This window comes from Netta rufina (genome assembly GCF_964035555.1).
Source record: "Netta rufina genome assembly, chromosome: 1".
Lineage (NCBI taxonomy): Eukaryota > Metazoa > Chordata > Aves > Anseriformes > Anatidae > Netta > Netta rufina.
This window is the reverse complement of record NC_140123.1, coordinates 18,885,729-19,029,907: the sequence shown is the minus strand read 5'-3', so window position 1 is coordinate 19,029,907 and position 144,179 is coordinate 18,885,729. Positions and strand designations below refer to the sequence as shown.

Sequence of the window (144,179 nt, the reverse complement as noted above, 5' to 3'; positions counted from 1 at the left end):
AAGGGTACAATGATGTCACCCCGGACCCTTCTCTTCTCCAGGCTGAACAGCCCCAGCTCTCTCAGCCTTTTTTCACAAGAGAGGTGCTCCAGCCTCTTGATCATCTTCATGGCTCTCCTCTGGGCTGGCTCTAAGAGCTCCACATCCTTCTGGTGCTGGGGGCCTCAGCCCTGGACGCAGCACTCCAGGTGGGGCCTCACCAGGGCAGAGCAGAGGGGCACAATCCCCTCCCTCCACCTGCTGCCCACCCCTCTGTTAGTGCAGCCCAGGACGCAGTTGGCCTTCTGGGCTGCAGGCACACACTGCTGGCTCGTGTTGATCTTTTTACACAGCAGAACCCCCAAGTCCTTCCCTGCAGGGCTGCTCTCAGTGAGTTCTTCTCCCAGTCTGTGCTCTTGTCTGGGATTGTCCCAGCCCAGGTGCAGCACCTTGCACTTGGACTTGCTGAACCTCATTAGGTTCACGTGGGCCCAACTCCCAAGCTTACCCAGGTCCCCTTGGATGGCATCCCTTCCTTCTTTGGTATCAACTGCACCACTCAGCTTGGTGTCATCTGCAAACTTGTTGAGGATGCACTCAATCCCAGTGTCTATGTCATAGACAAAGGTATTAAACAGTGCCAGTCCCAGGACAGACCCCTGAGGGACACCACTCATCATCAGCCTCCACTTGGACATAGAGCTATTGACCACCACTCTCTTTGTGTACAACCTTCAGTCCAACTCCTTATCCACAGAATGGTCCACCCATCAAATCCATATGTCTCCAATTTGGAGATCAGGATATCATGTGGGACCATGTCAGAGGCCTTAGAGAAGTCCAGGTAGATGACATTGGTTGGTCTTCCCTTGCCAACTGATGCAGTCACTCCATTGTAGAAGGCCGCCAGGTTGGTCAGGCGTGATTTGCCCTTGGTGAAGCCATGCTGGCTGTCCCAGATCACCTCCTTGTCCTGCATGTGCCTCGACATTGCTTCCAGGAGGATCTTCTCCATGACCTTCCCAGGCACAGAGGCAAGGCTCAACTGTCTGTAGTTCCCCAGGTCCTCTTTTCTACCCTTTTCAAAAATGGAAGTGCTGTTTTCCTTTTTCCAGTCACCATGGACTTTGCCTGACTGCCAGGACATTTCAGACACGATGGAGAGAGGCTTGGCAGCTCCATCAGCCAGTTCCCTCAGGACCGTGGGATGCACGGCATTAGGTCCCATAGACTTGTGTGTGTTTGGTTCCATCAGGTGGTCTCAAACGTGCTCTTCGCTTACAGCGGGAGGCACTTTGCTCCCTGAGCCTCCATCTATGGGTTCGGACTTGGTCTGAGGGAAACAAAACAAACTCCTTTTGTGTGAATAACTTTTATTTCGGATACACCTAACGCAGCATTGCGGGCGGGCTGGGGTACACCACCGTGAGGCGCTGCTGCGCCCCGCGACATGGCGGCGGTCGGTCCACCTCACGCCCCGGCGCCCTGCCCGCTTCCACCTCTGCCCGGGAGCCGTGGCCGCCGGCGGCATCGCTGTACCGGCCACAGCCACGGAGCGGCCCTGGGACAAGGACGGAGTCTCCAGGGCCAGGCTGGGGAGGGAGGCGGGCAAGGGGAGGGGGAAGAGGGAGGGACGGGGACCCGCTGCTGCCGCGGGGGCTCTGCCGCGGGCGGGCGGCTGAGGGCACGGCCAGGCAGCAGGTAGGGAGCGGCGCCCCCCCTGCTTTCTTCCACAGCCCGAGCTAAAATTTGGGGGCTTACTGTTCGCCCCGGTTAAACGAGCAAAGAACGGACGCTGTCCGGGCTCCCCCGAAGGAGTTGGGCTTTGGCTGATTAAAACAGCCTCGCGTAAGTAGGGGGGGGGGGGGGGGGGTGTCCCGGGCTGAGGCGCCGAGGGAGCCGGCTGGGGACTGGTAACGGGGAGAAGTGTCCAGAGCTCACAAAACACCTCGGGAAACGCAGGGGAGAGGGGGGAGACGGATTTCTGTGTGTGTCAGGGATTGTCACGGCTGTTGCCGGGCAAGGGTGTGTGTGTAGGGGATGTTGTTTCTTCCCTAAGGGTTCCCGCTAACTTTTGAGCATCACTGTGCGTTGCAAGCCAGTTTTACACGAGGAGAGCAATGAAATCCAAGATGTACCACGGAGACAGACTTACTTCGACCCTTGTACCACACAGAATGATAAAGTTAACAAACATAACCCAAGATGCTTCTGGCATTTCATGTGCTCAGCTCTGATTTACCTGACCGATCAAGGGTTTCACCCGTATTGGCCACACAGAGACCAGGCTTTTGCCTCACTCTGGTCACATCTGTGGCCTGAGAATTAACCAAAAACATGCCAGTTGCTCACTTGTTCACTTGGGACTCTAAAGGGATGCAAAGTATTTTAAATGCGTAAATGCTCTTTAAAACTTTTTGGAAGATATTTATAGCTCGATTAGGCAAAAATTGGCCAGTGTTAGCAGGAAGGAAGTTGTGTCTTTTTTTTTTACCCCATAGGCAAAAAGAGTATCAGAGGTATTTTGGGTTCATCCCTGACTTGCTGAAGAAATCACATAAGCCTGGGGTGTTATTAGGAATCCTGAGTGTGTGTTAGTTGTGTAAGAGCCCGACGTAGATGTGAAGAAGGAATTGAACTGAACAGCCAGAGCAACTAGAGTTTCCCTTTAAGGGAACTTGGGAAAAGGGAAAATCCCACCAGAGCACTTCAGAATTAAACTAGAAGAAAAAGTAATTAGTTTCCATAAGACAAAAATGCACTTGAAGAAGTTTGAACAAGCTATCTGGCACTGTCTGCCTTGCAGTTCCTGTAACGTGCCTGAAGTCCCATCATACCTCAACCTGTCCTTTGGGTGCCTGCTTCTCTGCGGTGAAAAAGGGTCTTGAATCTTTGAACCACCAGAAAAGCTCATCTTTCCTCTGTACATCTGGGGCAGGGGGTGGGACGCTCCTTACTGTGCAGTTTTTAGATCCGTGTGGCTGCTCGTATGTGGACACCTGACAGATCTGTCTCATTCATGCTTCACTCACTCGGGATGTAGGGACTGTCCCCCTCACGCTCGACGGCTATTCCGTAGTGCCCACTCTTCCGTAGCTTCACACTCTTCTCACCTTTCAGAGTGTTTTATTGGTAAGTCACTGTCTTTTAATTCCAAAGTAGAGCTCTTAGATGGCATTTCAGTATGCTGGGGAAGAAAAGGGGTTACTTTCTGTTCCAGTCTTTTTTCCTTTGAGCAGTGAATCTGAGCAAAGGTTTGCTATGCTGGGGAACAGAGGAGTGTAGCAGGTGGAGTGTAGCTCTCCTCCTGGGCACCTTGCACTTTTGCTTTACTCAGGACAAACTTTCACTGAAGTCAAGAGGTTTTGCCTACAATTTAAGGAAGGGGCTCCACAGTAGCAGTGAGTTTAAGACAGGCGATTCTTTTCTCACAAGTGTTTAAAATGTAATGAAAGTGATAAAAGAAGCCTCTGAAACTGTTACACTGAGCATAAGAAAGATATCTTTCATGCCCTCATTCAAAATAAGTTTATAAAACAAATTATGAAACTTCAGCTGTTGTTTATCATATATGTACGTGACCAGATACCATTAGATTTTCACTGGGAATTATAGTAGCTCATTCTGTCCCTCCAGATCTTCCAGTTTGTCTGGAATGACACAGCCCACTGCAAACTTTGTGCAAAGTGACTACTACTTTTGTTGGATATGAATTGCCAGAGATAAAAAAATGATACATAGTGACTTGATCTTTTAGTGTAAAAACAAGGAAGTATGGCAAGTTGTGTTCTCTTTTAACAGCATTTTTTTTTCTCATACTGGTTTGTAAAGCCTAGATAATTTTGAAGATGAAAACCCAAATTCCAAGATATTACCGACTACCACAAGAAATGAAAGAAAATGTGGGCTGAATTCATATTCTGACAGAGACTTGTTAGGTCTCAAATAATTACTAAAGGACTTTTTTTAGATATATCAGTATTACAAAATCATAAACATACCAGCTGTCATAATCTGGTAGTATATGCAGCCTAGCTGTGTAATTATTTGTGTGTATGTCTGTATATATATATGCCTATATAAACATACATGTATGAGTAGAATTATAAATAAAATATCATATTTCATACACTTGACAGTGATAAACATCTTCTGTGACAGGGTCAGAAACACAACGAGAAGTAGTAACTGGCAAGTTATAAATGCCAGATGAGAATTATTTCTCTCCTGTAGAGGGGTATATTTGACATAATGGCTTTTAAAATTTATTCTCTGTCTTGCTCATTCTCTTTGTCACACACACAAACAAATGCAACATCCACAAAGCCTGTTTGTACTTGTATTAAACTTGGTAACCAATGGCAGAACATTGATTTTTAAAGATAATTCCATGCCATTTTTTATGAACAGACTATTTTTCAGTTTCTGTCCCAGCAGAATGATTTTTTTAAGTGACACAAACAATATACAGCTCCCAGTTCTTATGACACAAACCCAAGGTGCATGAAATCCTAGCTTTTCATACTATTGAATTAAGTTGCTTTCTGGGACAGATTCTCTGTCATTCTTTTGCAAGTATTTCCCCAATAATTTCATGAAATACAGATAAAGATGTTTCATTTTTTAAACTGTATTTTTTTCCAATCGCAGAAAGAAAGAATGTCTCCCTTCACAAACCATATATGAGACTAGGGCTAAGCAATTTCCTGTCTTTGTATTTGAAATCGTGATCAACAGTGCTGGAAGCAGCACTGTACAGCTAAACTTTAATACTACAAAAGCAAGCTTGGAAATGTTCTCAGCTAAAATACTGAGTAGTGTCTGTTTAAATTTAAATGTAGGTGTTTTGTTGTTGAACTCAGTGGTGACTACTCAAATATTCTGTGAGGTCTGTGAGCTCTTGGATTTAGTCTGATGTCATTTAATCATTATTTATATCAAAGCACCCCTTTAAAATGGTTGGTGTTATTTTTGGATGCATTACATTGGCTTTAGGAATTACTCACTGGAGTATTTGTTAATGATGAAGGGAGATAACGGACCTGGATTTCTTCAAACCCTCTAGCCATTGGAACTAAGTATTTTCGCATTGTCTTTGGAAATTGTGTCCTTCCCATATTTTGGTATAGGCGATACAGATCTGTGGTGAAGGCAATGATTGCTGCAGTTGGTACCAAGATGAACACTGAGGTTTTCACCTCCGTGCAGTTTAGATGCTATGAAGTATCCGCTCCCTTCTAAAGGACTTTTTCTCTGTGTACTGCATGGATTTTCAGACTTTGATATAAATCTTTTATTAATGTAAGCAATTAGAATCCCTTTTAAGCGTATCCTTTGAGAAGTGCATCATTGTGTCATACCTTTGGTGTCCTGAATTATCTCAGACTGGGCATTGCTGGCCTGCAGCAAAAAGGGAAAAAAACATCTTCAATAGTATTAGTGGATGGAGAAAGACTGAGAATAAATTTGATTCCTTTGCTTTTTACAAGCTATTATTTTTGTTCTTCCACTAGTCAGTAGATAATTCTTCCAAAAAAAATCACAAAAAATCCTACTTTAATTGTAGTGAACATTACTTATTGATGTGTCTATATTAAAAAAAAAGACAATTGTTGTCTGTTCACCTTACACTGCAGGGGTTATATTTTTTTAGGATGGCAGCTTGACTTCATTTTGGGGAAAGTAGTATCTGTTTTTGTCAAGAACAGTTTGCAGCGCCTAGCCCAATGGAAGCAAGGGTGACCATGCTGAAAATGGACCAAATTTTTGAAGATAAAGAAAATTTGGTGTGCTAACTTTTGCCAAACCAGAAGCTTTCTATTACAAATATTACTAACAAAAGAACAAAACTTAATTTTGACTACTTTTTACTTGAGCCATCCACTTTGCTTATCTGGACAGAAAACAAAGAGCGAGACAAATTGAAATGATAGACACAGAATAATGCAAAGGATAGGAGACAAATGAAGTGCTGAATTTGGTATTATGCTAAGTTTCCTTAATCTATCCAATATCACATTATTCCTTTTGTTGTTGCTACACAACAACTTTTGCAGTCAAAATAAGAAAATTGCTGAACAACACTAAGATAGAACTAAAATGATAAACTTTAGATTGAGGATAAAACATAAAAATCATATAAGGATACTAAATTAGTGTTAAAGAAATAGAATATCCTAACAAAGTTTATGCAGCCTTGGGTTAATATTTTGAGGGAGAAAAATACATTCTTTAGAAACACTTTGAATATACTTCCAAAAAAAAAAGAAAGATTAAAAATTGTTTGGGGACCAGAAGCATTCCTGCACAAAATCAGTGTTTCAGAATCAGTATATTAATACCATAATTTACAATTTATCATGCTGTGGTGGAAAAGGAATTCTATAACATTAAAAGCGATGAGTTTTTGTAGGATATCAAATATCTATTGTTAGGGAAGTTTATGCTGAATTAACTTTCTGAAGATAAAAAGTGTATTAGCATTCCAGGTTTTCCAAAAATGTTGCTTTTTGCGTGGAAGAATACTGCTCTGCAATTACAGGTACCTCAGTTCCTCGTTGTAAAATCAAGTTATACAAAAAGAACAGTATAGAAAATTAACAAAATGACTACCTTAACTGAGAGCTTCAAAGGAGTTCAGTACTGACTTTGGAAATGCTTCCTCTTGAAATTCAGCAACACTGTTGCTGGAAATCACAATAAATTAAATACCAAAAATGATCAGTTTTCTCACTGGTAATTTCCTACATGTAATGATGAACTCTTTTTGGGAATTGTAACACATGCAGGTACCTGGACAAAAAAAAAAGATAAGTATAAAGCTAAAAAGAGCAAAGTGCAATTCAGTTATACCAATAAAAGTAAGCTAAAATTTTTAAAGGAGGGATAGCAGGATAAGTTTTTTATAGTGATTTTTCTTGCATGTTGATTGTTGCATCTGATTTGTAATTACAATTAATTATTCCTGAAAATATTGAAGACAGATGAAAGTAAAGTTTTGTGGTTTGTTTTCATTTGAAGGTTGACATCTAAAAGGTAGAAGTGTGTTTGTTAGGAGAATGAAATGTACTTTTTATGTATATTCCAGCATGTTCCAACTGAAAACAAGCCAGGGATAACAGAAGTGATGCTAGCAAATTATAGCTTGTTTCTCAGTTGAAGACAGCTGACAAGGAATCTAATTAAATTAAAATAAAATAAAATAAAATCTTTAAGCCTTTCCAAATCAGAATTGTGTCACTGCCTAGAACTGAACATGGGAAGCCCATCATATATGAATTATTGGAAGCCACTGATAATATATGCCAGTTTCTCACACAAGTAAGAAAATGTCATTTTATTTCTCTGTGCACAATTGCCGAAGTGCCCTGAGCTGTGGTGGTTTTTTTTTAGAAATAATTTTATTGACTTTGCAGTACATTAACCACAAGTGGCAGGACATTAGGGAAAACATTATAGAAACCTTTCCACTGTTCCTCTCAGAATTTGTCATTTTCCTCAATATTTTTAGATACTCCAATAATTCTCTTTCCAGAAATAAACAGACTCAAACATGAGTAAGCTTGGAGGACATCAGTGTTGATGGTGTGCTCATAGAATTAAACTGTACTTTGATAGTTTTTGAATAATTGTCTGTTTGTATAGGGTTAAAATAGCAGAGACCTGAGACATTACTTGTCCCCTGAATGCTATAACAAATAAATCCTGATAACAAAAAGATATTGTTAGCCAAACTTTGTATCACACTGTGATACAAGTGCAGTCACTTTACGAGTAAGAATATTCTAATTAATTGAACTAATTTCCATCTGTTCCTTTCTAAAAATAGGCAAGAACAGCTAGAGACATCTCAGGTGGAAGAAACAAAGAAATGGCATTGTTCAAAGATTTAAATGTAGCAGAAATTCTAGTTCTGAGTGTGCCTTGCCTGCCATTGTGTGTAGACACACCTGCAGAGGCTAGTGAGAGCATCCTGTGCTCTCCCAGACCCCTGGCTGCCTGGGACGCAGGGTTTGTAAAGACGAGATCCTTTAACATTGCTCTGCTTGCTCTTATTGTAGGTTAGAAATCTGGAACGATGGGTGACTGGAGCTTTCTGGGGAGGCTGTTGGAGAACGCGCAGGAGCACTCCACGGTTATCGGCAAGGTTTGGCTGACGGTGCTGTTTATCTTCAGGATACTGGTGCTGGGGGCCGCCGCTGAGGAGGTCTGGGGAGACGAGCAGTCAGACTTTACGTGCAACACTCAGCAACCTGGTTGCGAAAACGTGTGCTATGACAAAGCCTTCCCCATCTCTCACATCCGCTTCTGGGTGCTGCAGATCATTTTTGTCTCCACTCCAACCCTCATCTACCTGGGCCATGTGCTGCACATTGTACGCATGGAGGAGAAGAGGAAAGAGAAAGAAGAGGAACTGAAAAAGAAGGGAAGCGTCAAGGACAGCAACTACCCAGGAGCAGCGATGCCTGGCAGTGGTGGTGGAGGCAGCAATAACTCCAAGGATCCTCCTGCCAAAAGGGGGAAGGAGAAGCTCCCAATCCGTGATGAGCGCGGTAGAATCCGTATGGGGGGCGCCCTGCTCCGTACCTATGTCTTCAACATCATTTTCAAGACACTCTTTGAGGTGGGCTTCATTGTGGGCCAGTACTTCCTATATGGCTTCGAACTAAAGCCAGTCTACCAGTGCAGCCGCCCGCCTTGCCCACACACCGTGGACTGCTTCATCTCGCGGCCCACCGAGAAGACCATCTTCATCATCTTCATGTTGGTGGTGGCCTCTGTCTCCCTGCTGCTCAACATGCTTGAGATATATCACCTGGGGTGGAAGAAGCTCAAGCAGGGCATGACGAGCCAGTACAGCCTGGAGATGCCGATCACAACGCTGACGCCGGTCATGGTCACAGGGGAGACCAAACCCGTGTCCCTGCCACCGCCGGCACCACCCGTGGTGGTGACGACCGCCGCACCCCCTCCCGTTCTGCCGGACACCCGCGCTGTCACGCCGCTGCTGGCCCCGGTGACCATGGCACCGTACTACGCCGCGGCTGCTCCCAGAGCGCGGCCCCCCTCCAACACGGCCTCGGTGGCAAGCTACCCCGTGGCTCCACCAGTTCCCGAGGAGAGGCACCGTGCCGTCACCCCCACGCCCGTCTCCACTCCCGTCACCATCCCGACGCCCATCCCCACGCCTACGCCGGCCGTCGTCAACTACTTCAACAGCAAAAACCACGCGCTGGCGGCCGAGCAGAACTGGGTCAACATGGCAGCCGAGCAGCAGGGGAAGGCTCCCTCCAGCTCACCGGGCTCCTCCACCCCCAGCAGCATCCGGCGTCCCCTCCCCGAGCAAGAAGAGCCCCTGGAGCAGCTTCTCCCACCCTCCACCGGGCCCCCCATGGCGGCGGCCAGCAGCGGCAGCAGCACCAGCCTGAGCGGGGCGAGCGGCACCAAGTGGGACGTGGAGGGCGAGGAGGAGCTGGCGGAGGAGCGGCCCGTCTCGGCCGCCTGCACCACGGTGGAGATGCACGAGCCGCCGCTGCTGGTCGACACGCGGCGCTTGAGCAGGGCCAGTAAGTCGAGCAGCAGCAGAGCCAGGTCAGACGACCTGGCCGTGTAGCGCGGTGGCCTCAGCGCAGCGGGGCCGGTGGCTGGAGGCAGAGCGGGCAGGGGAGCTGCCCCCATGGGGGCCAGGCCCGGCGCGGGCGGGGTAAAGGCTTGGGTTTCACACTTTGACGCTTGCTGGTTTTTTTGCACTCTGTTGAGTTGTAGTGGGGAAAAATAGCAACATTTTCTGATAGGTCAGGGGTGGCCGAAGCGCCAGGGGACCAACCCCGCTCTCTTTAATGCCCGTGGCGGATCTCCCAAGGGCAGCCGTAGTGGAGGCCCGCACAGGTAGCAGGCGGCGATGGGAGCTGGTCTTGTGCCCCGAGGCTGACTTTGATTTGAGAACATTGATACCCTTAGCGCCCATGTGCCCGCCCATCATCTCCTTCACGCCCTTGCCTTCCAGCCTTTTCACACAAGCTGTTCGTGAGCAGACACCATGACTTATTTTCTTCCTCTTAAATCCTAATAGAGCCCGATGGCAAACCCCAGGATGGCATATTGCCTGTTGGCACCCGTCACCTCTATGGAACAACTTGCCATGTTAAAGACCAAGGCGACGGCAGTCTCTTCCGTATAACACAGCTTAATGAAGCCTTTGTGCTCATGGCAAGTTGCCAGTGTGATCCTCTTGGCTGGGCAAAGTTTAGGTAACCCCTGTAATAGATTTTATCATTTTGAAGTTCATCTTTCTCCTTTTTTTTTTTTTTTTTTTAATTTATTTTTTTTTCACTCTTGACCTGTTAGGAAGTGTTCGGTTTGACCTTCTATCCAGTGTTTGCCGACCATGATCACACCTTTTTTTTTTAAGCCCACAAACACGTTTCAGCATGTTTGATTACAATTTTAGATGGCTTCTGACATTGCTTAGAAGAGGACAGGAATGTAAACCACACACCTCAGAAATGATTACACAGAACAATTTCTCTTCAGAAAGCAAGGATTATGATTTCAAGACATTGTGGCCCCATACGTTGCCCGTGGACAAACATTAGGATAAAGTACAGCTCTGCATTTTAGACTATTAGATACCAGCTTAAGTTTGTTGGAAAAAAAAGCTTTTTAGAAGTAAACTTGAGTGCATATTTTTAAGTATTTAAACATTTTTAGAGTAATTTTGATCTGTAGGTTTAAACTTACTTGGATGTGTACTTACTCATTTTAGTTTGATTTTTGATCTTACAAGAAAATGTAAGGGGAAAGAAACTTAACTAATGGTGAAAGTCCCAAAGCAACATTATTTCCTGTTACGATCTGCCCTGTCCTTTAACAGCAATCTGTAGTGTCTGACAAGTCCCTAAAAACAGATTTAGACAACATTGTATTGCAGAAAAGGTGGCTAAAATATCTGGGCAACATGCTAGTGGCTAAAGGGTCTGTTTTGATCCGACTGAAGTCACTTGCAGAATATCCATTCATTTTACCAAGGAGCAAGATTTGGGGATGGATCTTGCAGGCCTTATTCAATCGAAATTAAAATTCACACGGAGTTTTGGGAGCCAGAAGGAGCATAGATTTGGGGCCTTAGATAAAGACATTAAAATCCTGCTTTTGAAAATTGTGCATTTCCCTTAAAAACGGATGGAGGAAACTGCTGGGTACTTTTTTCTAAGGTGCAGCTTTCCTTTTCACTGACTTAGTCCTCCTTTCCTTTGTAACAAGCACTCTCGCAGAAATCAGTCGGAATTTTGCGTGTCTGATGAGGCTGGTGAGAGTTTGGGTACAAAGCAACACGGGATTAGGCCCAACTTCTGTTCTAAGCAAAATCCAAAGGAATTGAAGCTCAGAGTCGGTCCTATGGCTGCTGTCCACTGGAAGCGCTGTAACTGGAGCAGAGCAGTCAAACACACTGGGAGAGCCCCTCGCATGGTCAGAGTATTTGGCCTGGCACTGCAGCCCTTCCTCAGGCAAGCAGGGTCGCCCTGTAGCAAACACTTACAGTTGCCAGTTACTCTGCTGTTAAATGTTTTCCTCGATGTGTTGATTTTATTCAACAATTAAAATATGTTCCCACCACTCAAGATGAAAGATTTTTTTTTACTCCTTTCGAATAGACAGAAAGAGTTTCTCGTGGTCAGAGGCACTGTTCTGCAACCCTTGGGTGTGCTGTCCCGTGACTTCTTGACCTGCTTCTAGTCAAGTAGACGAGAAGCCTTTCTGCTGCCACTCATCTTGGGGCAGACACTGCATTAAAAGTCAATGTACAGCAGTACAATAAAGATTCCTACTATTAGGTGTTCAGCTTCGGGCATGCTCTTGTGAATTTTCTGTGTTATAAGCCATAAAACCCCTTTCTGCAAGAAAGCTAAAAGCTAAATCCTGCTCTGCGTTGGATCCCTGCAACTGTGCTGAACGTAGAGGTGATGCAGTTGCCTAGGCGTAAACAAAGGCAGAATTTAGCTCTCACAAATTTTAGCCTTATTAGCAGCTGTAGTAGCAGTTTTTAAGTTTTGGTAAATGCCAAATAATTCAATTGCTGCAAGAATGCAATATGCATCTCCGTGTTGTAGTACACCAGAACCCATGGGCTGTATTTTCCTTTCCTTTATGCTTCTGAAGAATGAAGCCAAAGTCTCTCTGGAGTGTGTTTCTATAAACCAAACCACCTGGAATATGTGCTTTTTTATATGGAGGCCTGAGAGCAAACCTGACTTTTTGTTTGATGGAGCCCTGCATCTTGCAGTCTGTAACTTACTACAGCCCGTAGCGAGTGTCCCTTGCAGGACTGCATCCATATTGTATATAAAGAATTAAGAGAGAGAGTTTTAACTTAGGATCCACTGATACCTAGTCTGCCTGTTTGAATTAATGTGTGTGGTTAGGCCTGCAGAGAGTTTGGGTGCTTTTGTGGAATATATGGTATTTTCAGGCAGAGTAACTACTGCCAGAAGGCTGTAAAAGTTTTTTTTTTTCCTTTTTTTTCTTTTCTTTCTTTTTTTTTTCTTTCTGTTCTGTAAGGTTCAGGGGGAGAAATGCAAGTCTTTTGCAGTCCCTAAGAGAAATCTGACAGGGCAGCCCCCACATCAAAGCGATACTAGTCTGAGAAAGCAAAGCTACAACTCACAGGTTGTGCTTTTAGGATCACCTTGTTTAAGTTCCACCAAATAACTCTACAGTGTCAAGCTTCTTGGTTGCCTACAATTTCATTTGGAGTCCAGTAACTGTTTCTTCGTTTAAGCCCAGGTAACTGTTTTGGCTGAAATCCCCTTTCGTGCTTACCACTCCTTTTAGTTCCCGTGTCACATTTGGGATCTGTTGGAAAAAAATCTCATTGATGTGGTAGATTTTGAATAATTAATCTTTATTCATGAATTATCGCTGAATTCAACATATGTGAGTAAAGCATAAAGACCAAACTCTGGATTTGTCCTAATGCACAGTGTTATAATAAGACTAGAGATCTTAATTGGAACTAATGGAAAAATTATGATAGGGTCCAACCCTTTTCACTTTTTTCCTGACTCAGAATTACAGATATAAATTATTTAGTGTCTAATAAGATATTTTCAGTACATAGGTGTTAGTTAATTTATCAAAAGGTGAGTGTTTCAGTGATCAAAGGTATTTGCCCTGTTTTGGTATTAAAAAAGATTAGTTTGCTATCTTCTGTAATTCTGGAAAAACTGTACAAACACCAACTAACTTGCAGAACAGAGTCTGTTGGCAAAAACAGCTGTTAATTTTCAAGTTGTTTACTCTTATACATTAGTTAATTCCGAAGAGGGGGCTGGTAGCAAATAGCACTTTGATTTAGTCTGCTCACGTGGCCATTCAAGCCACAGTCCTGAAAGATTGTATTCACACCCCTAACCTGAAGCCAGTTATTGCAGAAGAGGCACAGAATCATGCCTGATCAATCAACTAAACAAAACAACTCTTTTTTTTTTTTTTTGCTCTTTTAATAGAATGTGGGAAGATTGTCTTAACTAAAGTTAAAAAAAAATAATAATCTAAGGTAAACTATGAAGAAGAGAAAAAGAAACAAAACAAAACAAAAAAAAGAGATATTCTTTGAACAGGCTACCAGGTGTATGATGTGCTACTCTTTTCGCAGTAAGTTATCTCCCTGTTATTAGTTGACCTTGCTTTGAGCAAGGGGGTTGGACTAGATGACTTCCAGAGGTCCCTTCCAATCACAGGGATTCTATGAAACACATTTTCCAAATCACTGATGGCAACATTACATTCTTCATAATAGTTTTACACAGGTGTAGTAAAAATATATCTATATTGCACATAAATACATAGTTTCTTGGCCATGGGCACGTTGATCTGTTTTCTGTCACTGAGCTTTTTTAATTAGCGCTGCTGTCAGTTAATAGAAAAGAAAACCAAGTACAGATGATTTAAAACCACACATTTCTTCCCTTTCTATTTTGATTAAATGAAAACAGCCTGCTAGAACCTTCCCTTTATAAAAGTGGTATATTTTGCCTATGAAAATCAATCTCTTGGTTTTTCATAGATCAAATAAGTGCTCCTTGAATCTGTTGGTCCATGCTGGCACTGAAAAATCCTAAATTCTTGACAATAGGTAGTATCCACTGATGAAGCAGATGAGCTGTGTTCTTCTCTGGTGTAATTTGGAAGCCAGTTGTGTGCAAAGTGGTACCAGGGATTGATTTGGCTCAGTGTATTTGTCACTTACAAAGGCACATGGAGCTAATTAAATGTCTGACATTTTGCAGCTCTTGAGATTATTTTCTGGTATGAATACATAAGTGTAGGATCAGTAAAATAATTAAGGCAAGCTTTAAAACTCAGATGAATACTTGGGTCCTTTTTCGGTGATTCATGGGACCACCCCCTCTGCCGATGCGAATTGTTGCATTCCACTGAGCTCATGTGAGTGATAACAGTCTGCGAAAGGTTGTCTGCAAAAGCAGAGCATTGAGCCCCCAGCTCGTTTTATTTATTTATTTTTGATACATACACTAACACCATGGATTAGAACAGGCTGGCTTTTTTTTTTTTTTTTTTTCCCAGTTGTTTTTGTTTCATTTACTTTGATTTTTCTTGTGAAAAGTGTGCTCTTGTAATTTTTGATTTTCTGAAGTTTACATTCAGTTTTTGATTTCAGATTGCACATTTGGATGAAATTGTTTTCCAAGTTTACATTTGTATGAGAAGTAAAAGAACGACTCTGCCAAAATCTTAAACCTAAAAGCGAAATGTCAGAAATGTCTTACTCTAACACAGGAACTCTTCAGACATAAGGCAGTACCATTAAAGAAAAGGAAACCTGATCACTGATCTATAGCATCAGTTTCTCTGTATATTTAAACAATGGGAGCTGGATATATAGGGAGCACACTATGCAAAAAGATGCTTTTCACCATAAACTTAATTATTACCCAGTAAATTCATTATTATTGAATTAAGTTCATTATTATTGATACGCCTTCTTGTGTGTGTAGAGGTTTAATGACAAAAACTAGCTGTGGCATATGTCTTTTAAGAGCTAAATTTACAGCCTGCTTTAAAATCCCAAACAAACTACTCGTGGAGAAACACTGCACTGTTACCCGTAGAAGATTTTCGAAAAAGGTAAATGTTTTGTTTTCCAGCCAACAATATGGTTCTGAGCCTGCAAATGCAATTTCATCCAAGTTATTTTTACTCTTGCAAATAAGATCATTAAAGGTAATGGGACTATTTGCATAAGCAAAAAACACTGATGTGGAAAAGAAATTGTAGATTTGCATTTTAAGTTCATTGTGAGATGCCAATCAAATTCCAGAAGTTTTAGTCCTTGAAGAGTTATGCAAGAAATGTGACCGTACTTTAAGATGGAGAATATATTCCTGTTCCCATTGACACTGTTTCTCACAATTAAAGGGTTGTAAAGCATTAGAAAGCTTACTCAGAGCTTTCTTGTTGCTTACTGGGTGTTTGTCTTTTACATGACAGAACCTGACAACAAACATAACAAGTTTTCTGGGCCATCAGGGACTTGTAATAACCATAAAAGCAGTAAACGGTTAAAAAGTGCTGTCTTCAAAGAAGTGCCTTGTGTATTAAACTCTGTAAGAAACAAGTTGATGTAAATGTTAATTTACCTCAAATGTTTACAAAATCTTGACTAAATAAACTTTTTGTACCACGGTATTGTCTCTTCTAGATTAAATTTTCACGGCTGTGTAGATGGTCTTAAAATACCGGGATGACTGAACAGTTAAGCTAGGTCAGTTAGCTTTCTCCCTTTATTTACTTACCTTGCTGCTTCCCTTCTTCATGTGGCGTGCTTGCTGACTTGCAGCTGTCGGAGAACTGGATGTTTGAAACCCACCTCCATGCAGAGCTCCCCGTGCCTTCAAAGGAAGCTCACGGTCCAGAAGACACGGCTGGTCAGGACCCGCACTGGCAAGTGCAAGGGGTGAAAAGCTGGCTGCCTTGAAATCAGCAGGAGGTCTTCCTCTGCCTTCTGCCAGATGCATGTTTACACTTGGCTCTTGTTTTGACACACACATTTATCCCATGTTGTTATGGTGTTAGTAGTGACTCCCATCTTTTCCCCAATGACTTTCACTTTTATTATGCATCTAGCTGGTTTGTCTAGCAAGACTCTTACTATAAATGCACAGTGGATTTTAGTGTCCTTACTAGGGATATGCCAGCTACCCACTGTGTTTGAGATTTGCCCCTTGTAGGCAAAGTTCACAGTTTATCACACAGGAGTGTAACCCAGTTTGGTACTGAAAACATATGTACTTGAGTCCAGGCCCAAGTTTCCAAAAAACTTGGTTTGTGAAGAGCAGCAATGTGGGCTAGATTAAGTGACTCTTGTAGAAATGTTATTGCCATGGCAGGAGTGTCTCTGTCCTGTGGTATTGGGTGTTTCTCTTGTGTTAGTCCAGTCTAGTGAATTTTTGATGCCTCCTGTGCTCAGGCGCTGTGTCTGCTCTACCTGATGTATCCATATGGTAAAGCAGATTTATCCGCCGTCTTTGAAGATTGGGCAAAGGTGAAACAAACGGACAAGGCTGTAATATGGATAGTTCTAAGATAACGCGCAGCAGTGGGAAGAAGCCAAGGAAGAATGTGAATGAAGTGATAATAGTGATACCAGCTGCATGGGTAAAGAGGACTCCCTTGTCCCTGACGAAGAGCACTTTTTACTACAAATTTATGTGGCCAGAATATGTTGCATTCTTTTTATTTAGATGCAGATTTCACTGCAAAGTTCCACGACCATGCAGTTTGAAGAACGGGCAGAGTACACCCAAACGAGCCGAGAGTACCAGCTGGTACAGAGCGTGGCTGTGCACTGGGCTCTCCCTCCCTTGGGAGGCAGCCACGCCACCTTCACGGGGCAGCCAGGCTCCTAAAGAACTGCTGACAGAAGCACGAAACATGGATGTTGCTGCTTTTAACCTCCCGAGGCCTGTGTGATGGTGGGGATAATGTTTGCTCCTGGGGCTGCCTTGCCACATTGAGCAAGGCGGCTTGATGAGAACTTGTGGAGGGATAACCAAAAACGCCTTTGTTTGTAGGAACAAAAATCTCTATTTGGAAATGGCAAAAAAACAACCAACCAACCAACCAACCAACCAACCAACTCCCCCCCCAAAAAAACAAAACACAGAAATAACCACGGAAATTTAATGTTCCCACTGAGCCTCACAGAGTTTAAAAATGAAGTAACACCATGCAATTCTCTACCTCCATGCAAGGTTTTATAACAAAGATGTTAAAATCTCTTCAGAAGTATCTCTCCTTATTGTCCCTCAGCGACATCTGTGTGAAATGATGTAGATTCAGTCTGCTGCCAAAGCTCTGAATTTGACCTGAGTCCAATTTGGGCTGTGTTCTCACCTCTGGGGCATCAGTCCTGATGCTAACTACAAGCTTCAATGAAGGTGAAAGCCGCACAACAGTACAGTTTCTCCCCAAAACTGTGGCTGGGCAAAGCAAAGCTTGTGGCAATGAGTGGAGGAGGTTTGTTGGGGGCAGCTCTCCAAACTTCTCCTGTGACCCTGCACCGTACAGCTGTGCTGGAAGCCAAACGAGGAGCGGCATTTTTGGCAACTGAATGTGTCTCAGGTCTAACCATCTTTGTGTCTATTTTCAGTTGACGATGAAATAAGCAGATGTTTATCCAAAATCATGAAACTGAAGAGAAGCCCTTCTCATAGAAGTGGTCTAGGAAGAATTCACTATTCCTGAAGAGTCCTAGTCCAGGAAAACAGAGTGTTTGAGGAAGTGCACATTTTAGAGCTTACAGGTATGTGCAAGAATTTACTGTGCCAGAATTACTGGTGACTTAAAGTACTGCTACTGCGTTAGTAGAGCAGTTGGTTTGCACCACCTGCACTTCATTGTGTAACTGTGGTGGTTGGTTGTTGTTTTTTTCCTTCGTATAAAGGAATTAGTGACAGATAGCAACAAAATGCTGCCTGTCATAGTAGTTACCTCCCTTTTTCTCGAAGTAGCTGATCTGCATACCTCTGTGTCACTACTGGTAGTATAAGGTCTGTCAGAACTTTTTTCAGGATCAAGAAGAGGGTCTTCAATGAGAGGAACTTTTGCCATACCCCATTTTCAAGGGTGACACTCGGCACTTATGACAGTAGCTACAGGTGTTAAGGTGGCTGGTGCTGCAGAGAGCAGGGACAAGTACATTAACACCAAAATCATGAGATCATGCACAGCTGCAGAGGGAAAAAATAAAATAAAATACCTGCAATTCTTCGTCCTCAGTCCTATTTATTTGTCCTGTGAAAGCATGATAAAACATATAAAAATGTCCAGGCTTTGGCTGTTCTGAGTAATGTGAAGCATGGCTTTTTAAAGAGTTCCTGTACTATTTAGAGACTATTTCTAAAAATACGAAGTGCTTAACAAATTCCTGCTCTCTATTCTGTGGTACAGATTTCTCCTGTGTTTACACAAGATCCACCATAGACAGTGAGTAGCTGGTGGGAAAGTGAAATAAAAACCTTATTTTCCACACTAAAATATGTCTTGTATTTCTGTACTCCTAAATTGAGAACTGAACAGGAGGAGAAAGCAGTTAGCAGCCAGTGTATGTTCTCACTTCCAATTTGGCAAGATGAAACTTTCTAAAGACTTTGGCTGTAAGGAATGTTGTGGTCTTCTGAGCAGATATTAAGGGATAAATATGGTTGGGTTATCCAGCCCCACAGGGGAACCTACTGTTTGCTTTGCATGGCTTATCCAGTGCGGTCTGTTATGAAAATTCAGCACAAAATGCAGATGTAAGCAGCTGAGAATGGTTTGCCTAAGCAAACTTGTTCTTGTTTGAATTAGTCACAGATAATCTGAGAAAGCAGCTTCTTCATTATGAGCGGTGGAAGATGAGGAAAGGCAGAATCACAGAGTAGAGTAGTCACATTTCTTCCTAGTTCTTTGTTAAGGGGAGTTTCATGCTGAATATAAATACATTGTACCAGGTCTCTAAAACAGAGGTAGTTTTCATACCCCTGTTCACCATCCCTCCTTTATGTCTCTCTGCTCTCTAGGAGGGATTTAGTTTTTTGTCTTTTTTTCTTCAATCATGAAGTTCTCTGTCTTTCAGATTGCCTGTACCCGCTGTAGGGCCTGGTATGTATCTTTAAACAGTCCTGTGACTGAGATTGGAATACAGTAAAAGCAACAAAATCAGACAACGGAATGAGCAGTAAGGACTGACAGCATCAGTTAAAGTTATTTAAATTAACCACGGTTTAATGTGGCTGAAGTTTTATCACAAATAGCTATCACAATGCTGAGCCTGATTTGTCCTAATGTACATATAACCGTGAAGCAATACTCAGCACTGTCACAGTTAGCAGAAGTGCTTGTGTGTGGTTTGTTCCAACAGCACAGTGATTTTTTTGTAAACCAAACCATCTATTTTCTTGACAAGACAGGCAACGCTGGCATGACCTGGACAGGACGGAGAAAATCCTGCAGCAAACCCAGCCTGGCTGGGATACCAGAAACACGCACCACTAACTGTCCTGCTTTGCAGCATCCCGGAGTCTTACTAACTCTCTGCTCCACGTAGTAAAGCCCAATGCTTTGAGAGAGAGATTCTTGGCCAAGAGTCTACCAAATGATCCCCATATTACATTTGCCTGCTCACACGGACTGGCCCTGCCAGCAGTGCCAGGCAAACATCAGGGATCTGCCCTAAGGCCACGGGCTGCCTGTCACTTCCCTGCTATGGAAACCCAAATGTCCAGAGGTCCCACTTAGCACAGGGTCCTCTGCAGTGTGCTGCAACCACAGCTTCTGGCCACAGCATAACCAACATTTCTTCAAAGAAAAAATACCTGAGCAGTCCTCAGAATGACAGCGATTTCCTAGAGTTTTGGACTTCTGGGGCTGAAGAGTAACAAACAAGATTGCTGCCCACTGATCACACTGCTTTTATCAAGTAGGTTCAAAAACACTTCCTGTTTGTCATTTATATGTTTATAGGACAACGAAAATACCCAGCAAATCTTTCCAAGTCTGTAAAACTTCATGTACCAATATGGCTATTGCTGTAGTGTGCTTGAACAATTTCATTTTGAACCCAGAAAAACCTCTGCACAGTGCACTCAGCTCACTAGATGAGTTCTCTTTCATTTGGAGCTTGCATGTCAGGATGATGTGAGAGGAGGCAAAACCAGTTGTGAGAAGGCAGTAGAGGCAAGCTCCAGGCATATTTTAGGGCTAAAGATCTAGTGCTGAAACCACTCAATGGCTCTTTGGGATTTTTTCAGCTTCCAGCACAGACTGCTGTTCCCTGCCTGGCTTTGTACTGACACACATTACTTTTTAAAAGCTTCTTTCTCTTACAGAAAGTTTCTAGTCACCAGAAAAAAAAATGCTTTCAGGAGAGGACTGTGCCAGCTTCTGTTGGCTTAGTCTGTGAAAGAGGAGCTCATCACTGCAAGATTTAAGTTGTAACTACAGCCAGTTAACATTCAGAATTTCTATTTCATAAGAAAGCCTGAGATTTCAAATCAAGAAGCAATATGTTTTCATATATGTTTGTGAATGAAACTTTAAGAAATTCTCTCTAGAGAAGAAGAAACTAGAGAAGAAGAAATTCTCTCTTTTTGTATTAGGGAAAAATTCAGATTATCATTTTGGAAGCAAAGTATGATTCCAGAATTCATATCTCTCTCTCTTTTTTTTTTTTTTTTTTTTTTTTTTTTTTATTTATTTTTTCCCTGTTTTGTATTATTTTAAGGTTATTTTGCAACATGTGAAGGGTAACTGCACCTCATGTAGTGTCAAGCCAAACAAAGCAGAGGTGGTGATGACAGGGTGATTTCTGAGCTCTTCCCTGAAGGCACCTCAATTCCATCTATAGTTATTTTAGACACCTAGTTGTTTTGAATCTTATATCTTCATCCTTGAGTTCAAAGCTTTCATATCCAGAGTGCTGAAGAGCCATCTCCATAGAGGATACAGATGGGATAATAATCCCATTGCTGCTGAATAAACTGGAGAGAAGATGGACTGCTCGTCATCCATGTGTAATGGGAAAGCCTAAATGTATTTGCTTAGGTGTGAAAATCTGTTACAAATAAAGCCATGACCCAACTTTCTAACACAGTTTTGTGTACCCCTCTGAATTCCTTTTCCCTACGGCTGCTATAGCAAGTCATGCATGACACTGAAATGTGCATTACAAGTTTTTTGGTGTATAGGAGAAGTGCAGTGATCTGCATGTAATGTGGGTAGCTGTCTTTATTTTCAGATGAAAGAATTCTCTCAGTTGCAACAACGTAAATCCAGTATAACTCCATCACATTGGTGAAACACAGATAAGACTTCCTTTGTGTTTAAATGACTGCCGTGGACAAGATCAATTGCAGAAAGAACAGTTCTTTTTTAAAGAAAGATCTGCAAGTTTAGTACATAATGGGCCAAATTAATCTCCGCTGTAAGTACACCCATTGGTGTTGCAGCAGGAATGAATTAAGCCCAAAGCAACTTTACAATAACTCATATATAGCCATGCACAACTAGAAGTGTAATCACTTTGAACAAACTCAGCATTGTCTGGAGCATAGTTGGTCTGCTGAACCTCTGAGGCTAGGAACTGGCCATTGTGTGTTGAGTTTGTTTAGACAGTACCATTTTTGTTCAATTGGCTACGTCTGTGGTATTTTAGTGACAGCAGAAATGTTCACCCTCACTACAGAGTGACATTATAGCTGCTGGACAGGATTTTTTTTTTTTTCTAGAACATGTATGCTGTAACTCATTTGTACACTTTGAAAGAAAATTATAACCAAATATAGAGAAACAGTGTGTTTGTTTCACCAGTTCTAAAATGTATGACTCTTTGAGTTACATCCTTAATTCAAAAGGGGTTGACATACTCTTATAGAATAGCCTTCAGAAGTGATAAAAGCAGCTGAAGAGAGTGAAGACTGAAACAGATCAGATCCAGAATGTATTAATTCAGCTTTAGAGAAGATAATGTAACAATTTTTCTCTGGTTTCAGGCTTGATTTCTGTGTAGTTTTCAGTTCCAAATGCTGTGTTATAAGTGATACAGCCACTGCTATACCCACGGAGTTCCTCAGCCTTCAGCAATGTGGCTCTTTTAGAGATCACCAGCTGTACAGACCCCATCAGAGGAACACATGGGCTGTGCATATTAGGCCATCAGTATCAGTGTCAGAAATCTCCAAGGATGGCAATCCCACAAGCTATATCCTCTGTTTTTCTAAATGTCCACCATGAGCATCCCAAACTGCAGCCTCTGGCTGTTGCCACTTTTTTACACCATCTGCCACGAGCAAGAAACATCAGACTCTACTGTGTTTTTAACTTCTTTCCAAGTGTGTTAGGCTCCTGTTACATTCTCATTTAGCCTTCTATTTGCCAGATAAGCCCATCTCCCACAACATCCCCTTGGGGCTCCAGGCCCCTGGCCATCCTGACTGACCCTTGCTGGATCCTCTCCAGCTTCTCCACATCCCTCTTGAACTGAAACCGGACACACTACCCCAGGTGAGGCCTCACAGGCACTGAGTAAAATCAAGCAAGTTGCCCTCATTTTCCTCCTTGAGAGGATGACTCCCAGGACTTCCACAGTGTGACAGTGAGCAGTCAGAGAGGTACGCAGCTAGCTGGGCAGGAGTGAGGTTTCTGATCTGCAGGTAAGTTTGCAATAGCTCTTTTAAAAACTTCAGCAACAAGAAGAGATCAAACAGAGTTGAACAAAGAAGGGAGTAAACTGAAAGCATTGTGAAATGTATTTTGGAAGAACTAGGCAAGAAATTCTCCTGTGCAAGGTGAAGTTAGGATTTTGTTGTGTATTTTGTTTGTTTGTTCATTTAATCTTTGGTATGACCAGATCTGAAGATATTTGACATATTCCTAGCAAGAATCTTTGCAGTTAGAAGAATATCTTCTACATTGTATAACATCTATTTTCTTGCTTTGTCTACCAAATGTCCCGTGTCTCCTGTTGGGTTTATTAGCTGTGTGGTGGTCAAACGCCCAGCTGTCACCTCATCAGATACAGAGATCCAGATCTGGCTGGTGATGTGAGGTCAGGTCCAGCCCTGACAATTTTGTTGTTGTATTGATGGGGTGGGGTGGGAACAGAGGAGGTGGATGAGGAAGTTTCAGCAAGACAAAAGTGATTTCCCTTTTTTCTTAGTTGGCCACTGTTGGAGGAATAAGGGCACACTTATCACTCAGGATATTTATAGAGTTTCCTACAAGAAGATGGTTTATAAATAACTACAGATCTCAGGACAACTTTCAATTTCTTTATGGAATAGAGGCCTTAGCAGAGAGTAGGAAAGTTTAGTTTTACTCAGAGTTTAAAAAGCTGCTGCTTGTGATACTTACAATTAGAGCTCCAGCCAGTGTCTGTGGTTCAGAAGAGCTGTCGAGGCAACTCACTTATGCTCTCCCCCCTGCATTTTTTTTTTTTTGTTGTTATTATGGACTTTCCAGCATCCTAAGGCAATCTTATAGTATCATAGAATCACAGAATCACTTAGGTCTGAGTAGACCTCTAAGATCATCAAGTCCAACCATTAACCTAGCACTACCACGTCTATCACTAAACCATGCCTCTAAGCACCACATCTACACGTCTTCTGAATCCCTCCAGGGATGGTGACTCAACCACTTCCCTGGGCAGCCTGTTCCAATGCCTCACAACTCTTTCAGTGAATAAATGCTTCCTAATACCCAACCTGAACCTCCCCTGGCACAGCTTGAGGCCATTCCCTCTGGTCCTATCACTGGTTATCTGTGAGCAGAGGCTGACCCCCAGCTCCCCACAGCTCCTTTCAGGCAGTTGCAGAGAGCAATGAGGTCTCCCCTGAGCCTCCTCTTCCCCAGCCCAAACCCCCCCAGCTCCCTCAGCCACTCCTCACAGGCCTTGTGCCCCAGGCCCTTCACCAGCTCCGTAGCCCTGCTCTGGACACGCTCCAGCACCTCCATGTCCTTCTTGTGCTGAGGGGCCCAAAGCTGAACCCAGCACTCGAGGTGCGGCCTCGCCAGAGCCAAGTACAAGGGGACGATCACCTCCCTGCTCCTGCTGGCCGCACCATTCCTGACACAGGCCAGGATGCCGTTGGCCTTCTTGGCCACCTGAGCACACAGCTGGCACACACTCAGCTGGCCAGCAACCAATACCCCAAGATCCCTTTCTGCCGGGCAGCTTTCCAGCCACTCTTCCCCCACCCTACAGTGCAGCACTGGGATTTTCATGCCCCAAGTGCCCCCGGCACTTAGCCCTGTTCATCATCATACAGTTGGCCTTGGCTCATCAGTCCAGCCTGTCCAGATCCCTTTGTAAGCCTTCCTGCACCCAAGCAGATCAACATTCCTGCCCAACCTGATGTTGTCTGTGACAATCTTGCTCATCCTTGCTACATCAGGCAGTATTGCCTTGCAATTTTCAGCCCCTGCTTGCAGCGAGGCTCATGGCCCCACTGACCTGACCTGTTTCAGCTGAACTGCCTCCAGCCTGTGGCACATCTGCAGCTTGACAGACTTCCTCCCATACGGCTGCTGTGACAGCCTGGAGTTCAGGCAGGAATTAAAGTGCTGATGATTCTTGGGAGCTTGGCTGGGTGATGGGGTTTGCTAAAGAGCGCTGGTATTTTGGGGACGGTCTCTTCAGTGGAAAGGACCCTGCTGGCAGGGACGGAAGCAACATGCCATTAGAGCTTGGGGCACTGGTCTTAGTGACTGTGATCCTGGCAGCCATGGAAGACAGGGTTAGTTGGTCTTTCACCTATGGAAGTGGTAGAGCCTTCTGGAGACTGAGTGTGTCGACTCTTTTGTCTTGGTCTTATCTCTGGGTGCTAGCATTAGCAGTCTAGGCAGTGAGGTCGTTGGGAAAGCACGAAGGCCTCACTGCCAGTATCAGAGCTCCTCAGGATCTCTGGACAGCAAGAAATCTCTTGATTGGATTCCTCAGTGGATTTCTTTCTACCTAACTTGAAATCACAGGGACAGATGTGACAATTTGGGTGACAAAGCACTGGAACAGGCTGCCCAGAGAATATATGGAGTCTCCTTCTTTGGACATATTCAGAACCTGCCTGGATGTCATCCTGTGTAACATGCTCTTGAGCAGGGTGGTTGGACTAGATGATCTCTGGAGGCCCCTTCCAACCTCAACAATTCTGTGAGTCTGTGATTTGGGGATAACTTCTTATGAGTTTACCTGTCATCTTGAGGCACACATTTCCAGAAGAATTTCCAAGCTACAATTTTTCTTCGTCTGACACTTCATCTCTAAGGTGTTTATCAGTTCCAGCCCAGCACAGACAAGTGACAGTCCACATCCTTCACTTCCAAACATGTTTTACTTACTAAATGCTGCCATCCTGTTGGTCACTCATGGGCATCACCTTGATGCCATTTCCTATGGATGTCTCTCCACACATTCTTACAGCTAGGCTCTGTCTATACCATGGGATATTCAATAACTGCTTAGAGTCTTTCTGTGTAAATATTTCTAATGCATGAGCTGTGTGGAGTGGTAGTGCATTAGTGCTGATTCTCAGGTCTTTCTGTGCCACCATGTAGGATACTGTTAATGGTACTTCCCCTTTCCTCAGAGTCTGCTTGAATGTTGTGCCTGGCTTCCTGCAGCTGACACTGTTGAGCCATGTCAGCTCCTGGCACCAGCCAGCCCATGTCCCCTGCAGGCCTGGGCACCTCCCCAGGCACTGTCAGATGGTGTGTAGAACAGATTAACCAGCTGGAGAAGACAGAACCAAATCCCAAGAGTATCTCACCAGGGATGGTCTTCTCAGGACCTTGGGGCCCAGCAGCAGGATGTACCTAAGCTTCAGAAAGGACTCTGGAAATCACTACCTGTGCCAGATGCTGGTGCCTGTATGTCATGAACATTATACCTACCTGACAGGCAGGAGAACTGTGCCAGTTCCTAGGGCTTGCTCACATAGGCAGGTTGGCAGCATTAACCCTGTAAAAAAAAAGGTTAAGCAGCCTCTTCCACAGACTTTTTTTTTTTTTTTTTTTTTTTTTAAGGAGTTTATAGGATAATAAGGAATTACAGGCTCTGGTGAAAGTCAGTGTTAATTTGTGCTTATGAATCATCTACAGTTGAAATCCCTGCTTTTAAATCTGATCATCAACACCTAAAAACTGTTTACATACAAAATTCAGAGACCGGTTTCACTTAGGATCAGGTGCTACTCAATATTTTTCTGAAAATAACCCTCATGTGAATGTGTCTATATATTGATTTAGCTTAACTCTATTATGAACCTTCCCTTAGCTTAATTCTAAGCAGATTCATAAGTGACTTCTTGAGGCAGACTTAAAAGATAGCTTAAAAGATAACAGTCTTTAAAGAAACAAAGTTGGAAGATACATGGGTTGTGCTGTAAAGTTGGTCATGAAAAATTAAACAGGCTCATGCAAATTAAATATCTCACAGATAAATACACACGAAGAGAGCCAGACATAGAAATCTGCCTAGTTCTGGGAAAACTTCCAAGGACAAACAGAGAGTCCTGCCCATTATTTATCTTCTTTTAAAAATTATTATTATTTTTTTTTTTTTCTGATAGGTTGGCTAGTGTCACCTAGAAATGACAGGCTGAAAGTGTATTTTCCCTTCTTCACAGTTCAGAAACATATATACTTTTTTCCTTTTATGAACAGTTCTATCAACCCCTTGGTCCTTGGTTTGACTCTTATTGTGGTTCTGGACCCCAGATTATTCATTTTAATGCTCTCAGGCATCTCTGCACTGTGCTGCAGTCAACAGCATTGACATATCTGCACACATTGGAATCTGCTCACTTCAGGATGCTTATCTGCCTGTGGCAGGAGCCCAGTTGCATGGAGACCCTGTACGACAGTCTCTGGTTTTGTTTTCTGCTGACTGTATAATGGGTCTTTCTGCATCTTCCCCCCAGAGTAGCTAACTGTGGAGTGGGTCAGCTGAGATCTTCCTGCCTCCCTGGAGCAAAAAGGGGCTGCTTGCAGAATATATACAAGCTTGACTTATAAACATTTTGTCCTAGAAAAATAACAAATTAATATCTGTGATATGCAAAGGGAACTTGGTTGTGCTTACAGCTGCTAGCCAAGAAAGATAACTTTTGGCTACAGGGAGTCCCAGCTGGGCTCCTCACAAGGAACTTTCCTCCTCAGCATTGCAGAGACCTTTGTTGTGCATTGTCACCAGCACCTTCACTGTCTGGCTACTCTTTTGTCCAACAGTGGTCAAACAAAATTTTAGGGCTCTGCTTTTCAGGCAACTAGCATAAAATTCTGTCTACTGGTGTAAAAGCTGGATGGTCCTTAAGTAGACACCAGACATGGGTAACCCTGATGAGTAAAGAGTTAAGTCCAAAATGTAGAGTAGTTACCAAGCAACTATTTTCCCTTCTGTATACAACACGGTGTTATCATTACAGTGCTCAGAGATAGGCATGACTGACACAGTGAAGTGGGCTCAGGAGGCGTAATCAGCTTCATGTCCTGTACTCCTGCAAGCTCGGCTGGTTTGTTTCGAAGAATAATTGCAAAGGGCAGGTCACCAAGCCTGAAAAGCACATACTGAGTTTTCAAAACACAACTGATCTGTCAGCTTGACTGAACATTTTTCAGTATCTCTGAATTTATGTCAGAAAGGTGAGGAATTGCAAACCACGTATGTCAGCCCAGCATCTCTGAGGTGGGCTAGCTGGCTGGACTAACCTTTTATAAAAGTGACCTCCTGCCAAGACAGATTTACAGAGCAGGCAAGCTTTGGCACTCACTGCCCTTCTTGTGTAGTGGCTTACTTTTGTACTGACTCTTCTCCAAAATGTTCCCCCAGCATTTTAGAGCATACTCTTTTTGCTCACTGTTGGTCCAACAGCCAGGAAACCTCAAGTCTCTTAGCGGTGCCTTCGCATTAACCTTGAGAAAGTCCTGCAAGCTCCCAGTACCTCCCTTTCTCCACCTCCAAAAGGGGCACACGACTTTCACCTGCTTTAAGAAGTGCTTTCACTTCTGCAGGTGAGAAGCTTTAAGTTGTACAGATATACTGTCAGCCACTGAAAGGGAGGTACATTTTCAAGAACAGGCTATAGTAATTTGTACAAGCAATACACAATAATAGTTAAAATTCAGCAACCATGATTTAGAAGTTTGTGCATAATAGCCAAACTATGAGTGTTCCAGAAAACAACCTATTTATAATTATTTATTTATAATTATAACACTGTTTATTCTGCATATCATTTTGTTCTTTACTACAGCTCTAAAAATCCCTGCCCTTTCTTAATAGCATCACTAACTAGCTAAGGACGTTTCAAGCCATCCCATATAGTTCCATGACATTTACCATAGTCTTCTTTCATCTGAATTCTATGCCACCAAAGCCCTAAAACACAAACAAGCGTAATTTTAGAGGGAAGCCCCAAAATGAGGAGGAATTTGAAGATCTGCCATTAGTGATGGGGCTTCAGTGTTACATGGCAAGCTCTGATGCATGACTGATGGAAATGTAAATAGTGTCACATGGGGAAACGATCTGAGAGAGGCAAACCATGTACATCTCCAGGCTCTTTTTTGTCTGTCATGAGAAGGCAACTGCACTGTGTTCACTGGTTTTCCATGCACTGGACAACAACAAGAAACTTCCCAAATTTTGAGACGTTACATTTTGTGGGATCCTTCAAGCAGCGATTTTATTTTTGAGGAAGCACATTGTTAGTGGCTAAACCCAAATGCAACGTCTTCACAACACTAGGACAGCTAACAGAGGCTGGAGGAGCTTACAGTCTTGTCTCGGGAGGCAGCAACTGGAAGTATATTGTGGGATTTCTGCTGCACTAATTAGACAACCATTTTTATAATGCCAAGTAGATCTTAGGAAGTGAAGAGCATGTTTCGGAGTAGGCCTAGATGTGAACTAGACCTTGGCCTGGTGGTGAGGAGGAGCCTCTGTGCTGTGGACGTGACTCCCTCCAGCTTGCAGGACGGAAATGGTGCCTGGCTCTTCGTCTTCCCGACCTGCGCCGATGTTTACACACTCAAAGCCACTGTCACAAGAGGCAACTTGCTGACAGGGCTAGTGATGGGGTCAAGCACAGACAGTGCACCAGCACTCAGTCCTTCGCCCTTTCTCCTCTGGTACACCAGCACTTGAGATCCCAGCTGGAAGTGCTCAGGACTAGTGTGGAGGCAGCAGGGTGTCTCTGATCTGTTGAAGAAGAGGATTTCAGCATTATCAAACTGATGTTTTCCAAAGACAGTAACTTTCGTCTGTTACACAAAACTTGAAGTAAAATGGTTAATACAAAGAGAGAAATGCTTTTCAGTGTATTGTTAGGGAACTAATTTGGCATTGGATTTGGGTGACAAAAAATCACATTTCCCTTGATGCTGTGCCACACAGAGGGAATTGGAGATGATTTCTGCTAGAATAGTCTTGCTGTAGATATGCAACAGGTATGACATTTGTGTGCTTCAGCTACACGTCAATGTTAAAAATAAAATATGATAATACAAAGAGATAGTGGGAGATGCAAGGACTGATGATGCAAAGACTGAGAGATGCAAAGATTATCGCAGGTGCAATAATGACAGATGCAAAGACAGAGCCAACGACAAATGGGATGTCAGCACATGATGTTGGGAAGTTATGCTGTGGTTACTGCTCAGAAGAGAATATGCTGCTTTCAGTTTTATTTTGAGAGAAAGGGAAAAAACAATCTCAGTGAGGTAAATATAGGATGGATGCTGTAGCATTTTGTCATTTCCTTACCTGAATCTCATTTAAAATTACTGTTTTACTGACATCGCCATCATGCAGGCTGTGAAATATATGTTTAAATCTGATAGAGGCAGTGCAGGCAATGTAATTAGAGAATTTAGCTCAGGCTGCCTGTGGTATTTTGAACTGATTTACTTATGCATCAACACCACCATCTTTTTGTGACTTACCTAACACAGGATATTTACTTCCAGGAAGATACTAAGATGCTCTAAGATGGAACAAGTTACAGCTGCCTTACATACAGTTAGTGGCAAACAAAAGAAAACTGCAATCCATGAGTTTCTGGGTGTAGTGGGTTTACATGGAGAGGTTTTGGTGGCGAAGGGCTGCAGGGGCGGTTTCTGTGAGAAGAGTCCAGGAGCTGCCCCATGGTTACACAAGGGCCAGTTTCAGCTGGCTCCAAAGGGACCTGCTGCTGGCCAGAGCTGAGCCAGTAAGTGATGTTGTTTGCACCTCTGTGAAATCAGATTGAGGAAAGGGGGAAAACAAATGCTGTGCTACAGCAGCTGGGAGAGCGAGGAGTGAGAAGCAGCCCTGCAGCCCTCAAGGGGAGTGCAGCAGGAGAGCAGGAGGTGCTCCAGGCACAAGGCAGCACAAGTTCCCCTGCGGCCCCTGGAGAGGCCCCTGGTGGAGCAGGCTGTCCCCCTGCAGCCCATGGGTCCCACATGGAGCAGATCTCCACGCTGCAGCCCCCCCATGGGTGGAGGAGCCCCCGGTGGAGCAGGTGGATGTGGCCTGGAGGAGGCTGCGGCCCATGGAGAGCCCCCGCAGGAGCAGGCCCCGGGCCGGAGCTGCAGCCCATGGAGAGGAGCCCATGCAGGAGCAGGGGGTCTGGGGGGAGCTGCCGCCCACCCGTGGGGGACCCGTGCTGGAGCAGTTTGGGACTGGGGGATGGACCCCGTGGGACGGAGCCGTGTGGGAGCAGTTCCTGAAGAGCTGCAGCCTGTGGGCAGCCCCCGCAGGCTCAGTTCGGGAAGGACGGCATCCATGGGAGGGACCCCATGGGGAGCAGGGGCAGAGAGGGACCCTGAGCGAGCGGCGGAGGGAAAGCGCTAGGGACTGACCGCAGCCCCCATTCCCCCAAATTTAATTCTGAAAGGGCTTTGGCTTTCCTAACTTGATCCCTCTGGCTTTCCTAACTTGATCCCTGGCCGTTCGGACAATGTTTCTGTATCCCTCCCAGTCTATCTGCACTTGCTTCCACTCTCTGTAGGCTACAGAAAATGGGCCTATTTAAATAGGAAATAACTTACAGCTTAATGGTTTGATATAGAAGTCTCAAAACCTTTTCTCCCATTTCTACAAGCCTGGGCTCAAACCTAATAGTGACATCCTAAAAGAACGAAACTCCTTTTAATATACAGCCAGAAGATGCTATTCCACACTCTGATTTCAACTTCTATAGACACTGTTCTGATGCTATGTATTTATTCATATCACTAGTAAAAAAAAATGATTCTTAATTTCAGAAGTGCCTACCTGCTGGAGAACTGAACAAGCCTTCCTCTGGTGGGAAAATAAGACAGTTCTGTCTGGTTTGATCCTACCTGACTATTTTGTATGCACATACCAGAAGTGTGTGTTGTTCATATTTTCAGACCTCAGAAATAGAGTTATGAATTTTCTGATATTTCAGTTTCTGTATGCCTGTATTCCCACGTGGACTGTTTATGCTGCTGCTTTTCTCAGAAAATGGCAAGGAAAAACAATAGTCTTTTTCCTGGAAGTTTTTGTGCGCTCTGCTCCTCCCTTCCCCACATTGCTGATAACCCCTGCTGTGACTTCTGAAGGGCTCACTCAGCAGTCCAAGGGTACTTAATGGTAAAGCCTGGAGCAGCTCACCAAATGCAAAGGCTGCCTGGATCAGGGAATGGAAATTCCCTTTCTAAATGGCCCAGCTATGACAGACAAAACAAGTGCTGCACAGCTGGTCCATCCCATCAATGCAAACTCAACCAGTAGGCAATGAGGTGACAGTGGTGTCTCCGGGCAGTGATTTACCCCCTAGTCCTCAGGTGTGTTTCTTCTAGGAGTATTTTCCATGGGGAAAGGCTTGTCTCTCTGCAGAGACAGCCAAGGCAGCTACCTTAGATACATCATCCTACATCATCCTACACATGATTACTTAGCTGGATCAGAGAATAAATGAAGATATTTAGCTGTGTCCCATGGAGACACAGTACTCCTCCATGTCCCAGTGGGATCGCCACACTCATGTCTAGTGTTGGACTTTGCCATTAAACACCATGACCCTGGGAGGGATAGACTCAACCCAGCCAACTCGGGTTGAGTCCTGTTGTCCATCCTGTGGTTTCTGGGACCTGGAACAAATTAAGGCACATGAAAAATCAAGGAAAGACTGTCTGCGATGAGGAAGACAGGTGCAGAAACAAGAACAGTTGTCTCTGCTGACATAAATTATCACAGTGTCATACAATCATAGAATGGTTTGGATAGGAAGGGACCTTTTAAGATTATCTAGTCCAAACCCCCTGCCGCAGGCAGGGACTTCTTTCATGAGACCAGGTTGCTCAAAGCCACATCCAACCTGGCCTTAAACACTTTCACGGATGGGGCATCCACAACTTCAGGAGGAGGGGGCTCAGACCAGGGGCTGAGTAGGTTGCTTCAAGTCTGTGGCTGTGCATCTTTCCATGGGGAAAGACCTCTGACTTCTCAGTGCTTGACAAACTCTGTTTCTCCCATGTTTTATTCTGGTGAGTGCTTTTGTAAAGGCAGGGCAGAGGTGGGCAGGGAAGTCCTGGGGTTGGTGAGCCACAGGCAGGAACTTACCTGGCTCCCAGCACAAGGGTGTGGGATCTCAGCATCCTACAGGAGAATTGAAATGCTTTTCTAAGGACAAATTTGTGCAACTAAAAAAATCACTTTTCTGGTGTGCTTGTTTACTTACAGTGACCCCTGTTTTAGTGCTTTGTTTTTTCACAAGTTTTTATGAAAAGGTGTTCTTCCTGCCATTTAAGCTGTTGATAAAGATTTTGTTAATTGCTGTTCTACAAATGTCAAGGTTGAAAAGACACTGAGGTCATGTAATGTCCACACCCAACATAAGCAAAACAGAGCTAGCAGGAGAGATCTAGCTGGATGTGGAAACCATGGCCACCTTACAGACATACTTGTGAAGTTACCTATGGAAAAATTAGAGGTTTTTCTCTAAGAACAGCCAAGAAAATGCCAGTGTTAAATAACCAGGCCAGGCTCTACTGGTTTCCTAGGGAGGATCTGGGTATGTGAACTTCTGAATCCTGTGATTCTACTCACATGAAAAACATAACCCTGGAGAAGGTAGCAAGGATAAATAGCCAGGTGTCCTCTGACATTTCTCTTCCTGCAGCTTCAGAGGGCAACATCCTGCCTTGAACATTAATTCTCCTGGGAATGCTGGAGAAAGACAATACACTGTGCTCATTACCTGGTGCAAACTGTTGCTGTGATCTGAATGAATTTTGAGTTGATTAGGGATGTTTTTCTGTTGCTGACAACTGGTCCTTCTAATGTTGTGCTGCAGTCCCAGCCTAAATCTTTTCCAGCATGCTTTTCCTTGACTGATCTTCTCTTTAGCAGACAGTCCTTTTTAACTTTGTATATTAAAATATAAAAAAATCCATGCTGATCATTTAGATGACGCACTGTATTGCAATGTTCTAGCATTATTGTGTTAGTTCAGCAGTAAATCATGCAGCTCCAGGACATGGGAAATTTTGGACATGATTTCTGATAACACCCAGTGGCATTTCTTTCTTGTTGACCTTAATTTCCCTTTCCTTCCAGCAAAGCTGTGTGAAAGGGTTTCTGATCCAATGGCCACTTTTTGAACTCCTGTTACTTTCGTCAGTAAAGGAAGACAGAAACCGACCGAGCAGAGAAAGTACTGTGGCCACGGCAGTCAGCAGCTGCCTTCGTCATTTCACCTGTGCTTTTTGCAGTGCCTTGTCCTGTTCCTTAAGCACAGAGCAGTTCGTTGGGCTCTTGCCAGATATTCAGGGACTGAAATAATGGTAGAAAAGGGTTCAAATCAAGAAAAAGTCTGTCTGACAAAGCAAATGATGCATAGCTGATGTGTGAATCTTACTTCCTGGCTGCAGTCACCCCACTGGTGTCAGGACTACAGAAAAAATGGCTTTCTGACATACAGCCAAGTCTACGTCCATCTTCTCCAGTATTTAATTTATTATAAATTAAATTTAATAGATATATTTATATATAAATAATTTATATATTTATATATATATAATATATATTTAATATAAATTTCTGTTTCCCCATGGACATTAGCAACTCCCTGTCTCCATGGAAGATAGTTTTTGCCTTGGGCTACAGAGATTTCATATGCTAACCAAAGAGGTGATATAGTGATTTCTCTGTGAATTTTGGCACACGTGAATTCTAATGAGATGCAAACTTTGTAACATATAGAGATAATTTGATTCTAATCAAATAATTTGATTCTAATCAACATCAGAGACATCCTTTACCAAGAAATTAAGGGAGATCTTCCACATATATTAAAAAAAAAATAAGAATGATTTTATGGTTGAGGAACCAGAAAAAAAACTAAGACACAGCTTTATATTCCAACTCTGCTGCAGATTTCCTATCCAACCTGGGCTGAGCCATTCACTCTCTGCTTGTGGTTTGGAAATATGCAGTTCCTTCCTTCCTTCCTTCCTTCCTTCCTTCCTTCCTTCCTTTCTTCCTTCCTTCCTTCCTTCCTTCCTTCCTTCCTTCCTTCCTTCCTTCCTTCCTTCCTTCCTTCCTTCCTTCCTTCCTTCCTTCCTTCCTTCCTTCCTTCCTTCCTTCCTTCTCTTCTTTCTTTCTTTCTTTCTTTCTTTCTTTCTTTCTTTCTTTCTTTCTTTCTTTCTTTCTTTCTTTCTTTCTTTCTTTCTTTCTTTCTTTCTTTCTTTCTTTCTTTCTTTCTTTCTTTCTTTCTTTCTTCTTTCTTATCCTTTTGTAAGCCTTGAACATGACTGGACATGGGTGCAGCTGTGTTACTCGTAGTTACTTTGTCACCCTTACGCTTCATTTGAAGAGGGAGTTAGTGTTTCAGAATGCCCAATTATACACTTCTTTAATTTGTTTTATTTATAACTCTTCACCAGGCCTGGAACAGAGTGATTCAGCAGCAGCATGCAGGCAATCTCTTTTTCTGAAGTTGTCTATCCATGCACCACGTCCGAAGGAGCGTGCCTGCTGCACTAAAAAGTTCTTAGTTTCAAGGGGAAGTCATGCTTCACCAACTTAATCTGCGATGACATGACTGGCCTGGTAGGTGAGAGGAGAACAGTGGATATTGTCTGGGCTGCCACAACTTTTAATACATGATGAGCAGTGGCTTAGCAACTACATCCGCCAGTTCTCTCAGGACCTGTGGGTGTATCTCATCAGGTCCCATGCATTTGTGCACATTGAGGTTCCTCAGCTGGTCATCCAGTTCAAGAAAGTTGAAGAATCAGAGTTGCCATGCAGCCTGGAGGGCAGCATGACAGCCTGTTTTGGGTTGGCAGAAGGCACCAGAAAGCCCAGCAGTACCTTCATGCTTCTGACAGGGACTTACAAGCAATTTAAAAGGCCACTCAGAGATTGTGTCTCCAGTTTTAGGATCAAACAAGCTTACCTGGCTGCTGGCAGCTTAAGTGGCTGCTTCCCCCTGATAGTCTCAGTACACCCTGCCTGGATTTACTGCCCTGTCCTGGCTCTGTGAATTAAACTAGATAAAGAATTAACTCAATTACTCATATATAGCAGAATATATTCAACAGGTCAACTCTAGGATCTGGAGCGAGCAGGGATGTCTGCACAGGCTGGCTCCTAGGTCATAGAGGTCCCTGTTGTCCCTTCAGGTGCAACACCTCTTGATTGTCTTGAGCACTAGAAATATTTTGTGATATTTTTACCTAGAAGATTGGATGGAGAGTTGTTGATGTGTCAAAATGGATGGTATTAATTTCAGAGTTTTTCTACATCTTGGCATGAACCAAAGTCTTAAGAAATGATAATAAAGCAAGAAATAAAAGTAATTTTAGAACAGAATTGCACTTGAACTTCTCGTATTTACATTTTTAATAACACATCATGAATTCATTAAATATTTAATTAATATTTTTTCTTAATGACAAATTTTAATTTCCACTTGAGTTGAGAGAAGGAGGTGGATACTGGCTGCACATGAGAGTCATAAAGAGTACTGAATCCTCATCCCCTGAAAAGATACTTGTTCTAACTGAAACAGGCTGGAAATGCAATTACTTTAACTTCAGTTTTTCCTAGTTGCCTAAAAAGATCACATTGTACTTGCTTAAACAAAGCATTTAAAAATGCAGTTGTCATCCATTCTATTCCTCCTGTAGCTGGACACTTTGTTGTTTTATAATAAACGGTGACATTTGTTCATATCATGTGATTAAAAAGGATTCATCACACATTAGAGCCCATAATCGCAGCCTATAGTCTCATTTTAACATTTCTCACCGGCATATCCTACTTGACCCCGCTTACTGCAGCACTTCTATTATGCTGTCTAAAAGGACAAGAGGATTGAACAGAAACAAAAATGCAGGGGTGAAAATTGCTTTCACACTCACAGCTATGTGTTCAGTACTGTTATAGCTCTAGATGAATAGAAGAAATCTGGAGTCTGGCCAACATCGCTTGATAGAAATCTCCATCTTCCAAAAAAAATGTCCTGATGCATTTAAAATAAATTGGAACAGCTAGAACAGTGAGCAAGAACCTTCTTTCACAGAAATACAGGACATCACTCAAGACAACCTGATTTAACATGATATCAGCTTCATACTTCATGCACTAACACTACTTTGTGGTGTTTTTTTTTTTGTTTTGTTTTGTTTTGTTTTTTCTTGGCATGCTGGCAATATATGATGAGTATTCATATCAAAAGGTTGAAGGATAGTGATTAGATAGGTTTATGATAGGTAATGCAGTGTTGGCATATTCCTTATGAAATAAATCAAGCTATAACAGAGCAAAAGTATTTTATTCCAAAAAATTTGCGGTTGAAATTTGTTGCAGACTGCTTACTGATAACACCATGTAAATAGCTTTCATGTTTAGAATGAGTGACAAAGCCAGCCCAAAATCTTGCTTTTCTGTTTCTTTCCCTTTCTCTTACTTTAAAGAGCTCTGCGTATAAAAATGATGTGAAATTAAAAGGTAGCGAGGCACTGCCTGAAGCTGAGCCAAAGAAGAGCACGCTGTGCTTGAGCTGGGCAGCGGGTGGGAGGGAGGACATCCCTTCCAGCCCATAGGGGTTGGGCACTTGGTGGTGCAGTGCCGGGGTAAGCTTGTCTTGTGTTTTGCCCCTGGGCCAGGATTTGGTCTGGACCTTATTTTATTTATCAGTTTAAGTAGCGTTGTGGAGAGCAGCAGGGCCAAATGAAAGCTCTTGGGCTGGTGCTTGGTGTCGTTGGGGTGAGGCTGGAAACATCCCTGTGCTTGTAACCCTGCTCCTGGGCCCCACACACATCCACCTGCACACTTCTAAGGTACACCCATAGCTAAGCCATTTTACCTCATCTCCTAAACCAAATTTTCTCCAGCTTTGCTGAAACCCAGGTGTGGAATGAGGAGAGGTTTCCACCCAGTAGCAGCCCTTTCCTTCTGGGGGAAACAAGCAGACAAACAAACACACACACACACACACACACACGAATATATGACAATATGACTAAAGCAACCTGTTTCTCCATTTTAAAGCCCTCTTCCACAGTGCGTATAGCTCTTCTTTTGGTTTCTCATGTTGTCTTCTCAGACACAATCTGTTCCAGTAGACTCTTCTGTTCACAAAATAGCCTTAAGAAATATCTTCCCATGTCTCAGCTGTTCTATCTCCCCAGTACTCAAAGGGCTATTGTGCATGTCATTAAATGAAGCTGATAAAACACTCTGAAGAGCTGCAGTGGTATATGTATATTCTAAGAGAAATTATTATGGTAGTGTTAGTACTATATGAAATCTGAAACAAATCTGTGAACTACAGCATCAGTTACAATTCTTTAGAATAAACAATAAAGATACTGTGTTACAAATAGTTGACTACTTTAGAACATAGTTCTGTAAAAACTTTATTCAGGAACAATGCACTCCAACAAAGATGAAGTTGGGCCTGCATGGATGAACAAGGAGCTCCTGGCCAAACTCAGAAAAAGGAGGCTGACAGAGGGTAGAAGCAAGGACAGATAGCCTGGGAGGGATACAGAGAAATTGTCCAAGCAGACAGGGATCAGGTTAGGAAAGCCAAAGCCCATTTAGAATTAAATTTGGTCAGGCCAGATTGTGCCTGACAGAGCTGGGGGCCTGCTATGACAAGGTTACAGCATTGGTGGATAGGGGAAGATCAACTGATATCATCTACTTGGACGTGTGCGAAGCATTTGAATTTGTCATGCATGACATCCTTGTATCTAAATTGGAGAGACAAGGATTTGATGAATGAACCACTCAGTGGGTAAGGAATTGGCTGGATGTTCACACTGAAAGAGTTGCAGTCAGTGGCTCAGTGTCCAGGTGGAGATCAGTGACAGGTGGTGTTCCTCAGGGACCAGCCCTGTTTAACACCTTTGTTGGTGACATGGACAGTGGGATCGGGTGCACCCTCAGAAAGTTTGCTGATGACACCAAGCTGAATGGTGTGGTCAATACGCTGGACGGAAGGGCTGCCATCCAGAGAGAACTCAACAGGGAACCACATGAACCTCACAAAGCTGATGATCTTTTATGTCCCTTCCAGCCCAAAGCATTCTGTATGTGATTCTGTGTGATCTTTCTTCCAGTGTGATGTCCTGATCTTCTTCAAGATCTTCTTGATGATGTCCTGTCTTTTCAGAGCTGTCCTCCTAGCTGGGTTCAGCCCTGTGGACACCAGTCTGCTGCTGTCCCTTCCTGTTTGCAGTCTTGCTGTACATCTCTAACATGTGAACGGGGTCCAGTATGGGAACTGGTATGACCGTTCCTGCAGCTGTCTGAGGCTATCTTCCCACAGGATGGGAGTATCCAGACCAGACCCTTTTTCTGGCTCCCACAGTCTTCCATTTCTTCCAGAATCCACTGCATGATGGTGTTACTTTGCCATTAAATCTGGATTTACTCAGCAAAAATAGTAGTTAAATAGCCAAATGACTATTTCAAGCAGTTTCTAAGCACATATGTGGTGGTAGTTATGGTAGCGTCCTACCTCCTCATACTCTGTAGCAGCTGGGTGAGGAAGGGAAATTCCATCACTTGCTTTCCAGCTGTGGGTTTGCCCACAGACAGCTCAGGGCTCCCGAGTGCGTGCAGGCTATGAAAATACCCAGATGTAATATGGCTATTAACATGGAAATATTCCTCTAACAGCTCTCTGCCATAGCTTCTTGATTTTTGACGGGTCAGGATATTACACTTTTACATCTAGAAAATTAAATAGAGAATGTAAAAGACCCTGAGAGTTATTTGGGTTACTAATAGTATGTGGGATGTGATTCACCTCGTGCAAGTTTAGATGAGATTAAATTTGTGTTGCCTTGGAGGCGATGGAGGGAAACAGTCACTTGTGCAATGTGATTCTCCAGTTTTGCTTTATGTCACACTGGGACTTCCATGAGGAGTTGTGCCCTAAAGCTGCCTGTACTCGTACTGAATGTGGAGGTACCAAGGGGAGTTCTAACAGGAAAAGCTGCAATGATGTTTTTGGGTATCTTCAGGTCAAGGACAATGTCTGTAATCCCTGTATCTGACCACAGGACGCATGGAGCACATGAGGCAGAAAACAGTCTGGAGTTAGAGACGCTTTATAACCTCCTCCCATATAATTTTTTTTTTTTTTTCTGGAAAGACCCAGTTATGCTGGCTGTGGGGCTCAGAGCAGAAATGACCGAAGACACCGAACACCACACAGCTCCAGGAGGGATCCCAGCAGCAGGCATGTCATTTTTATTGTGATAAAGCTTATTTTTCTTGATGAAAAGCATTCCCCAACAAGGTTTGCTCTCCATAAAACATAGAAGGAAACACGGATAAGGCCTCTGTTGGCCTGCAAATGTTACCTGCTGTCAGCCCCAGGGCTTTGGGCATCCGTGGCATGGCTGTCTTAGGCCGGTGCTTTCTCTCAGAAATAATCCAATAGCTTTCTATGTGAAGGAGGATGTGGTGACCTTGTGCACAGCTCATCCTGACTCACCTCCAAACATTTCCCAAAACTGCCACAAAAACTGCAGCTGCCATCTAAACCCAAGGAGTGTGATCTTCACTTATATGTGGCACGTGGCCCTCCTGTGTACATAGTGCATGGTCTTCACTGCATTGCTCTGCTGTACACGCTGCATGGTCCTCAGCGTGGTGCTCCTGCATACGTGGTGCATGGTCTTCAGTGCTGAGCTCCTGTGTGCATGGTGCGAGGTCTTCAGCACGGTGCTGCTCACAAAGCAGGTGTCAGGAGAAGCGCAGGTACTTTCACTGGAGGTGGGACAGGAGGACCCTGTGAGGCTGCAGCCTCTCTCCTCTCAGACCCAGCCACCTCTCCCAGGCTGCCCGGTCACAGTGCTGTCTCCTAACACCTCTCCTTCCATTCTGAGAGAATCAGATGTTAGATCATTGCTGTCTGGGGCAGCTCTCCTCCAGGCCTTGTACCTACACACCCAGGGTTACATCTCCTCTCTGTCAGCCAAAGGGCCACAGGACCCCTCTATTGTCCTGGGAGAGTAAATCCCATCTGTCATTGTACCTTCAGGGAGGACCCATCACTGATGGTGTCTCTTGCACTGCCCTGAGCATCCAGGAGCCCAGAGGACTATTCTTGTTGCATGCTTGATGGTTGTGACTGGGCTGGATTTAAATCAGCACATCCCAAAGATGCCAGGAAGGCTGTGACTGATTTGACAGCCCTTCACTTCAAGAAAGACATCAAGGCCCTGGAACGTGTCCAGAGAATGGCTATGAAGCTGGTGAAGGGCCTGGAGCACAAGTCCTGTGAGGAGCAGCCAAGCGAACTGGGGTTGTTGTGTCTGGGGAAGAGGAGGCTCAGGGGAGACCTCATTGCTCTCTGCAACAACCTGAAAGGAAAATGTAGGGAGCTGGGGGTCAGCCTCTTCTCACAGGTAACTAATGATAGGACTAGAGGGAAAGGCCTCAAGTTGCACCAGGGGAGTTTTAGGTTAGAAATGAGGAGACATTTCTTCTCAGAAAGAGCAGTCAGGCACTGGGACGGGTTGCCCAGGGAGGTGGTGGAGTGACCGTCCCTGGGGGTGTTCAAGGAGAGGTTGGACGTGGTGCTTGGGGACATGGCTTAGTGGGTGACAGTGGTGGTAGGGGATGGTTGGAGCAGATGACCCTGGAGGGCTTTTCCAACCTTAATGATTCTATGATTGTATGCTTCTGTGACATCTATATCTTGCTTCCTCTTCCAAGAGCAGAAGATACCCTGAGGCAGCATTTGATCTGTTTTGCTGGCCAAGATGTCACAACCACAGCAGTGGCATTTTGCAGCAGGCAGCCCCCCAATGATGAATTAGAGCCAGTAAGAAAATGAGACTGCACAGAAGTCTGCTTTTCTCTATCTTTTCAGTCTTCAAATGCCATCTGTGGGTGGCAATCACAAGACATCCCAGTCTGCATGGTTAAGAGAGGTTTTTTTTGTGTGTGTGTGTTTCGTTTTTGTTTTGTTTTTGTTTTTGTTTTTGTTTTTTTTCTCAGATATGTTAAGATAAGCTTCCCTGCAGATGTTGATGTCTACCACAGACTTGATGCCTACTGGGCACTTACACTAGCAGCTGGCCAGTGAGTTCAGCATGTCCCAGAAATGGTGTGGTGTTCTTGTTTCTGTCATCCCAAAGTTTCACATGGCTGTGGTGCTCTCCTGAGGGGAACAAGGAGAATGGACTGTCCTAAAGACACCTGTGGGGATATTTTTGTCCTCCCCAGGAGGTGTCATCCTGGCTGGGCAGATGGCTGGATGCCATCTGGTTGTGTATGGAGTGAGTGAGATTGGCTCTGCAGGCACATCTGGGCTGGAAGGGTGGAAACACCTGCATTGAGGGGCTTGGGAGGTGTGGGTCTGCTGCTGTGCTCTGTGGCCTCACTTAATTTATCCCTGGTCTATCAAATAATGACAAAATAATGTGCACTGTGAAATTTCTTCTGACTGTTTTTTAACTGTACATTTTTGTTTGAATGTTTCTGGTTAGCAGTGGCTCTTTCTTGCCCTGCTTCGCTGTAGCACATCTTTCCCAGGTATGTAGCACATATTCCCCAAACCCAGCGGTAAGAGCACACTATTTACCATATAGCAGGAGCAAGTCAATGCTTCAGTAATGCCAGCTTGCTGCTGTTTGGACGCATAGCACACTGAAATGGAAGCTCAGGAAAAAAAAAAAGAGAATTGAAACTAGGTTACTGTTTTCCATATCATTCTTTAAAAAAAAAAATAATAAAATGGAATTATGAAAATCCTTTTGCTTGTTAACAGTAATGTGTAATTAATGTGTTTCATTTCACCCTAACACAAAACCCTGTGAAACCCACATTGCTAATGTGCCTGATTTTTCACAGAGTTAACAGAAATGTGGTTACATCAACCTTTCATTGTATGTGGTGTCAGTTATGCACGGCACTCTTTGTTATGCATTGACTGCGCTCTCGCGCACGTGATCGTCTCAGAAATCTCGCACAATGGCATAAAAAGGCTCTCTTCTTGTCAGCAACACCAAATTTGGAGAAAAAAAAAAAAAAAGAAAGAAAGAAAGAAAGAAAAAGATTTCAAATGATTACATCCTGTTGCAAGAGGACGTATTTTAGTAGAAATAGCTCTGATGTATCATTTATCTTTGCTTGCCATTAATACAACGTTAATTTATGGGCTGACATCATTGGGTACTATTTAAGGAACTGATTTTGATCACCTATTTTAAAATAAATTAATCACCAATTACCACAGACTTCTGTAATTCTGAAATTTTTCCAATCTGCTCTTGATCGTACTTTTTTTGCCCCATTGGGAAGTGTGCAATAGCTGCACTGTGGTCTGCCTTCACTTATATATACACGAGTTGTTTTACCCAGCACAGCTAGTGAGATTTCTGTTTAGCCAGAAAGCTTTTTACAGCACCTACAAGATGGAACAGTTGAAAATTATATTGAAAATGAGTACAAGTAATGGATTAGGGTAATATATAAGGTACTTGCCTGCAGACACGTATTGTTCCTTCCATGAGGATGACTGTTGTACTCCTTCTGACCCAAACCATGTGGAAGTCAAACCAGGCAGGTATTACAGCAATATACAGTAAATGGAGTTAACGATCCCATTTACAGGAAAAAAAAAAAAAAAAAAGAAAACAAAAAAAGAAAACACTAATTTAAGTCTTATTGTAATTGAGAAATGTAATCACCGTAACATGTCCACTGATTTGTGTCCAAAGCTCCCTGAAAGCAATGTCACCACTTTCATTTCCTGCAGCCACTACTGGATCAGGCCCTACTAGCGGCAGGTAGTACAGCAGCTATGAGATGAGATTTTTGCAAAGATTAAAATGCAAGTAGCATTTTTGTGTTAAGGAAATATTGCTTGATACTCGGGAAAAATAGGAAAATGCTTAGTATTGAATGAACATTTTCTGTTAAAAGAAGTTATTTGTGTCCAGTGTCTTACATGTGCTCAGAGATCACTGATGAATGTAAACCCAATGGGAGACACTGCTTGTACAGCGATTTCCTTTGTGCCTTTTGCTGGATTCATGTATGCAGTCATCACAAGCTCTTCTTGTAACTAGCAAATGATCAGCGTTGTGGCAAGAACAGACCTCTATTTCCTCTATCTTGCAAATAATCCCTGCCTTGCCCAATAAGCAAAGGCAATTTGAGGAATTTGTACTGCTGCTCAAGCAAAAGCTCCCTGCTTCTCCCTTGTGAAATGTTTTCTTTTGCCAGGTTTCCACCACTTGTATCACACATTTGGTAATCTGCAAAAGGGACCTGTTCCATATTCCCAGTGTTCATAGCTATTACTATCAGGTGATTTTTTGTGCTGTCTTTTTTAATCAGACAGAGAAACAGATCTTTTACAGAGTCCAAACAGTGACTTGTTATAGCTTGCACTGTGTCATGATATCAATTTATGAAACCATTAAAGCTGTTTCAAAGGCATTCGCTACTGTGCGAAGTTACATTCCTGAAACAACAAGCTTGGCTCTATTGATTCCTCTAGCAACTGTTCAACAAAGTGATTGTCATGAACTAGAAATGTTGTGCTATAAAAGCTCACCTTCAAAATCTCTCCAAAGAAAAAGCTCTGCAAGGCAGTCTAAGTTTTTGGAAGATTCCTGACATTCTCCTTGGTACCTGCGTTTTCTGTAAGGTACAGTTTGGGCACCCGAGTGCTGATTTCCCATGGAAGTTGAGAATCAAATAAAAATAGATTTTAGCAGAGCTTCAAACAAGCCAGCTTACATCTAATTCCCTATCCCTCACATCACAGAACGCTGGAGGTGGGAAGGCACCTCTGGGTCCATCTGGTGCCAGCTCTGCTCAAGCAGGGACACCCAGAGCAGGCTGCCCAGGACCACGTCCAGGTGGCTTTTGGAGATCCCCAAGGAGGAGACCCCACAGCCTCTCTGGGCAGCCTGTGCCAGTGTTCACATGCACCTCTATAGTCTACCAGGAACACCACAGCAGGAAAAGTTTATGTTGGAGATTTTAAAGCTCAAAACAGGAGTTTTGGTGTGATACCAATCCACCATAAACCCTGCAAGATCTGTAGTGAGGTGAGTCTCCTGGTGGATACTTCCACCACATGAAACCTGCAGGCAGGTTACAGCAGTCACACTGCAGCACTGGGGTGATACTAGACACCTTTTGCTCATGGTTCTTCACAATAACATCTTTTTTTTTTTTTTTTTGAAACTGAACTCAGATTTAACTTTTCAATCTGAAGTCTTGCTGCAGTCATGCTCCTTTCTCATCACCTGGTCACTTTTGCTTAGAATCATAGAATCATAGAATATCCTGAGTTGGAAGGGACCCTTAAGGATCATCAAGTCCAACTCTTGACACCGCACAGGTCTACCCAAAAGTTCAGACCATGTGCTTAAGTTCACAGTCCAATCTCTTCTTAAATTCAGACAGGCTCGGTGCAGTGACCACTTCCCCGGGGAGCCTGTTCCAGTGTGCAACCACCCTCTCTGTGAAGAACCCCCTCCTGACGTCCAGCCTAAATTTCCCCTGCCTCAGCTTAACCCCGTTCCCGCGGGTCCTGTCACTAGTGTTAATGGAGAAAAGGTCTCCTGCCTCTCGACACCCCCTTACGAGGAAGTTGTAGACTGTGATGAGGTCTCCCCTCAGCCTCCTCTTCTCCAGGCTGAACAGGCCCAGTGACCTCAGCCGTTCCTCGTACGTCTTCCCCTCCAGGCCTTTCACCATCTTCGTAGCCCTCCTCTGGACACTCTCCAACAGTTTCATGTCCTTTTTATACTGTGGTGCCCAGAACTGCACACAGTACTCGAGGTGAGGCCGCACCAGCGCAGAGTAGAGCGGGACAATCACCTCCCTTGACCTACTAGCGATGCCGTGCTTGATGCACCCCAGGACACGGTTGGCCCTCCTGGCTGCCAGGGCACACTGCTGGCTCATATTCAACTTGCTGTCTACCACGACCCCCAGATCCCTCTCTTCTAGGCTGCTCTCCAGCGTCTCATCGCCCAGTCTGTACATGCAGCCAGGGTTTCCCTGTCCCAGGTGCAGGACCCGGCACTTGCTCTTATTGAACTTCATGCGGTTGGTGATCCAGCTCTCCAACCTGTCCAGATCCCTCTGTAAGGCCTTTACGCCCTCATTTGAGTCCACAACTCCTCCAAGTTTGGTGTCATCAGCAAACTTGCTCAAAATACCCTCTATTCCTACATCCAGATCGTTTATAAAAATATTGAAAAGTACCGGCCCTAAAATGGAGCCTTGAGGGACCCCACTGGTGACCGCCCGCCAGCCTGACGCAGCCCCATTTACCATAACCCTTTGGGCCCTGCCCGTTAGCCAATTGCTCACCCATCGTATGATGTTTTTATTTAGCTGTATGGTGGACATTTTGTCCAGTAGGATCCTATGGGAAACCGTGTCAAAAGCCTTGCTGAAGTCCAAAAAAATCACATCAGCTGGTTTCCCTTGGTCCACCATACGGGTGATCTTATCATAAAAGGAAATCAGGTTAGTTAGGCAGGACCTACCCTTCTGCTTGGATCTTTAAATCCTAGCAGACATCATCTTCTATTTCTATGAAATGTTGTTACACACATTGAAAAATGTTTCTACAAAAAGACAAAACAAAACAAAACAAAAAAAAAAAACACACACACACACACACACAAAACTGAGTACATCCATCTCTTTTTCATTTTTTTTTTCCTTTTCCTCACATGTAATTTCATACATTTTTCCTTGTTTTGTAGGGAGGAGGTCTGTATTAAGAGAAAACATACATAGCTGATACTACCACATCTTCTGAAACATATTCTAAAAATGTGAAAACATTTTTGTGTTCTGCAACAGAACTGCCACTGCTTTGCTCCTCGTGACTGATGAACTTCTCCAGCAGGACAACTGAATTTCTCCATTAGTGAGAAGGAAAGGAGAGACAGGAGCAGCCAAACACAAGAGTGAACACAGGAGTGGGCTGGAGATGCTTTTCCCAGGAACAGCACCTCCACTGCCACCAGCAGCTCCAGGCCTCACTCCTCAGACCAAATGCATCCCACACCAGTGCACCTCTGTCCTGCAGTGGCTATGGGCACGTTGCTGGGACCAGGAAACATTTTTCCTCCTGGTAACTCATCTCAGACGACAGTAGCATGAGGCAGCTCCCCTCTAACTCAGGAACCTCCTCCCTTGTGTTGGGAACTGCTGTGCCTCTGGGAAGGCAGGGCATAATACAGCCCATAAGTGGTCTTATTTCTCTGAGGCTTTTTTGCTCACCTGTTTCTCCTTGTACTGCAGCCATCTGTCCCAGGGTGCTGCTGAAGGAACAGGAGGAGCTAGGATACTTCCTTAAATATACAGGCCAGAGAATTCACTTTCTAATATTTGGAAAAAAAATAATATATATATATATAAATAAAACTATAAACCGTTCTTGTGATTACTCTCAAAAATACAAGTCTTACAAAAATACAAGTCTTGCTCTCAAAAAATAAGTCTTACCTGGGAGACTTAGCACTGCTCCCACCCTGAGATCACACCCCAGTGGGTTTATGTGGACTAACAATGTGCTGTGAACGGGTGGCTCTTTTCATGTTAACTTTTAATTCTTTTGCTTGACACTTTATATTGACATCCCATTATTCACTTCCTCCCTTCTGAGCTTAAACAGTCTGAATATTTTAGTCCTTCTCCCATAAAAATCAGTTTTACATCGTTGCCAGGCTTCCATTCCCCAGAAAGGTCAATGATTGCACCACAGATTCTGGACCCTTGTTAAACTCTTGACCACATTGTTACTAAGGAATTTTATAGGATCCTCTTTTATTTTGGCAAAGTACCAAAACCTAACTAACCCAAGCTGTTCCTCATGGTTCAGGGGATTTAGCTGATGTGAAGAGTTAGCTTGCTGCTCTGTACCTCCTCTCCAGGGGGTTTCCTTTATGGGATTCTCCAGTCAAGCTGGAGGAGAAATCACATTATTTTGCCATGATGATGACACCAACAAGAATGTCCTCCTTGGGGAGTTAGCAGACAGTGTTTTTTTAAATGTGACAATGAATGTTGGACCTTGTCCTTGTGGATGAGGTGAGACTTTAGAATAAAAAACACTTATTACCTGAGGGTCAGAGGAAATAATGGCTGCAGTGCAACATGGTCACTTCTCCAGGTGAACATACATACACATACATATAAATATACATTAACAGACAGTGCAATCTATAGTTATTTCTCTGAAGTATACCATTTCAAGAACATTGTCTATAGAAACTACTCAAGATATAAGAAAATGTATATGAACAAGTCTGTACATTGCAAGACACCTGGGTTTTTGTCCTCCAACAAACCTGAAGGACACACTCATAGAGAATTTATTTATTTTTTAGCTGCCTCAGCTGATGTTAAGCCCATCAAATAACGCTCTTCCTCCTGCTCTCTTTTAATACTTTTTTTAAACAACTTTCACCTTCCGCTTTAATCTTAATAAATAAATAAACGAATAAAATAAGGCTTTATTTTTTAAGTTAATGGAAATAAGACTGTAGATCTTTCGGTATCTATTATTTTGATTACAATCATTGATTTGTTATGTACTAGCATAGATTTCCTTTCTGGCATTAGAGAAAAAACAAATAGAAGATGTTTTCAGATGTAATGAGGAAGGAAGACTTTCCGGAATTATTTTTGTCCAGGTCGATCATTTGGCAGTGGTGGTGTGTACCTTTGTTTGCCACGGTGACACAGCTTTGTCCTGAGCTGAAAAACTTCCTTTCAGCTTCAAGTAGGGTATTCCAACAATTCTTAATTAAAGACTAGAAATGCAAATACTACATTTACATCACCTGCATAATGTATGCTGAAAACAGAAAACATCATCTTGATGACAGTTGGAAGCATATTGCTTACTCAGCAAACATAACAAGAAATAAAATACGTCTTTTTTTTTTTTTTTAAACCAGAAAAGCACTTTTAGTGATTTGTCACAAAAGAAACAACAGCAGTTTAAATTATACAGATGACAAGGATGTTCCTGTTCATTTCTAAGACAGAACATGGGGGTTTAATATTTTATGAAACAAAATTTTAGTGCAATAGCAAAATAGAGGACTTAAACTATCTAGGCACAGGCTTTCAAGACTTAGCTGTATATGACACAACCAATAATGCCCTGAGCACTTCCCTCCCCTGTGACTGAACCAAAGCACTAATAAAAAAGGAAAAAGGGAAAACAAATGCTAACAAACCTAACCTCTCCTTGTACCTGGCAGAACACCCATTCTTGAGGACCTCTTCTGAGAGAAACCAAACCAGCCTGCTTGTGCTGGGGAAACGGCAGGTCAGAATGAGCCACCAATTCCTCATTTGCTTATTTTCCTCAAAGTAAGGCAACAGCTGAAAAAGTGGAGGCAGTTCAATGCTAGGTCTTGTTCTCTCCAGACCTCTTGAACACGAACCGCTGGCTCCTCTTCCTGGCACACCTGGGCCTTGTTGCAAATAGCTTTCACCTCCTGCACAACCTGCACACACCACTGAGGGAGATTCATTTTCAGCATTTGCCCTCCAGTCACATTGTCATTTTCATAGTTTTGGGCCAAGATGGGTACAACCAGTAAAGTAAAGACTTCAGCTTGGCACGCAGTTCTGGGAAGCTCTCAGCACTGATGTGACTGGCTTTGATAGTGCAAAACTGGATGGCAGGCAGGAGCAGGCCTCGTCCAGGGCCACGTACCACTTCTCCAAAAATCTCCACACCATGGGGAAAGCAAAACTCAGGTCCTGTCCAAGTCCCACTTACACTCACATCCACAAAGTCTGAGAGTACACAAATCGCTTGAATTAGAAATGAAAGTTCAGATCCACCTTCTTGTTTTCTTTCTGTATTTGTTTTTAGTTTGCAGAAATTTGCTTCCAGGACTGCCACTGGTTTGCCTGGATAATGCTGTGGTTCACGAGGGGAGCAGAGTCTGGGCTGCTTTTCCTAGCTGTGACAAACATGAGGACCACCTCAGCCAGCTCGCACATCTGACTGCCAGCAGCAGAGGAAACCCAACCGACGCTGTCCTTAAGGGCTGATTCCAAGGACTCAACTTTCTTTACAGATTTTCTCAAAAGAAAAAAAAAAATAAAGAGGCTAGAGATAGAAAAATATTTGATTTAACACTTAAAGTTTTGTGACTCCTTGCTGGTACCTGGTACACCATACAGTGATTTAACAGCATCCTTCCCTGCTTAAATTATGCAGAAGCAAATATGCCATGACTGCTATATCAATGGCTTTACTCTATGAAAACAAATGATTCTTAGGTGACAAAATACAAAAATTTTCCAGTTGTATGAAATTAATGCATTTGGAAACACCAAGATACTGATATCCTGAAAACAGAATTTGTTATGAAAAATGATTTTAATTATCTACCTCGTTTCTATGCCCACTAGCAGCATAGAGCAGTAGCTGGGCGAAACCCTTTGAGACAGGCTATGCAGCAAGTTTGAATAGGGATGGAAGCCTGGAAAGGACTGTGGGAACACAAATTAAGCCTACACTTCTAAACCCTGTAATCTGTTCAACATGGATACAACCAATCTTTTCTGTCCCTTCTCTGCATTTGCTCACTCTTCTTACCCACCAACACCAGCTTCTCCAGCCACCACCACATAGCCCTGAAGATGCTCACCACAAAAGTGTCTCACTCAAATCCTTTCTGGTATTCTGCCTGTGAGAATTGCCTTGAGGACGGTGAGGACTTTAGTAAAGCTAACAAGAGGTGAAATTATGCCTTACTGAAGAATAAGGAAGAAGTGGAATTATCATTACAGCTCTCTCTCCGGCCATGGCCTAATTCGGGGCCACCCACAGCAAGCTGGGGCCCTGCCAAGGCCGAGCCGCTCTCCCAGGGCTGCCTGCTCCGGATGGAGCAGTGCAAAGAACACACACACAACCCCACATCATCTTTTTATGCCTGTGAGATGCCTGCTGTGCTTGTGGATGTCCAAAGAGACAGGCAATTACCACTACTAACGCTTGCATGAGCCTAGATGTTGAAGCACTTGTCCCATTACATTGTGGTTTCAAGCACCTGTGCTGTGGCTCATGTTCTAAGGCTTTCAGATTTCAACATTTCAAAATAAAAAGCTGCTACAGGAAAGATTTCTGACTTGACAAATCCCCAAGGCCATGGGCAGAGTACAGTCTATGCTGTTGGCCATGATCAGGCTCTTCAAGAGATACATGCATACCCTACGGCTTCGATCTAGCCCTAAACAGAGGGTAAGTCAAACTTCAAGGTAAAATTCAAAACATTTCCAAAACATCATTAGCATTTGTTGTTGTAACCCAGACAGTCTTGTTTCACTTATGAGGGTCTCATACGATTTTAAATCTTGGTAACTCCTTGGCTTTAAAATATTCTTAATTTCAGTTTCATTGAAAGTCCTGGTGCCCTCAGTGCAAGAGGAAGTTGGAAAGCTCCCACTCAGCTTAGTCCAGGCCATACTCCCTTCTACTTGTAATGGAAAGAAAATACTCAATTGCCCTTCCTAACAGCAACAGACCAAAATGGGAAAGTGAACATTAGAACAAGAAGGAACTTTTATACACCCTCCCCCAAAAGAACAAAGTCTGCTGAAATGGCAATATGGTGTGCATGCCCATTACCACTCCCATCTTTTCTCTTCTATCCCAAAGACATTTCTGCCAGCTTTCAGGGCTGCCAGCTTTGTTGGCCACCTCTCCTATTTTACACAGCCTATCATAGGACAAAGTCGTAGATAATAAGAAAACAAATTTTGTTACATTATAGATTCACACAGTGGCATTTTAAAGGCAAATAACATTGTACACTTTAAAATTACTCCACAATAACCACCTTTTTTTCAGTAATTTATGCTTAGTTCAGTAATTACAAAAATACCTAGGCTGCGTTTTTCTCATACTCCCAAAATTACTGCACAATTATACACGGAAAAAATGTGACTGACAAAGCAAATTACTTTTCTGAAGATTGCACGAGTTTTTCAGTTTTTCATAATGAGGCATATTTTCTATGTAATTTGCTTACAACTGCCTTCTCATTTTCCCAGTATCTTGAGGCTACAACTTCACCGATGAATTGTTCAAGACGAGATCTCCAGCTGAGGAGAAGTAGAGCACTTCCCACATGCACTTTGCAGGTAAGCTGTGCCAGAGCTTACAGAGATGGCCAGAATATCCAGGTTACCACTTCACAATTCCTTCTCAAGGGGGAAAGAGAGGGCAGGATTCAGATGCATATCGTTAGGTTGGGAGCTCTGTGTAGGACACAGCATTGCACATTTTGCTGTACAACAATCATTACCACTCAAATTTAGGAAAAGCACGTTTACATTGAGCCTTGATGCAATCTTGACCACAGTATCTCAGAAGTTTACAATGTTTGGCCTTGACACACTACACCCATGAAAAACATTATGGTTGATGATGGAATAGCTCCATCTTCTGGAATAAAACTTACTTTTTTGTCAAACCTTTTTGCTTCCAATGTGGATCTGTACATAAAAGTTATTTCAAATCCTAACTTTAATATTTTTACTGATGAAAGGTGAATCCTGTGTAGTAAATGTGATGAATTCAGGATAATATGATTTCTGATAAAATTAAAGAGAGCATTCATTATTTTCTAATGACATTGAAAATGTACATGCATTGTTCAGTATACCATGTTACAAACTAACCTTATCATTTAATAGGCATAATCTGATTTTGATAATACCAATTCAGATTCTGTTTCAGACTAACACTCAGCATACACACACTTTAGTCCTGATTCAGGGTACTTCAGTTTCGTGATAAAAGTCTGCAGTTTTACAAAAGTGTGTTTGCGGTTAAATACTTGCCTGAAACTCAGTGAGACTGAAGCCCATGCTGAAGTAACTGAAGTCTGAAACTATACAGAAGGGTGATTCTTATTACCATTTTTCAAAGCATTTGAATAAATGTTTTAAAGAAATATTTCATGTTAAGCACAACACATTTTAGGTAGGTAAATAGCAGTGAAGGCTTAAAATTTAACACATGGTCAAGTCAGGTGTTTAACCAGAGTGGCCAGAATAAAACTATGGTTACGATTCCCAATTTCATCTTTCACATATCACGGACAAATTGAATTGCTGTTGCTTGAAAAACAAACAAAACAACAAAAAACTATTACAGAACTAGAGCACTGAAGCTATAAGTTATCTACTGGGTGTTGCTGTGTATTATTTCTTGATTTCACGGGAAAGATAGAGCCACGAGAAAAAAAAAATGAAAAAAAATATATAAATATATACACTACATCTACTTTTGAAATAGTGATATCTAAAGTTAATATGTAATCATGGACACACCAGAACAGCAGAAATTTAAATAAACTTGCTTACCAAAACAAAGCAACTGAAGCTTTATTTCTCTATATAGAAAGATGAGTCCTTATGTGCATTCTTTTAATCTAAGGAAAATGAAAAAGCCATGCAGCCCTTGCAAGAAATGAGTCCTAAGGTGGTGTATATATATACGTACATACACGCACACAATGTTTCCCCTTTAACAGATGATTCCTCTCAACATATTTCAAGTCACTTAAGAAAGCAAAAGTCATGACTATTACTTTATAGTAGAATATTCTACTACAATTTTTTCAGTACAATAGCAAAATCATTGTATCAGCCACCATATTGCTCACATCAGTTAAACAAGAGCAAGGAACAAAACTTGAGCAGATAAACATGTATCTGGAAATCAGACTCCTTATGCAAAATACACACAATGAAAAGATATAGAACACATGAAAGGAGTTTTCTTCAAAAAAATTATCTTTCAACTTTCTGCAACATCATGTGTCATATGGCTTTTGAATGGAGGCATTAGTTAAAAGAATTTTCCCACCCATAGTCAAGTATTCACTGTATTTAAGTACAGCAATGCAAGGACAAACAAGTTCAAATTTAGTAAACTGTATTACTTTATGTAATACAGCATTAAAATTCCTTTCTCTAAGGCTACAAAGACAGATTTACAGTAATATGAGGTACCAGCATTTATGGCAGGAAAAGTAATGGAAAAGAATTATACAGCATTGTCATCAGACTTTTTTTTTAATCTTTCCCTTTTCTTTGTTTTTGCCTTTTTTTTTCTTTTTTTTTTTTATTTAAACAAAATACATGTCTTGATGATCACATGCTTTAAGCTTATGCTCATTTATTTATTTATATATATATATATATTATTTGTAGGGGCAATTGAGAGAGAGTCACAAATAAGGAAAGGACACTAAGGTTTTAATAAGGGCAACAAAAAAAATGTTTTCACCAGAATAGATTCACATTACAGTACACCAATATTGACAGCATTCTCTTTTGTCTATTTTTGGTACATAAGATGGAATCTCTCTACATAACCTCATAAGGCTTCAGTAACTAAAAAGTAAAAAACCTATTAGTTTACAATTTATTTAAAAATTCTGAAAGACACAGCAAGTTCTAAACTTTAGTAGTGCTACCCATACACAACCATCTGGTTTAAGAACCCAGTAAAAGAGTGTCCTTTCAAGGGAGCTTGCGACAGCAGAGTTGTGCAATATGGATGTCTCTTACTACAAGAAAAAAAAATTACACATGGCACATTCTCATTCATATTTTTGCAATGTAAAAAGTTACAAACATACCTAATCAAATAAATAATAATAAAAAAAAAAAAGAATCTGAAATGTGTTTGTTATGTGTCCTAAAATCACTACGCAGAATAATGGAAACTTTCACTCACAGATTATTTACATGGTAATACCCAGGTGAGGGTACACACTGCTACAAAACTCATAAAACAAAGGGTAAACTTGAAATGTTCTCCATAATAAAGGTCTAGCAGCATGACTATATCTAATGCTGTTTGTTTTCTTGAATGTTTTTGGAAGTTTGTTTTAATCAATGTCCTCATCCAGTTCATAATTGTCTTTTTCATAAATATCTTTTACTAAAAGAACCCGTACGAGCATATTTTCCAAAGTGTTGCGGTCCAGTGAGGTGGAAGTGTACCAGATAGGACTATCCGAGGAGACAGAGCATTCTGGTTGCAAATAGAACATGTCCGTCCTCTGATTCAGATTCTGTGGGCTACAAGGTGGAAAACAAGGGGAGTTAGAATAACAGTTTCACAGAATGTATTAATACATTAGTATTTCTGACATTGTGTTAACGAAATCCTACATGTATTTAGGCAAGTTATGAAATGAAGATTAATGTGGAAAAATACTAAAATTCCTTCTATTTTACTCAGAGGGTTGGTCACTAAGCCTTAAAATCCCTTAACACCTGACCTGATATATTTTGGAGTTCACATACATGCTTAATCCAACTCAGATATACCCTCTAAACCACTAGGAAATTCTAGTATTTTGTTCTTTTAAGCAAGTCTTCAGAAATAATTTTCAATCCTGCATATACAAGTGCTCATTCATGCTCTATCCTTCATAAATGGATGCCCCACTTCTACAGGCATTCAAGATCAGGCTGGATGGGGACTTGGCCAAACTGATCTAGTGGGTGGCATCCCTGTCTACGGCAGGGGGTTGGAGTTAGATGATCTTTAAGGCTTCCCACTTCTCCTTCCCACTTTTTGGAAAAGCCAGCATTTTTATAGGAACAAGCAATGGTATATTGTGCACAACTGTGAATGAGAGTATCCCTCAGGTATCAGTTGCAATTGTCAACTGTTTGGCAAGTGTATTTCAACCACAGTTTGGCAAATATATTTCAAAAAGCTGACATTTCCTTAAATTTTGCAATATTTCACATACAATAGATTTTAAAGTGTTAAATATGTTAATTACATGATTTCATCAAAGATGCAAAGTACATGTTGTTAGAATTGGAACCAGGAAAAGCAGCCTGCTGCTCTAGACGGCAGTGGTGACCAATATCTCAATATCTGCAAGACAGTGGGACCCTAAACAGTGTTCCAAATGGACGTACGTGAGTTCTTTTTCACAAACTTGAGAGTTTTCTACAGAAAAGTGATTTGATCCCCACTAACCCACTACTAGAAGTTGAGTATCAGTTTTTTTTTTAAAAAAAAAAACAACAAACATGTTCCTCAGTGTAATAATACACCCTCTTCAGATCATCACAGTAGATAGTGGAAAGGTGAAAAAAACAACAATACACCTCACAACACTCACAACTGAATTAATGAAAAATGAGGTACTTGCATTAACAGACAACCACAAGTTTCTTTTTATAACATCATATACTTTACTTCTGTCTACATCTTTCTTCAGTTTTAAGAGTAAAACATTGTTTCCTAACACATGAAGTGTTATACTTCCTTTGATCTACTGTGTACTTTTTCTTCTCCTGTATCACTTGCCTATTCCACTTACAGTTACATAAAAACTCCACTAAAATCCATTGCTGTGGTGGCTGATCCAATTAATGAAAAATATTTTCCATGAAATCCTGTTTTCAAACACTTCCAAAACATTCAGCTGCTAAATTAATTTATTTTTTTTAATTTTCCGTATTTCTTTTAATGTATTAATTTCTGAGGGGACTGGAAGGAAACAAGCTATTTATAAATAATGGGTCACTGTCAGTAATATTTTTTCTACTACAAAAATACTTTAACTTACTTTAAGGTACCTCAGAAGTATCTACATTTCAAATTTCTGATGATTTAACATGAAGCAAATCCATTGTCTTGACCAACTTCTTACTGAAGAGACACTGACCTCACAAACACCCTCAGCAGCAAAACCTATCAGATTCCTTGTTGAATCTGCAGAGATGCTTGATGTTGCTTGGTTAAGAAGACAATCACATTATCATTCCCAGATGGAGCCCTTAACAACCAATACTGAAGTACTCCACTGCTCTTTTGCAGGTATTGTCTGTTTACAGGAGTGGAAATTTCCATGCCTTCATTTCATATTTTTTAGAAGAATTCAATTCATTTCTTTTGCTTGAGCATATTTCATCATCAAAAAGTATCCCTTTTCTACTCTGGTATTACCATTCATTTCTACTCTGGTATTACCACTCAGGTCTACTCTGTATTACCATTTCATACATACCTTTTAGACAAATAGCACTCAAACATTTTCACAGGGCACCTAGCTGGATCAGACGTGTTTTCAATTTGTTCAAATATTGGTTCGTCGTCTTCATGTTTCCTTTTTCCAGTAGTAATTTTATCTTTAAGAAGAAAACAAAGAACATCTAAGCCATAACTTGAGGTTACTGCACATTTTTCAATAAAACCCACCAGGTACTGCAATTCAATCACCAGAGCTATGTATATCTGCACACTGGAAATGCAACCCATAGCCACAACAATGTCCCAGATGTAGCATGTAGACCAGTGAGCTGAAAGGCATCATTTACTGCAGATTACTACTGTAGTCTCCACAGACAACACACTCCCATTAAAGATCCAGGAGCCAAGAGCTGCTAAACTCTACGCAATGGCAGACCTCTGGCTCCTGGCAAGGTGCCCAGATGTCCCTCAGATGAGCGAAACGTGGATGCAATACTTACATACTCGTACAATACTTATTCTGAAACTGTCATAGTACCTTCACTATCAGCTCTGCATAGGGAAGACACTTGATATCGAAGACAAGCTTTGCTTTCCATTGTTAAAGGATTTTTCTTCCACTGTCTAAAAACAGTGCCAAAAGAAAGTCTTAAGTGCTGCTCCACTGTTTTCAGACCAAAATACTTGGTGTTAAAGTAGAACAGTGTATTCAGAAGAGCAACTGGTGAATGTGATCCTAGCTGTTTAATCCTCCATAGATAATCTTCTTCAACTCGAGAGAATATCGACCCTTCAGGAAAAAAAAATATTAGAGAAAATGGATTAGCCCATAAACTGTCCAGATGTAAAAGAATAAAGTTCTTGTTTGATGTAAAATTTAGTAAAATGCTCATGAGAGAAGCCTCTCATATTTCATTATACACCCAAGCCCACAAAAACCACCCAGTAAGCACACAAGCATCCATTGTTTCAGGAAGAGACAGTTGATAAGGAATATAAGTATATGCAATTTTATACAGATTTCTTTAATTATTTCAACAGTATTTCTTACATGTGACTCCCTCACGTTATCATATAAAAGCAGATGTTCAAGGGGCTAATCTTAGTCCCTTCAAAAAAAACATATTTTTTAGTTCTCTATATTCTGCTCACACAAGGTTTCTGAATAGCTGCACCTTCATTCTTATTGCTCATGGATATCTCACTTGGAAATTACTTCCAGGGCATATGTTTGCATAGGGAGGGCCAGAAACAGAGCCCTCCAAATCTATACAGAAAAAGAAGACAATGTCAAGTAGAGAGAGGAAAGGGGTTGGTAAGGAGGAGCCCTCACTCACAAGAAGATTGTGGCAGAGATGGAAGAATGGATTCTGCAGTTCAGCACCAAAATTGATCTGCCGGGAAAATTTTCCTAGAATACCACACTTCTGTTTCCTCCATGAATCAACAATCTTCCTGAGCAAAAGGCTCAAAACTGAGAGTTCTCCCAGTCTAGTTAATACTTAATATATAGCTCATTAGCCCAGTGCCCACCTGCCTGTTTCCCACTTGAGAACTCACTTGGGCAAAAATAAATTCAGCTCATGTAAAAAGTCGAAAACAAGCTGCTTTTTCTGGTTTCTCTCTCCTGAAGATGGATAGCCAATTTAAAATTAACAGGTGGTGGCAAAATCAACTCTTGCAACATGGATTACCAAGAAAAAAGATAAGAATTACAGGCACAGTCTTAACTGAAATCTTAGATGAAATCTTGGTGATTTTTAATCAATGCACAAAATGTTTCTATGTAACTACATGCTTAAGAAAACAGAGCTATTAAGAGAGAAAAAACATACATGACCAAAAAGAAAATTACCATCTGGAAGTATGCTTGGTTGCCAACTTCTAAGGATTTTACTCAATTCCTGTTCAAACGTCTGGTAGACTGGATCAATAAATATGTTGTCTTTTCGATTACTTCCATATAAATACTACAGAGAAGAGAGTAACAGACAATATTTACAACGTCAGATTAGACCAAATCCTGTGCACTACAGGGTTGTTTGTCAGTACAATACTTGCACTCTTAAAAAAAAAAAAAACAAAAAAAACAGTATCTGAAAATAAAATGAAAACCTACTAAATACTGGAAAAGTTTTAAACTCCAGTGCAATGTATATTGTAAATTTTTAACTAGATATGAATCATAGATTAATTACAACTCTAACATTTTTCTCTAAAATGTTCTTGTATTCAACATTGTATCAGTGAACGGTGAGTCACTGAAAAAAAAAAATAATAATAATTTATCTTTTCCTCCAGCTATGTCTTCAAAGAAAAAACACATTTAGCAAGAAACTGCCATTTTATTCATGAAGTCTGGTCAACCACAAAAGCATCTCCAACACAGACATCAGAGAAAAAAAAAATCAGCAGTGCAAGAAAAATGATAGGTTGATGCAAGGCACCTGCCTATTCTGCTGTCTATCTTCACCCTCCTGACCTTACAAACAAACTCTTTTGAACCTTTACCAAGAACTCATGGCTGAAGGCTATGCTAGTGTTTGACATTATCCTCCCTGGAGACATTTCTAAGAAATAGAGGATTGGATTCTTAAAATTTCCACTCCAGTGTTATCTTTATGTGAACAAGCCTGTTAGTGAACACAATAAACGTGACAGACAAAAAATGTACTCAGTTCTGGCAATGGCATCTATTTCTGTACACATACTTGAGATAATATTAAACAGCACTCGTTTTTATTAAACAGTTCAGCATATGTTGATTTGCTTATCTTTGCACTGTACTTTTATAATAAGGAAAAATTAATTAACACACTTCTTAGAAGCTTCCTTCAGGTAGGTATTCTTCAAAGTACAATATTCCCCAAAATGTGATTGTTTCTATACACATTGGTTTTGATTTTATAATGCGGTTCCAAAGCAGACAGTACTGCTTACTATAAGCATCACAGGGTTTGCTCCTCTCTCCCTTTTGAACATTTTTCCTCCATGAGTTTCCCTTTTCTCTGTATTAAACACTCCCATAGGTCTCTATCAAACACTGGCAGCAATACTGAAATCAGAGCGAAAACTCATTTGAAACCAACTCCCACTCAAACCCAGTGACAGTTCAAGTAAAAATGTTTCTGTTTTCTGGTTCACAATATGTTTGGCTAAACCCTGACATCTCCTGTAAAAATCAGTGAGACCATTGATGCTGCAGGGTCTACGCAATAATGCCACATTAGGGTCTTCCCTGCTACACAACTACCAAATGCACATCATCACACCTTCATTTCTATACTATAGTGCTGTGCTCTGCTACACTGCGAGCTCTGGAGGGGGCAGGATTAGCATTAGCAGCTTCCAAGTGAGATGGTGGTAAGGTGATGGTTGGACCAGATGATCTTGAAGGTCTTTTCCAACCCTTATGATTTTATGAGCTCTAAGGAAACCAGAGCCACCAGGAAGGCACTATGGGGCATGCTGCTTTCTGCAATGGAAAACAGCCTTAATTACAGCCCAAAGCACATTCAAATACCTGCTTAGCAATATCAGCCTGAATTTTGCCCAAACCACCCCATTATTAGACTTACTATTAGATTATGTACTCTTGTTTCACTAGCATTTTGCTGAGAGTATGCAGACATAGATTTATTAAGGGGTGGAAGAAAAGGTGACCAACTGAACTGGCTTTAATTCCACCTCTCCCAGTGCACATTTTTATGCATCTGCTGCAAATACCACACGCTTCCCCTCAGTGCCACACATGCAAAAAATCATCTTACACTGGGACAAAGAATGAGGGCCACGATGCAGCAGGAGTGCAAGGCAGGCTAACACCTTTTCCACAGGACTCCTTTCTGCTAGATGCCCACCCCATCACGTGACAACCTTTACTTTGAAGTGTTGTATTTTTCAAGAACGGTACTTCAAAGATGCCAAAACCTCACTGAACCAACTCTGGCCATAAGCAGAACAACTTCAGCTGCAAATGAACCAGAACTGAGAAAATGTACTGGTTTGATTCAAGGACTAGTACACTGTGACAGATTTTTCAAGTGCTTCCTTTAAGAAAATAAATAAATAAATTACACAGTCAGAAAGACAGCTGAAGACTTGATGGACTCCTTAGCACTTCCACTGTGCTACACCCATGCCACTGCCAAGAGGAAAAGCTCCAGCCTGAGCCAGTGCCTCACCATAGTGAGTTTGGTAACTTTGATGGAAGAGGAGAGTGCTCTATTTCTGACTCACGTCTTCCCCATTCTCTTTCTTTGATGTATTACTCCAAGTTAGTAAACTATTGCTGGTCTCTGGCATAATTTTATCCTTATCTGGCATCATTTAATGTTCTGAGCCCCTTCTGAGTTAAACAGAGCAAATAACTTTTACACAGTAACAGGCAATTTATCCAGTCTTTCATGGGTACCCATAAAGGGGTTGTCAGATGGAAAGAAGGGGTAAGGACATACTAGAAGGCAATGTGTTTTGTGGTAACTACACTGCATTTAGAGTACTACTAACTTGTTTAAACGTCTTTCTTCAAAAGGCTAATGCATACCCACATACATAAAATTTGCATTAGCACACAAATGTTGGCTGCAACCTTTGCCAGATCACATGCTTACATGTTTCTGCTCCTCTTGCCTCTGTGAAATGCAAACTCTTCAGAAAAAGGGCAAATATGCCTATCATTCTGAATACCAGTGGCACAATTGGGCCAGACAATGAAATGGGGCTGTTAACACCACCTATATTAAATACTGGATGCTAAATATAAGCAATAATTACATAGTCGTATGAGTACTAGTTATTCCTTTAATGTTTCAGCATTGTACGTGTGTTAGAGCTCCTGATATTTGTGTTGTACAACACAAGCAACTGGTTCTGATGAACTAAAAAAGAAAAAAACTTATTCTACGTATAATTAGCTTTCACAATAGGCAAAATAAACATTGTCAGTGGCACAAAGACAAATTGAAAAAGATAAAAGCTATTAGTCAAGTTCCATTTTATAAACACATCGCTCCTCTATGTTTATCAGCTCAATATGAGTATTTTCTATTCAACAGAAAGATACAGAGAGACAGTAGATCATGCAAGTGCAGTGGCAGAAAGCTAGCTGAATTTGAAACATGCTTTGTAGCAATATTGACTAAAATGCCAATGAAGGCTCAGTTCTGAAATTTCAACCATGAGGGAACGATATCAACTAACTCTTTAATTTTGTATAGTCTTAATATGGAAAAGTTACTGGAAGCACTAGTTCTTTTAAAAGATTTTGATTAAAATATTTGATTGAAAGATTTGTTGAATATTTGTTATTCAAGTACTTTGCTTTAAATGTAAAAAAAGTTTAAGCAGGATGACAAAGTTTGTGAACATCTTGCTTTCTACATCATATGCATTTTTATTGCCTTTTAAATTAAATGAAATTTTCTGTGTTCTCAGCTCTAAACATGGTTTATTTTATCTATGATTTGACTTATATACCAAAAAAATAAGACATTCTCTGCTTAAATGATAAGCTGTGGAATAGTTTTTTTTCCATATCTAGTGATGTGTTATTGCCTTCACATAAAATACATCTAAACTGACTCCCTTTTGCTTTGAAATATGATGTAATTGCAATTTGGGGGTGGAAGGCAAAAAAATACAGCACAGTTTCTTGCATTCCAGAAAAGAAAACTGCCTGCCCCCATCTTCAATATTCAGTAAATTAGGCTCTCCCAGAACAACACTTCAAATAGCTTGTTTCCACTATCTGCCAAGTAACTGAATTAATAAAACCTTTACAGCTCATTCCTAAATTTCATTCTTCTTTTACATTAAGCCATCTTTAACAGTCAAATGAAGCACAGCATTTGGAAAAATTATGTCATTTTAGATTGCAAATTCCTTGCTTCACCCCAGCAAAAAGCTTAAAATTATACCATACCAGCTTACATTTGAGTTTTCTGCATGGGTCTGCAAACTCATCTTCTATACAGACAGCTTTCTATAATGTGATATATACGGCAGCCTCTCTGTGTTCCAGATCACAGCCATTATATTAAGAATAGCTCCTAGCCTCTTCTCAGCCAATAAATCCACATTATCTCCATTCTCCCACTGAAATGGATTAGAGTGAAATCAACAGCTCCATTTCCCATCTCTACAGCCTCTACTAACCTCCTGAATCCCAAGACACAGATAATAGATGCTGTCAGGTGCATAGTTCTCTCCATTTGGCCTTCGAATTTCATTGACAAAATGTGCCAACCCATAGTTTAACTCAGCTGAAGTATGTGATAATAGATCTTCCTTTAATTTCACAGACTTTGCTGTAAAATAAAGAAAAAACGCTACATTATACAACAGTATTATTACATGCTTGGGGTGGGATGGGGTATTTTTGGACTGAAGGGGGGAAAACTGGCTTGTTGTCCTCTACACTAACCAATGAATGAGTCTGGATGTAACAAGTAGTTCAAGTGTTAGGTCTATATTGAAATAGGCAAGGCTACCAGAGTAAAGTCTAATTAACTAAGTGCAGCATCACCCACTGAAGAATTTACAGTCATGCACAGCTGAGGATGACACAGAAGCAGAAGTAGCCCAAGATGCTGAAGTGAACACAGTGTTGTAGAGGGAGACCTTCAGGGGAAATGACAGTTTCCAAAGATCCAACAGCATAACACAACAGTGCTAAGATGCATGTGGGAACTGAAGAACAGCAAGAGTACCAGCAGTCCCTCTTTCTCCCCTCAATGTAAATAAATGTCCATACAGCAGAGCTTTGCAGAAAGAGAAGCAGCGCTCCACAGGAGTGAAGGCCACACCATGTCAGAACTCCAAAACCTTGTAATGTCAGCCTCTGATGAAGATCTCTTCATCCTACAAAAAGTAGGATGCCCCCCCCTTGCAACTCAGAAGAAGCACAGAAAAGGTACAAACTCTAAAGCAAGTTAGAATACAGGGAAAATCAGGATGCAAACAAACAATCTAAATGGTCACAAAGAAAAGGTGAAAGGTTCTAGAAAGGTTCTGTCCTGGCTTGCACTAGAAGTGTAAGTCACAGAACATTGAGCCAAGTAGGGAAAATTTCTTTACTAAAAAGAGTGTGGCAACTCTGCGGTAAAATAATCCCAGTTATTGTAGGAACATTAGGGACATGTGAAAATTTCTAATAATTCCAGCTGAAAATCGGACATTATCAACAGTTCTCACTAACACATTAAAATCTGGATGCCAGATTTTTGGAAATACTTACTTGATTTCAGTTCCTCTAATTCTGGCAGCTCTTCGTTTAAGTGCCGAGACTTCACCCAGTGCTTCCACGCGTTTACACCATATGCATATTTAAATGGAAAACTACACTCTGAGTTTTCAGAGCTATCATCATGAGACTGGTACTCTGACACCGCTTTCCTCTTCACTCCCTGCCATTGAAACAAAGTGGTTAATGCTACTAATAGCTTCTAACAGGAATAACAGAAGTTGGGCAGAATAAGCAAGCTGCAGGCCAAATTATAAACTAAAGGTTCAGTATAAAGGAACATACGTTTCCTTCAGCTAGAGCCAGCAGGTAGTTTCTGTGTTGAATATACTTCTAAGAGGAGTGTTTACTTAAGCTGACAGTCATTTCTAATTCACCTTTCAAACTGATTTCTAAAACAGACAAAAGATTTTTGATAATGGATTTGCTGCATTGGTTATATCATATTAAGCAACAAACATAAGGCACCCAATAATTCAGTGTGTTTTTAGGATTTCATTTTGTCAATGCATAGGATGTTAAAAGATACTATCAATCTGTCAGGTCAACTTTTAGGCTTAGCTGAACTCATCAATAGGAAAGCCAACACGGGCCCAAAATTAAAGCATGCCTAACAGTTAAAGGGATAGTACCGTTAGTACAGACTCCAAATCTAAAACCAGATCCATTCATTCTTAGTAAGTTTTATTATCAGCTTTGCGCCAGGCATCAGAAACTCTATTGCCTGTTAGCTTCCTTCGAAATAAAAGAATAGGGCTAATTTGTTTGCAATGTCTAAACTAGGATTTTAACTGAAAATAAAATCTAGGAAAATTACAAGCAAATAAAAAAGTAACTTCTTTTAACCATTTTATACAGTAGGTGCTACTGTCTCGCTATAAGCCATGGTAATGCCAACATTCTTCTATTTGACTATCAAATTAAATCATGAGAGTTTTGTTTAAATTCAAGGTAGAAAAACATTGAGAATACAGTAAGTATATAAAACAACAGGTGAAGCACTAACTATATCCACAGATCTATCGATGTGAATCCTTTATAGCAAATTTAGAAAGCAATTTTAAATTCTTTACAGCAGAATATAGAAACTGCACCCCTATTAAATCTAATAGTTAACTGTAACAGTCGAGGACTAAAATAAAATGCTTACTTTAAGTATCAATTTACATCAAAAAGATAGGGTACTACATACCCTAGGTACATACGCAGTAAGAGCCTACAAGCAGTATGAAAATTGAAAAAATCATGGCATATTTTTGCCCACTAAAATTTTGTGTCTTTTTAATAGCATTATATGATTACCTTCTTTTTGGAGCGCGGCCTTGGCTGTTCCTCATATTCTTCCCCAAAAACGGGAGGCAGTAAAAATTCATTTTCTGTATCAAGCTCCTCAGTTGCTGAAAATATATTAACAGAAACTTAATTTTTAACTCCTTTTGGAAAATACTGGTTTGAAAAGACAATTACCTATACCAGCATGCATTAATATATGGGGTCTACAAAAGGCCACATGAAACGTTAACGAGGACGGGATTTTACTAAGAAGGAATAAGCCTATTCTTACTTTAAAGGTAAGGCAAAACTACCAAAATGCTTTTTCTAAATAAATTGCAAAGTACACAATGCTGAATATTTTCAAAAACTATCTCACATCACTATGTCAGCATTTCTTCATACTCTGGTCTTTCACACAATTTTTCCTGCCTAGGCAGTCTTTGGTATTAAGAAGTTTAAGTTATGGTAAAAATGAGCAACTATGAATGGAAAAATACAAATTAACTTAATACAAGCACTATGTTCATTGACTGCTGTCTTTTGTATTCATGTTTTGTATTTTATATAGCTACTGTATGTGATTAAAAATGTGTCAAGAATGTCAGTTCTTTCAGAGAAACTGCTTTTAGTCTATATTTACAAGGTGGAGGCCTAGCTTGTGACAGATGATATTATAATACATGTAAACAGATAAAAATGCATTACAATATAATACTACTTATTTAACATTTCTGGGTTAGGATGAAGGTCTATTACTTCAGGCAACACAGCACAATGAGAGAACATACAAATAGCTTAATGGTATAAGTTCCAAATTTATTTACTTTACTGAAGATGGTTCATCTCTCATGCAACTATCAGACAATGACTTCATTCAAAGCAATGTTCTTCTGAAAATTATTCCAATTTTACCACCTTACTAGTCAAGAACTTATTCAAACTATCACCAAATGTATCACCACAATTAGGAAAACTGGTCCAAATTAAAATATCATTGGCATTCAAAGATTTAAGAACTCTACCCCCACACTAAACACCAGCCTTTCTCCTGCTATCAAAAATAATTGAATATCAGAAGCACTCCAAGAAGATTAACATCTACTATAAACTGCTATTGTTTACTATTCCACTTTGGTTTTTACTTCCATGATTTTTTCCTTCCTTATGTAAAAAAAGCCTTTCTTGTACGGAGGGTTAAAAAATAAAGAGGGTACATATTGCTAATAATACTTCCTCAGATTAATGTCAATCTGTTTTCCTTACTCCAAGACTTGATCTTCAAATCAGACATGCAGCAAACTGAGAAATTCAGTTTGGGCAAGTAGCGTGGATATATCTACAGCACAAGGCAGAAGAAGACTTTCAACAGCAGATATAGAAACTCCCCAGGGAAGGTATGAGTTATATGCCCTAAGAAGCTACATCTAAGGGGTTCTACCTATAACCAGGAGCTTTCTTGGATTGAATAGTACACAGTGTAAGGAAATAAAGACTTTTTGCCTGCATTCTGTAGAAAACAGTAGAAATTGTAAAATTTAAAACTGAGACCTTCTTTCAAGAAAGGTCTCAAATTAGTGATTTTCCTGTTAATTCAAATTTAAACTTTTTCAAATATATGTATGGATATGAATAAGATACTAAAAGGTAACATATTAAAAGGATATTTGTCCTTTTGTCATAGAACCATGGAATGGCCTGGATAGGAAGGGACTTCAAGCATCATCTAGTTCCAACCCCCCTGTCATAGGCAAGGACACCACCCACTAGATCAGGTTGATCAGGGCCTCATCTAACCTGGTCTTAATCTCCAGGGATGGGGCATCCACAACCTCTCTGGGCAACTTGTGCCAGTGCCTCACCACCCTGAGGGAAAAACTTCCTTCTAACCTCTAATCTAAATCTCCCCTCTTTAGTTTAAAACCATTCCCCCTTGTCCTATCGTTATCTATCCGAGTAAAGTATCTACTTGTCATCTCCACTCTAAACCAGCATTTCACTTCACATGTAAATATCTGGTGATTCAGGATGAATTCATTATTGTTTTCCAGGATCCATGCTATTTGAAACTTCAAGCCTTCAAAGTATCCTTCCAAAATCCATGTCCAAAAAAAAAAAACATACATCCATATAAGCCATAAGCTTATGAAAGATTAACTCCTTAATTAATTCCTTATCTTTGCATGTTGCTTAAAATACCATGTTTAGAAAGATGGTGAAAGTCCTTTGGAAGTCCCCAGTCCTGCAACAGCATGGCAAAGTTTTACTAAGAGAGTCAGCCAAGTAGATTTTGCAATCAAATTAAGCTCCCATGAAAGGATGATAAAACAAATTGTAATAGCTGTCCATAATGTCTGTTTCACAATATATATTAAAATTACAGAAAAAATACCTCTTGGAAAGTCTATTTCAATATCAAGGTCTCGTTCATATGGAACATCTGGCAAGCTTCTCTGTGCCTCTGTTTCTGAGTTTAGTATATTTGACTCAACTATCATACCTGTAAATAAACAAAAATGGAAAAAAAAAAACATTTTAACTAACATGGATTAGTCAAAACTGGACAGATTTAGACTGTTATAACCTGATTGGTTCTAAAACTGCTTTTTCTGCTCATCACAAAGTCCTAGATTTTGTTGGTTTGGGGATCTTAGATTTACGTCTTCAATCTGATTTCCTTTAAACAGGGAAGATACTTATGATCCCATCTGTCCCTCTTCATTAAGGTGAGTCTCAGTGTATAGAATACCAGATACTGGGGAATCTGGATCTTATCAACCAATCACAGAACACAGATAGGCTTGAAATATGTAACTACTTTTCTACATACTTTGGCCAGCAAACAGAACAGACTTTCAAGTCTGTGAAAGATATCCTTCAAAAGCAAACAAGGAAGGCAGGCTGAGAGAAACAAAAGCTTGACACAGAAGTGCTGTCTGGTGCTGATGTGTCACTATCTTCAGAGAGGTGATACTTGCATGTGAGGATCAATCAAGAGCCAAACCATCATTAGGTAATCTGGTTTTGTTGACGACGGTTCCACCTCTGAAATGTATGTTTCTTTAAGTTTTAGCAGCCCCCTGCTTCCCCACACACAACGTAAAATGTGCCTAGTAAAGTATTACCACAAAGAGAATGGGCCCCTGCTGTATCCCACCATGTTCAGAGGAAGCTGTTCACACCCATGTGAGATGTGAACCTCAAAGACACAACTATGGAGAACACTTCCCCTAAAGCTTTGACTTGAGCGTGTCTGGAAGGAAGAGTGGTCTGGTTATGACTTGTTTTGAGTTACACTGAGAAGCAAACCTGTGAGTGCAAACATAGATGACTGCTTGCTATCAGCCGGGATGCTGGCATAAGCAAAGAGAATGTTTATATTTTTAAAGACAAAGGTAAGACAAATGACTTTGCCCACCAAAGTCATGCAAGAGACTTCAGAAAGTTTTTTGTACTTTAAATGTGTTAAAATGTTCTAAAATATTTAAATAATTAAGATTTCAACTTAATATAAGAACTCAATAATAGCACTGTTGCACTGAAAGAATGTTCCCCTACCATCAAAAAAACCCTCCTCTTTATTTAAATATACCCCATCACTCCAAAGAGTCAAATATATGGTAACTAACTCACTGGCCATGTCAGAAACTTCTGCTTTTCCATCATGTTCAGGCAACATCCCCGACAAAGTCAGTAGCTCAGACTCCAGAGGATTTGAGGGCACTTTTCCCCTCAGCTCTTCTATTGCTGCAAGGATTTTCTCTGTGCTATCCAGAGTAGTGGGCAAGAAAACCGGAACTGGCACCTGTGTAGACAGGAAGGAAGAGATGATTAGAAAAAAAATTCCTGCAACAAAGCAACAGCAGCAACCAGCACAGGAACGCCAACTCAACACCCTTCTAGAAGACCGAATTAAAGTGGATTAGAAAAATATCATTTCAGTGTGAGATAAAAAAAAATTGCTGACAGGTTAAAAAAAATGAATACAAATGATTCAGAATGGAAGGGCGAACAGGAAAGGACACAAAAGTAGATACAACAAACTATAGTGTGTCAAAATCTGAACAGAAGGAATTTTGGAGCTCTACACCTCATTCTGACTGTAACTTCAGACTAACCGTTTGGACAAATCAACATCCTCTTTTCATGACTTGTTTGTGAAAGATGGAATTTCAGGAATTCCTTTTTTTTTTTTTTAACCACTGTTTGGATGAGATTTGGTACATAAATGATAACAAATTTAACTTAGAGTTATTTTCTTTTCCCAGTACAAGATTCTTTTTTTTTTTGTTGTTTTCTTTCTTGCTTATCCTGCTCTGCCATCCCTCCCTAACACAATCTTTCAGTTTCTCTATCACAAACAACAAATCTAGTTGTTTAATGGTTATTCAGCAAACAAAAACATCACTCAGAATTGTTTCTAAAATGTTCAGCAGTGCAAGATTTTTACACAAGCAGGCAGATGGGTCCTAAAGAACAATCAGGAAATTACATGCCACTGTCAGATTTCTGATCCCAATTCAATAAATAGTGCAGCAATATCCTGCAGTCATTTAGATGGAGCAGAATGATAACAGTCAGCAGTACAAAGTGGTCCCTTGCATGCATGTGAATGGATGCCAATTTAAACATAAAGCTGGTCTGACTTACCGGAACAGGAACTGTTGTAGGAACAGGAACATTTTGACTATACATGTTCATAGGCACCGGAACATAGACAGGTACAGGAATAGGCACTGGGACATACTCTTTTTTCCAATCATCTTCTATTAAAAGAAAAAAGAAAAAGGCAAACACTGCCAGGTACTTAAATATATTTTACACCTGCAGGTTAGGGAAAAAAATCAAAATATTTGCCATATGTTCCAAGAGAATAACATTTTTTAAAAAGCCTGTAACAAAGAAAAGAGAGGTTCAAGAGTTACCTGTCTGACAAGATTTTGTCTGCATATGAGGTTTACAGTATGTGGCTTTTGTCATTGTCAAAGGTTTGCAAAGAACTGCCTTGTTCTTCATTTCTCTGTTAGGCGTTGGAGAAGGTGGTGGTGCTGAGCCCTACAGGCAAGCAAATACAAGAAAACATATTGAAGTCAACATAGTGCAACAACACAAAGTTTTTTGATGTAATCTATCAGTTGATGCTTTCCATGCACAAGATACTGAAGAGAAAGCTCAAGCACACAACAGCATTAATTATTATTCTTTAACTGTGTGTTATTCTGCATTTGTAGTAATGAGCTGACACTAAAATGGATGTAACACAGCAGTGTTTTGCTCATTCTGGGTTAGCACTTCAACTTTTTTTTTTTTTTCTTTCTTGTATACATGGAAGTAAAATGTAAGCTATTTTATAACTTTAAAATAATTTTAGCTGTTAAAAATAATTCAAAATGAATAGCAAAACTATTTTTTGGCGCAAGGTCTGATCTTCTTGAAGTATGCTATAATCCAAAAATCACTTTAAAAATGAGCATTTCTAGATAAAACATTATCTCTAAACAATTTTAATACTTAAAGTATAAACTTTGAGCTCCCCCTGCTGGCTCTATAATAGCGTCAACAAATACTTGGGCATATCACAATGCTCAAATTGCATTCTTACAGTCAACAAGGAAAAAAAAAATCTTGCTCCAAACATGCTTTTTTTTTTTGTCCCCTGGCACCTGTTTTAGAACCTGATTTAAGAAACAGAGACTGTCACTTTTACTTGGTCGTATGTTTTAAGACTAGCCCCACATGTCCCTTTAGATATGGAAAGAAGGTAAAATCATAACAGAAGACTAACAGGCAGAACACCTTCTAAAGTGTAAAAACTAATTGTATCACATTTATTTATTATTATCATAGCTTTTATATGATCTTTTAAAAAGTTATAGACCATATTAATATATTTGGAAGCTATTAAACATAAAATACCAGATGTTTTTAATGCGATGGTTTAGCTTGCTGGTATCTCCAGTTACCCAAGCTCCAGTTAATTATTCCAATTACTATTACCCAGGTATTCAGTTATTTTCTGTGTTTTTCATTAATGTGTTTTATAATGCCATCAAAGTACTTTCACTTAAAACTAAGAATTGCCTTACAGAACCATATTTTCATTAAGTTACTTCTTTCACAGAAAAGTGAGAACTTGTGACAAAGCAAAACCACATTTCAAATCAAATACACTAAGTTCAATGAAAAAAAATATTATTAATAATGGTATTTATGACTAGTTGACAAAAAGTGATAAACTCAAAGTAAAGGCTACTGCTCTGCTCATGATGTCCACGCTCACAGACAGCAATCCTGCAAAAGGTGGTGCTTCCATACTCTACCACTTGTAACAAAGTCAGTCAGGCCCTGTGTACCAATTATTCTACTCTTAGCACTTAGAATTTAAGAAGTGATGCTTTGTTTTCAGCCCTTCAAAGCTGAAATACAACCTTAATATTCTAACTGATCAAGGAAATACTCTTCCCATTCTGTACTCAATAATACACCTAATCAGTCTAAACACGAAAAAATAAGACACACTTATGGAGTAACTACACTTTCATGCAGCACAGATGTGAAATAAAAGGTTTCAATGTCAGAAGACATTGAAAAGATAAAATACGAACATTTAAAAGTTAGTTTCAGCTACTGATGTGACAAAGACTAAAAAATAACCACAAATTTAGATTGGTGTCATTCAAAGATACTAGTTTGTGGTATTTTTAACAGTATCATCTTTAGCCACCAGGATCTCACATTTTAAATGCCTCCAATTAGGTTATATATATGTTAAAAATATGTACTTACTGTTATTTTTGTTCGAGGAGTTTGACAGCCCTGATCTAAAAAATGCAAAAAAACATTTTTAGATATTTTCCCCCTTTTTCATGATCATAACAGATTTCAGTAAGCAACGCAGACAACACGTATCATCAGGGTGATGTCAAATTAACAGCACTGCTTAGCGCTGTACCACAGGTGAGAACTGTACTCAACTCTGCTTCGTCACAAACACCGCACAACTCTGGCATCAAACCTTACACAAAGCCAAAAGCCAAATCAGTCTGCTGCAGTCAGATGTGACTACGACCTCATTCATAAAAGTATATATTGAAAAGTTCAAATATGAAAACGGCCATACAAAGAAGATGTGTTGGTATAGTTACATTAATTGAAAAGGTGATTCACTTGCATGCTGATGTGCAATTTAGATCACTATAAACCATGTGAACATGCATTCTGCCCCCATCAGAAAACATATAAGGTACCTATTGCCAACAGGGGGAAAAAAAAAAAGCAGTGTATTGCTCACATCTGCATACTTCTCATTTTCTTTGAGTTTCCGTCTCATTTGTTTCCTTTTAATTCAATTTCTTCATTTCCTTTTAATTCTGAGTGCATTTATCTGGTCTCTTTGACCAAAACATGTTTTGAAAAGAAATGCTTCCACAGAGCCAGTAACAAAACACTGGAGCACAATGAAAGAGGAAGCCACTTTCTATCCCCGTAAAGGCAAAACACTAAAATTATGCTTAACCTAAAAAGATTTAGTTTTTGAAAAAAAGTGATTGCAAAAGCATTTGATTAGCTGAAAATGTTTCAGCTCTCAAAAGAGCATTAAAATACAGAGTTAAGATTAAAAAAAATACCTAGCAACTCAATAAATTATGTATCTGGTGATAAAATAAAAAAGGGCAGTCTCTAACACAAGCCAGTTTATTACAACAAATAAATAATTCAAGTAACTTTGAATTTTTCACTTAAAAGCAACATTTTGTTTGCCATTTAGCAAGGGTAAGGCAGCACGTACCGTATTGTAAGTTCTCAGGTCCTTTTTGGGTTGCCAGATTTGGTTCATTTTGTTGACAGTAGAAACGGAGCAAACAGTGCTGATCACAGAAGTGTTTCATTTCTCCACGCCACTGCACCTTCTCTTTGAGATTTCCTTGAGACTTACAACAGTCACATCGCGCAGCCTTAATGCAAAGAAAGATTGTGACATTTTAAATAAGCCTTGGAAAAAAATTACTTTTACATTTTAAAAGGTTACATTTTCGAAAGTACTGAAAAATCGTTACTGCTACACAGTTAAGTCTCACTCATGTAGGCTCTATATTTATACAACCCTCTAACCCACATTTATACACATATTAGTCACTTTACTTTCAAGTGTTTGCTGAGGGTTAATACCCAGAATTAATATAATTAACATGCTGTGTTTCAATTAAACTCTAAGTCCTTTAAAATTGCTCATTTTTGCACATTCAGAAAAAAAAAAATCCAACAATTTTCATTAATTCCACTAAAATCTTCTGCAAACAAGAGCAAAAAGCAACACTCCTTAATGACTTGCTTGAACCCAGGACAAGTACGATACTTCCCTCCCCCCCTCCCCCCAAGTTTGGTGTGTTATTTTTTCTTTTTCCTTCTGTTTGTGACTTAAAGAAAACAAAATCACTTCTCTAGGTGTCAGATCAAGGCCCTTTGGTGTAGATAACTTTTCTATTTTCATTATTGTGGTAGTTTGACAACAATTTTAGATTCCAATTATTAATTAGTTCCTTCAAATTTCCTCTCTCACTGTGATTTAAAAGCAGCAAAACTAGCTCTCAACCTAGAGGATTCCAGTTAGCACACAACTGGAAACTCAAGACTTCGTTATTCACCAGACTACAAGATAACTTCACGAGGCATCACTAATAAAGACATTTTTCTACTAAATTGGTTCCACAGAATTTAATCAGCCATGCTATAAAATATTATCTGAAGAGTACTAGCCCCAGCTTCAGATCTTTAGTAAGTGAAGAATTGTTTGCAATGTTGTTCCCCTTAATATTTTCTTGTAATCTCCATCCCAAAGTGGTCTTTAAAAATAAGCCAAAAAAATAAAAAACAATTTATGTATGCTTAGGAATCTCAAATAACTCAATCTAATAGTATAGCCTGAGGAGAAGGAGGGAAATTATGATAGTGTGCAACATAAAACATTAATATACAAAACCATACACAACACTGCCCTTATGCACAAGGCTCTGATGGCTGAATAAAATGGTCCAACTGTAGTTCTTACAATTCCAAAAAACATACCAAAAGGCCAATTAGTTCAAATGTAAAAGGTAATTAAATGTTAAGTCCCTTCACTGTACTTGACCAGTCCAGCACCATTCTCTGGCAGTGCAGGAAATTCAGCTGTTAGCTGTAATTTTCAAATATTCAGAATGATATATTGAGAGAGTTGATTCTAACAGTATAACCAGCTTTAAGTATATATACATATGCATGTATTTCCTTTAAATAAACATGTTTCAACCTGCCTGGGAGCAATTAAGGCAAAGAAAGCAATTAAAGGTGCCACGGAAAGGGCAGGTACTTCCCTTCCCTGGTGCAGGTGCCAGCAGTAGTGCTCATGCACCTGCCTGGCACACAAGCAAGGGCAGGGGCATTGCAGCACTGCATTACCCCCCCATCCCTTCCTTTTGGTTACATTTGTCACTTTGACTTTCTGCTGATGATGGTCCACAATTCATTTTGCAACATAAATGTTCTCAGAGGGACAAAAGAGCAAGTAAATTGTATTCTTGTAAGTGAGTGGGGAAGCAGACGAAGCATGGAGTGTTGTCAAAATAGCCTAGGTGTTACCGGTTTAGGGAAACTGTGAATTCACAACTTCAGTGCAAATGCATCTTTACAAAACCACCAAAAGGCCGAAATGCCAGTAGGAAAAAATAAAATACAATTGTGTAATTCACTCTAATTTTAAATCTCAAGCCCCTCTAACAATGGTCATTAAGAACGACAGCTGACCCCCATACAGAAAAGCCCACCTACTCTCACCTACTGCACACAGCTTGGCTACCAAAGTGCCATTTTCTTCTGTTTTCTCTGTCCTTCAAAGCAAGAAGGTGCTAAATCTTGTAAAAAGCAGCAACTACAGTCTTCCTGCTACTAATTGCTTTCTCCCTCTATTTTCTGCTCTTTCATTTAAGCCTTTGAATAAGTGAATTAATGCCTCCCCTGGACTGCTACTATGGTATTTAGCTGAAAAAAAAAAAAATAAATCAGTTTCCTCAGACATGGTAAGCCACCACTCCTTAGCAAATCCAAAATTCCTCTGTATGGATGTTTCAGTTCTCATCTCTGCATTTATTACATTAATTCTAAATATTTCCATAACCTTACCCGCAGTCAATTCTATAAACCTTCCCATGCACTTAAGCTTCCTACGACCTGCTTACTCTCCCACTTCCCTGACCATGAAATTAGTGAAAGGAAAAACCAGAAATCATGATTTTCTGCTTTTTCCTTCCTTCCCATTTGTTTTCATTTAAGATACTGGAACTACTCATGAACTGAATCACCAAAATCCTTGCCTTTGAGTCTGTTCTAACACTGTATGTCTAAAAGATCCACCTATACCCTTAGTGCTCCATTTGCACCTAACTCCTTTTCCACTCATGACTGCTTTTTGGTCCAATTCCTTCCCCAGGTCTGACTTCAACATGCTCAAATCGCTAGCACCCACCTAAAAATATATCAAACAATTCTGTTTGCCCCAAAGTTGGTTTGAAATATAAGTTTCCACATGTGGGGCTTTTTATTTACATTTTTACTCCTCCATTGACCTGTTCCCAATGTTCTCCAAAGATCAGGGCTGACGTTAATTTGGCCTTATCTTGGCTGTCTATTCCAAGCTACTTTGGTTCCATCTGCAAAAGTAGAAAGCAAGAGATGTTTCCAGAGAGTGCCTGATTATACAAGGGTAACTGCTTAAAACTGAGATGTTTAGCTATACAATGGCTAAATTTGGACGAGATAAATTTCAGAACGGTGTCTTGCTGCCTTTACCATCTAGATTAATGTTGGATCCATCATCTCAGATTTTACCATGTCTGACAATCATTGTTATTTGCTTATGCCTCAGACTACAGCTCCTCACCTCCAACTTCGTTTTGGCTGTAGACATCTGACCTCCTCTGAATACACAATTATCACCATACATGTTCAATCCAATCACTATTCCACTGCAGGATGGAATGACCTATATTTGCTCTTGAGCTGTGGTATTTTCGGCAATGCTTCACAATGTATATTTTAAGAAACCAATTTCTGTACTGTTCTCAAAACTGTATAATCTTTGTCAAGATACTTTCAGTTCGCTAGTATGAGAAACATCAAATGATTGAAACTGTCATCAAACAGGCTACTAAAATATTTATATTGAAATCTGAAAAATGACTGTGAAATTATGATCCAAACCACAACATGCAATTAAAGTTTACGAGGAGGAGCTCTAATAACATAGGGAGCTAGCCTCAAGACACCAAATTTTTTGCTTCTCTTCTTAGAAGTGCATTGGACACCATACTACAAAAACGTCCTCAGAACTTAGCACCAACTAATTTCAGCTGTCATTCACCAGATGATGATGACTGAACTACTCTTTCACATTTCAATCCCTTGCATTAGGTTTGAGGAATACTTCTAGACAAGCCTGATGTGCTTCTACCTCTGCTATCTTTTTCTAGCGTTCCATAAAGAGAACTTTTGCGTTCAGGTAAACCCTCCCATAAATACTTAATTATTTTTTAAATGTTAAGATGTTTTCCAGATAAAACTACATGAGAAAAATGTGTCCATAAAAGAAAGTAGACAAAGAAATGGAGACAAACATTTGTTTAATGAGCACAATGCTGATGTTAAAACATTACTAGGTTATTACTACTTATTTCTCTTTATGTATACATTTAATTGAAACTCCAAAATCACACTAGACGTTACATAAATGAGACAAAGCTCAAACATATGTATCTATTCTTTCAAGAAGCTAACAGACAAAACAAGAAATGAAGTACAAATCAAGGGAGGGGCCCATATCTGTTCTGTCTTTCTGTATTTTGATCACCTATTTATGACTAGGTAAGAATGTTCACTAACAATGTGCTACCAAACCTAGGATACCTGGAATGACTTTTATAAAAAGAGGGAGAAGTTACCAGCAAGAACGTAAAGGAAAAAAAAAAAAGTCAATTTTAGCAAAATACACATACCCCAAACTTAACCTAGTATTTGTCTTCTCTATGTAGTAAATCCCAAACTTCTATAACCATAACTTTAAAAAACACCAGCTTCTTTAACCTGAACTTTAGGCAAAGGCTTTAAGAAGTATTTGGAAAAAAATGACAATCAACAATTCAACATCATCTAACACTAGTTCCACTGGCAAGCACAAGATTCAGCAAGTAAAAATATCTAACAATTCAGCGTCATCAAAAGTCAGTAGTTGCCAGTAAGTCTGCTTGAATTACTTTTTCATGGCATCATATCTTATTTTCCCATACCACAGTATCAACACCATTTCTTAAGCAGACTTAATGGGCTAATTCAGTTATTGCTTTATCCCATGGATCAGAAGGATAAACTGAAGTCAGAGTTTTCAAGTGTTTCCCAAATCTGAATCATAGTACAAACTTCCACAGAAGTTTACTATATGACACTAGTTTGGTACACTCATCCCCAGACTATTATTTGCTGAATCATCAAGAGGTTTCTAAAGCACACCAAAGCTTTATTGAATTCTCTATTAGGAGGCATTTTTTAATAAGGGATAAACTTCATCCCATACCTCAAGTTTTAAGGCATATTGATATAATATTATTGTATGAAATAACATTTTAAGTCTAAGAACTTTGCAGCCAAGCTTCATCACCCTATTATCACAAGAGACATAAGAAACTGATACTGGTCTTCAGTAGTTTTCTTCCAGAAAATTCTAAAAGGACCCTATGTACATTATTCAAAATAAAGACAGTGTTGGGCTGTAACACTTCTGGAAACAGACATTCCAAAATATCAGATATTTCTTCAGGTCTTTTATGGTAGGTAGATCATCTTGAATTACAGGACTTTGATCTAGCCCTCTAGCATTTCAAGCTTTTTATTGCCTTCCAGGCTCTGAACAGAGTTTTGGTAAGGTGACGAATTTTGTATTGTCTTTTTTTCAAATTGCATCCACAAGTATAGTCCTTGTTTTGGTATTATCAGTGTAGCTTTCCAGGATGGTCACAGAGACCAAATATTTTATCTGTGGTACTAATCGCAGGTTAAACCCAGTCCAATTTCACCTTTACTTCTTTCAAAAAAATGAAAACAAACAAAAAAAACCTCTTAACGTGAACTCTTTGCTGGTTGTGCTTCACAAGGTAGTTAAGCTTCCAGAGATTTAGAAACAGATGCCATCACATTTGATTTAAACTTTTATTAGACATCCATTTGGTCTTGCTTTTCCCTTTGGCATCCTTTCCATTGGGAAATAATCAACAGTGAAAGCCTCTGCAGTTCAAACTGTGGGAGAAGGGAAAAGGCAAAAAAGGAGGCAAAAGCAGGAACAGGATAAACTCTGCCAACCTAGTTTATCATCAGTAAACTTAAAGTATCATCCAGCTGCTAACTAACAGTGTTTTCAACATTCTGAATACATATGTAAGTAATTTTGATAAGAAAAATATAGTATCAATTGAGGGGGGGGGGGGATTAGAATTGTAAAGTAACAAATACACAATAGGTTTTTTCTTTTTTTTTTTTTCCTGTGACTCAAGACTGCTTTGCCAAATGAATTAATAAATCAGATCATAGAAATGCTGCTCTATGTTCTAAGAAAATTCAAATGATGAAATTAATACGTTTGCTTTTCGTGTAGCAAATGCTTTGCTGAAGTAAGCCGTATTTGCTGCACAGTCCTTGAGATATCCTCACATGTGCATTTTTGTTTTGTTAAACTCTGGAGCTCTTGTCAAAAATTCTGAGTTACTTGCCTTGTAGTACCAGTCCTGAAATTTTTTACAGCACTCTTCACTGCAGAAATCTCTCACTACACCATCAAGTTCCTTAGTTGCTCCCTTTTTGCACAGCTGCGAGCAGTAATTACAAGTAACACATCTCAGTCCTAACCGTCTTGCAAAGTCTTGTTTATATAGCAGCTTGCAGCCTGGAAACAGATTTTAAATATTAGGAACAAAGTAATTTTTACAGAGAGATATCACAATTAAGAGTTAAATATCGAAAACTAAATGAATACAACAACAGCTAACAATCGGGGCTTCAGACAAATTCAGGTTGCATAATACACTATATTTCAAGACATTTTTACCTGAATACCTTTCCTTCACAACCCTATGGTTTATGTGGTGTCTGCATCTCTCTCAAAACACTATGCTTAAATCTGTACTTATCAAATCCCTGAATAAACAGACAAAAAAAATGCATAATTTGTTTTTCATATAGACCCCTGCAGAAGCATTGACTTGGAATTACATATCCTCAGAATGCTAGATAGCCAGATAATGACAAGCAGAAATTGTAAGCCAGGCAGCACTGTTCTCTAAAACAATAGCTATCTTCAAGGATCAACCTACTTCTATTACTACTTTCATTCATTTAAGTACAACAAACCACTTAGATAACTCTTTCATTTTTAAGAACGCTAATAAGTACAAGATCTAAGAACTGAAGAGTTTCCTAAAAAAAAAAAAAAAAAGAAACAACTACAAAGTAAGCAATGAAGCAAGCAGTTCTGAGAATGATTATGCAATGATAGGAGCTTACATATGAAATTTGTGTAAGATCTCTATCTTTGATCTGTATCATATTTTTTTTCCCATTCACATAAGGTGGGTTATTTTTTAATTTGTGTTCACTATGCAGTCATAACACCAAGGTCATCATAATGAGAGCTATATTCTTCAATAATCTGATCTTCCCTCAAGCAAATTAGAGAAGATATTCTAATGTATTAAATGCATTAAAAAATGAATACTCTAGCTATTACATAGGCTATTTTGAGAATATAATGTATTTAAACTATCTCAAATCCAGTGTCTATTCAAGCTGATGCCTAAATCACATTCCATACATCTTTATAATTGTGCTAATTTTACAGAAAAGAACAGTATGAGTAGATGAAGCAACTGTCCATATAAAACACTGAAGAGACAAGATAACATCTACACAGACTATTAATCTAAGATACTGCAGCTGTTTTTACGATTTCCCAAATACCACAGTAGCACCAAGACCTGAACTCAAGTCTTCCTAGTACTTGCCCTGCTTGGGTATATTGCCTAGTATGTGCAGACTTCTGTACTTCTGGTAAGTTAGGAAACAGTATGCAATATATACTTCCTCTGGAATACACAATATGGAAATAATATAATTGTAATAGACCCAGTAATTTCAATTAACTGTCTTGTGCTGTTGTCTATTAGGGAAGAATTTGGTATTCTGAATTTCAGTTAAACAGACTCTAATTTTAAAACCACTAAAAGCACACAAATACAAGTGGAAGCTGCAGCAGACAGCATCTTCCAAAAACAAAAGGTTATTAAGAAATTTTAACTTGCAACATTACAAGTTCTGCTAAGAAATTAAATTTCCTAACAATGTCAAAACAATACAATTACAGGATATCATACAAATGAAATACATGTAGGTAATAACTGCTTTCAACTTTATTTTTCTTTTAGTCTTATCTCTCTGATTCTTTAACAACAGAATAAAGAAAATTACTAATACAAAGCACAGAGTGCAAAAGGTAAGGGCCAAGTGAAGCAAACGTCCTTGGAGTGCAACTAATTTGGATGCAAAATACATTGCTCTGGAGGAAGTAATAATCCTGAAGGTACCAGTGCGTGCAAGCTTCAAAGTACTGGTTAAAGCACTGAAAATTTCTTGCCAGTATTTTTTCTGATGGACATATTTCTCATTATTGTATGTGGCTTTGGATTCTTTTGACTTCTTCACAGTTCCAAAGACAGGTCAGCACCACAACATATCCTCCTCTTGAGCTGTGCCTTAGAAGAACCATTCATTGCTGTGTCCATCTTTTAAGACCAAAGCTAGTAAAAGTAGTCTATCACCAATCAGGTAAGCTAACTGGCTAAATAGCCAACGAAATAAACTGTTAAAACTTACATTTTTCTTGGCTGATAAAAGAGTAAAACTGAAGAAGATACTGCTGTTACATAAAAAAATCAAATAAGAAGTTTTCCATTCTACAGTCAAACATCTCCCACATCTCTGTGACTCACAGAAAATAATGAGCAGTGAAAAATAAGCAGGGAGAGAAAAAGTCCAAAATTCAGAATCCAGAATCCAGCCCTTGAGAGCAAGTGCCTGAAAAACATATTTGTTTGTATTTTATAAATCACTGACTGCAGAACTTCTTGCTGAAGGATGCCTCTACAGAGGATTCAGAATCCATCTTCATAAAACTTCAAATGTTGATAGAAGACTGTTATATCCCTGAAGACTTCTATAATGGAAATACAGGTTTTTCTTTCTGCATCATCATGAGAAAAAATCTTCAGAAATAGATGTCTGATGCTTTTTGATGCTTTTTTTTTTTTTTTTTGGTAATGTCTTTGTAATATGTAACATAATCCTCTTGACCAGGGAACCTTTGGTTGCTTCAAGATCATGTTTCAGACAAAGGGAAACAGAATGCCTATTTATAGGGCTATAAATACTTTTTACGGGATATATTTTAATTAGGTCCTTGGTACTCTGTACATACCTAGGATATAACTTCATGGTAAGAAGTTATGGTTTTGATTGGAATGGTAAGACTTTCTTTAAAGCACAGAGAAAGGTGTTCACCTTTGGCAAACATATCAAGTCCGTTCAAATAACTTGGTCTTCACAGTACACAATGCAAACCCCAAATCAACCAAGCAGTATCTCCCTTGCTAATTTTGTGGATGTGACCAAGAAGTGGGCTCTAACTGACAGAACACTGTAGGTGAGTAATACAAAAAGCACTGGTTGTCTATCATTCCAATATCAACACTAGAAACCTAAGGGCTTGGCCAATGTATCCGCCCTACAAATTTGGGCTTCATGAATAAGCATTGTCTGAGACCAACAGCTGTCAGCCCCGTAATTTTGAATGAAGATACACAAATAATTCCTAAACTCTTCAGAATTTTTGCTATTACAACACATATACCAGCTAAAGTGTGACCAGATAGAAAGCTCTACTGCTTTAAGTGATTCTAAGAGATTAGCTGCTGGTCAGTGTAAAGAAAATTGTACATGTAGATCATTTGGTTCTAGCTACACAGGTAACTGAATATATTCTTTAGTGAGGTTTTAACACAGGACCACCCTGTGAGTCCATTACCTCAAAGAGATCACTAAGAAGCATTTTAGGATGAGATCTCTCCGATGCAAAATTTGAACCAGGCAAAAAAGAAGTTGCTAATATCTGCTAAATCAACCTAACACATCCTCAACTAGGCTATTGAAATTCTGGCTTCCAAACAAAAACTATTCCAAAACTCATCCCTTCTTGCAACCCTAGGCCTTCCCACATCAACTAGAGAGAGAATAAGCCTCTGAACACATGCAACACAGACTTACTGACAGGATGACACAGAAGCAGTTCAAACAAGCTAAAGGTCAAAAGAGTTTCCTTTCTTTCAGCAGCCTCTAGAACTGCCAGATCCAGCCCTGCAGAGCTATCTGTGGCAGAAAACATGTTTCACTTGATGTCTGTAAACTAATGCAAGCAAGCTACCAAGAACCTGGTCCTATTCTACCAGCAGCACCTACCTGAATTACTAGAAGTTCAGTACACTCACACATGCAAAAAGCCACAAAAAAAGAAATGCTGAACTAGAAACACTTCCTGAGTCATTGCCAGTTTCTTATTATCACAGACAATAACATCTTTTATACAACACAATTATTCCATCCTAAAAGCAATTATTATTTTTTTTTAATTGCTGAAAGGCTGTATTTATTAGATTATCTTTCTCCTTCTTCAAGCTACATACCCAGACTCACTGTTCTCTCATCCTGTAGTAACTTCAACAGTTATTTGTAACAACTTCATCTAGAGAAGAATAGCGACAGGCCTTTAGCATTACAAACCTGTAATATCAATAGGTCTGCAACATCACAAGCAAGGTCTTGATGAATTCTGGAATTATGTTCCAATTCACATCATTCTGCTGTCATCTTCTGTTCTCTCTGTATTGATTCAAATATAATAGCCACCTTTTCCATACCCTTGCTCCTACCATTCTCTCTGTCTCTGGCTTCACAATAAACATCACTGTCCTTACAAAACCAGATGCAAAGCATCCAGCGTTGAGTCCTGGCTGGATTACCTTTAAAGTAGATCCCATTTTCTCTGTGTAATAGGGAGGTCGTGTATCTCACTTCCTTCCTTGTCTTCTGCTGAGGAATCTTTTACTACTTTACTATGCCGATTCAACTCATCTTCTTACACATCCTAAGTTTATCCTGATAAAAATTTCAGATCTCTAGGTACTAGCTCTTTCCCTTCTCTCCTCTTACCTACCCACAATCCAGTTACCCAGTTTCTTCTTGTTCTTATTCTCCAGTTGATTATTCTCTCAGGTTAATAAGAAGCATCTTTATAAGCTTTCTTCATCTTGTGACCATAATTTTAGCACCTTAAGTTGTCATCACCCCTTATCTGCAACAGCCAACACAGTCTTTGCATAAAGAACTGGTTCAAACCTCTTCAAAGGCATAGAAGGGAAATTAACACTGAAAAAAGCAAATTTAATGAAGACTGCTGTAGTCAACCAATGGCTAGGGTTTCAGGTTTCACTTTTATATTCTTTGCCATTTTAGAAATTATATGATCTAAAAATTTCAGACTCTGCACAACTTGTACTCAAAATTCAAATGGCTGTAACAGTATCAGTGTTTTCCCTCTGAAGAGCGATAGAAGATTACAGAATCATAAATGTTGAAAAAGACCTCCAAGATCACCTGGTCCAACCACTCCCTGTAGTGGGTTTACATGGCAAGGTTTTGGTAGCAGGGAGACATAGGGGTGGCTTCTGTGAGAAGAATATAGAAGCTGCCCCATGTTAGATAAGAGCCCCGCTGCTGGCCAGAGCTGAGCCAATGAACGATGTTTGCAACTCTGGGAGAACAGATTTAAAAAAGGAAAAAAAAAAGAAAAAACAACCTGCTGCTACCTGCTGCTATACAGCAGCTGGGAGAGTGAGGAGTGAGAGACAGCCTTGCAGGCACCGAGGTCAGTGAAGAAAGAAGGGGAGAGGTGCTTCAGATGCTGGAGCAGCAGTTCCCCTGTGGCCCATGGAGAGGCCCCTGGTGGAGCAGGCTGTCCCCCTGCAGCCCATGGGTCCCACATGGAGCAGATCTCCACGCTGCAGCCCCCCCATGGGTGGAGGAGCCCCCGGTGGAGCAGGTGGATGTGGCCTGGAGGAGGCTGCGGCCCATGGAGAGCCCCCGCAGGAGCAGGCCCCGGGCCGGAGCTGCAGCCCGTGGAGAGGAGCCCACGCAGGAGCAGGGGGTCTGGGGGGAGCTGCCGCCCACCCGTGGGGGACCCGTGCTGGAGCAGTTTGGGACTGGGGGATGGACAGAGCCGTGTGGGAGCAGTTCCTGAAGAGCTGCAGCCTGTGGGCAGCCCCTGCAGGCTCAGTTCGGGAAGGACGGCATCCATGGGAGGGACCCCACAGGGAGCAGGGGCAGAGAGGGACCCTGAGGGAGCAGCGGAGACAACGCGCCAGGGACTGACCGCAGCCCCCATTGCCCTGTGCCGCTTGGGGGGAGTGGATGGAAGAGGGTGGACAGAGGGAAGGCATTTTTGGTTTCTTCTTTGTTTCTCACTTCTCTAGCTTGTTGGTAATAGGCAATAAATTTTAGTATCTTCCTACTCTGTTACAGTAGTTGTTGAGCAATCTTCCTGTTCTTATCTCAACCCTTGAGCCCTTTGTGTTGTATTTTCTCCTCCTTTTCCTTTGAGGAGGGAGAGTGAGAGAGCAGCTGTGGTGCAACTCAGCTGTCCACCTGAGTAAAACCACCACACACCCCCCTACCACCAACCATGTCCAAGATAAACATAATAATCTCCTCCTCAACATATCTCTAGCATTCAGCATTTTTGACTATAAGAATGCTGTCAGAACAATCAAAATCCATGGCAATATGTTAAAATTGTCAGGTCATTCCAGAAGCTATGCACACAGCCAAGCACTAATTGGAAACTACATCTACACAACCAGACTCTCCCACTTGTGGCATACCACAAGAAACAAGCCTTCAGCTTTTCTGCATGCATTTTTCTAGAATGTGCAGATCTGCTTTCCTTCAACACAGCCAAAAGCCTTTACCTGCTGCTTCTGCAGTGAGAGCACTTGTTAAATATTTCATAAGGGACTTCTCTGATTTCAATATGCTGTCTTTCCTATCTTAACTCTTTTTTTTTATTATTATTATTTCAATCAGCTGAATAGTATCTTAGAGCTTTTACAATAATAAAATCTGTAATAGTTGTCTGCAAATTAAAGATATAATACCAGACGACTAAATAAGACAACATGGCCTCAACAACCACACTGTGCCCATCAGAGCTCTTTAACAAAAGCTGCCATGACTCAATTAGGGACGTTCCATTACAACTTATGTCCATAAACGTCAAAGCACATTGTATTCTTTCAGGGTAACTCAGGCACTACAAAATCCCTCTGAAGATGGCTTCCACTTTTCTATTAACCTGATTTGTTGGAAAGAAACTTTTTCCCTCATTAACAACACGATTTGTACAATTGCAAAAGGGGATTTTTATGCATCATACTTTTTACAGCATTTAAGATGTTAAGCTTTTCATTTTTTCCATTTTGCCATGATATTCCAATTCATCACTGAAGAAATCCTCAAAAGCAAGCCACAAGGAAACCAATATTTCAAGTTCGAATTTATCTTAGAGGGGTACATTGTACATTGCCAAAGGAAGCAGCCAAAAGTAAAAGCAAACTAACGTGGCTGGCTAAAGATGAAAAGGCACCACACTGAGCAAAAGTTATTTTGGTATGGTAGGACACTGTCAGAGCTGCAGAGAGGGAGATAACAGCTCTATGAAGCACAAACCTGAGAGCTTGCAAAAGAAAATTTTTATTATACAAAGTAGTTAACTGTGATATAAAATTTTACATATGCTAAATAAATATCACTTTTTTTTCTGTCACTACAATCTATACTACTCAGCAGTGCTTGATAACTTTATGAGGTCCTATTGCCAAATAGCATGCAATTAGGAAGTCAATATTTTGTTATAAAAACGTGTGCTTTACTACCGCCTGAAAAATTTTCTATACATTAGTCCAAATTCCATACATTGTACTTTTTAAGAGGTGTATCTATATCTCTAAAATAGATAGCTGATAACGTAAACTATTTTAAAAAAATCCTTTAAAATCGTTTCTGTATGTTTAAGAATTAAAGCAAACATCAGCAAAGAAAGGGGCACAAGCAGGCTTGACCCACCTAGGGTATGATGTTCTGCTGTGCAAGAGCATCATATCAACTGCTCCTCAGTGCAGCTTCCCACCAACTGGGGAAGCCCAGCAACTCTAAGCAAGTCTCCGTGATGTTTCATATCACTTAACATTTTGGAAATCCAATTGTTAATGTTTCCAGCAATAACAGGAATCTCTGTAATTTCAGGTTAATTTCTAAATTGGTGGTGAAACATTCGACTGTAAGCACTTGTAAGTAGTTTAAAACACTTGTGTTTAGGCTGTTCCCAGTATCTACAATGTTTTCTTATAAATCTAAAAATCAGCTAAGCATTTAACAGTATACTTTATCTAACGATCTACTGTCCAGAAATGATTGAAAAGATGTCAATCTACAATACGCAATACTTATCTTCATATATACTAAATATATAGTATATATATATATAAATATATATACTAAATTTTATATATACTTTTATATATACTTTTATATATACTTTTTTTTTATATATACTAAATACTTATCTTTCCTAGACATACTAAGATTAAAATTCATGTTATTTCCTAAATTCTTTTTCTACTTGTCAGCTCTATAATATTTCAAAAAGGGTTAGATTCTACTTAGATGAAATATCAGAACTGTTTAAATTTAATTTACAGCATCTTGTACTTAGACCCACATTTCTAGAAGCATGTAAGCATCCTGTCAAGATCATAATATAGTTGCTGCTTTCATAGTTGAACTTTCTGTATTATCCATTTGAAAGGAACTTCCAAGTTACTTCCAAGTATCAAATAACTGAGTTACTCCACAGCTTACTGACCTTCTTCCAAGAAGCAGACTACTGCAGCATATGAATCAACGTTACTAAAATTCATACTACAAAATCATTACAATGCCTGTATTATTTAAATTATAGCACTTACTTCTATTGGGAAAGATTAATTATATGCCAAATGAAGAAAAAAAGTGATGGAGATACTATTCTAGAACAGTTCCATTGCTGGATTCCCAAAGACTGACTACTTTTGTACATGAGACATGAAAAATCCCAAACTCAGGATCTCAGGAATAGCAGCTCGCACAGTCTATCCTCAGTTGTCACTCATGTGAGTGCATATATCTAAAATTTCACAAGCAACTCTGACTATCTTGTTTTAGCATACATGACATACATTTTATTTAATTTAAATATTGGTATTTTGGTATGCCTCCCTAGTCATAAAATGCCAGCACAGTATAATTTCCTAAGTCTCAGCACCAGGGGGACAGATGAACTAGTCAGTTCAGGTTGCTCATCTTCCACATAGGATCTGAGTTTTGGACAAAAACAGAAAAAGCATACTGTATCCCATGAAATAATTAATAGCCAGCTTTAGCATGAATCATTTCTAATTATACATTATTGCAACAGAAATTTCAGCTGTTCACTGCACATGTTTTCAAATAGCTCAATAGACATACTAAGAAACAGAGTTGGAATGAAACTCCACAGAAATACTAATCCCAGAGACTTCAGTGTGGGTGTCAGGGTTCGTCAATTTTATGTGTTTTTAGAAGTGCGTGCATGTGTAAAAAAAAATAAAAAATAAATCGAAACAACAAAAAAAACTCAGGTCTGAAAAATGTGAGCAGAAGAATGATGGCATCTTCATTACTCCAACTGTAGGTGGGCATAAGTAGTCAAGGGGTATTTGTAGTTGATCTTATATATGTTATCCATAAGTTTCCTTGAAGATGAACAAATAAGCATTCTTTCTGAAATTTTAATACCTGTTTAATTTCTGTTGATTTTTACTCAGGAGCCTTCATTTATAAATAGACACCTGAAATTTGCCAGTATTTTCCACAAAGAGTTTTATTTCTTCCAGAAATGACAGTATCTTTTGTAACTTAACACCTCTGGTATTACTTCTCAAATCATAATATATTGTCTCCTGGTGAAGAAAAACTACATCCTCACCAAAATGGTCTATGTTGGTAGAATTTCTTGAAGAACAGTTTGCAATATCAAAACCAGCATGACCTCCATATCAAATTAGTTTCTTCCTACACCTACTAGCTTTTCTACTTTATAAACAGTTGGGCAGGTATTTCTGGAAAAAGGCTATGAGATCAAAGAAAAATTAGGGTTGTTTGGGTGCCTGGAAAGTGGGGAAGAGGAATTTATCACCTCTGATGATGGAACCTTTAATTTGTTTACCTCCACTCAGTCCAGCTATAGACCTTGACCCCTTTCACCCACATCACATTCCCACTTCTAACTCCTGGATTCCAAAATTTCTGGAGTAATCTGTAACAATTGTTATTTCTCCTTTAAAAAAACAGGACCTAGGACCTGTTTCTACAGAGCTTCTGTGCAGATCAGCAAGTCATTTTCATCAGGTAACAAAGATTTTTTTTTTTTTCATATGCATCACAAAGCAGGCCTAACCTTCTGCTAGCAGATGTGTGCCATACTTATTCAAGCTACATCTTATTTAATGGTGCTTTTCACTACCGTCTTTCTGTTATTCAGTGGTTCAGATCATCATACTAAGACCATAAAATTCATTTTAACAGTAAAATTTGATGTATTCACCCTCACAAAGATCACCTCTGCTCTCAAACTGGAATTCCAACACATGCAAGCTTGGGACCCACACTAAGACTTTTAGCAATGTATCTCTCCCACTCAGTAACTGTATTCATGCAGGAAAGAGCATCTCCTTTCCTTCCTCAAATTTTCCAATAGGAATTACAAATCCCCTCATTCCAAGCCTCCTCATGAAGAATTGTCTCTGTAATGTAATATGGTATAGTTTACATTATGAATCTTATTGATTTCATTGTGACAGCAGCCAGGATTTGAAATGAGGACATCCGAAGTATCCACAGTAATACCAGCATACACTGCAATCTCCAGCCTCAAAGAAGTTTGCTCTTGTCTTTGAACATATTCTGTGGAATTGTTTATTCACAGAAACAGTATCTAGCTAGATGTTACTGAGTGTTGCAATATACTGTAAAAACTCTCCACCTATCACTTTGCAGTCCAGAACACAAGAAAGTAATGATGGTGGAAAAATCTACGCCACCACACTCCATTCATCAGAAACAAGAAATTCCAAAGTCCAGAGCTACAAAGGAATATTGTGGAAGAAAGGATGCCTCCAGCCACACACTTCACTCCTCTTCAAGCAAACAGGACCCTGATTTAAGTACATTGGTACATTTGCTGTTTAATCTGCTTGAAAGCAGATTAAACATTTATCAAATGATAGTGAAAGCATTATCATATGAACTAATAAAGAAAAAATACATATATATATTCAGTACAACCCCCAAATATAGATCATCCAAACTGGTAGTTAAACTTCTAAGACTGGGATTAAATATCAGTTATCAAAGGATAGCTCACCAGAAGTGGAAGACAAGACCGTACTTTTCTGTTTCTATTAAGATGTTCAATATTTTAATGCAACTTAAAAGAATACTATGCCAATATACCACTTTGCATAGCTTGTTGTTTTTTTTTTTGTTTTGTTTTGAAAATTCTAATCATTGATCAGGAAAATTACAATGACTTTAAGCAACATATATCAACAGGCATCACTGGAGCTATTCCTTGAATGACCTTTTTAAGCTAAAATAGAAAGAATTTCCATTGTTGTATTAAATTTTGAAAATACTAACCAAACAGAAAGCTTGGTATTCCTCAATGCAGGTAGTGTAGGAATAGGCTTAGCTGCATTTTTTTTTATTTTTTTTTTTAAAGAAGAAAATATGTAAAAAATTTGTGCATATGCATACACGTGTATGTATTTACACACACACATTGAAGAGAGATGTCTAGTTCTCCTAACCAGAAGTAAGTGGTCAAAAACTCAACAGAAGACCAGAAAAGCAACTCTGATGAATTAACAGGCATATGCATTAATGATGAAGAAACTTGTGTTTCAGCATCAAATACAACAGAATGAATGGGTACCTTAAGCTTTAACATGAAATATGAACACAGTATGTCAGCTGCAGTAAAGCTACAATGACCAAGACCTCAGAAAAAACAAACACATACATACCTTCACTACAAAATGGTCTTTTGATGCCAGAGAAATTCACCGTCTCATGAAGCGTTTTTTCCTCTTGACAGTATTCACAGTATGTAACTATGCAGTGCAGTTTCTTATAATCATCAGAACATGCTCTGCTGCAGAACTGATACACTTTGTTCTAAATGCAAAATTGCAAAGCATCATGAAGAGGGTTAACATTAAATTTTAACATCTGGGAATTGCAACTTTAAATAATAGTTTGCCTTTAGGACAAAACTGTTACGTGCCATGTAAATAGATGAGCAAGCACACAATTAAAGTATGACTTCTGCTGCTAAAAACAAGTAACTCTTTCTCAGGCTCATAGTGAGTCCTACAAATATGCTGACAAAAAGTCAGCATTTCATATGAAAATGCAAAATAGGAAAATATGCCAATTGACTTATCCAGAAAAATTATATTGCAGTTATAGGTTTAAACTTTTGTAAACACTTCACCATTCTAAAAATAGTGGGGGAAAAACAACACAAAACAAACAAAAAAACTTACCTCCCATTCCAGTACTTCTGGCTTTGAACAAAAAGAACTTTTGCAATAATTGCATTTCAACTGAATATCAGTGGGAGAGACAAACTGACCATTTGTTGAAGACTGCACACTGAGAGTCTGAAAAACAAAAATATATACATATACATCACAAAAAAATAGTTACTTTTAAATTGTGGGTTTTTTTCATTTAACCCACATTGTTTGAAAATCTAGGAGTTTATAAATAAAAGTCAGCAGCATTTCTAGGCAAAAGCACAGCAGGTTAGTCTCTTCCCTTGACATCTTAGATTCTCCAGTCTTGAAACTTCACCCTCTCTTTCTCAGTATTTCTTTTATCTTACCTTTCTAATGTCTGCCATTTGAGACTATAATGCATAAATAGAAAAAAAAAAAAAAAAATCTCCCAAAATTGAACACCTGTTAATCACAAAAGATGTATTTTCAGAAAACTATAATTCACAGCTTGCCTTATTTTGGTCACAGAATTTCAAACAAAGACCTACAAAAAATATTTTCAAATCCAAACCTGACCAAAACAGATTATCATCACCTTACCTAATCATATCACTTCAAAATACAAATACTACAGTGAAAGGCCTTCAGCAATAATTTGAGTAAATGCAGGGTTTAAGATTAAGAAAAAAACTAGCTAACAGTCCTAGCTGGCCCTCAATCATTGTGGCTGGAAGATGCAGCCATTTAAATACCTAAGCCCTAAACAAAGGTTTTCAGATCAAGAAAAATAATATAGATTTCATGCAGGAATGAGAATTTAATTCTGTAACTGAATAATTCACTTAATGTGTTTCTGCAGCAATCAATAGAACACAATTTTATTGCACTTGCAATCTTCCAGTAGGTTTTTTATAAATCTCCCAAGACAATCTTTTGCATATCCTTAGATCAACCAACTACTGGAATATTATCCATGCAACTTTCAAGACAAAGTCTGAATAAGTAGTGATCACGGATGCCCAAAGAATCCAGAATATAAATTTCTTATATCCATCTTCTCTGCAAGCTTTGCAACAAGACATATTATTAGAGACATTCTCTTCACAGGAGATGAAGAGGTAATAACAAATCTATATTAGTGAAAATATAAAACATTTCTGTTACAGGGTACTTTGCTTCAGGCTGCTGTGTTACTAAATCTTCATCTATACTAAAAAAATAAATTGTGTGAAGACTGGTTATTGATGTAAACCTTCACATAAGCAGGCCAATACTGCTGAGTGTTAGCCTGCAGAGCCAACAGTATTGGTTTATGCAGATGCACTACTTCTGCATCAGTTTACAGATGTTAAGTAGTCATACACATTTCCCAATCATGGCCAGAACCCTAGAACCAAACAGCAGATAACACGTCACATTTATCCCAATGGTCCATTATCCTATAACAGCTTGAAGTCTGATGCCTACATACTGCATTTACCGGTTTTATCCCTCTATATCCTGCAAACCTCTCTGCTGTTGAGAGAGATTTACTAGATTTTGGCTGCTCTAAACAGGTTGCTGAAGACTTGTACTAACATAGAAGCCACAAAGGCATTTTGACATCAAAAGTCCAACCTCTGTATTTCTCCATTTGTAGGTTTCCCCAAAAAGCAAACACCATTCTCAACACATGCTGCCATATGGATTATGTAATTGCAATGAAAGCCCTAGAAGCTCTAGTTGAAAACAAAGGGAAATCAATAAGCAAGTACACCCATCACACCAGTTTAGATACGAAGGAAATATTTAAGAACTAGCAGTTGTGACGACCTGTAGCACACTAAAAATAAAGGGAAGAATGAAGATGAAATATATCAAGCGCTCACAACAAGAATAGCAACTGTATTTTTCCATGTCTATAGTTGCGATTAAATGTGGTACTGCAAAACCCTATCTTGAGGGTTACAGCATAAAATACTGGGTTTTGCTGTTTTCTGATGTATGGCACTTTCAACTTCTTTTCCCTTTTGCTGTGGTAGAAATGTAGGCCCTACCAAGTCTAGGAGACTGGTAACTGAAGAAAAACAAAAGCTGAAGATAAGAGAAAATGGAATTTTAGACTGTTAAAAATTCAAACTTGTTTTAAAGAATATTTACACCTAATTATAGATAAAAGCTAGCTATGTCATCAAGCATTACTGCTTCTAAAACAAAACCAGGTTTGTTGGTTGTTGTTTTTTTAATCATAAACTTCTATGGTCAAGTAAACATTTTCTACATAAATCAATGAAGAACTGAATTCACATTACTGATAGCTATAAAACAAGCAAAAAATAGCTGTTAAACCAAGAGTTAATCACAACATGATTTAGTTGCCTTCTTAAAGTTCCCATTATGCTGCAATTAAAGGCTGCTTCTGCATAGTATTTTAATGAGTCAAGATGTCATGCATGTAGCATCATCCTGTCTTGCCTCTAAATTACAAAATGCTTAGAATACAGAATATCTTTAGGAATTATCTGGAAGCATTCTTACACGAAAGAATCGATGAGATCACAAATTTGTTAAAGTCTTTCACAGATCACCTTGAACATCAAGGATTTATTGATGTTATGCTTTACTAAAGATATATTTGAGATCATGTGTGTGCGTACGTGCACATATGCACATACATCCTTAAATGGAATCTTAAATTCAATCCCCAAATAGTTATCTTTAATTTGGCTTTTCTTGAGCCTGAACAACAAGAGCATGGAAAGTGCCAAGCAAGATAAAATATCATTATAAAGCCGTTTTCAGGCTTCAATGCAACCACCACAAACTGCTCTAAGCTGTCAAATTACAGCTGAACGATAGACAGGCACAGCTCAGAAGTCTTCTGAGCAGACCAGTGTAGAAGCACAGATTCTGGCCTGCCCCTGTCATTACCTGCAGCAATAAGTGACAAAGGTGGTATCCTTGCTCATAGCAATACAAAATCAAATTGTGGAAACATTTCTGTGTGTAAAGGTGTAATAGGCAGCCAAACGTTTTTCTTTTACTAGTTCAGGAAAAATAATTTTGTAAGAATTAAATTGTTCTTTGTTAATATGAAGAAGAAGCAAATATATATGAGGCAGGCACCCATATGGACTGTATAGACACCCATATGGCATCACATAAACTGTGCCACGGGGAAAGTTAGGGGCAATAAATTAAATAGGGAGGGAACTACACACTCCCCTTGCCCTCACACATACAGAACTTCAACCACCGCACGGAACCCTCAAATATTTGTTATTACGATCAGATCTGAAACATTATTTCTCTAAAAAGCATGCCAAGCATCCCCCACATGCTTCCCATTTCAGAGAGACAGAGAGTGAGACAGAGATGTAAGGAATCTGAGAAAGAACACTTACAGACATCATAATGATGGTAAGGGAGAGATCAACACAACCATGGAAAAACAGAGAATAACCTGCTAAAAAATGTACTTTTAATTCTTACACATACTGGTTCTGAAACTCTTCAGATATATCCATAAATTGAAAAATAAAAGCTTTAACAATAGTATTCTGAGAACTTTGTATAGACTTGTGGTTTGGCAAGATAGCTTGCGTTTTAAGACATTTATACTTGTACTTTTGCTAACTTGGGTAAGACACTTGTACCACAGCCTCCATGTTCACAAGAAATAAATTAGCAGTTTTATTTTTCCTTAAGAGACAAGTTCAGCACAAGATCTTCAACTGACCCAGTAAAGTTACTGACAGCAAAACTGGATTTAAACAATACAGTTTTGGAGCAGTTCTGTACTTGAATCTCCAATAACATCTTCCAACATGAGCATAAAAGAAGACAAGATAAAGTCCCACTGCTCTAATACCAACTACCAAACAGCAATCACATTGGCCAGGCTATTTTCCCTTTTTTACCCTCTTTATTACAGGGATGAATGCGTTGTTTGCACAACGAGGAATACAGATATAGATATAAGTTGCACAACAAGTAACTCTGCTGAATCTCTCAAGCGTTTGAATAGATTAAAGCAACAATTATCTATAAACATAAGGTTATGCATAAGGTAAAACAACAACCAACCCTAAAACACTGCAACCAAATTAGGCATTTAAACATTCCAACCCATCTGTAAACCAAAAGGAAGCTTTTGCAGAAGGGAGACACAGAGCTTGAACAGCAATTATTCCGCTGTGAGAAAGGCAACTTCTAACAAAGAAAAAAGTACAGGAAAAACAGGCACAGTAAGAGAAAGGGATGAATACAATGCCAGAAAAAGTACAAGAAAAAATATCTTCATTAGTAAAAAGTGAAAAACGTGGAGAATCATGATAAAGCAGTTTTTGTTGTTGCTGTTGTTTTGTTTTCCTTTTTTCAAAAAGATCATTGCAGAAAGCATTCCAATGTGACTAAATGGAATAAATTGTGATCTCAATTTAGGTCCAGTTCCTATGTGTCACTCAGGTATAAGCCCCCCCCACGTGAACACAGAGTCCAAAGCACACGTTGCAGTATACTGTCCTCTCCATCTAAATACTAAACAAACAGAAGCAGCAGTTCTTATATTACCAACTTTTATCTAATGGTGAATATAATTTTATTCTTCTAGACAGTGAACACATGAAAACCATCAAAAATCAGAATTGAATAGAGAAGATTAGCCAAGTGACCACCTAGCTGTCCTTGGTGCTGCTGAGGACTCACGGATTGTACGCCACAACTTTGAGGAGAGACTTCCACATCTTACTGAAACTATAAAAAAAAGTATTAGCCAGGTCTCAATAAGACCAAGAACCCACAAAGGCATCACTGATCTGCTGTTATATTCAACAGTGTTGCTAAATATTGATTTATCTGCAAATCCAAGAAGGCCCAGGTTGTACTTGTCATTCACTACCTTTATTTTTCTGCCTCAAATAGCATAGTTTTCATTTTGAGCACTCTTGGGGCTGCAATCAATTGTAAGACCACGTAGAATGAAGTAGATGCTGAATGAGTTTGCAAGAAGTCCAACAGATTTGTCATTACCTACTAACAATCCACATCTATTTTGTTAATCAGTTCCATTTAGATCGCACTGACAGACATCTGCTAAGTTGGTTAGGACGAAAGCACAAGAACAGGGCAACATGTTGGAGGTCCCATCCAGGGAATGTTAAGGAAGCAATTAAGAGACTGACTTGCTTTCCAGTAAACTTAAAAGTTTCATGACAAATGGGTTAACCCTACATGGGTGTAACTGCTTCCTCACATGGTGTTGAACAATTATCAATCAAACAGCACACATTTGGGGAAGCTCTTTTTACATACACAAATTGAAACAGTGTATTTGAAACATTCTTTGATCATCTACACATTAATCGCTACAACTCATTTTGCAAATGCTTTAACTAAGTCATATTAAAAAGATGACATTTTTAAAAAGCGTATCAGCCTCTTACAGCATGCCTACCATCAGGCTTGCAACAATCCAATTTCTGGACGTAATCTAAACAGCTGGTTTCATCCATAAAAGTTGTAATGACTTAGAATATAATTTTCCATTTCAGAGAGTCACTATTCCCCATGTCACAAACCTTTTTCAGCACAATATCCAACATGAGAATGTTGTTACTGTATTTAGCATAAAAGAGATGAAAATTGATGGTTATCAATGCACAGCAGCAAAACTCATCTCCGTATTGAGGCTGGCATGGGAAAAATAAGATGAGTAGTGGTATTGCTTTGGGTTCACTTACAGCATCAAGGAGAAATGGGTTATTATTATCCTGTAAGTTTAAGATAGTAACTAGTGTTATTATTATGAAACAGCACTTTCTAAAGAAATGGTTACGAGCCAGAAGCATCTGCTATGTTAATTGTAAGTCATAAGCACATACGTAAAAGCAAGCTTGCTTAATACGCAAATATTTAACACAAAGACAGGTACACAGATATTTAGGGAGGAAAATATTTAACACAACAGCTAACCTGAAATTTAGCTACACAACTGGAACTGCAAAAGTTGTACAGTTTTCCATCAGGCATTGTGGCTTGATACTGAGGTAAAGAGTTTCGTTTACAAAAGTGGCAAATAATTTCCATACCTAAAAGAAAAACGTAGTTTACAAATAAAATAAGTATAAAATAGTAACACAAAAAAATACTGGGTTACAGGTCAGCTTTTCAATGTAAAAAGCTAAAATTTTTCTGTTTTCCAGCCAGCTTCAGTAAGTCACATAAAACAAAAGAAATTGTTTTTGTTTTTTTTTTAATTCTGCCATTAAAGCTAAGCACTGCATGTGAAACAGCAACTTCTACAACGTTCAGTAGAGCATTTTCATCTCAAGTTTGATGAATTAAGATCTACGTCTGCTTTGCATACTGAAGAACCTAAGTTTTGAATTGATTTACTCATTCCTTTCACCCAGATTAAACAGTTTACCTAGAGAATGTTTCTATACAGTATAACTACCTCTATCCTTCTGCAAAAGAAAAAAATTATCAATTATTGTTTGAGGAGGTAAAATGGGGTGGCACAAAGACAATAAAATATTATTTCACGTGTGTGGAAGTTGCATTGCCATTCTGTGGCAGAAAGCACTTTATGTTGCAACATTTTTTTCCCCCCTCCGGAGACCTTAAGACAGATGAACTGTTTCAGAAATCAAGCAAAAATACTCGTGGGGAAAATGACCCCTCATGGATCCATCTACTAATGTTCAATATACGATAATCTTTTCGAAATCTACATTTAAAAACCTATTAAGACTCTAAAACTCTGCAGAGATTCATTCTAAAACAAGTTAACCCACCCCCACTGTTCAATCTTGGAAAAAAAAAATCAGGTCTACTCTTATCAGTGACGAAAATCCAACATCCTTGTCACTTACTTTGTGATTTTGGATATTTTGATTTTTGTGTGTTCATGCATGCAGTTGAGCAGTATGGCTCCATATATCCATTAGGTCCTATGCACTGAGTCATGTCAAAAAACCTGCACTGAGCTCTGCAGCCAGTACAAGATGTTAATTTGCCATATTTCTAAAACATAAAACAAAGCAAAACAATGCATTAGTTAAAACCATGTTCGGCTTTTGTTTTTAAATTAGAGTATAACAAACAGAAACTTATTTATTTCTGCAGTTCTCTCCCCCATCAGAACCTTCCTATACTGTCATTTTCTCAAGTGTAGTCAGCACTTGCTTCTCCCTCCTGGGACCTGGCTAAAACTACATTTCTGTGTAAAACCAAAAATAAATAAATATTTTAAAACTACCCACCACCTACAAACTGTGATAAGAGTATATGACAAGTTCTGCTGAGTTGGAGGGCTTGAAACGATGTTGTTTCTCTCTCCTTCATGGTTATATGGACAATGGTTTTATGACAAGAAATGGGAGTTTGGCATGAGGAAGGATAAATAATGGTGCTAAACTTGGAAGAAACAAAGTTGCACTCTCCCCCAAATAACATCCTTAATGTTATCACGTATGAGTTAGTTGCAGCAGTTTCTTGGTAACAGCACGATTTGGAGAACTTCTCTAGCTTCTGCAGTCTTCTAGTTCTAGTCTACCAGGCAGGGGAAATACACTGCAGAGTTCCTATACTCCTCATTTGACCCAGTGAGGAACCATGACTCCCATTAACCTGAAAACAGACTCAGTTCTGACATCTCTCAACACAGCAGTCAGTCAGTCAACAGTGTCCCACAAAACAGAATAATTGTTATATAAAAAGCATGGAGAAGTTGCACTGAGCAGAAATACCAGTGACAAAGTGAGTAGACAAAAATTAGTAGTTTTGACCTGCCACATCTATTATTTACCTAACAGTGAAGTATGTAGCCCATACACCATAAAGCCAGTTTCAGTAAAAATATCGAAACATCCTCCCTGGCCACGGAAATTTATAAAGGCTTTGATAGCAATCACAATAATTCTCAAATTTGAACAATCACGAGTCTCAGATCAGACAATCTCTTCTTATTGGGTATTAGAAAATACCCTTCTGACTCTTTGGCATGAAAGATTTCTTCCTGCCTTCTGTTCAGGAATGATTTTGGCATTGCCTCTCCTCTTTTTCAAGGTTTAAGGGGAAAAGAAATGCAAAGAATCTTTCACATCTGCTCCACCTTGATTGAAGTAACAGAAGCTTAAGTGGCTATCTTTAGTCTTCCCACCTCTACACATTTGAGAACTAGCTAAATCCAGTCTCACAAACACAGAAGACACTTAGGGTAGCATAAGATGACATCTTCCCTATATTAAAAATGCATACATGTAAACATACAAGCTTATGCCACAGATTGGGTGTAGCATCTTGCACAGACTAGCAAATTTTCAAGATACCTCAACAACTTCAAAATTTGCACAACACTTTGATGAACTCTTTGCTGTGTATTTCCTCCAAAAAGGAATCTGTGCCAAGCTAGCAAGCTTCTACCTAGAGAAAAATATTTTATATGGGTCCAGGATCCTTCTTTCCCATTTTTTTTTTCTTTAAAAATGTTCCCCAGTACCTGCTAATCAATCCTCCTAATGAGCCACAATATTGGAAAAAATCACACTAGGTACCAAGAGCTAAATGCACTAAATGCAACCATTGTATTGTTCTATGAGCTGCAGCTATTCCACCACTATTCACTCATCTCCTCTGGCATGCTGAGAAGACAAAAGTAGAAAATTGAGAATCCTTCAAGTTATACCATGTATATAGGAGATCACACTTTACATAAGACTTCTCTTGAAAAAAGTTCAATGAACAACAACTGTCAAAAAATCTGCACACACATATAGCCTTGGTACCTCTAGAACAAAACGAAATATAAATCTAGAAGCACTGGTACAAATATGCTGACACAGCTTAACGAAGAGCATCAAGGAATATGATCAAAAAACAACGTACAGGCAGGTGGAGCTCTCACAAGTTCTTGGTCTGAAATAAAAATCAAAGCCATAACAACTTTATATCAAGATGAAAATATAATATATTATAAAAGAATTTATAGTAAGCTGAACAGAGTGCAACTGGACACAATTCACTGTATCAAAGTACTTCATGTTTGGACAAAACCCCTTGGAAGTAGAAAAAGCATTTGCTAACCAACATCTCAATACATCAGAATTTAACTGGTATCAAGGAAGTCTCATGCACATGAAGTACAGTGCACTACCCCGTCCATTATTTCTGCATTTCAAACATCCTTGTAATACTGGAGTTGTTTACTGATTTGACACTAGATCTTTCAGATGCTTGTTGCTTTTAAGTCTATTTTACTATCTGTTAAAGCTACCAAATCTAGATCCGAAGTATCAATTTGCTTATAAATATTCCAAAATTAGAAAGGCAGGGTTGTTTTGTTGTTTTTTTTTTTAACTTTTTTTTTTTTTGTATCTGCTGAGTATCCATTGAACTTTAAACTACGCTAGCAGTACAAAGACCATGAGTTTCACCAAAAGAAAAAATCAAGGATGCAGAAGATTCTCTCACGATTATTGTTACAGCACTTAAGAGAATTTAAGCATTTCTGTATTACTAGCAACTTCAACATACGTTGTTACAGGAGTGAAGGGGGGACAGCTGTTAAGGAAAAAATAAAACTTAAAAGGCTCCAAACCTCTTCAAATTTATCGCTCCCAAGGACTCGTCATCGTGTCCTTCAAGCTGAACTTTCGGTGTATTCTTTTCAGCATTCCTCAAACTTTTAAATTTGAATACTAAAACCATTCAAAAACTAAAAAGTACAACACTGCTATAAAAGAAATTAAAGCAATGATAAAATACCCGAAAGTACTAATCAATCACCATTATACAGCTGCATTGCACTTTTTTTTTTTTTTTTAGTAGTCCAACAGATAGGCTTTCCCCATTGACAGTATCAACAGGCATCCTTGTATTGTCCCATGTTTTTAGACAGCCATAATGCAAAACAAGAATTTTCTCCTGTTCTCAAGTGTGCAAAGTCAAGATGAGACTCTCCCCCCAGTTTTGTACTCTCACATTCATCTCAATAGAATCACAGAATGGCTTGGGTTAGAAAGGACCTCAAAGATCACCCAGTTCCAGCCCCCCTGCCATGGGCAGGGACACCTCCCACCAGACCAGGTTGCTCAGAGCCTCATCTAACTTGGTCTTGAACACCTCCAGGGATGGGGCATCCACAGCTTCTCTGGGCAGCCCGTGCCAGTGCCTTACTAACCTCTGAGTGAAGAATTCTCCCTATCCTCTAATCTAAATCTCTCCTCTTTTGGTTTAAAACCATTCCCCCTCATCCTGTCATCATCTGACAGACATAGGCTGTCTTCCATCTCTAAGAATTTGTAGTATTAATTTTAACCCACAGAAAAAGTAAAATTTGAGAATCCTTTCTCTGGAAGTATTCTTGAAGCTGGACTAAAGCAAACAGAAGCTTCATGGAAACTAAGTAGAGCTACATTAACACATTGTGTAGAAGAGCAATCACGAGGCATGGATTTATGGCCTGGATGCAAGACAAATTATGGTAACGACAGATCCACAGAACCAAGAATGGTATGAGGGTCACTACGACTCAGCTGTTATCTTGTCCAAGATGAGAACTACAGGAAGTCATATGAAGCTCAACAGATCAATAGTAAAACAAACAGAAGGAGGTTGTTCTTCACTTAACAAGGTCAGCAGAACTTCTTACTGAAGAGCGTCATGGATGTTAACACTGTACGTGTGCTAACTGCAGAAGCACTCAGATTCATTTTAAAAAGTGAATGGAAAGTTATTCAAGTTTTAAGTGATCCCTCGATCTAAAATCAGAAGTAAAAAAAAACAACAACATTTAGGACAAAATATCATAAATACACCCATCCTGTTCTTACTGTTCCCTGTATGCCCACCTACATACACTGCAGGCATTGCAATTCCTGCTCTGAACCAGTAGTTGTTTTCATTCTCTTACTACGTAAGATTTTTCTTTTTAGTTCAACTTGAATATTTTAACTCTTCATAAGGAAAAATGTGTTCAGAAAAAAGGAAATGAAGAAAAACGTAAAGCTGTGTCAATGCTGTTAATGTATCATAGTCATGAGACAAAAAAACTTTACTGGTAGAAAGAAAAATGAAACAAGGAATACCAAAATCTTCATTATTGACTAAGAGGGAAGGAAACACAAAATACAAGACTTCATGATTTTATTTTAAACATCATTGCTTCATTCCAGAAACACAGCATCATGAACGGACCTCCAAAGGTCAAGTCCAACCTCCATCTCCAGATGGAGTCCCCAGAGCTGGCTGCCCAGTTCTTGTCAAATTTGAGTATGTCCAAGGATGGGCATTCCAAAACCTCTCTGGACAACCTCTGAGTATTTCACCACTGCCACAAATTTAAAAAATAAAATAAAAAATTAAAAAAAAAAAAACTTGCATGTAATCAAATCCTTTGTGTTTTCAAATTGTGGCTGTTGCTTTTCAACCTCCCACTACGCACTTCCATGAACATTCCAACTCCAACCTCCATATAATCCCCTAGATCTCCCTTTAGCCTCCCAAGGCTAACCAAACTAATCTTACCCAAGCCTGTCCTCCCATGCCATGTGCTTCTGTCTTCCGAAACATCTTGGTAGCTCTCCACCAGACTTACTTTATTCTGTCAATCTTTTTCATCTAGGTTGATCCAAAACTGCGTATCTTGCTCCACCATCAGTTTCTGGAGTACAGAACAGAAGGAAAAAAAACCTTCCTCTCCCTTGACCTGATGACTACCCTCTTGCTAATACAGCAACAGGTTGTCTAGAGAGGCTTGTGGAGTCTTCATCCTTCCAGATACTGAAATCCCAAATGGATATGGTCTTTGACAAGCTGGCTCCAAGTGGCCTGCTTGAGCAGGGCAGTGGACACAACTAGAGGTGCCCTCCAACTTAGACATCTTTGCTGCAAGGGCACACTGCTAACTCCTGTTCATCTTGTCATCCATATGGACACCCAAATCTTTTTTTCCATAGATGCTTGTTCGGCAGTCACACTTCCATTCCAGATGAAAGACTGACTTGCACTCTCCACGATACTTGTACTCTCCATGATACTTCAAGAGTAGACAAGAATGATTACAGACAAAAGCATGCACATTTTAAACTAGTCTCTGCTTCGGTTCCAGAGCTTCAAAGATGGAATGAGCTCAGAACCAACTAGCAAGAGAAAATATCCAACATTTTCCTTCCATACACCTCTTCTTGAAAATTCAAAATCCTTTATCTCCAACCTATCCCTAAGAGATTTTGCAGAGTCCTATGACACTATGAGTACATTTATGGCCTGCAATTTTAAGAAAATTTAAAGAAAAATACTGCTATAGAATTAGCAAATAGAATCACAGAATCATAGAATATCCTGAGTTGGAAGGGACCCTTAAGGATCATCAAGTCCAACTCTTGACACCGCACAGGTCTACCCAAAAGTTCAGACCATGTGCTTAAGTTCACAGTCCAATCTCTTCTTAAATTCAGACAGGCTTGGTGCAGTGACCACTTCCCTGGGGAGCCTGTTCCAGTGATAGCTGGAATAGCTATCACTATAGCAGAAATAGCATCAATTAGGTTACTAATACCAAAAAAAAAAGTTAATCTACAGGCAAAATTTATAGAAAACAACAGCATAATACCCTCTGATGAGGGGAAGCTTAATGTCTGACTACATTTCCCTTACTCTTCCTCCTAGATTCTGCACTGAGATGACCTAATTTTAGTTAGAACACATTCATATTTGACTTCTTCCAAAGCATGAAGTCCAAAGCAAAAGTGGAAGCCTGAACATTCTTGTCTTCTTCCACTTGATTCCAAAATCACTCACTCTTTCGTGACATTTTTAAACCCTATAACAGGCTTAATCCTATAAATCAGGTCTACTTCTCATGGTAAGTAACTAACAATAGAAATACGATAAAATACTTCAATTCTTAGGAGTCATTAATTCAGCATACATTTCAAGTCTTCATTCTGTCTGCTAGGATAGTATTAAACTCCAACTGCCAACTACAAAAATGGCTATCAAGACACAAGACAAAACAGTAGAATTAGATATATTCCAGAAATAATGGTACTGTGGCAACAGAAATCCAAATTCCTAGAAATAAGAGGAAATTCATTTGGAGGCTTTCTGAGGAATTTGCTCATGTCATTATTAGCAAAGGTGTCTACTGAAGGTATGATGAAAGCTGAAGTCTGGCGCTCTTCTTGTACATACCATAACTAAGAATAAAGATCAAGCCCAAAAACAAGTATCAGACCAATACTACAAATCCATGGTACTTCAGAAATAATGTTCACTTCTGTTTGCAAACTAGAACTTATTACGGTCTCCTTTCTTGAACCTTCCAGTTGCAGGAATATCTTAATGAAGCTATTAGTGCCTAAGATCTAGGCACCTGCATTACTAGCTTTTATTCGCCACTGAGAAGAGCAGTATGGCCTCTTTCACGTTCCTTCAAAAGGACGAAGGACACATCTGCAGCCTAAGAGCATTCTTGCTACAATCTCTCCCATGCAAAGACCAGTTGATTAAGAACATGAGACCAGCTGATTGCTACAATGCTATACAGCAGCCCAAAGATCTGTTTAGAGCTGGAGGAATTCCCTTGCAATTCAACTTATACAGTCCACATAAGAGACCTGTACATACTTCTCAATCCAGGCAAAAGCTTCTCTCCACTATCTTTACAGAGTAACAGTTTAGAATTAGAAATAAGATAAAAATAGGGAAAACTTCCAGAAAATATTCACTGACAGACACACAGACAACCTGTGTTCAAACAGAAAGGTAAATGAGAAAGAAAATGGAAAATTTCTGGAAGTAGAAAAGCAGAGGTATTCACTACATGGAATTCTACGGTAACGAAGATGCACTAGAAAGGCAATCAAGCAAGCAGCAGCTAAACTGTTTCAGATTTATTTGAAAGAAGGATGGTCCAGATGGATCCAGAAGCAACACACGTCTAAGAAAAGAACCAGATGTCAGCAGAATCTGTAACAGCAAAGAAAGAAGAAACCGTATTATTTATTGAGCCTTCTGAAATACCACACCCATACCGTCTCTAACCCGAAGAATAAACTCTTCCCTGCTCCAACTTAAGGTTAAGATTAGTGACGCGTCAAAAGCATTTGCCCATGTCTTAAGAGCAAAGGCTCTTAATAGCTGCTTTTGTGGTTCTTGAACACCAAGTAATTGGTGTTTCAGCTGAACTACACAAACAACCAAATCATTAACACGTCCACTAACTTTCCTCTGGCATCTCCAACTTCCAGTGCTCCCTCTTCTTGCCAGTTTCATTCCCACTCCCCAGACATTTATCTTCATGAATTTAAGGAAGGAAGAGATTAAGAATCCCTTCTTCCCTTACCTCATAAAGGTTACTCTAACTATATGAAACCTTTTCCTTCCGTTTCATGTTTATTTTGCCTTTTCTTTTTTCGCCTCTACCTCCAATCATTCGAGGTGCAGCAGTGCACTGACGTGGTTACATCTATGTCAACTCCAATACCTACTCATATCCCCTCCTTGCTTCCTCTTCATAACCACTTCCTGTGCTCCCATAGAGATTACACCTCACAATTATGCCTTAAGTATTTTTCTTCAGAAGTACATGGCTGTTTTAACATTTCTGATGAACCTACCTCATTCTATCTACTAAAATAGGAGTGAGACAGAATGGGAATATCCCTAACAGTTACTACTAACAACTCTGGTGCTTCAGTAGCCTGGTTATATAGTTGTAAGGGTTTGTTTATTTTTTTAATTGGAGAGCAACAGGTTCTACATGTGGGGAAAAAAAAAAAAATAAAGCAGAAATGGTAAAATAAATGGTTCCAGAAACTCAAGTAAATAAGATTTACTTATTTCTAGAGGGATTTGGTTTGCATCTGAGACACGAGAAACTGGAGGTATAAATATTAAGAGGCTTCAAAGAGAAACCTCACCCCATACAGATCAAGAATGAAAGGAAGTGGACTGTCTTAGTCTGGTACTAAGACATAGTACGTGAAGTAAGACAGCAGTAGTTTACTACATGAGGAAGAAGTTCTGTTATCAAATCACAGTTCAGTTGAACTGGCTGAAACCTCAACACTGTCTCTTTGGAGAGACCAGAAATAAAAATTTAAATTGAAATATTAGAAATACTGACTTTTTTTTTTTTTTTTTTTTTTTTTTTTAAAGAGGCTGCTCAGACCTCACAGTTACTGCTTTTATCAGCTGTGTTTATTGAAACACAGACACTTGCAAAGAGTCTAAAAAGCAGTAACTACTGCAGGAAGCAGGAGATTTCATAGCTAATTGTACTACCAAAAAAAAAAGAAAATAGGACAGATTCATCTTAATAACAAGAGCACAGGGAAAGAACAGACACTGCATGGGACAAGTTAAAAACCCTGAACACTTCCACTGAAGCATCATGCAATAAGACATTCTAGCACAGCATTCTGTATGAATTTATACTAGTAGATAAGATACTTCTTGTGAGAGTAAATCCAAGCTCTCTATAAATAGTAACCCTAAATTGCAGAACTCACATGCATGTCATCGTATACAACAAAGGTTCCTAAACCTCTGCACCCAGGCAAAAACGCAATTTCACAAAAGAAATTGCTAAGCAAGGAGTAGAATGTGAAACATCACATTTGAGTCACAGCTGCCTATGTTGGGCTTTTTCTATTGCCTGTCTGTGAGCAAAGAGTTTGTAGGGATGGCATAGCCTTGTTAGTCTTGAAGGACATTCAAGGAGTCTTCATCTAATCAAGGAAGACAACCAAATGGCCTTTTTCATAGAATAATTAGAATCACAGAATTATTAAAGTTGGAAGAAACCTCCAAGATCATCTGGTCCAACCATCCCCCTACCACCAACATCACCCACTAAACCATGTCCCCAGGCACCACGTCCAACCTTTCCTTGAACACCCCCAGGGACGGTGACTCCACCACTTTTTTTTTTTTTTTTTAAGTGCAGAAGGAAAACTAACACTAGATGAAAAGACACTGCAGCATCCTCTCCAACCAGGAAAATACCCATTTGGTTTGCATTCACCTGGTATTCAACTTCATTCCAAAACTATTAAGAAATCATTAAGGGGAAGGAGCTCTAGCCGTTTCTTTTTTGACGGCACATGAAGACCATTGCTTTTAAGAAGAACCCGAAGGAATCAAGGTCAAGGACATTCTAGCAATTATTTTGTTGAGGAATCAAAAAAGACAAAAAAGGTGAATCATAAAAAAAAAAATTCAACTAGTAAAGTGTTAAACACGTTTCATGCCAGAATCAAGAAAACTGTGGACTGATCAGGCCAGTAGGCAAAACAGTTCAAAGACTTATCTATAGAAGAAGACACAACCAGACTCAGCCTTATCTTAGTTGAAGAGCTGAAAATTAAAACTTATGGCTGGTAGCACAAGTCAAGTCACATTCACTTGATCCTTCAAACAAGGTTGTCAGGAATGTACCCAGCTCATTGTACCCAACCAGGGTACAATAAACATCGTAACTGCCTTGAAAAGGAAATCGGCTAGTTCTGTGGATATGGAAAATATCCAATATTAAGTGGAGCAAAAACTTTGAAATGATGGTTGTAGCTGCTTTGGATAATATCTTCATGGCAGGCATACATGGGGTTTCTTTCAATTTGTTGCATATATACTGTTTTTTTATGTGTAAATTCTCATTTTAATTATGAGATGCCTACACAAAGAAATCAAAATATTCTAGGATTTCCAAAATTACATAGGCAATATGGTATGTGACAAAGACATGACTACCTAATTCACCTCTAGAGTTGTGTTTTCTTTACTTCTTTTATTCAGCATCATTCTTCAAGTCCTTCTTGCCCCCTTAGATGTGAAGATTTCGAACTGCAGTGCAATAGGTAAAGAATTTACAATCTAGAAGTAGTAGTCACCTTCAGGTTTAAAAATACCTACTTCTTGTATGAATTTTCTTCTGATATCTTTTTATCTGAACTGTCACAATGACTTTGGTTTTGGAGGAAGGTTTTAATGTTATTTTCTCATTTTTTAAGAGCTTCATTTGCACTTAGCTGTCTTGATGAATGGCTGTTGTACTATCAGGATAACTAATTTTTTTTCTTCAGAGGCTACGCCTATGTAGATTTTTTTCTTAAATTCTAACAATTTATTAGTCTATTTATCTTTCATGAGTTTCTTTTACTATGACAAATTTAAGCTCTGTCATTGTATCAGTTGTAGATAAGAACGAACAACCATTAGGAAAGCAGAACACAGGACATAATATTCAGGATCATTTGTCTCAGTTTTAAAGCAGGTTCTGAAAATAGTCCATAGAAAGCTATGTGCATCCATCACTTTCAAGTGTGACTTAGGCACTTCAGAAGAAGACCTACTCCCCATGCACACCCATATCCCATAACACTTGCTTATTTCCCTGCCTCCCACCAATGCAGTCTAGAGCAGAGGAAAGAAACCCTTCATCAACAGTGGATTATTTGCGCTCGGTGGCCATTCCAAGAGCCACAGTAATTTTTATTGTGCACAATTTTCATTTCTCATTCCAGGAAGAAAAAATGTCCATGATAAGTTAATGAAAATTAATTGTTCAAATCAGTGTAATATTTATTTAAAAAATACGGATGAAGTATATAGATAGGTACAAGTAATAAAAATCAGTTTTCATTTATTACTTACTACTACAAATGTATAGTGATAAGCTTATGACATTTACAAAATAAACTGCTTAATACAAAGCTCGTACCAGTAAGACCTATTTATTTTACAATTTTTTGTAAGAAAACATTTGCTAAAACTGTTATGTCACACATGGTAATCAGTTGCACAACACAATGTTGTAATCAAATGACACATCAACTTTTCCTGTATTATTGGCTCCCGTGTGTTTATTTCAGCATGTAAAGTCTCCCGTATTGTCTCCTTCACTAGTTCTCCTTTAACAGCCAGATCTGAATCAAAGATTTCCAAGAAAACATTGTTACTACTGAATAAAGCAACCTGTGATTTACCAATTGTTGCCCAATGATTTACCAGTGACATTTTCCAAAGTCTAAACTTCTTTTCAAAAATAGAATTCCTTGAATATGTTCAGTTCAAAAACCTTAATGAAAATGCAAGTTCAAATCTGAATAAATCTTGCTAGACAACTAGTTACTCTGAAATAATTGTACCCTGAGCAACTTTGACACCTACAACAACATACACTAAAAAAGCTCCTAATTTTATAGTTCTCTTAATATCAAAAATACTCCCAAAACCCACAGAACTCCAGGAACATTTGAAATCTGCCAGCTATGAATTACATTTAATCACCAGTCCAAACTAGATGCCCATGAGCACTAGAGTTAAGCTTCTCACAGCCTATTACAGTTCCCCAGTACCAAATATTTCCAAAAAACTTGTTTGAATAAAAACTGCAAACTGCTATCAGAACTGAATACACCAAAACAATGCATGTTTCTCAATTTGAAAGGTTCTCTTAAGGATCCGCACAATAATGTACAACATCCACTTACTATTTATGAAGATTTCCTGGTACTGCAAACTGCTCCTCTCCCCCAAATCAAACTAGCATATACAACTTGCTACCCATACCTTTCTCAAGTACATATCTAAACACAAAATACAGAAATATCTAAACAAATAGAGTACAGTCTGTAATGAGAGTTAAGTACAGATTTATCATTCAACCTCTCAAAATTCCACGTTCATTTCTTAATTCCATATGCAGTGCATGTTATACTGGTTGTGTGGGAATGTCTCAAGTTCAAAGTTAATCTCATGCCTTTTTGTTTCTTCGAGAGACAGTATTCAACGTTTCTTCAAGTCTTGCCATGGCTTCTGGGCATGCCTATGTTTTTAGTATCTTGGAAACCTATCCTGTCCCTTTTGGTTTCGCTGTGACAAAAGAACAACGCTTAAGTTATGTTTTCAGTTACGCTATTTACATATGCACGTTTCCAGAATTGCTCTTTGCACATTGCATATACACAAGAACAGCCAACCCCAAAAGTAGCAAAACTGAATGTCCAAAGAGAAAAAACAAACAAAAATAATGTTAACGTTAAGAAACTTATATAAACATTCAGTGCTGGACTCCCTTTTTCTCTTAAGTCATTGGTTTCTCAAAAATGGAAAGAGATGAAGGAAGAACCCAAAGCAATATTCAGCACTGGGGCCACAAAAAAAAAAAAAAAAAAAAAAAAAGCAAGGAAATTCCTTGCTAGTAAAATAGTGATTTTGCATTTCATAACACTATCCCTGAAAACTCAAAGCAATGTGGACCAAACAATAAAACTAACAAAATCCCCAAACTGCTCATTTCCCAAAACATTTAACATTTCACAACTATGAAATTGTTATCATAGCATAAATACTGTGATTAATGTTTAAACCTTCCAACCAGCATTAGGAATGAATAGTACTGTGTAAAGTGCATCACTACCCGCCATCAGATTCTTGATTTGGAACCATTTTGAACCACAACAAGTATTAATATCTTAACAATTTTAAGAATAAATAAAACCCAAACCAAGTAAAGAACACAAAAACACAAAATTTAAGACATGAAAGAATGAAAGTAACTATCATTTTCAAAATCATATGCTGTACAGTGAAAAGACATAGTACAGGTACATAGGCAACGTGTAAGCATATTCTCACAGCAATGTCCAACCTACACATCCTGTGTATGTTTGGATGTTTTAATTGTGTAAAAGTGAGCTTCTAAATCCAAAAAAGTTATCACTTATGAACCAGTAAACTTGTGTGTCAGTCTTGATTTTACCATACTCCTAAATGATGTACCCATTACAAATGATGCACCCATTAGAAAAAAAGAAATTATTAACAGAAATGTTAATTGCAATGATATTTGGTTCATAACCAATAAGTATTGTTATTACAGTAACAACAACAAAAAAAAAACAATCGTAAAAGGCCCATTTGGGTTAGTTTGCCCACACTTGCATTAACGCCATATTTTTAGAAGTCTTTGTTACTTAAGACTTCTAATAAAGAATAAAACCACATTATGAGTAAGAGGATAAATTTAAAGAGTATTAATGCTTATTTAATTTATAGATTAAGAAATAATTACCTGCTTGTATTCACCAACGCAGTTCTGACAGCAGAATCTCTTCTGCTGACCATCAATAGTAAGAATATTGTTTCCAGCTCCTTTACTGGGTAAATACTCCCCACAATGCTCACAGCAATTCATTATTAAACCATTTGCCATCCTGTATCTATTGAAGCAGTGATCACTGCACAGCTTATGAGTCATATTTTTAAAGCTAACTTCATGACGAATCTGAAAAATAAGAATAAAAGCATTCCATCACCACAAAAATACCAACTTGCCTAAGACTACTACAGAAGTCAAAAATCTTGCATTCAAACACAAAACTATATAAAAAACACCACCCATTTTACTAGCTGAGTAATTCAAGGACAAATCATGTAGTATAGAAATTTCTTCTGTTTCCAAAGTTATAAGCAAAATCTTGGACCCATTTGTTCTTGCAGCCTAGAAGCCAAGAACACAGGGAAGGATGTAATAATTGGGTACTAGAACAGAAGGTCAATTTATGCAACTGTACAAAATAAACATGCAAAGACTGTCCAGACACACACATACCAAAAAATGTGTACATTAGCCTGAACTATAGTGTCCCCAGTAATGGCATCAAGAGGAAATACATTAATGAGAATTTAGAATGAAGTATATGGTATGCATCTCAAAATGTTGGTGTAATATTTCAAAACATACAGTAAAAACTAATTCTGTAAATTGTGACTTTTTAATGGTAATTTTTCTGCTCAGGAGATCCATGTTATAATTACAAGAAGCAATGCTCAACAAAATTCTTGACAGTAGCTACAAAAATATCAGCAAAGGCACTTTCTTAGAAGTCTAATAAAGTCAACAAGAGTAATTTTTCTCTCTTAAATCATTTCTTTCTTTATTTGCTCTTCATGTATATTAAGCCTATCTCAGTGTACATAAAATGCTGCATCATTTTAAATTTCCTTTTTTTTTCAGTTCTCTTAGAATATTTATAAACCAAGATTATTCTATTTTCATTAAGGAGAACAAGATGGAAAAAACAAAATCAACCAGACCTCAGTTAGTTTACCACAGATAGTGCATCTTGATTTATTCAAAGCTCCTTTTGAGGGATTCTGTTTATCTTCATAGAATGATAGACACGATGTACTGCAAAACTCCTGGAAAGACTCACTTGAATCAACTTGAGCAACAATGGTACCTTTCATTGTTGTTATATCTCTGAAATAGAAAAAAACATCTAGAGTGTATGTGTATAATTATATATTTAAACAAGAACACTTTACAGCTTGTAACATGCATTCTTCCTTTAAATGCTTGTATTTCATATTTCAAAACAGCTTTGTGGGTGTAGAATTGTTAGTCACATGTCAAACACTAAGTTTAATAAATTTTTCTATGACTAATGTCAGCACTCCAAATACAATGTTTCCTGTATAAAAACATATTCCCCTCCACCCCCCACCTGGTGTTATTTTTTTTTTTTTTTTTTATTACATCATTCTAGAACTAGGTAACTAATGCATCATTGAGCTTGCCACAACTGGTACTTAATCTTAAACCAAAAATGAATATGGTGAATTTAAACTAGCTCTTTGGCAACTTCACACAAAAGCTGTTCTTAAATTTCATACAAGAAATTCAGAGCTACATATAATAGAGAAGGTTGTTTTCTCGTATTTATAAATGTAATCAAAATTATTAGAACTACACCACTATAAAACCTAGTTTTATCACTATTTTAAATGTTAACACCATTAATGTCCCAAAGCACCTTAACAGTTAACATAGCTGCCCACGAAGAATTAGGATATAAGCAACCTAATGCATAAAACCTGACAAGTAACAACCAATAAAATTAATTAGAAGTAGAGCAAATCCTCTTCTTTTTCCACTGAAGTGGAAACTTTAACTTTCCTGATCAAACTTTCTAAACTTCTCTGATCTTCAACTGAGTGCTGCACACAGAGGAAACTGAAGATAGCTACCACCACACTCATCAGTCAGCCCTTGGATTCAGGTCTTCCAAATTTGTAAGACCATCTCACTGGTGGTTTCACTCAATCCCAAACTATCATAGGCCGTAAATTAAAAGCACTAAGGAGAAGAAATAGAAGTCTCCCTGTCTGCCTATTAAGTAAATAAATAGTCAACATCCAGGAAGTGCTATTAGACAGAATAAATAAAAAACTGATTGGACAACTCTGGCTCTTCACTGATATTATGATCGATCATCAGCTGGAAAAGACATCTCCCAGACACTCATACATCGGGGCTCTGAAACTAGGATGAGTGGGAAAATGCTGTATGGTCCCTAAACAGGAGGAAATTCTTCAGATGGTGGTGAGGCCCTGGCACAGGCTGCCCAGGGAAGCTGTGGATGCCCCATCCCTGGAGGTGCTCAAGGCCAGGCTGGATGGGGCTTTGGGCAGCCTGGTCTGGTGTGAGGTGTCCCTGCCCATGGCAGGGGGTTGGGACTGGTGACCTTTAAGGTCCCTTCCAAACAAAATCATTTGATGACTCTACAAAAATAAACTTGTACCACCCCTGTATATTATTAACATTTGCAAGCCTGTCTCCCATCAAAGGAAAGTCAGCAGATTTTGGCTTGCCTTTTGGCAAGATAGAAGGGATTTAGGCTTGGGACTGCTATCATTTCTGATCTGCAAAACAAAGGCAGAGCTCCTGCCCTGAGCAGCTTACAGTTTCTGGCTGGATTCCATAAGGACTTACAAACACTTGTAATTTTCAAAGCGTAGGAGTCTAAGGTCAAAAAGAAGTAACAAAGTCAATAAAATTTGAGTTTTATAAACACTAAGGAGAATGCCAGGCATTTCTTACACTTTTCTTCTTACTAACATTCCTATGCTATTTATCTAGTTTCAAAAGGGTTTATTTCTATAGAGTGTTATTTTAAAAAAGATTTACAATAAAAAATGTAGAAGCTTTATTTCCGATGACGGTGTGTATCTATATATCTATTTTTTCTTCAAGTTATCTTAAGCTTCACATTTTCCACTTACTCTACACATTTGAAGATAAAATTGAGCATTACCTCTGAAAGTCACCTGTGACATACCAACTACTATCATTGCTCCAGTCTACATTCCACATCTCCTACATTTTGCTAGAGTTGCCATATTCTTTCACTAAACTGCAATCTGATAATACCATTTCTGCATTAGTAGGAAAGGAACGCAAACGCAAATTCAGAACAGAGTACCTGGTTTGCTACAATGGGCTAGCAAAAACTCAGCAATAAAGCAAAAAAGCTGGGTAAGATTGGCCTTCATAATAAAGCCATACTAGTGAGGAACCATTTAGTTCATGTTCCATCTTCCATCTATGAGCAGCTGAATGCTAATGGAAGAGTGAAGATCAACATCACCTCAAAAACAGTCTGAAGATGACTTCACAGATGTTCTCTAGAAATCAAACACTATACAAACTATTTTATAAGCAATGAAGCTAGAAATACTTTCTCATCATTTTCATTTGTATGTATCCACTTAAAACTCACTGGCAAGCACATCCAAAGACACAGTTATAAGAAAAGCATTGATTTATCCATAAGCTTTCAAGATTTCAGTCAGAAAAAAAAATATTAATCTTCATCTTCACATATGATACAGCTAGTGGAGCATTTACCATGCCAGATCACTTCTAATAAAAAGAAACAGGCATACAAACTGACAGAAAGAGTACAGAGTGCTCTTAACTAGCACTACAGAGGTAAAGGGTTGAGAGAATTTGAGGTTTTATGTATGTTTAAGAAGAGCTAACATGTTAGATTTGAGATATTTACAGTGTACCAAGGTAAGAAAATGCAGGATATAAATACTTTCTATAGTTTAATTTTACCGAGTCTCAAGAGAAAGAAAAAAAAGAGAGATCTGGATACAAGCCATTCATCCACCTCATTGCATATTAATGTAAAACTTTTACTAGCTTAAATCTGTGATTAAGCAGAAATAATCCTCTCCAAAACATGCATTAATAAAGGCAGTCCTTAGCACAAGGTATTTTTTTTTTTGGTTCAGTAAGAATTCATCATCTAATTAGTGTCAGTGCAGGGTGTACTAGACTGAGGGACTTTTCTGGAAAAAAAAAAAAAAAAAAAAAAAAAAACACTCACACACAAGAAATCCAAATACCTCAGTTATCAGTATGCCGAAAAAAACAAGATAGCATAGCTAGTTTGTACACCTAACACTACAAGAGTGATATCATGGAAGGTATTTCTTTGGCAATTTTAAGTTTTGGAAATAATGAAAAATTACAAGTCAAACCTACCCAATAATTCAGAGTAAGCCTCTTAAAAGTATGCTTATTTCTCTTCTACTATCTGCTCAAGTTATTTTCAACTTCCAATGCTGCCATAGTTGCACCTATTCTATGGGACAAGCCCAAAGCACCTCTTCCCTCCAGACTACCAACAGTGGAAGAACTCCCATGAGCTCCAGCTGCTTTCAGTTCCTACTCCATTTTAGATGTCTTGATTTTATATCTTTTGCTATCAAAATGAAAGCTTTTTATGTTAACATAAGGTCCACTTTTTAAATGAAGAATACTGTATCTAAGGAATCTATCTTGGCATGGTATACAACTAGACACCTCGTCTTAAAAAAAGATATGCAATTTTCGGATTTTACCTTTCATAGAAAATCTGCCCTACTCTGAACTTGAGCACTGATAGACTTGTTTTGTTACAGTGTACACAGTGAATTCATTTCCAAACATTAAACTGACACTATATAAAGCACTTGAATAGACAGATTTTATATCATTAATAGAGCAATTCTCATAAATGCATGAGAATCTCAAGTATTACTGGATTTAGCTGCTAATATGAAACAAAATAAAAAAATCCCTTACTTTCTGCACATAACACAAAGTTTCTTTGGAGTGGGTTTGTGTGAGAATGATGAGAGGCAGGTAGTAGAACAAAAAAGGTGAGCTGATCCTTTCCGCTGATACGCAGTCTGTCCCTTTTGTAAAGGCTTTTTGCAGTTTGCACATGTGACTTTAACCTGTTTAGAAGGCTGCTGCTGAGCAGAAGGCTGGAAAATCTGTTTAGGAAGTGATGCTACTGGTGACAAAGAATCCACACCTGGTTGCTTCTGATTCCTAGGGAATGAAGCTGACTGGGATATCCAAGAATCTTCAGGTAAAAAAAAAAAAAAAAAAAGAAAGAAAGGTTAAGTGAACAAACATGTACATTATATATAGAGAGAATAATATCCATAGATTTTTTTCTTATTGGAACTGACAACAGAAGATAAACAGTATTTTAGAATTTGAAGTTTAAAATAAAATGCACTTTCATTGTACCACTCTCCACTGTTGCAGAAAGCTTCAGAACACCCATTAAGTCTCAGGATGGTCCCATTCTACACCTTGAAGCAGGTTTTGAAGACCTCAATTCACTTGCACTGTGTTTGCAAACTGGTAATTGTATCTCCAGACAAACAAAACTGCAATTACCAACTGCAATTAAAAAGAGAGACCAACAGAGAACATGGAATTTCAAAACCAACGTTCGAGATACAAACTTTTCAAATGTATCTATAAAACCATGAAACGTTAGGAATTTCATTAGTTATTTTGTACTAAAGCAAGCTTTTAGCAACTGATGTGTTTAGCCTCAGGTATAAGTCCTAGATTTGGGGTTCCCCCCCACTTGTCTTTTAGTCTTGTCTCCAGACAAGAGAACTGTGCTGCAAAGCCAAGCAGAGTGGGTCCACATCTGGGATCTGCATCTACGTCACTGGTTATTTCAGGAGTTTGTTTTTAACCTTTTCAATGCAGTGAGTACCACTTAATCTACGAGATGGCAAAGTCGTGACTGTTTCACATCTTCCTCAGAAGAAACCAATGCACCTAAAAATGAGTCTACATTACATTCACAATTCCATGTCCTTTTGCTCCAGACCTGATTAGCCCTCTACTTGCATTTTTGTACAATAGACTACTACGGAACCATGTCACATTTAGCCAATCTTTTATGGCATAACATTTTGCAAAACAACTTGCATAACAAGAACTTAAGTAAAATTTGCTATTGAAAAAGCAATGCATCTAGAAACATCACATGCATCTGTTAGATTACATGTTCAATAACCTGGTTTGGACCAGAAAATACAGTTCTAATGAAAAAGAAAACAAACAATACAGCCCTTCAATAAAATCGAATTTCTAGGCTTTTTGTTGGAAATGTAAACTTTCATTTTAAATAATTGCCACCACAATTCAGGAACTTTTAGCTTCTGAAGGATGCCAAGAATGATACATTATGTAAGAATGAAAGAAAACCTGAATAAAAACTTCTTTCCACTACAACAAACCATTTCACACATTTCCAAAAGCATGTATCAGCTATCCCAAGTACCATCAAAGCACTTGGGACTTACCTTTCAAGCCTGTTACTCCAAACATTTACAATAATATTTCACAACTGCATACTATTTCACCTCATAGCTACAACTGTATTTGGTAGTAGTTGTGCTACTATTTTTAAGTTTACACTGAATTTACTGTAAATAAATGTAGATAAATAAGAAGTCTGAAGCCTTTAATGTCCTACTGCAGCAACTACTTTAATGTCCTACTTCAGTATGTTCCTGCAATATTATTAAACTAGTACTGACAATGAAATAACAAAAATTATTTCAAATCCTACAACTTCAGACAACAAAACCTTAACCTACAGAGTCTAGTAACTGCCCATAGCTTGTAATTAAGGGACATTATCTCAGTCCGTAATCATTCATTAAACCGTATGAGAAGGTGTCTTCTATTTTTTGAAGTATTTTTTTCACAAAGGGTTTTATTAAAGTTATTTTACTGCATAGCTTTAAAAAAATTGCGACAAACTTTCAAGAACTCGTTACAGCAACAAGCAGACATTCTTGAACAAGTGGAAGATCACTTCCCAGTGTGACTGCAGCTGTCAAGGCTGTCCTATTTCTCAGACACGTAATACAAGTTGGAAATCAACTTGTTGCAATGCTTGAGGGTAAAGAGAAGGGGCTACAACAAAGAGGTGGGGAGAAGAGGGAACGGAAAGAGAACAAAACACATTCCTCTTTAAACCATTAAACATGTTTACTTTTTAAAGCACAAGTCTTTACACTGACTATCTAAGTTATGCTAGCACAGTGCTCAAGGTAAAATTCACCTGAGTGCGCTCTTCAAATTTTTCTATACTGTTACGTGAACTACCTCAGACAGCTGATTATATCCTGACGGCACCTTAATACCTCACAATATTTTCAGATCCTCCTCATAGAAAGAGGTTTCAGGTGGGAGCACGTAGTTTGTATCTCCTCTATCAGGAACACGTAGCATGTGCTGTAAAATTACATGTGCTTGTAGTTCTAGTAAGCACTCAACTTCCACTCACCAAAACATAAGCTTGCTAGGCCCATTTGGGTTTGAAACTTTTAATCATGATTTCCTAGTACCTCTTTAAGATGATTTTAGTATTTGCTTATTATCTTAGCCTTCAAAAGGCCTCCCCTAGTTGACATCTTGTTGCATTCCTCCTTCCACAAGCATGTCACAAGAACAGGTATCTTATTGCTTTCTCTTTTCTTACTTTCACTTTTTCCATATCACTCCTTCATACGTAACATTTTTGTCTTGTGACTTTTCCTCACGTTTCATTTTAACCACGCTTCCTCCTCCACTTTGCATGCTCTACAAAAGACCTCTAAAATCTTTCATGTCCTTGAACTGAGAAGCGTCACACTTCCCTACCTGATTCCTGATCAGTTTCCATGCCCCATTGCCCTTATGTCTTCATCCTTCAGGTTTCTATCTGCAGCTCTCTCCTCTAATGGTCACGTTTATGAGACCGTACAGTTTCATGTTCAATTTCTTAACTATAATGGCTGTTCAGGGTGTTCCCATTCTTCTTCATTTGTTCCTGTGCTAAATTGCAATAAAATTACTCCTTACCCTCACTCACACCCAATACGTTCATCTGTAGAGCCATCTTGAAAGAAAAAAGGCTCAATGAAATGCCTTTAAATTTCTATTTATTTATTTATTTTAGAAAGCAGAAGAAACTCTATCAGCACAACTTGGGGCAGGGGTGAAGGGGAAAGTGGTTATAAAGCTTTGTAGAGGTATGCAGCTCTTGAAACATACTCAACTACCTCTGCACTGGTTCAGATAAGGATGATTCTAAACTGCAGCCCTCAACTTGCTGTGTTGGTTCTGTTTCTGGAGCAGTTTTGATCCACAAAAACAAAGTTCTGTTTCTCTGAATGGAATCCAAATTTCATCCTAGAAGCATATGAAATATATACTATAGTCTTTACTGTGGACATTAGGATCCGAATTAACGTGTGGGACACAAAGTTCTCTGTTATTTACCTACCTCTTCTCACATAGTGAAGGCACTTAGCTCAGGGAAACAGACTAACACTAATCCAGAAGAAATCTTCCAAACAACCTATAGTGCATTTGTCACCACATACAGTGTTTTTTTGAGGAGCCTCATTAGCAATAAATTTGATCTACTATTTTTCTAATATGTAGATGTCACATGTCCTTGTTCCTTTGCTAATAAGGATCAGGAAAAATAATGCTCTTGGTTTTCATCTTCAAGACTTCAAATCCTCCATACAGGAAGCAAACAAAAATCACAAAATCACAGAATGGCTGAGGTTGGAAGAGACCTCAGGAGCCCATCTCGTGCCACCCCTGCCCAGGCAGGGACACCCAGAGCAGGCTGCCCAGCAACACGTCCAGGCGGCTTTTGGAGCTCCCCAAGGAGGAGACCCCACAGCCTCTCTGGGCAGCCTGTGCCAGGGCTCCGTCACCCGCCCAGCACAGCAGTGCTGCCTGGTGCTCAGAGGGAGCCTCCTGGGTGCCCGGCTGTGCCCATGGCCTCCTGTCCTGGCACTGGGCACCACTGAGCAGAGCCTGGCTCCGGCCTCTCTGCACCCTCCCGTCAGGGATTTGCACACACTGATACTTCTGCTGACAAGCACACGCTCAGTCCCTAGAAGAAAAGAAGGCAACTTCTGGGAAAAAAAAATAAAATTGAAATACGTATCTTGAAAATCTTTCCTGTACATGTCTGTAAGTATGTAAAAACTGTAAATGATCCAAACCTACCATTTTCCAGGCTTTTTCTTGAATAAAAGCCATTCCTACTATAGCTGTCTTCCCTCTTCTCTCCTTTTTTTCCATGTTCCTGGTCATTTTTCTCATTTCTCTCACGCGTTGCATTTTTCTCCTTCCTTTTTACCTGTGCCAGCCCTTCCTTTCCAGTTTCCTTTTGAGCCTACTGCTCTTTATAAATATTCACATACAGAGACCACAGGCATAAGAAATAAAATCCTGCATTTACACACCTTGAAATAAATCACTCCTACCCTTTCTCAGGAAAAGTACATGCTAATTTTCTTAATAAGTACTTTCCCTTAAAAAAAAAAAAAAAAAAAAGGGGGGGGGGGCAGGACACTATTTTAAGGTAACAAAAACTACAAAAACTTTAAGTTCTCGTCCACAACTACTTGACCATCTGCTGTGTCATAATAATCATACCCCATGTCTGAGGAATCAACTATCAATATTGAGAGTATTAGTTTTCAAAGATGAATTTTTAAACTACTCAGTGAGACATCCAAACTACAAAACTTTCCCAAATTTCATCTTCAAAAGTCAAATCTTGAAGTTAGTTTTAAGATGAATACAACAAAAAGAACACAATGTTACATCTGATTTAAAGGTTTAGTTTCAATACTGGCATTTCCATAGTACAACACAGAAGATATTAACACTTTTGCAAAAGTGTATTTGGTGATTTATCACCAAACTGAAGATCTATATGATTTAAATATTTCTTGAAAAGTAGGTAGGAAGTCCGTATCAGCATATTAATTCACAATTTCTTAACTTGCTAATAAGTGCCTCTTGCATCTGGATTCTAATTGTTTTAAATTTTCCTTTTAAGATGACCCTGACTAGTCTGAAGCCAAATCTTTTGCAGAAGTGGTAATTCTCCCTCCTCACTCCCACTTCTAGCCCAATGGGCCAGTGGAGTATCAGCATACAAACTTGAAAGATTTTAAGTTAAAAGCTTAAATGTGCAAGCTTAAGTTCTATAGAATAGCAATTCAAGAAAACAATTTACAACTGCCCCATGTTATTTTTTTTTTTTTTTATCAAAACCTGTTTACTCACTAAAACAAGAGACAATATACTGTAATTTACAGAGATACAGAACAAAACCAGCCAACTCATAAACATAATTAATAGTGTATAAAACAAACGCATATTACCACAGGTGACAAAATAGCAATTATGATGTGCGTATAACTTATTGGAGAAATATGAAAGACTACAAGTTGTATCCCATTTTGTTAAGCACTGTAAATACTGAGAACTGCTCAGTATGCAATGAATTATGACAGTTAACTACTTTTGACATAACATCAGACTTTCAAATTTGTTTTTTTTGCATGTCAAATTATATTCAGATGGCACAACAACAGATCAGTAAAATAAATCTTATTTAAATAATTTTGATGCATTATACTAGTTATAGAACCACACAAAAAGGTGTAGAAGTCCTATAGATACACTTACCTTTTTTGTGTGAATTAAAGGACACTGAAGTCATAAAGAAAACTTTGCTCTTTAAATATTTACATCTCAAGACATCTAAAAGCATCACTACCTGCTAAACTGGGATACTGTACCTACGCAACATATCATGTTATCAAGCATGTTTTATTCTAGAGTCACAGATAAGGTTGTCATAGGGATGAAGAGAACCAAGATCTTTCACAAGAATTAAACTAAAACTAAAGCAGATCAACTGCCAAAAAAAAATAAAGAATAAAAGATTCTATTATGTATTTTCAGATTTGAAGGAAATAATCAGAATTGTAACTTACCAGGATTATGATGAGTCACAGATTCTCCATTTTGAAATACATCTCCAGCCACACTCATTCTACCAGGGTTGAAAGGTCCTACACCAGTCTTGGTCTGTGAAGTTAAAGATGGGGTGTATGTTTGCATATTAACACCAAAATTACTTGACTGCAGTCCGTTAGAAACATCTCCCAAGTTGGCATTCTGCAGTGATGTTACATGTGTAATCATTAAGTTCATGTCACGCCCTTCAGTATTTTCTAAATGACCATCACTCACAGAGCTCATAGCACGTGTTTCTAATGTGGTAACATTAGCAATCTGAATTTCAGAGTCTGGTTCTGTGGTTATACCACTACCACCTATTCCTGAATTTACCTTACTTCTTGAAAAACTGGAAGCTGAGAAATCCATATCGTTGGTTCTATTTTTACACTCTGGAAGTCTTCGCTCATTAAAACTGGAAGCATTCTTCTCTTGTCCTTGATTTGTTTCAATATCTTCTTCATCATCAATAATAATAGTTTCACTTATGCTCCCCTTTTGTGAATTTAAGTCTTTTGGAGGAGGAAGCATTTTGCAATCTTCCCCTTGAAGTTCATCATTTTTGGATGATGTAAACGCAGTATTCCTTTGTTCTGTTATCAGTGATGTAGAATTTTGAGGAGGTTGTATAGGTTCAATAAAAACTACATCATCATCATCTTCTATAGGCGAGTTTTGGAATTTACTAGGTCTAGAAACTAAAGAACTAGGTGGACCTCCAAATGTATTTCCTACATTTGCAAGGCCAGCTGCCATGGCGGTATTCCCTAGTAGACCAGGAGTATGTTCAGACAGTTCTAATCCTCCCAGAGAACTTGTGTCCATTCCAGATCTGCTGTTTGAGGAAAAACAAAACAAGACAAAACATACCCAGCTTCAGAGTAAGATATAACTTTCCAGTAACAGTTCAAAAAAAAAACAAAAAAAAAAACCTACAGCATTAATAGTTTCAGCTTTTACTTTGTTTTCTTCCTATATGGGATCACACAAATGAAAAAAAAAAAGTTTATCTATGCTCTTCGGAGTATCTTAACTTTCTAATCCTGTACTAGCAAGAGATACTGCCATTCCTAAGATTTCGCACTAATAGCTACATGCTGTTATGTTTAACAGAAAATGCACACACACACCAGAAACTGAATTTTTGTTGGTATTTATTATAAAATCTTCATTTCTCGGTCCCTCTCCTGAGGGACTCCTTCCACCCACACATACACACAGTGATCCCGTAACACTGTTTTTGCTAGACTGCAAAAACAAGATCAAGATCTAGACAAGCAGAAAGAAAATTTAAATTCCTATTAAATTTCACTGCTATTAGAAATGTTACAAAGTTACAACATTAACAGATTTATACAATAAAAGACTGAAGCCAGATCAACACAAAACAAGCGCCTAGCCAGTAAAAAGAAAAAAAAAAAAAAAAAGCAGAAGCAAAATCATTTTGCATATTAACAACTTTGAAAATCAACTGATGTTTCCCCACCACCATACACCCAGAGCTTATTACAGGCCTCAGCGTAAGGGGCAGAAAAGGAAAAGAGATATGGAACTGCTGCACACAATGAGAATAGACACATTACTGAGGGTGCACAGCAACTACTCCTTTCTAGCCACTATCAGAGGTGGCTCATCTGAGGTCCTGACTTACTACCTCAAGTTCCACTGCAGCTTTCAACAGCTTTTATCTCCTTTCTCTCTAGCAGCAAGCAATGTTTCTTCCGGCTCCCTCCCAACAGCTACTTTGCTCATGGGTTTCTGTTTGCATTTAGGGATTGTTCAGTCTGGGAAACCTCCTGTTTATAATTGTCTATTTTACCATGAATTCAAAACTGATAAAAGGCAGCCTGGATATTTAATTTCTGTACCTGTAACTCCAAGTAAGTGTTAAAAGAATTAAGATCTCTGTAAAAAACATGTGTATACCAAAGTGATCTTGATATATATGAGAAACACAAAAATAACATGACAGAGCATGTCTGAGAGTATATACTAATGCATGATATCACTGAGCTTTTGTGAAAAGCTAGACGTAGCTTTCCATGATTTTTTTTTTTTTTTTAATAAATCCTTTATAAAAGGAAGGCATATAGAGGAAGTCGAAATATTCCACTCATCAATACTTACCCATCCAGAAATCCACTGCAATCTCTTTACCTTAATAAGTTGCTCCAAGACCTTTTATTTCCTTTCTTGTGAGGAACCTGCACTTCTTGTATCAATTTGCTGCCTTCCGCAAAAGCAGTTTTCTGAAATAGGGTTGAAACAAATATTAGATACCTCAAACAGTTTCTGCATCTCAGACCTCTTGTACTGAGCTCTGATTCATTGATGAACTCTGTTCATTAAGCTGAATTTGCAGTTTAAGTTCAAAACTGACTTTTAGCACTGTTGTTCCATGCCAACAGAGAATGTTAGTCTAGACAAATATTGCCATGAGCAAAGCAGCAACAGGACTGTTTATTCTACATTTTCTAATCTATGGCGCTACATTTCCAGAATCTTTTGTTCGATGTTTTATAGGTACATGAAAAAAGTATGTCTCTTAAGAAACAGACAGACATAGCTCCAATTACATAATCAAACACTGGAATTAAGAAGTCTATCTGTAAAGGAACATAAAAACAAATAAATGGTTCAAGTAAACCAAGCTATTGACAAAATAACTGATAAGTTTCTTTGCTTTTTATGGTGTCAACTTTCCCAATGTCTGTAGCAGAATATACAACATTAAAATTCAGACATGGCAAAAGGAAAATTACAGAATGCATACTGCAAATCAATCTTACAGTGCAATACAAACCCTACATTGCTAATCATTTTCAAATTGTATATACGCACTGCAGTAGTACTGAGCACAAGTTCAGGCATCCATAGCTTATATTAACACATATGCCCATTTACAAGGGACTGAAAATGTTCATAGCTCAAGTCTGAATTTATTCCTCAAGTTTTGCAACAGTCATTAGGTTTACCAAGCTTGGCAGCATTTTTACAATGCAGTATCAACTTGTATACTGTTTGAGGACAGCCCTTAAAATCCCCAGAAAGCAAAGAGGCCTGAGGGAACAAAGCACAAAAATTCTTCTAAGCATGTACAGCGTTATTCAAGCCCTCGTGTCCATTAACTGAAGCTGGCAAAGCAGAATCCAAACAGCAAAGCTGTGAACCAGATTAATCCTAGAAGAGTGGCAACCACCTTTTAATTCCTTCATATGTTAGCCTTACAGCCAAATGCCATTATGTAAGAGCATTTGAACTGTAATAAAGGTAACATTCAATTGCAATGAAGAGTTTTCTTACAAAAAAAAATTATCAATGCAGTTGGCTTGTACCTCCCTGGAAATCCGTCAGTTACACTGAAGATTAATTTAATCCAATATTCTCTTTTACCTATCATTTTTTCCCTCTAGGGCTGAATAATTCAAAAGTTAGATTTCCCTACATCTAAGCTTTTGCTGAAAAGCATGTATTCAGTTCATTGACTCTTTAAGTTTCCCAGTTTTATTTCATATATTTTCTTTCTCAACAAGGAGAAAAGCCTATCAAGCATATAAAAGCTTTCAATAAAGTTTTACATATACCTGAACAGATGGGAGCGAAGAGGAAATGAGAATATGCCAAGACTACACCTCAGGTCTGACTCAAACCTTTGCTATTCCAGTAAATAGCAAAGTAAAGATGCTCAGTAAAAAGATAGATTTGCACATAATATACTGCAAAGGTAAGCCCATGTATTATAACATAGCCTGAAAGATCTTTTTGCCTAAACATACTTGTTTTTTCCACACAGGCTCTTTAAAGGGTTTTGTGACCTGTACTGTTTGGTATGACATAAAAGAAAGAAAAACTTATGAGCTTAATCGTTTGTGGACAGTAATACCTGCAGGTATTTCCTCACAAATATCATCTTTTAACTCTGCAAGACTCAGAAAAAAAATCAAAAAAAAGTTTTAAAAAACTTGGAAAGTGAGATAGCTAGTGCTCTAAAAATGCCAATACTGAGGAGAAACTCAGAGACTACACAGGCAATGTTGTGGTCAATTATTTCTAAATGAAAAATACCAAAAAAGTAATAATCTACCAGGTGAAAAGTATAGGCTTAAAATGGGAAAATAGGAAAAACTCCACACTCCGTAACTTGTTAAGCATCTCCCACTGCTACCATAGAAGCATGACTGCTAAAAACCTCTAAGATTCATTAGAGTGATGACTGGATGAACTGTTAAGACTCTATAGAGAAGGATAAAAAATAAAAACAAAAAAAAAGTAACAGAGAGCTTGGTGAGGCCTAGTCTGCAGGCAGTGTGCAGTCAATTCTGCTGTGCCATGAGCTCAAGGCTTTGCGGCAGTGCACAGGCACCACGACTATAGCTGGATGGGAACACGGGCACTACCAACACACACCAGCCCCTCCTGAGCCAGGCTTTGCATGTCCTCCTTTTAAATTAGGTTACATCACTCACATATAGAAGTGTTCGTGCTGAAATAAATTACAATCCCGTGGCTACATTCAAGACTTAATTGCTGAAGAAATAAAAGGCAAAATTTGGGCATTTCTCCAGAAAGAAGTGACAGATATGACAGCTTTTAAGACAGCCAGCCAGGCAATGCTTCATAAGCCAAGTCTTAATTCCACAGTTGAATAATTAAATAGTTTTAAATTTATTAGAAATTGAAGAAATTTTGGAACGGGAGGAGGGTATACCTAGAAGTGATTAACTAACCAAAATCTGGAGTTTAAAAGCCTTTACTGGGTGGCTTTGATAACAGTTGGGATGCAGGTGACAGGTATGGAAGAACACAGCCATGGTTATGCAGCCCTGGATCAAAGTCAGAGCAATCAAAAGTGATCACTGAAACCCCACCAAACCAACATCAAAGCACTTGAAACAGACACCCAAACCAAGACCAGCATGTGCAAGTGCTTCCATATAGAAGGCTAGAAGCCTAGAAAGGTAAAAGAGAGAAGGCTAGAAGCCTAGAAAGGTAAAAAAGAAAGTTTTTCCTTTCTAGGCTTCTAAACTTTGTAAAGGAAAAGAGAGCACATAACTAAGAGATCTTCAACGCTGAATGGATGAATAAAATCCTAGGGGTAGTGCTCTACCTGGGTACAAACACCACAGGAACAACAGAATGACTCATTTGCCCCCATGAAGGAATACTACTTTCTGTTAGGAAAACCACAGGATCTTAACTAAATTATTTACCTCAACAGGTGCTGTGCTAACACTTACATTCTACACCCAAAATAGAAGAAACAGCGTATTAATGCCATAATATCAATCACTTCCACTTGACGGCACGTGTGAGATAAGAGGCACAAGAAAGACTGCAACAGCCAGACATGAAGTGAATGGAAGAATTCAAGCACTGTTGTGTAGACTATGGGAAAAGGGCAGACAAAAACCAGAAATGGAGATGCAATGCTGCCAACTGCGACCAGCTAGGAGACCAACGAAAGGAAAAACAACATGTGGTAATTCTGAGCCATGCAACATGGTCAAGATGCAATTATCTGAACAGCACATTTAAACTCCCAAGGGAATGAAAAAATAATGTTACTTCATTGCTTGTCTTCAAAAGGAAGAACAACCTAGAGTATGAGGAACCCAGTAGAAGGAAATGAAATGGAGCAGCTAGAAGAACAAAAAGCTTTTTGACAGCATGAAGGCTATTTAAGAACTCACCATATTAAGCATACAACCAATCTAAAACGACCCCCAAAACCATAAAGACTACTATCAAAAAGTCTCTGAGATAAGAAGATGCTGTAATTGTACTAGGGGGAAGTCTCACACAATTGTCCAATTCGTTACCTTGTGCTAGGCATGGCTTAAGACAGGCCACTGAGCTATGTCAGAGCAAAGGTTTGCCTAACACACCTCTTCTTGTACAACAGTACAGTTTTCCAAAACAGAAGTACCCAAGAAACCTGAACCACAGCAGAAAACACAGAATAAGGTGTTAGCACTGATGTTCATGAAGGAAAAGATCAGGGAAGACCACATCAAAGCTCTCTTTCTAGGGGTCAAGTCAAAGGAAAGACATCCTATCAAAGTGCTACCAGAAGAGACTTTCAGAACAAATCACTAGGGCCGCATGACATTCACTTATGACTTCCAAAGACAGTCGGCAATTTTGTATTTACGTATCTGCAAGCAATTACTTAAACAGAAGGCGATAATTACCCAGATAATTACAGATTGCAATCCTATATCCATCACTAGACAGATTGATGGAAACTACGGCTGAATAAATACACTAAGGAAAAAACATAATGAAGGGGGAAAGAATTAACAGGGATTTTGCGAGAGGAAGTTAACATCTCACAGGACTACTGTAGAGGTCTTCTGCAGGGTTCACATGCTCACTGACCAAGTCTAATTAAACCAGTATACAGCACTCAAGATTTCCAAAGACATTCAAACACATTTCTCACTGAAGACTGCAGTAGAAATTATCCATAATTAGATTCAAGATACGGTCCTCACGAGGATTTGCAATTATTTTTAGAGAAAGAAGTATTATGTATCGCTTGCTGTTATCTCAATAAAGGAGTTATTAATGGGATCCCAATATAAAATAATACAGGTCAACATTCATAAATCAACCATAAGAGATGGAGACTACCACAGGGACGTTTTCCTAATCGTGCAAAATTATTCACATGATCTGAAAGCAGAAGAATATCACAGTGCTGAACGATCAGACAGTGCGATAGGCAAAATTCACTTGTGATAAAAATATGACAGTGAACAGGGAGAAAAGGGTAACAACACACACAGTGATTCCTCTGAATTGGAAGTCAAAGATCCACTCCTTCAAACCAAATCTACTCAACCACCAATGACCAAAGAGGAAAAACCAAGTATGTTCAGACTTTCTAAGCAAAGAATCAACAATACAGATATCTGTATTGAGATATTTGTCGCTATAAGGAAAATGCTGGTGAACTATGGTTGGGGGTGGGAGGTGTTTTTGTTTGTTTTTTGTTTGTTGTTGTTGTTATTGTTTTTTAATTATGAGATTTTCAGGTCACCCCTTTTCAGAGAAATAGAAAAACAGGTGAGATGCTGAAGAGTTTATACTAAAGAAGAGTTTTCTCTTTGGAAGACAAACAAAGGAAGGTAACTCAGGAAAAAAAAAAAAAAAAAAAAAAACATGGAGAAGATTGAGAGCTACACCCAGTGTCTCATAACACACAAACAAAAAGACACCCTGTGAAATAATTATGTAGATTTAATAATCTATAGTGCATGAAACATTTTTTTCTCCTCAACTGTGAGAACCGCCATCATATAATGACGGAGGCCAGAAGCGCAACCAGTTAAAATAAGGATTGGGCAAAGCTGGAAATAAATACACTGATGACCATCAAACACAGTAGTTGAAAGACAACTACAGAAGTACTTAGCCAGGCAGATACTGAAAATCAGGAGAACTCACCTGCAGAAAAACTGTGCTGTAACTGCCAAGTTTCTATCCCTAGACATTGCTGCTGTAACCAGATTACCAAACTGTCTACTACCCTAGTACAGTAATTACTTTAACCTAGTAGAGGAGTAATTCACTATTAGATCATTATTAGATGTACAGGAGATGTCACTAGCCCTCATGGAAGTCTTAACCACTTATCCACATCTGAATTTTGACCTATGGCTGTTAGGTTGACTTCAGCTTGAATGGAGGGGAAAAAAAATTAAAAAAAAAAAAAAAAAAAATCAATATTTAAGCAAAATAAGGAGCTACAAGACTAATCTGAACACATCTCAATGCTCTGTGACACTGTATGGTTCTACTGATTAATTCCTCACCTTGGTGCTTGTTTGACCATAACTTCATTTGAATTCCTCAACTCAACTACTTCCTGGAGTTCATACCCTTCCTTCCAACCACAACACCACAGAAATTCATTTTTCATTACCACTTGACTTTTTGTAAGTCTAATTATCAAAACCTCAGCCTATTGTGAGGACTGACTGCATACAGCTACGAGGAAGCTATTTCACTGGCTTAGCACAATGCTGTAACTTCTTGCTGTAACTCAGGACCACTACATCCCCTACACAAACAGGTGCAACCTACACCCCATGGTACGAACCATCATCTGACCAAGTGTGTGCCAACAATCACCCCAAAACAAAGTAAAACATCCCAATTAAAAAAATCACTTCTAAGTGGCTGTTTTACTCTGCAACCAAGACAGTCTGGCCCAACTATACCCACACAGGAAGACTGAAAGCACTAGAAGAGGAGCAATAATCCAATATACTTTAAAGGGTTGCAATTTAAACCAGCTGTAGGCTAAATCTGAATGCTGCTACTACAGACCAGTCTCAATTTATGCAGTGAATAAAAGACAGCGTGTATGGACAGCCAGCCACCTATGTGAGCAGAAACCCGCGTTGGGGAGGGTTGAAGGGCCCTTCTGAGTCATCGGATATAGGGCTCCGTTACCGCAGACGACCACAATAAGATCATTTCTGTGGAACACTATAAACACTATAAACATTCAGCATTTTTGTGTTTTCTCCTTACATCCTTCCTGAGGGCTATCCAGCCAACAATCCTAGCATATTAAGCAAAGATAGGCCTCATACACAGTGGCCCTGAGTTACTGTCAACTTTTACATGTTTGATCTTACCAAAAACTGTAACATTACTGAAGGTCCACAGGCTCATTTCATGATGCTACCACACTCATAACAAGACAAAAGCTGATCCAGCTAACAAAGACTTTCCTCCAGAAGTCCTTTCCAGCCACATCAGTTCCCCAAAACAAATTCTCTGCACACCACCACTAGCAGCTGTGCCAGACTGTAACAAGGTTGGTCAAGGCCACTTCAGCGGATAGGATAGGGAGAGGAAATTGAAAGCCACAACTGCATGACTCTGACAGCAAACACATCCCATACTGAGTGAAACACGCTTGCTCCGAAATGCACATGCCATTTGACGACTGAGTGAGTGAATACTAAATTAAAACACGTGTATCTACTGATAGCAATCAGTAGGGTACCGGAAATTTGTAAGCAAGCCTAACATACTACGCCGAGGCCACAATGACAACTGTTTAATTAGTCAACCAGCTTCACACACAAATCAGGCTACTGAGTTCAACATACTTGCGTACTTTGAGCTAAACTAAAGTGCAAATATACCTAACACCAAAGCAAAACAAGGTCTTTCTTAAAATATTATTCAAGTTGGTTATAAAGATTAACCAAGAGTCCGAACAACATTTTACAGTAACCCGTCAATGCGTTCATGTTGCTGTTTCTCGACCACAGGTAAGAATTTTCAGGGACAGGATACTCAGTTTTGACAGATTGTATTTACAAGCCTACAGTCCAAGTATCATCATTACAAAAGCATAAGATCTCATTTCTTCAGCCTAAAGATGGTATTTCAGAAGAATTTATTTTCCAGTGGGTTTAGAGCTGCCTGAAGTTCCATTTTTTCTTACAAATCTGAAAATTTGAGGGAAACTTCATTATATAACATCCAAAATGTGTTTGTTACACGTTTCAAGAAATTGAGGAGAAAAGCATATGCATGCGGAGACCTGCATTCCAGCAGAGACAGCAACTAAAAACAGTAAGATGGCAAGAGTTATGCAGTGAAAGAAACATTTTGAAGCAGCTGAATCAGTAAGTTGTTTTTCTTCAGAGGAGAAAGTATTTAAACACAAACTAAAGCTTACTGAGAAGTGACAGGTAGGGACATGCAAGCTTCAGTACCTTCTGAATATCTTAACTGTACTGCAGCCATCAACGTCAAGTGTGAATGCTGATATCTGGTTTCCATCTGACACTTCCAGGAACATCTGAATACCTTTATTTAACACAGCCTCTTCCCTTGGTCTTACTAATCAACCAGTGCTGAGAATTGCTCCCTCGTATGGATGAACAGCATCAAAATTCTGGATCAATCTCAAACTTGATCCTATTTAACATCAATCTTGAATGGAAGAGTATCCACACCAAGCACCTCGCATTTTCAAGATTACTCACAGGGGAATAAGCAGCACTTGGCATAGCTATTCATGGCAAATCAAAATCATACTGTTGACAGTGTAGAAGTTTTAGGACAGCCATACTGACACGTATCCCACACACACTCAATGTATTTCATACCTGTTTAATCCTGAAAAGGTGCTGATCAGCAAGAACCCAGTACTGCTTCTAGCCTTAAAAGCCATGATGTGCAATGTGGCAGACAATAAATTCTCTCTCTCTACTAAAGCAGCAACATGCTACTTGGGGATATATGTTGTTATAAATGGAATAGAAAGGTGAAACAAGACAAAGAACCCAAGGACCCACAAAAGGAGGTATATCTAAATGCTTATCTATTACTTACATCCAAATACGTATCTCTTTCCAAGAAAGTCAGTAACACTAGACCACAGCAACAGACTTGAAAGATGACCTAAGCCAAAGGGAACGTTACAGTAACAGAAGAGAAACACTAAAGATATGGAAATAGCAAAAGGACAAGCACAGCGCACACACAAAAGAGTAGAAGTGTACCATGTCAATTGACATAAATTAATTTTAAAAGTATACATAATCTAGTTGGGTAAAATACATACTCAATGCCTCAATACTCAATACTCAAGATCAGAAACAGACCTGAGATTAATAAAATTATTTAGATGCCTAGACTAGGACATGGAATATAGGCTACTGATTACTAAGGATCCATGGGTCACAGCACTCATTTCAAAACCAAGCCTCACACTTACTCCACAGGTACCAATAAAGATGATTAATGCAGATTTTAAATCTGTCATGCCCCTGTATTTTACTAGCATTCAAAAAAATAAATTGAGTTGGTAACACACCAAGTGTATAATCCCTTTAACACACCATTTAATTATTACAGGTTTGAGGAAGCAGAGTGGAAAGTACTTGGGTAACATTATGTAACATTCAGGTAACAGAGTCATTACAGCAAATGCTACAGATTTAAATGTAATACAGATACTAATGAGAAAAGGCTCCAAGTAATAATCTATTTCAATATATTTCATATGAAGTATAGTCTCCCTCTAGCCTCCTCTTCTCTAGGGTGAGCAAACCAAGTGATTTCAGACATTCCTCATACGCCTTGTCCTCCAGACCCTTCATCATCTTTGTAGCCCAGCCCTCCTTTGGGCGCTCTCTAGTAGTTTTAGGTCCTTCTTACAGTGTGGTGCCCAAAACAGTACATAGTACTTGAGGTGAGGCTCAAGTAGAGACTGCTCTCCAGCCTCTCATCCCCCAGTCTGTATATATAGCTAGGGCTGTTCCTTCCTAGGTGCAGAGTCTGGCTCTTGCTCTTGTGTAAACTTCACATTGTTGGTGATTGCTCAGCCCTCTAATCTGTCGAGATCTCTCTGCAAGGCCTCTCTACCCTTGAGGGAATCAACAGCTCCTCCCAGTTTAGTGTTGTCCACAAACTTGCTTAGTATGCACTTGAGTCCCGCATCCAAGTCATTTATAGAAACACTGAAGTTGGCCAAGTTCGTAACATTAAAAAGAACTGGGGTACAATCAGTCATGTATAAACCACTGAAATCTGAAAAAACAACAAGGGATGGAAAACAGGAAAAGAAATCTCAGCTGTGGAAGGGTGAGATCTAGTAGATTACTGTATCCTGTAGAACTACGCATTCAGAAACAGACCGATTTAATAGAGCAATGTTAATTCTCATAACAAGTTAACCTTCCCTGTATTTTTTTTTTAATTTAGTACATTCAAGATGATTTTAGTAAGTTTTTAAACCATGCTTCACACATTTACGTTATCGATTTTTAATTTAACAGCATCATTTTTTGTTATAAAAAAAATAAATGTCCAATATAACTTACAATAAAGCACCGCTTATCAGTTGAGAGCATTTTTTGTCTCTAAATGATACCAGACTTCGCTTAAATGCTTCAAGTTTAATAGAATTATAGAACAGCAGATTTCAAAAGGAGATGATGGATATCACCTTTGCAAATTCACTCCAGCTCAGAAGGGTATCAAATTAGAAACAAGACCCACATCTGAAGTTAACTCAGGTTTTTAGGGTTATATCCAACATAGTCTGGAGTATCTACAGAGATTTCACAACCTGTCTGGACACCCTCTTCTAGTGCTGTCATCTTAGCTATTCACCATTTCCTGGTTGCAGCCTGTACCCATTACCGGCCATCCTATCAGCGTGTATCTAGCTTCATCTTTACACTTTCCCACTAACTAGCTGCAGACAGTTACATGTCCCTCAAGCCTTCTCTTCTTACGGCTCCATACACCCCATCCCTTCTTGGCCCCCGTTTGTTACATGCTCCAACTCTAAGCACATCCTGGTGGCCCTCCACTGGACTCAGCTCAGTATCTCACTACCTTTATCATACTACAGTCAACCCCAAACTTGACCGAACACTCTAGATGTCCTCTCAAGTATCAAACCGCGTGGAACAAGCACGATCCTCAACCTGCTGGCTATAGCCTTGCTTCATTCAGCCCAATATGCTGTTTGTGTGCATCCCTGCCAGAGCACATTATTCGTGTTCAACTTAGTGTCCATCATGACTCCCAGCTCCTTCTCTGCAAGCTGCCTCCTCTTAGTTTTTCTTTTTTTTTTTTTTCCTTTTTATAATTATTTTAAAACTAGCATGCAATCTACACTTATATATGTATTGCCCATGATACAAATAACTCTGGACGGATAACCGATAAACATCATATCTAATGGCATGCCCAGTTTCTCAGAGCCTGGGCTCACAAACATTTTTTACTACAGCTTTTAAAATCCATTTTTATTTTTGTATGTGCTCAGGATGAAAAAGTGCCATTCAATATAGCTTACAAATGAACAAGAAGTTTACAGATAACCTATTTTCCTCCTGTCTTTGGCAAAAAGATCAAGTAGTAGTCTTGAACAGATTTTTTTCATCTGAGAAATACCCAAGTTCAACTAATAACCTACTGTTTCTTGGCTGGGTATGGACAAGCCTCTTCAACACATTACCTTCAGTGATTAGCATTCAACATATCTAAGCAATTCAGAAAAAGGAAAAACTGAATTTGAGGTTATATGAATACTACACTAAATATAGCAAAAGAAACCCACTATGGACAAAGCGCCAATTAAGCCAGTGTTACAAAAGAAAGAAAATCTTAACATTATGCAAGATTAAAAAAGAAACGGGGAAAAAAGTAGTTCAAGTTTGATGCAGAGGTAAGGTTGATTGGAAATGGGATCCAAGGCAAGAATGGATATGGTGAGCATGGCTAGCATGGTAAGTTTTTCACAGCTGCACTCCCTGACTGCTTGTAAATTACATTATGCAGTCAAGACTCCAGTATATTGGGCACAAAAATTCAACTGGTTTTAAGAAGTTCAATGTAGCCTTATTTTTAACAACAACAAAATGCATACTATATTTGCCATGGTTGCTGTTCCACAACAAAGAAACATATCCAGAACAGGACAAGAAACACATCCAGATTAGGACAGGACTGCCGTGATCTTGGCTTCCAACTTCTCTCTCCCACTTTCTCCCCTTCTTGCTCTTGTACTAGGTAATCACAGGTCCCAGCAGTCAGTCACTCACGGGGACTAAAGCGATAGAAAGCTGGAAAACTCAAAACAGAACAAAACCCAACAACTGCACAGCTCCCCTTAAGAAGAAACTTCACTGTGAGTATTCATGGAGCTGAACTGATTCCCCAGAAGAGACAGAAAAAGCTGCTGTTGGTAAAACTGAAGAGGACAACAGCCCTAAATTTGGGTGGCTCACACAGTCATGCAAACAAACAATATATGTTTATTTGAATGAACCCAATTCAAAATAATACTGGTTCTAAACCAGTATTTTGTCTTTTGAGTCCAAACCTGTAACTTGAATAAAGACCTGCATAAAGTATATTCAAAGTCTCATAAAAAAAAAAAAAAAAAAAGCTTTGCTAATGGAGAGCTTTACAAGTCCTCTTTAAACTTTTGCCTAAGCAGGATAAAGCGGTGCCTCAATCAGTTATTCCAACTCTCCGTTATCCTAGATGCTGACAGGCTACCTACCCACTGTTCCCCGAGTTTGTGTTGCTTAGCCAATAACCAGCCCTCAGGAATGGGGGCTTTAACACAGACGGCAGGAAAAGCACCCAATTATCTCATATGCTCTTGGGTGCAGAGTCTGGCTCAGACCAGGATTAAGACACACCCTAACCTATCTTCTCCTAATTGAGAGAAAGACTACATTTCTAAAATCTGTTAATACAAAGCGTATCTTCCACTCCTCCCTAAGTCATTCTTGTAGGTCTTCTCTGACCTCTCAATTTCTTTTTAATTATTAAAAAATGCTGGACTTCATTCAGATCATAGTTGCGGTCCTACACACAATATTAGGCAGACCATCTCAGTGTTTCTATTTGTTAATTCTTTGGATAGAAGTGTACATAGTGCTAGCCAAACACAGTGGCAATGGCAGTAATTTCAAAATATATCCAACATTTGCATCTGATAAATTAAAAAAAAAAAAAAAAAAATCAAAAAACACCTTTGTTGTACTCTCCATTTTCTGTCATTTCCAAATAGCATTTTGCCTTTTTTGTATGTATTGCAGGGAACCTCTTACCTGGACTTTCTAGATAACATTTGGCTTCTTTAATGAAGAACTATCTACCAGGATAAAACGTTACCTTCTGTATTAAATAAATAAATAAATGGAACTAACCACCGTGAACACAGATATATCGACTAATAATTCAGGAGATGTCTGATAAATTCTTCCAGCTTAGTAGCTGTTCATGAACATATACAGGCTGACATACTAGTCATTAATTCTTGGTGAAATAAAATTGTGCCGTGGTTTCAGGTATCACAGAACACTAGGTCTTCCTTCCCTAGCTACAAAAGAAAAGGAAGGAAAAAAGACACTGATACCACACCCATATATTACAGCTCATATCACAGGTTCCTAGGAGCCAAAGTTACAGACCCCGTTATGCCAGCCACTGTACAAACACAGAATAGGAATGTCTGTTCAAAGAGCAAACAACCTAAACATAAGGGACAACAGATGGAGAGAGACAAAAAAGAGAATCCAAGGAAAGAGCACCACCATAAACAACGGTTTGAATTAGCTCTTGTTCCAAGGATGGAGCGTTTGGGTCCCAGGGTAATGGGAAAGGTGCTGGCTTGTTTTTTTTTTAGTAGGCTTTGTTTGTTTAAGGTTGCTTCCTCTGCATTACTAGATTGCACCTGCTTTAAATGATGCACACAGGGAACCTCCCTGGGCATGAGGAGCATCACAGGAGAATGGACAAAGGTGTTCAACTGCCCCTGGTGTCACTGTCTGGAAAGCCCTTAAAAAATCTCTTTAACAGAAAATATACATATAATACTGGTAATACCTTTCACAGCTAACCCCCAACTTTCATTTAAAGGCTGGTACTCTGCTGCTTTTACATCCATAAACTGTAAGGTGCAAAAAGATCCGACAGTCAAAGCCAAGGACTACGGAATCACTCTTGAGGATTCTGAATCCAGATCAGGATCATTTTTACTCAAACTGTAAGAAAAAGTCTCACTATAAGATACAGGAGATCAAAAACAAGGTATGAGAGGTATGTGTTAATGGATCACATAACTAAATAAGTAACAACCATTTACGTGTTTATTAGCAATTAAGATAGAGCATATTATCTGTTGGAAGAACAGTGTGCTCTGGGTCTAAAACAATAGCTAGATCACAGGCTTAAACCAGAGGTCCCGTGACAACACAGCCCACAAGTGACAGACAGCCCGGAGAGCTTTCCTTCTGGGGAGGAAGGATTGCCTTTGCGATAGCAGCCCGAGCTAAAGGTCAAACATCCACAAAGGGATGTCAGCGGCACACACCGCGATACCGCGGGTAGGAAAAGCAGCAAGTCTGGAAGAGAGAGATTGGAAAACCCTCCACAGAGAGATGACAGCTGACTTCGTGAATGAGATTAGCGAGATAACTTTTAGAGGAATTGGGTGTTGTACTAGGGGCAAACACCGAACCGGAGAGGTCTTACAGAGATGCAAAGAAAAGGAACTCAGAAAGAAGAAAGATCTTCACTGAGTCTAAATTTTATTTTATTTTTGGGGGGGGTGGGCGTACTTGCTTCACAAGTGGACTTTTGTCTAGAGTCCAAAAACAAAACAGGTCCACGTTTCTAGTGACCGAGGCCCAATGGGGTTAAATCAGAAAATCTTGTGTATATTGCTATTCTATGGGTTATACCCAATTTGACTTTCTTCTTCCAATGTTATAACAACAAAAGAAATAAGGAAACTATATAGAAAGCTGAATGAGCTCTTCCATAACGCCACTGTCCTCTCTCCAGTAGAGGACAATGACCTACTATATTGCCACCCCCCAAGAGTTAGATTGGTGAGCTACAGTGCAAATACCTGATCAGTTATCATCAAGTTATCATCAATACCTAATTAGTTCTCCAATTAATTAACAGCTCATGTAAACAAGTGAATATCAGTATTTTACACCCTTTTCCAAAAAGGTGGAATTAAGATGACTTCCTGCTCAGCACTTGTCAGTAAGTGTTAAAGCTAACAGTTCAGGGCTGTGTTTTGATAGCTTTGTACAGTATGAGGTACACAAATTTAGGCATTATGGATTTTAGGAGCGACAATAACACAAACAAAAGAATTCTGATAACTCTTCTAGGAGTTAAAAGATAGAGTTTATGAACCTTAACACGGTTAACTACAGACTGCCTAATTCATTTATTTATTTTAGGTAAAGCATTAACATTTTACGTGTTAAGTATTCCAGAGATCCAGAACTATCCATTCTGCCCAACAGCAATGCATGCTTATGTAATCTCATCTCAGAAAAAGCTTAAAATCCACGATCCTCTTGTGTTACTGATGCTCAGGGTGGTTGGGGAGAGCACCAGTAATATCCAAGTGCATTTCAAGACTCTACTCCATCTACCCTATTCAAAGAGTTGAGCACTTGCCTCTGAGCCCCCTGCCCCAGGGCTGATCCCAACACCCCCATCAGATTATGCTCCCGTGGCCAACAGCAGCAGTGGAAAATGAAGTTATGGTGAAAGGTTGCTCCGAAAAGCTTGGAGGAAGATGGAGTGCTCATGCATTAGCAGACACACAGAAAGCATTAACGCCCTTCAGACAGTAATTGCAAAAACACGCTGGTGGCAACCATGTCACCAGAGGCTCCCGTTTGACCACAACACTGAATAATCTCTGTTCATTTTGAGTTCATTGTCTGTAGTATAACCACTGACTGAAATAACAACTGTTTTCTTACTCTAGTGTGCTATCAGAACAAAACTTGAATCACTGACGTGCCCAATTCATGAAATACTTCAGGGGAAGACTCCCTGAATGGACAGGAACTGGTTATGACCTAACCCATCCATAAAGGACAGGCACCAACCCCTACACAACTGCTGATGTTCTCATCCAGACAGATGTGCAATCTTATTTTGTGTGCGTATCAATCGTACCAGAGTCCAGTGGCATAGAATTACACAGAACAATTATGGCTTTTGTCTTAAAATTGATGATTTCTGGAAACTTAGGGAAGACAGAAGTCTTAAACTGCCAAAACAACGTAAGCACAAATACGTGGAGTTTCAAGCCAAGCAGCCCACATGTTTAGTTAACTTAAGGGGACACGCCAGGGAACTGCATTTCAGAAGTCTCACACTTCTCTCTTCTATCCAAAAATTTCCTCACAAGTACCAAACACTGACAAGGTCACTAATCCTGCTCCAAAATGAAGAACTTTAATACTAGCAACTAAATTGAGTAGATCGTTTTACCAGGGTCTGCAGTAATACGACAAAGGGTAATTGTTTTAACCTAAAGCAGGTTAGATTAGACACAAGGAAGAAATTCTTCACTATGAGGGTGAAACCTCACCCAAACCATCCTGTGATTCACATACCAAGTTAACGCCTACTGCCAGCCATATCCTCCAGCAGCATGTAGGGTAAGCTGCAAGTATGGAAGAAAAGTTTCTTCTGAACTCTACCCTCTCAGAAACCCAGTTATTTTCCTGAAGCACTCACCCTGTAAGATTAAATCATAGAAACAAAGTTCAAAGAAGTTGAAAAAAGCACTTCTAACTGCAGAGATAAACCCAACAGTTTCAGCAGACAACAAAATTCCTATTGCATACAGGGTTTTAACAACCTCATGAGACAATCATTCGTTATCTTCAACTTCTCAGAAGGGATAGCTTACTTCTCAAGTTCCCAAACTCTCAATCTCAATCTCTTTCTACAGATAGGTAGAGTTTATTATTATTTGTGATGTACATGCCTCCTAGAGTAACAAAGCAGTTCTCCATGAACAATGGATTTTCCATCAGTAATAATACTTTATATAAATTATTCACAGAACTCCTCATTCTGCTTTTGTTGCTGAGTGTACTGATTCGTTGTGAACTCCAATATACACAGACAGAACTTCAGTAATACCTTATTTACTCCTTGAAACCAAAATGAAAGCTCCTGTAACAGTTCAGGGCTGTTCATGGTGCTGCTGGACAAAAACACAAAGAAAGCCAGCAAAAGTCTCTGAGTTTGTATCAGTTTTGGTCCCACATCCCTCTGCATACTTGAACGAGCTCCACAGAAGACGGTACACGTGCTTTCATTTTTTCACTAGCATTTGTACATTCTTGCCAATGCAAATCCCTCTTAGCATATTATTTCAGAGTAAGCAAGAGTGGAATGGAATCATATTTAGGGTCAAAGAGGGTCAGTAACAATCCACAGCAAATTTAGTAGATACTCTAATTAAGACAGTCTTTTATTAAATTCAAAAAATAAGTGATTTGGTCTACCTACGTGTCATCATCACCTTCATTTCACAAATTATGGCCGAGGAGCCTGGAGTGCTCATGCAGCAGCAGGCAGGGAACAGACTCCCATCACACAACAGCCTGGCCTATCCATGCCATGGGACACACTGCTTTCCTCCAGCCACCTAACAGAGAGAATGCTGTACCATTACCACCACAGTTGGTGGAGAACAATGTGCCATCTAGTAGGATGCTTTCGTGCAAGACGTTCGTGTAATTCACAAGCCAGATGGCAACTACTCATTGAGTTTTGCTGAATCTTCGCTATACAGCTGTTCTTGGCAGTGTTCTCATCTTTTCATAGGCAGCCACACAAAGCTGCAATATTTTTTTCATACCAGCTCCAGCACAAACCTTTTCCGCTCCCTTCCAACACAACAGTCTCCCTCCTTCCAAAGCATTACTTGCCTGGATCAATCTTAGAAGTTACTTTTTTAACATGAAGAAACATCAGAAAAAGCAGAACAGCTGTTAGACTGAACTGTATAATGGATCAGAAGTAAAATTAGATGGTAGCCTTCCTCCCAAGGCATGGTGAAAATAAAAGAGCTACAATTAAAATTATACATTAGTAAGTCAAGGTTTAGAACAGACCACTTTATTAATGATAACAAACCATACAAACTCCTAAGAGTCTTTCACAAAGTTGTTAGTTTTAGAAGCTCAGAATGAATTCAGATCTCATGTCTTCCTCTTTAGCAGTGGCATTTCTGCAGATAACCATGTATTCCTTCTACATGTAAGCCATCAAAAGTACCAAAGTGGCAACCTATGTAAATCTGGGCAATCTACTACCTAGAATGGTAAGGGGAAAATAACAAGAAGACTTCAAGATACAAGCGGTGGAGAGGACCTGAATTCCTCCTGTGCCCAACTCAAGAACCTAGAGCACAAGACACACGCTCCCTTTTTGTTTTGTTCTCTGTGCTGCACGTTATCAACCAGACCTCCCAAGGCAAGGCTAAGCTTTTTGCAGTGGCCTCTAGCGGCGAGAGCCTGCAGACAACAGTCGCATCCAAACTCATGAGCTCCTAAAACGTGCATCTGTACACGCCAGGTTACTTTCTCCTTCACTGTGCTACTTTGCAATTTCAGAATCACCGTTTTCCACGGTATACAGTAAAAAATGATATTAAAAGCATATAAACTAGAGTCAAATTACACCGATCTTACATAGAAGGTTTGGTAACGAGCCTCCCCTTAGGTGGCCTATCACCCAGCAGAGAACACAGTCTGCTTTGAAAATCCCAGAGATACAGCACCAAAACCGGTCATTATTAAGAAGCTGAGGGTTTTTTCCCTAGTGACCTTTAGATTTTTGGGGAAGGGGCAAAGCAGATGGTTCAGGAGCACTGCCAAGGCACACAAAACACCAAAAACACCCAACGAAATCACCCAAGCAAATCCAGAGGCGCTAAGACCCAACCTGACCGCACAAAGACCAGACGCCGGCACACGCTCCGCAAACTGCTGGCTTATCTCAAAACCTCCCGTACCTCTCCTTATCTTCGAGACGCGCAGCACGCGGGCTTGGAGGAAGAGGAAGCAAATAAAGATGGCCAAAGGCGCCTCGTTACGGATTCCCATTCTCGCTTTGAGACTCTAGAGGGCACCCGAAATATGCCCTCCCCCTCCCTCCGGAGCCGGGTAAGGCGAGCGGCGGCGGCAGCCCGTCGTCTGCTTGCCGGAGTTGGTATTGCAGGAGCGATGTCTGCAGCAGCAGCAGCGCCCACCCCGAGGAGGAGCCGCCTCACAGCCATTACCGGGGCTTCGCCCCAGGGCAGCAGCTGCTGGACCCAGGAATTTCCCCACCCCAGCCCCTTCCTTTTTACCCCCGGAGGAGAAGGAAGGAAGGAAGGAGGAAGGAAGGAAGGAAGGAAGGGGGGGTCAAGCCCTCGGTGAGCAGGTCTAGCCGACACATACATAAATAGCACTCACAATGGAGCTCCCTCTCCTCCTCGCTCTCTTTGCCAAGGCTGCACCAAACCGGGCTGGAGCCTAAGGGAAAGACACGGGGTTAACACGGGGCACCGAGCAGCGCCCCCAGGCAGCGTCTCCTCAGCCCAAGCAGGGCAGCAGGTTATCTCCCGCATCCCTTTCGACCCCAAACCCAACACACCGAGACACAGAGGGGACAGGAGGGGGGGGGGGGGGGACCCTTCCTACACCCCCCCCCCCCGAGAGCCGGGCCCCACCCGGGGCTCAGCAGCGGTGGGGGCTCCCCGGGGCGAGCGTGGGGACGAGGAATCAGCCCCCAGGAGCCGATAACTCGGCCGAGGCGGCCCCGAAGCGGCCCCCCGAGGTGTGTGTGGGGTGGTCCGGGAACGGGGGGGGTCCTACAACCCCACGGGGGTTTGCCCCCGGTGCGGGCTCTGCCCCCCTGCAGTCGGCCGGCAGCACCGCCGCCTCCTGTCCGCCATTAGAGGGACCCAGCCGAACAATACGGGAGGAGCCGCGCCGGGCACGGGGGAGGGAGGCACCCGGGGGGGCTGGGGGGGAAGGAAATTTGGGGAGGGGGCTGCAGCGGCGGCGGTGGTGGCGGTGAGGGAGGGAGGGGGGCACGGCAAGGCAGCGGGGCACACAACAGCCGGCGGCCACCGGGGGGAGGGAGTTAAAATAGGAGGCGCTAACCCAGACCCGGCCCTTCCCCCAAATACCCCCAAACCCCCCCCCCCGACCCCACAGCGCTGCCCCCGGGCTCCCCCCGCCGCCCACCCCCGGGCTGGACCCGCGGGGCTCCCCCCCCTCCTCCCACCGCCACCGCCGCCGCCACCACCCCGGGAGCGGTGGCACCGACGACGCCACCGCGGGGCACTTGGCCCGGGGAAGCTGCGAGGCACGGCGGCGGCGGAGACCCCCCCCCACCCACCCAGCCCTCACCCAGCCCCCCGGGGCTCAGCGGGCACCCCAAAACCCACAGCACCCCCCCACACCTCAACCCGCACGCACTCTGCGCTACTCCTCCGGCGTCTCAACTCTAACTCGGTCCAGTCCCGGGCTCAGCGCAGCTGCTAACGGAGGGGAGGAGGAACCGGGCCGAGCCCGCCTCTTCCAGCCCGGCATTGGCTCGCCCCGAGGGCGGGCGCTGGCGCTGGGAGAGCGGAGTGGGCGGCGGGGCCGCCCGTCAGGGCTGCCCGCAGCCGGTTGCCCCCGCGGGCTGCCAATCTTTGCCGCTGGCCGTGCCTCGAGTGCTTCCCACTCCGCTCCATCAGGCTTCAGGAGCCCGACTCGGTGCCCACCGGCCGGGCTGAGCCGCCTCCCCTTCCCCCTCCTTATCGCCCTTCCCCGCCGCCGTCTGACAGCGGCAACTCGCACAAGTTGGCCGCCCCTTCCCACACCCGTCCCCGCCTTGCGCCCGCTCCCTGCGGGCTCCACAGCCCCCGGGCACGGGCTCAGCTCCCCCGTGAAAAGGGGGGGATTTTGGGGGGCTGGCGGGGCTCGCCTCCAGCCTCCCCCAACCCATCCCCAAGGAGA

General features: G+C 39.7%; 2 protein-coding genes across 10 annotated transcripts; one reads left to right on the top strand and one right to left on the bottom strand.

Moving 5' to 3' along the window:
- Positions 1-8,056: 8,056 nt before the first annotated feature.
- Positions 8,057-9,592, top strand: GJA3 (gap junction protein alpha 3; the record flags this gene model as incomplete). The annotated part of the gene is made up of 1 exon (XM_084300988.1): positions 8,057-9,592. The coding sequence occupies one exon, from the start codon at positions 8,057-8,059 to the stop codon at positions 9,590-9,592; it is 1,536 nt and encodes a 511-aa protein (XP_084157114.1).
- A 43,422-nt stretch (positions 9,593-53,014) lies between these two features.
- On the bottom strand, positions 53,015-143,757 carry ZMYM2 (zinc finger MYM-type containing 2). 9 transcript variants are annotated; one of them, XM_084298928.1, is made up of 26 exons: positions 143,655-143,757; positions 142,644-142,703; positions 123,973-124,094; positions 122,179-122,680; positions 121,821-121,914; positions 115,783-116,068; positions 111,963-112,128; positions 110,938-111,150; positions 97,730-97,880; positions 96,828-96,943; positions 90,921-91,037; positions 90,399-90,549; positions 78,852-79,024; positions 72,851-73,016; positions 71,848-71,882; positions 69,987-70,116; positions 69,712-69,827; positions 68,695-68,866; positions 67,454-67,561; positions 65,092-65,186; positions 63,784-63,952; positions 62,703-62,854; positions 58,402-58,516; positions 57,085-57,336; positions 56,584-56,704; positions 53,015-54,628 (listed from the first exon to the last, which is right to left on the bottom strand). In XM_084298928.1, exons 4-26 carry the CDS (start codon positions 122,668-122,670, stop codon positions 54,436-54,438), a joined length of 3,783 nt encoding a protein of 1,260 aa, XP_084155054.1. In that variant the 5' UTR covers positions 122,671-122,680; positions 123,973-124,094; positions 142,644-142,703; positions 143,655-143,757; the 3' UTR covers positions 53,015-54,435. The 9 variants fall into 9 exon arrangements, with proteins under 9 accessions (XP_084155054.1, XP_084155049.1, XP_084155050.1 ...); XM_084298923.1 differs by having other exon boundaries at positions 121,821-122,680; XM_084298924.1 differs by having other exon boundaries at positions 121,821-122,677.
- Between the last annotated feature and the right edge of the window lie 422 nt (positions 143,758-144,179).

What these genes read in the sequence shown, in the direction of transcription:
- ZMYM2 (XM_084298923.1), bottom strand. Translation starts at nt 122,670, where the DNA reads ATGGACACAAGTTCTCTGGGAGGATTAGAACTGTCTGAACATACTCCT. An exon ending in CTCCTCGAACAAAAATAACA is followed by an intron (nt 70,117 to 71,847) that starts GTAAGTACATAT and finishes GCTTGCCTGTAG; the next exon opens with GGCTCAGCACCACCACCTTC. An exon ending in ATTAGAGGAACTGAAATCAA is followed by an intron (nt 62,855 to 63,783) that starts GTAAGTATTTCC and finishes TTTATTTTACAG; the next exon opens with CAAAGTCTGTGAAATTAAAG.